Consider the following 144,179-nt stretch of genomic DNA (forward strand, 5'->3'; position numbering starts at 1 on the left):
ACTTTAATAATACCTATCATATTATCTTTATGATATTAAATGAACCCTATAAATTTTATTACTTAAATATATATAAAAGTATATTTTATTATATAAATTTAATATAAAATTTTATTTATTAATAAATAATTTATATTATTTACTCTAATAAATCTTTAAAAAATATTTAAAAATATAAAACGACGATATTTAAACTATATATTAATCATGTATAGATTTTTGGAAATTATTTTGAGTCAAATTTACTTTTGTTGACTTTTGCATATTAGTCTCGAGCATTAGGATTGTGGTACACTATGACTTGACCTAATTTGTTAGACAAATATTGACCAACACATAAATATATATAATTAATTTAGGTTCGTGAATCCGAGGCCAACCTTGCACTTGTTCAATGACGTTATATGTATTTTTACTACGAAATACAGTATGGTGAGTTTCATTTGCCTTTTTACCCTTTATATTTTTGGGACTGAGAATACATGCGCTTTTATAAATGTTTGACGAAATAGACACAAGTAATTGAAACTACATTCTATGGTTGAATTATCGAAATCGAATATGCCCCTTTTTATTAAAGTCTGGTAATCTAAGAATTAGGGAACAGACACCCTAATTGACGCGAATCCTAAAGATAGATCTATTGGGCCTAACAAACCCCATCCAAAGTACCGGATGCTTTAGTACTTTGAAATTTATATCATGTCCGAAGGAGGATCCCGGAATGATAGGGGATATTCTTATATGTATCTAGTTAATGTCGGTTACCAGGTGTTCACCATATGAATGATTATTTTTGTCTCTATGCATGAGACGTATATTTATGAGAACTGGAAATGCAATTCTTGTGGTCTATTAAAATGATGGAAATAAATGATTATGATAAACTAATGAACTCACCAACCTTTTGGTTGACACTTTAAAGCATGTTTATTCTCAGGTGTTAAAGAAATCTTCCGTTGTGCATTTGCTCATTTTAAAGATATTACTTGGAGTCTTTCATAGCATATTTCGAAGAACGTTGCATTCGAGTCATTGAGTTCATCAAAGATTATTATTAAATCAATTTATAGTTGGATAGTGGATATTATGAAATGGTATGCATGCCTGTCAATTTTCGATGTAAAGAAAGATTGTCTTTTAAAAACGAATGCAATGTTTGTAAAATGTATCATATAGAGGTCAAATACCTCGCAATGTAATCAACTATTGTGAATCGTTTATAATGTATATGAACGGGTCCTTTCAGTTGGTATCAGAGCGGTGGTCTTAGCGAACCAGGTCTGCATTAGTGTGTCTAACTGATAAGTCGATAGGATGCATTAGTGAGTCTGGACTTCGACCGTGTCTGCATGTCAAATGTTTTGCTTATCATTTTGTGTCGAAAATTAACTACTTATCATCCTCAGGAAATTACCTGCTTATCATTTTTAGTCTAAGACACGTCTTGCTGCATTGATTGCATGAATAGTGTATAGACAAAAATTCATATCTTAGCATATCTGCTAAATCATATCTTATCGTATCTGTTACTTTAAACTTTGCCTGACATATCCCGCAAAGTCCTCCGTAATCTACGAAATCTTTTGATCTATATATATATATATATATTCTATGTAATTAGAATACCATTCGATAGCCAGAAAATCATTTCATATCGAAAAACCTTTATTCAATCGTACGAAATGGAATTCGTCATTAGTTCAAGTTCCTCAGATTATGAAATGGAATCCCACTCAAGCTCCGAAAGTAGTGTGACCGGAATGGATCAACCAATCAGTCATCACCTATTCTGGATGAATTGGAGATGGGTTCGTAGCCTCCTCAATCATTGGAGACAAGAAGAAGGTGATCCCTTCCATCCACCACATTGTCCTCTTGACGAAGAACCTGAAGCACTTACCGGCGAACCTGTCCGAAACACTATTTTCTCTCTCATTTCCAGAGTATCTCGTCACGATTATATACTACATCAAATTCTAGATTTTATTTATCCGCTTGTCTGAACCGACAATCATCCCGGTGTAATAGAAGAAGTCAACGAGCTTCGCGCTCGGGTAGTGGCTTTGGAGAATATGGTGCAAAGGTTACAAACACCAGCAGCAGCACCAGCAGCATAATCAGTACCACCAACATCAACGTCAACAGTACCATTACCACCCCCAACCACAACCGCGTCGTAAACGTCAACTCCACAATCTGTCCCACGAGTATCAAGGTCATACGTCCTATAAATAACATGGAAGACCAACAACAACAAACGATGAAGTATTAATTCATGACTTCATCGGAGAAATATTTTACGGTGATTATGTAATCTCTAAAATTTTAGAGATTACTTATTCTAGATCTAACCATAAATCAGATGAGTGGACCGAAATGATAAAAGAAATCCTGACCAGAATGGTGCACGATTTACAAACTAGACTTGTTTTACCAACAGCATCAACAGTAACGCCAGCATCACCAGCATCGTCAGTGTTGTCAGCATCAGCATTAGCAGCACCTATAACCTAACAAGCTCCGTCAGTTCAAGAATCACCGCGGACATCATTATGAATCAACAACGAGTATATTGTATCAACGAGTTATGAAGAATTAACTCATTTCCACTGAAGGATTTATATGTATATCTTATATATAAATCTTTAAACCATAATAAATCTTTCCGTACTAAGCTATTATGTGTGAATCTTAACTACTCGGTTAATTCATATTACTAATATGCAATAATACACGTCCTTCGTCCGCAACTTAACTATCGTTAACTACAACCTCTGTCTCAATTCAATAAATTCCAATTCATAATAAATCAAGTGTATTATTCAAATATATGTTGATTTTACACTTTCGTCATCAATGTACTCGAAACTTTTCAGATAACATCATTCGTACTTTGCGAAGTTCACAAGAATTTAATGAAAACCAACATCATGCCCCAACAAATAACGAAGTATTGATTCATAATTTCAATATTATTGAAGTAATACTTATGTAATCTCTAAAGCCTTTAAGGGATTATTCAATTCTAGTTTCAACCGTAAATTAAATGAGTTTAATTTAATATTAACTCATTAAATCGATATTACATCTGAAGAAAATATACATATATATATATATATATATATATATATATATATACATATATATATATATATATGTATTTTCAAAAAGACTGTAATAAAAATTCTTTTGTACAAAATATTAATTGTGAAATATTTTTTTAACGGGTAGGTAATACCCGAGAGATATATAAATTCACAATTAATATGTTACATTCTTCGAATCTGATTCAGCAATCATCAACTATACTCACTATTTTCTCAAACAATATATATTATTTTATAGAAATCAAAACAACCATACTCATTCAAAATTTAATTGCATATTCTGATTTTGAAATCTCAGAATTCAACTCGAGATATGACCGAAATCATCACTCTTAGATCCTTACATCTTTCACAAGCTATACTTTGACTTCAAAACTGTGTTAGAACATCATATGTATATTAACGATTACAATCTGTGTTCAAAACCCTTCAAAATTCCTGAAGACACTTCAAATAATAAACAATCGAGATGATGATCCAACCACATATTAACCACAGTCTTGCATCTGAAAAGCTCTCGAAACCAGAGTCATAATTTAACACGTATCCGTGTCAGACCCTTTGGCATTTATTAGCAAAAATAACTTTGCGATTCCTTTATAAATTAGTCAGTTTTGTCACAGCTTTAGCAAGTCAACTTCGACTTTTTAGTTGAAACAGTCTTATTATAAACTTGATATAGACGTTGCCCTTTCGTCATCGTTACCGGAGAACCTTTTATGTCTCACCACATTAAAAATAAACTTACCAACAACTTCACTGATCTTTGACTTTCCGAAAAGTCATTATATTTATCGAAACCCCATCATTTACTCATCAGCATCTTGTAACAAGAATTGTCATGCCAATTACTGGGAATCAGCAATTAGTATTTTGAAATCTTGCAGCATGTCTCTGCCAACAGTTATAGGTGTATATATAACGTCTATCTCCTAGACTTATATACTTTGAATGTGAAGTTTCTGAAAAACACCCTAAACTGCGAACTAGTTCTCCGAAGGTTGGAAAATGCTGATGAAGCAGCAAAAACTGTAAACGACCTTAACAGTCAAAAGTTTGATAATAAAGGATAGTGTGTTGGAAAAGCTTAGAAAAAGAGAAGGTTTGGAACTGGAAAACGGATTAAGCAAACCATGAAGGAGGCTATGGACAAATCACAAAGACTAAACCTGCCTTCAAAGAATCCAAATGATTCAGTGTCTGCTGAAATTATTATCAAATACCTTACTCCTGACTCTAAACCCTTGTGAATAATATTCTTCATCATCCTCTGATCTTAGATATTCTAAAATATCATCATATCTTTCATTATAAATATCCTCCATATTTCTGAAGATATTTTCTTAATTTTTCTTATTTGAAATCATTTACCTCTTCGCGCTATCTGTATTACATCATAAAAGAAACTATTTTAGTTTCTAAATTCTGAAACATTCAAGTTTAAAATAGAAATATTTTGAAGTAGTGTTGGGAACTGAAGCATGAATTAGTATAATATAATGACACTTGATCAACGTGATTATATTACAGTAAGTCATGCTGAGTTTCTAAATGGAACGTGATGATTCACAGATCATAACATCATCATGTGCCATGTTATACGACTCTTGTATTCTATTTAACCTCTAAAATATCAAGAAAATATTTCTTGATGATTCGGCCTTTTCCAAGGTATTCTAGTAATTTGACAAGTCAAGATCGTGACATCACAATTTCCTTCCTAGAACATTAACAATGTTCATTTCGAAATTCATATCTGTGAATTCTGGACCATTACAATCGGTGCTTAATCGCAAGAAGAAGAAACGAAAGGACAAAACTCCGAAATAGAAATTGGGGTATAAATTGCAGCAAATAAAAGAGAACATTAATTGTGAATGATAATGATTATAGACGACAGAAGCAGAGACTTTGAAATATAAGGGAACATATAAAGCCCAACGATAAACCATAAATTATAAACCATATATATCGATGCATATAGCAATATAAAGACACGGGAGAACTAGAAACACTATAAACCCAAGAGTATAGTAGAAATAAATAGATTCTTCCGGCGGTAGATGAAAAAGAAGAATGACCGATATGAAAGTTAGAAGTATATCGAGAATCAGAACTGGATGGAGCATATTGATGAATACTTTAAAATATGAGTTGAGGGGGAAAGAATAGAAGGTGATGAAACATGACTAGGAACTTAGAAATCAACAGATTTAACTCACACAATGGCGGAATAAGTGAATCAAATCCTCTAGTGAATAGGTTAAGTTTTTTTTTGATTAATTTAGTCAAATCACAGCTAAATCAAGTGTGATTAGATCAACACCTAGAGCTATTATTCACCACCTGGGTGATTTGGACTGAGAGAGAATCGGAGGAGCTCACTAGATCTGAGTGTGTGTAACAAATGAGAGGCTTAACCTAAAATGAAGAACATAAGACTTTATATACCCCTGCTGTTGACTCACCCATACAATTCATTCATCACACGTACGAGTTGGCTTCATCAGCCATACGGGTGATCACTCACTCGTGTCTTCTTATTTAGGTCGTAATTGTGACTTAGCTCAGCATCAACCATGTGTATGAGCCTGTCAGCTGTACTAGTGAGGCTTCACTCGTATGTCTGACTAAGTCTAACATAGTCAAACATCTAAATCTCGTTCCTGCAGTTCCTGTAACCACATACAAACACGGATAGTATAATAACGAACAATCTTGGTGGCCTGTAAACTGTTGTACCTGCAATGGACGTGGGTAGATGTCTAGGGACTTGCATAAAATGCATCAACAGAAGGTGTGAGTTGTAAGGAAATGAAGGAGGTGAATTTATAAGAAAATCTCCGACAGAACAATTAAAATGGACCATCGCATTTAAAGCGGATCCTAATTCCCTTGATTACCGGAGAGTCAAATCTTATTAAGAAGATTTTCTTCAAATCCCTTGAAATCTGGGAATCAATCATATCTATGTCAAATGATAAGATGAATCTACACTTACTCATTTCACTCTTCTATGTTAGCTTCATTCGTACTCTTCATATAAATGGATTGTTTATCCAAATTATTCACTGATAATAAAACCCTAATTTTCAGCCCGTATGCATCATGAAAACATACTTATTATCATTCACGACCTTTCCACTCAAATTTCGGGACGAAATTTCTTTAACGGGTAGGTACTGTGACAACCCGGAAATTTCCAACCAAATTTAAACTTTAATCTTTATATGTTTCCGACACGATAAACAATATTTGTTAAGTTAAATTTCAATAATTTTAAACTATGTTCATACATTCATTCAACCTCGACCAAGTTCCAACGATTCACGAACCATTAAACGAATATATGTATATGTGTATATATATTATAACTTGAAACGTAAACAAAATATTAGATTAAATACTTTATATGATTGTATCTGTTTCAAAATGTTTATCAATGGAATTAGAAGATAAGATCAAATGATTGAATTATCAGATATATTGAATTATGATTACAAGTCTCTGTTGAAAGGCCCACGTTGATTTGAGAAATCTTTCTATTTTAACAATATAAAGTGATTTATAAATAAGAACAAATTGTTAATCATTGAGAACTAGACAAAGGATAGTGGAAGATTGAATCTCATAAAGACTCGATTGATCTATTTAGTTTCAAACGTACAAAAACGTTTTCAATTTAAAAAGAACTTTATTATTAAAACGTATATAACTTTTATAAATATCTAGAACCACTTTTGACAACTCATTACTTAACTAGTATGATAAATATAACGATATTTATATTTTATTTTATTAAATATATATAATGATTTAAATTAATATTATATATATTTATACGCATATTATACGTATTATGTAGTTTTATACTTTTACTATACTTAAACTTTACCTTTACTTTATTTTTACTTTACTTTAACTTTAATAATTCACTTTAATAATTCATACTTTAATAATTCACTTTAATAATTCATACTTTAATAATTCACTTTAATAATTCATACTTTAATAATTCACTTTAATAATTCATACTTTAATAATTCACTTTAATAATTCAAAAATCTATTATAAATAGAATTCAATAGGTTTCATTATTTCATAGAAACTTGAAAATATTTTTCTCTAAACTCTCTCAATCGATTTACATATATATATATTTACTCCGTATTATTTCAAGATATTATTAGTATACATAAAATATTACGACGGAGTGCTGTCCGAGTGATTTCGAAATTGTTTTTCGAGTGGGATAAGATTAAGGAAATTATGGGTTATAGCTATGGAGGTGATTGAGTATGGTTCATGGGTATGCTCGTGAGGTCAATATAGTGTTTATCATTTCCGTTGCGTCTACGTACCTTTCCTGCAATATTGAATCTCAATATTGATACGTGAGTACTCATAATTTAACTTTTACATACTAATAGTGTATCCCTGACTAGTGCTCGAGTATTTAGGATTATGAATGCTTGTACTTTTGATATTGCCCTTAGACAGGTTAGGTTGAATCTTGAATTAGTTACACTTGCGGTTGAGATAAGGTATAAGATATGCATGTCCTTAGAAAGCTAGCGAAAAATTAAGAACTTTTCCTTTAGATATCGAATGGTTTCGATGAACGGATTAGAAGTTATAATCAATTGAATTTTCGATATTTTTATTAAAAATGATTATTATTATCGTCGTTTTTATCGTCGTTCTAGTTTTATCTTATTATTATCATTATTATTATCTTTATCAATAAAAGGGATTTATCATTAAAAATTGTTATTTTTTTTATTACTATCGTTATTATCGTTAAAGTTATAATTAGTATTTTTATTATTATCCAATTATTATTATTATTATTATTGGTATTATTATTATTATTATTATCATTATTAATATATATATCATTATTTAAAAATAGTTATTGTTATTGTTATTGTTATTATTATTATTACTATATTATCATTAAGATAATTATAATTATTAGTATTATCGTTAATAATGTTATAGTAACTATCATTATTAATATTAGTGTAATTAAAACAAATATTTGTAACACCTAATTATTTTAATTACTATTATTATCATTATTATGAACACGATATAAAAGACGATTAAAAGCTATTAAACGAAACGATTAGGAAATAATGGGTAAGAGTTTCATGATGAAATTAAAATATTATAAGATATTGATTTAGATAAAATTATCGTTCTTATTATTTTTATCATTACTATTATTATTAAAAGTATCGTTAGTATTAAAACTATCATTTTAACAAAAATTATCATTTTAATAGAAATGTCATTGTTACTATAAAATATCATTATTATTATTATTTTAAATAGAATTATTATTTTAAAGATAATATTAAAAATTTGAAGGTATTTCGTATGCCCGAGAGACATACTAAATTAATGTGGCTGACGTGTTATGATCCAAGTCGGGTCATACCCAATAACAAACTTACCGACACCTTATTTGTATTTGATTTTAACGATTGGTTCATTGATCAAATACGCGACACTTGAACTTTAAGAAAAATGGTTTTCTTAAATATTACTTGATGTGTATTATATAAATTATGGAATAATTTATATATTTTGGATTTAATTATTTATAGGTTAAATAATTAATTTATTTATGTTACATTTTATATATAAATTGGTTTTATATAATAAAATGTGTATATAAATTAAAATGGAAGTTTTATAGAATAGTTTTATAAAATTTATATTTTATAAAACTTATTTTAAAAACAACTAGTTAGTTGCCTTGGAGTCTTGAATAACACATGCTAAAGATGGTTAAGCTTTTCCTTTAATCAAGATACTTGTTCATTGACTCCTTGGGAGACTACTAGAAAAAGATACACATGCAAATACACTTTCAAGTAATCAAAAAAACTGCATTATTTCTCTCCTTGCTGCTGCTGAAAACCGTAGGTATTGGGGGGCAAGAAGGGATCATAATTTGGTTTTTGGCAAGCTAAATTCAAGTGCAATAAAATCCTAACCAAAGCTAGGTGTTGGTGCACAAGTTTGGGGTATTTCTCCTTGAGGTTTCATCCATTTGAAGCTCCATTCAACATCATCATCTTCATCTCTTTCAACTAGCTTGGAATAGGTATAATATCTTATTCTTGCTTGTAGTTTGTAAGTATATATCACAACTTGATCCTAATTGGGATTTAACTTTAATTGGCTTAAAGTTTAACAAGTCTAAAATTGGTAATTAACATGCTTCCGCTTTCTTAATTCTTAAAATGGTTTAAGTATATTATGAACTTGTTAAATCCCAACAATGGTATCTAGAGCCGAAGTTGTTGAAATATGCTTCGAGATGGTTATTAAACCCACTATAATTTTGCATTCTATGAACATGCATGAAGTAGAATGTAAAATTTTCGGTTTTGGGTGGTTTGTCTTTTTGGCCAAAATCACTTGTGATTCTGCATTCTGTACTGCCAATCACTTGTGATTCTGTACTGCAAATCACTTGTGATTCTGTACTGCCAATCACTTGTGATTCTGTGTTGCCGATCACTTGTGATTCTGTATTGCCAATCACTTGTGATTCTGTGTTGCAGATCACTTGTGATTCTGTGTTTCCAATCACTTGTGATTCTGTATTGCCAATCACTTGTGATTCTGTGTTGCAGATCACTTGTGATTCTGTGTTTCCAATCACTTGTGATTCTGTATTGCCTATCACTTGTGTAGTTAATGTTCACAATCTAAGCCTTGACCTTGTGTTTGGTTGCATGCATGGTTGATTGATATTTATTCAATTGGTTTGTAATAATATTTATTCATTTGGCTTGTAATAATTCATTTGGTTATGTAATTTATTTTATATTTGGTATGTAAAATAGATTAGGTTGTAATTTCATTTTTTAGACAAAATGTATTAGGATATATTTTGTAAAATGATGAAGAATGATGAAGACTTGAAGAACCATGAAGAAGCATTTGGATGCAAGGTTAAGTGGGAGATTTGAAATCTCCTACTTTGTGTAATTACCCCTTATCCGGTGGCATTTGTTTTCGGCTAAACAAATGTCTACCAATATGGCTTGATTGTGAACATATGATTTTGCATGCGTGGTTGTTTTGTATGATTATGTGGATTGTATGTTTGTATGCTACAAGTTAATCACACAAATTAACAACATGCAAAACGACAATTTAATTGGTTAAATTAAAAATGGCTAAAAGGACATTAATAAACGGTTATTAAGATCATGATTAGGATCATATATATAAAATGGTTTATAGACATGAAAATGGATTTTCATAAGAACCATACACTAAATGCATGTTAGTGTATGGCATAAAAGTTTTCTCAAACTAGAATTTATGAAAACTTAAAATCCCTTAACTAAAACAAGGTAAACAAGTTAAACGCCATCCTTTTGTGGAAACACTTAGACATATTAGGAATCTCTTGATGGGATAAAGGTCACCTAACCGTCATGAGTGAACTAATATGAATAAGGTACACTTCGCATACATGTGGGATAAAGGTCACCTAACCACTTGTATATTAAGTCTACATGTTTACACAAGTAGGACGACTTGATTTAGGAATCATGAACTTAGGGTCACCGAAGCATGAGGAACAAATAGGCGTTGATGGGATAAATATGCCATGCAAAAGGATTGCATGATCCCATAACTTAGAAGTTGCAAAAGGATTGCAATTGTCACATAAATGACCACCTAGCTAAATCAAATGACGGGATAAAGGTCACCTAACCGAAATTTGATTTACCGTTGGATTCTAAGATTTAATAAAACAATTAAAAATAAAAGGGTATTGTTTATTAAATTTAAAATCGATACTTAAAAGGACTTTGTTAAATTTTGTAGATGGCCGCAAATAACAACAACATGCAAAATGCACCACTTAAGCTAAACAACCTATCATTAAGGTCTCTCCTCGAGAAAGACAAACTCAACCATACGAACTTTATGGATTGGTTCCGTAATCTTAGGATTGTCCTCAAACTTGAGGACAAAGCGTATGTGTTGGAGGACCCTATTCCCGACCAACCGGATGAGGAAGATATAGAGGGCATGGCTTATTATGACAAGTATTACGCCGATTCGGTGCAAGTCGCTTGTCTAATGCTTGGGACTATGATACCCGAACTCCAAAAGGATTTCGAACATCATAGTGCATATGACATGATTACGCAATTGAAGGAGATGTTCCTTCAACAAGTACGTGTCGAGCGCTTAGAAACGGTTCGAGCGCTACATGCATGTCGTATGGATGACACCCAATCCGTCTCCTCTTATGTCCTCAAAATGAAGAGCCTTATTGATCGTGCTAACCGTCTTAACCTAAACATATCAAATGAGTTAGCCACCGATCTTATCCTTAATTCCCTATCAAAAAGGTTTGATCAATTTGTAATTAATTACAATATGAATGGGATGGATAAGAGCATAGGTGAGCTTCACGGTATGCTTAGAACGGCGGAAACTAGCATGGGTAAAAGGGCTTTACCCGTGTTAGCAATCGATCAAGGTGGGTCCAAAGGTAACACCTCTAAGCCAAAGGTGGCTAAGAGAAAAGGACCCGCCTATCAAGGCAAAGGGAAGGGGAAGATGGTTACCCCAACCATCAACAAGGCCAAGAAGCAAAAGGTCACCGAGAAGGCAAACCCCAAGGAAGACCCATGTTTCGGTTGCGGTGAGATGGGTCATTGGAAGCGAAACTGTCCGGTCTACCTTAAGGAGTTGAAGGACAAGAGGGATGCAGGGCAAACCTCAGGTAATATATATATGGTATATATAGAGCTAAGTATTACTTCTTCTAATACATGGGTATTAGACACTGGATGTGGAACTCATATTTGCAATTCTTTGCAGGGGTTCAAAAGAAGTGATCATAAGGCGGGAACATCAAGTCTCTATATGGGCAATGGTGCAAAGGTGCATGTTAAAGCTCAAGGAGATTTTATTTTGAAGCTTCCAAGTGGATTGGAACTTATTTTAGAAAATGTTTTGTATGCTCCGGATTTGTGTAGAAACATTATTTCTATTTCTCGCTTAAAACAATGTGGTTACGTTGTTAATTTTATTGATGATGATATTCATGTTTCTAAAGATAATGTATTCTATTTCAAGGCTTCGCCTTCAAATGGAATTTATGAATTGGTTCATGATGACACATCTTCTAGTAGCTCAATGTACCATACAAGCACCAAGAAACTCAAAAGGGATTTGAGTGATTCCTACTTATGGCATTGTCGCCTTGGTCACATAAACAACAAGAACCGAATACATACACTTCAAAAGAATGGACTTTTGAAATCAAATGAAATGGATTCGTTTGAAGTATGTGAATCTTGTTTACAAGGCAAGATGACTAAAGCACCTTTCAAAGGGACCTATGAAAGGGCTAAAGATTTATTGGGATTAATACATTCGGATGTATGTGGACCCTTTAAACCCATGACTAGGAAAGGTGAAAGATACTTTGTTACTTTCATTGATGACTTTAGTCGTTTCGGATATGTCTACTTATTAAGACACAAGGACGAAACGTTTGAAGCATTCAAAGAATATCAAAACGAAGTACAAAATCAACTCAATAAGACAATTAAGGTACTACGTACCGATAGAGGAGGTGAATACCTAAGCGATGCCTTCCAAGATCATCTTAGGAGTTGTGGGATTATCTCACAACTTACTCCACCCGGAACACCCCAACTTAATGGAGTTTCCGAAAGGAGGAACCGAACCCTAATGGATATGGTTCGATCTATGATGGCAAGAAGCTCGTTGCCTCTATCATTTTGGGGTTATTGTCTAAGCTCCGCGGCTCGTATTTTAAATATGGCCCCAACCAAGAAGGTGGAACGAACTCCTCATGAGATGTGGTTTGGAAAACCTCCTTCTCTTTCATACTTGAAAGTATGGGGATGTGAAGCTTATCCTAAGCGTTATGTAGCAAATAAGCTACATGCTCGATCCACAAAGTGTATCTTCATAGGATATCCCAAAGATGACATGGGATATTACTTCTATGATCCATCCGAGCAAACCGTATTTGTTGCTCGGAAAGCGGAATTCCTTGAAACCAAGTTCCTTATGGAAGGTGATGGTGAAAGGAAGATAGATCTTGTAGAGGTACAAGATTAAGCCGATGATACACAATTGGTTAACACTAGTACTCAACATGAGGATGTTGAAAATGATCAAGTGGATGATCAAGGTACACAAGACGTTCGAAGATCTAGTAGGATTAGTAATCCTCCCGAGAAATATGGGTTTCTCGTGGAAGGTTGCTATACGATTGATTTGGATGAACCGACAAACTACGAAGATGCTTTATCAAGGATCGATAAAGATAAATGGCAGGAAGCCATGAACGCTGAGATGCAATCCATGTATGAAAACCAAGTTTGGGAACTTGTTGTGCAACCTCCTAGCTCCAAGCTAGTTGATTGCAAATGGCTTTTCAAGAAGAAAACCGACATACATGGAAACTTGGATACATATAAAGCTAGACTTGTTGCAAAAGGTTTCACTCAAACTCAAGGGGTTGATTATGATGAAACTTTCTCGCCTGTGGCAATGCTAAAGTCTATTAGGATATTATTTGCCATTGCTGCTCACTACGACTATGAAATATGGAAAATGGATGTCAAAACCGCCTTCCTAAATGGATATCTTATGGAAGATGTCTATATGGTCCAGCCTGAAGGTTTTGTTGATCCAAAATATCCTAAAAGTGTATGCAAGTTAATGAAGTCAATCTACGGATTGAAACAAGCATCTAGAATGTGGAATCATCATTTTAATGAGGAAGCCGAGAAATTTGGCTTCATTAAAAATGGTGATGAAGCTTGTGTATATAAGAAAGCTAGTGGGAGCTCTACAATGTTCCTTGTGCTATATGTGGATGATATATTATTATTTGGGAATGATATTACCACAATGCAAGGAGTCAAAACTTGGCTAAAGAGTTGCTTCTCCATTAAGGATCTTGGAGACGCACAATACATATTGGGGATAGGGATCTATAGGAATAGATCCAAGAGATTGATAGGTTTAAGTCAAAGTACATACATTGATAAAATCTTGAAAAGGTTCAAGATGGAAAACTCTAAGAAAGGTTTGGTACCTATTCAAAAAGGAACCGTTCTCAATTCATCTCAGTGTCCTACCACGAAAGATGAACAAGAGAGAATGAAGAAAGTCCCATACGCATCTGCTATTGGGTCTATCATGTATGCGATGATATGTACTAGACCGGATGTGTCATGCGCTCTAAGCTTGACAAGTAGATACCAGAATAACCCAGGAAACAGTCATTGGATTGCTGTTAAAAGTATATTGAAATACCTTAGGAGAACTAAGGATATGTTTCTAATATATGGGTCTGGTGAGGAGGAACTCGCCGTAAAAGGTTACGTGGACGCGAGTTTCCAAACTGATCGAGATGACTCTCGATCACAATCCGGTTATGTCTTCATGTTAAATGGTGGTGCGGTCTCTTGGAAGAGTTCGAAACAGGAGGTTGTTGCGTTATCCACTACAGAGTCGGAGTACATTGCCGCCTCACTGGCAGCTCAGGAAGCTGCATGGATGAAGAAATTCATCGACGACTTAGGAGTGGTCCCTTCCATTCAGGACCCTCTTGAGATCTTTTGTGACAACGAGGGTGCGATTGCTCAAATCAAGGAACCTCGTGCTCATCAAAAGACTCGTCACATTGAGCGGAGATTCAACTACATCAGGGATGAGGTTGAAAAGGGAAAGATATGTATTCACAAAGTTCACACAGATCATAATGTTGCGGATCCACTCACGAAGCTTTTACATGGGCCAAAACATGAGGGACATGTTTGTGCGTTAGGGCTTCGATATTCTAGTGATTGGAATTGATCTACTTTATGTATTGTAACGGAACGAATTAGTTCAAACTCATTAATATAATTATGGTATTAATTTAATTATGAGTCATGTTCCTATTTTGCATATTTCATCCATGAATAAGCAACTATTCTAAATTTCCGTAGTCGATCACATTTGTGGGAACAAGTGTGAGGTTTAGACTATTATGAACTTGGATTGGTATACATTCATAGGTTGAATGTGGGGCAAGGTTGCAACCAAGGTTCATAGATATTTGTGGGAAACAAATATTGGAAGACCCGCTCTCAAGAATTACTGTATAGAGCCTTTGTGGTTGATCACATGTAATCTTGAGTAAAGGCGAATATCATTGTATCCTCTGACCTGAGATACATATTGGGTTCGGATATTCACCAAGTACTGTGCCTTGATTCTTTCCTTCGCTATTCTGAAACATGGTAGTACATAAGGAAGAACTCAGGTATATTACAAAGTGTATATCTAGGACGTATGTAGTCAAGATGGAATTTGTCCCTCTTATTCGTTGAGAGTCAGATGTCTAAGGCCTGAAAAGTTAAATCTATAAGAGAGTGATCACTCTGTATCTCTTGGATTTAACATGACATCTAGGACGAAAGGAAATAATGAAAGATTCACCTAATCATATTCGAGATGGGAACTCGAAAGGGATGATGTTATTGAATGGCACAAAGTCATAACATATTAGGGGTGATGGACGGTGTGTTAGGCTGTATCCATCACTTGCATTAATTTCTTATGTTTCTCGTGCAAGTGGGAGATTGAAGGTATTTCGTATGCCCGAGAGACATACTAAATTAATGTGGCTGACGTGTTATGATCCAAGTCGGGTCATACCCAATAACAAACTTACCGACACCTTATTTGTATTTGATTTTAACGATTGGTTCATTGATCAAATACGCGACACTTGAACTTTAAGAAAAATGGTTTTCTTAAATATTACTTGATGTGTATTATATAAATTATGGAATAATTTATATATTTTGGATTTAATTATTTATAGGTTAAATAATTAATTTATTTATGTTACATTTTATATATAAATTGGTTTTATATAATAAAATGTGTATATAAATTAAAATGGAAGTTTTATAGAATAGTTTTATAAAATTTATATTTTATAAAACTTATTTTAAAAACAACTAGTTAGTTGCCTTGGAGTCTTGAATAACACATGCTAAAGATGGTTAAGCTTTTCCTTTAATCAAGATACTTGTTCATTGACTCCTTGGGAGACTACTAGAAAAAGATACACATGCAAATACACTTTCAAGTAATCAAAAAAACTGCATTATTTCTCTCCTTGCTGCTGCTGAAAACCGTAGGTATTGGGGGGCAAGAAGGGATCATAATTTGGTTTTTGGCAAGCTAAATTCAAGTGCAATAAAATCCTAACCAAAGATAGGTGTTGGTGCACAAGTTTGGGGTATTTCTCCTTGAGGTTTCATCCATTTGAAGCTCCATTCAACATCATCATCTTCATCTCTTTCAACTAGCTTGGAATAGGTATAATATCTTATTCTTGCTTGTAGTTTGTAAGTATATATCACAACTTGATCCTAATTGGGATTTAACTTTAATTGGCTTAAAGTTTAACAAGTCTAAAATTGGTAATTAACATGCTTTCGCTTTCTTAATTCTTAAAATGGTTTAAGTATATTATGAACTTGTTAAATCCCAACAAAATTATCGTAAATATTAAAGTTATCATAATTAGAATTATCGTTTTATCATAATATCATCTTAGTAATTATAAATATTGATATTTTTATAATAATAATTATTATTAGAAAATAATACAACTTTTACTTACTATCATTATAGATATTATTTTATCAAATAAATATGTGATACAAACATATTTTACTACGTGTAATAACTTACTTTAATAATACCTATCATATTATCTTTATGATATTAAATGAACCCTATAAATTTTATTACTTATATATATATAAAAGTATATTTTATTATATAAATTTAATATAAAATTTTATTTATTAATAAATAATTTATATTATTTACTCTCATAAATCTTTAAAAAATATTTAAAAATATAAAACGACGATATTTAAACTATATATTAATCATGTATAGATTTTTGGAAATTATTTTGAGTCAAATTTACTTTTGTTGACTTTTGCATATTAGTCTCAAGCATTAGGATTGTGGTACACTATGACTTGACCTAATTTGTTAGACAAATATTGACCAACACATAAATATATATAATTAATTTAGGTTCGTGAATCCGAGGCCAACCTTGCACTTGTTCAATGACGTTATATGTATTTTTACTACGAAATACAGTATGGTGAGTTTCATTTGCCTTTTTACCCTTTATATTTTTGGGACTGAGAATACATGCGCTTTTATAAATGTTTGACGAAATAGACACAAGTAATTGAAACTACATTCTATGGTTGAATTATCGAAATCGAATATGCCCCTTTTTATTAAAGTCTGGTAATCTAAGAATTAGGGAACAGACACCCTAATTGACGCGAATCCTAAAGATAGATCTATTGGGCCTAACAAACCCCATCCAAAGTACCGGATGCTTTAGTACTTCGAAATTTATATCATGTCCGAAGGAGGATCCCGGAATGATAGGGGATATTCTTATATGTATCTAGTTAATGTCGGTTACCAGGTGTTCACCATATGAATGATTATTTTTGTCTCTATGCATGAGACGTATATTTATGAGAACTGGAAATGCAATTCTTGTGGTCTATTAAAATGATGGAAATAAATGATTATGATAAACTAATGAACTCACCAACCTTTTGGTTGACACTTTAAAGCATGTTTATTCTCAGGTGTTAAAGAAATCTTCCGCTGTGCATTTGCTCATTTTAAAGATATTACTTGGAGTCTTTCATAGCATATTTCGAAGAACGCTGCATTCGAGTCATTGAGTTCATCAAAGATTATTATTAAATCAATTTATAGTTGGATAGTGGATATTATGAAATGGTATGCATGCCTGTCAATTTTCGATGTAAAGAAAGATTGTCTTTTAAAAACGAATGCAATGTTTGTAAAATGTATCATATAGAGGTCAAATACCTCGCAATGTAATCAACTATTGTGAATAGTTTATAATTTATATGAACGGGTCCTTTCACCGTTAGCCAAAATCATTTCATATCGAAAAAAAAAATCCTTTATCCAATCGTACGAAATGGAATTCGTCATCAGTTCAAGTCACTCAGATTCCGAAAAGGAATCCCATTCAAGCTCTGAAAGCAGTGTGACCCGAATAGATCAACCAATAAGTCATCACCTATTCTGGATGAATTGGGGATGAGTTCGTAGCCTCCTCAATCATTGGAGACAAGAAGAAGGCGATCCCTTCCATCCACCACATTGCCCTCTTGACAAAGAACCTGAAGCACTTACCGGTGAACCTGTCCGAAACACCATTTTCTCGCTCATTTTCAAAGTATCTCATCACGATTATATATTACATCAAATTTTAGATTTTATTTATCCGCTCATCCGAACCGACAATCACCCCGGTGTAATAGAAGAAGTCAACGAGCTTCGCGCTCGGGTAGTGGCTGTGGAGAATATGGTGCAGAGATTACAAACACCAGCAGCAGCATCAGCAGCATAACCAGTACCACCATCATCAACGCCAACATTACCATTACCACCTCCAACCAAAACCGCGTCGTAAACCTCAACTTCACAATCTGTCCCACGAGCATCAACGTCATATGCACCATAGATATCAAGGAGTACCAACAACAATAACTGACGAAGTATTAATTTAAAACTTCATTGGAGAAACATTCCGCGGCGATTATGTAATCTTTAAAGTCTTAGAGATTATCTAATCTAGCCCTAACCATAAATTAGTTAAGCGAACCAAAATAATAGATGGAAGAGTAGAAACCCTGACAAAAATGGTGTGTGATTAACAAGCTAAACTTGCTTTACCAACAACATCAAAAGTACCGTCAGCATTACCAGCATCGTCAGTACAGTCAACATCCGAATCAACAACACTGATAACATCACAAACTCTGTCAGTTCAAGAATCACTGTGGACATCATTACGAATCAATAACGTGTATATTGTATCAACGAGTTATGAAGAATTAACTCATTCCCTCTGAAGAAATTATATGTGTATTATATATATATATATATATATATATATATATATATATATATATATATATATATTGAAATAAATCTTTCCGTGCTAAGCTATTGTGTATGAATCTTAACTACTCGGTTAATTCATATTACAAATATGCAATAATGTACGTCCTTCTGCTGCAACTTAACCAGTGTTAACTACAATCTCTGTCGCAATTCAACAAATTCCAATTCATAATAAATCAAGTATATATTTGATTTTACACTTTCATCATCGATGTACCTAAAAATTTTCAGATAACATCATTCGTACTTTGCGAAATTCACAAGAATTCCACGAACCGAACATCATACATCAACAAATAACGAAGTATTGATTCATAATTTCAATGTCATTAAAGAAATACTGCGTAAAACTTATGTACTTTTTAAAGCCTTTAGGGATTATTCAATTCTAGTTTCAACCTTAAATCAAATGAGTTTAATTTAACATTAACTCAGTAAATCTATGTTACATCTAAAGAAAATATACATATATATATTTTCATAAAGACTGTAATAAAATTCTTTTGTACAAAATATTAATTGTGAATTTTTTTTTTAACGGGTAGGTAATACCCGAGAGATATATAAATTCACAATTAATATGTTACATTCTTCGAATCTGATTCACCAAATCATCCATTATACTCCCTAATTTCACAAAAATATACATTCTTTTATAGAAATCAAAACAACCATACTCATTCAAAATTTAATTACATATTCTGATTTTGAAATCTCAAAATTCAACTTGAGATATGACCAATATTGTGATGACCCGGGAATTTCCGACCAAATTTAAACTTAATCTTTATATGATTTCGACACGATAAGCAAAGCCTCTAATGCTGAATCTCAAAAACTTTAAACTGTGTTCATGTATACATTTGACCTTTGACTAATACCGACGATTCATGAACAGCAGTTTACGATTAAGGTAAGCATATATATACATATGACAATATACAAAACAATTTCAAAGTATTAATTGATATACTATGAGAATAATTAAAACTATAATTTACATTTAAAATAAATTATCTACCATAGTAAGACTTATCATATTTTTTATTAGAAAATAATATATTTTATTATTTTTATCATTAATAATATTATTATTATCAAATTCACCAAAATTATTATTATTGTAACTTGTTAACAGTATTACTATTATTATTAATAATTATTATTAATATTATTATTATTATTATTTGAATTTAAAATATAATCATAATCATAATTAGTAATTATTAATAAAAATTGGCATAAAGTCTTATGCTTGAATCCAAATCAGTGCAAGATATTCATCAAACTGCATCATGCTTTGTTTCTATCCACAATTTGTTACGTATCATTTTCAATTGTACAAATCTAATCACCTTTACAGCTTAATAATTTTTTTTTTTGTTATTTAGTCCTTGATTGAATTGATCCTGTCTCTAATTTGTTAAACGTCCTAATCAATTCAGAATACAAACAAAAGGAATTACTGCATCTAATATTCGATTATTATTTGAACATAACTCAACCTTCACAATTCCATTTAAAACACCACCACTACCTCATGTACAATCACCACCTCAAAAACTTGAACAACCATTATCACCAACGATTTGCTATACCTTTTCTGTTTTGGAACACAAACCCCGCCATCATTCCCGGCTCATCTTCAAACCGAACATCACCATTTCACTTCCATTAAATCACTAGCATCCCCATTCATCTATCATCCTCTTCGGTTCCTAACCAACTCTTGTTCATTAAATCTCTATAACCCGCCACCTTCTCTCTTTCTTTCTTATTCTTTTTTTCTTCTTCCTTTCGTCAACATAAAACCCTCATAACTATCACAATATTCGATTTATTAAAAGAACGGAATCCACCACTTCACCATCACAACAAACCATCGGTCTCCACCCTACAACCAACATTGCACCACCATGATCACCATCTCCTCATTCTCTCTCTCACACTCAATCTCCCTCTCTCTCTTCTTTTTCTTCTTTGCAAATCGCGACTGACATCACTTGTATTACCACTGAAAATCACCACAAACAAACCCCATCCCCCTCCTTCCATCGACTTCTTTGACACCACCAAAACTCGCGAATAAATACTTGTGTTACTAATTTTATGTCAAGCATTATAATGACTTGAGAATGAGTGATGAACTGCTATACTACTGCTGCAACTTCTACTCACGAGTTTATGGTGAAACGATATTGATAAAGATGAAGATGATGGTCACAAGGTATTTATGTTATTGAAGATGTAAGGGTGCGTGTGATTATCAAACAATAATGATGTACTTTGAAAGAGAGATGATGATACATGTGATTATGATATTAATAAAGCAGATAGGATAATAATATTAGGCGTGATAGTTGTTTTAGAGTAGGGCCGACACCCACTACCTCCTGTCCAATTCACAAGTTGGATATTTTAATACGTTAAGAACTTGAATGCAAGTAGGGACTGCAAACTTGAATATCTTTTCTTAAACTTAATCGGGTCAGAGGCTAGTTGATGCTTCGGTTGGGCTGTTACAAAAGAATTGGGCCTTGGGCTTTCATGAGTTCTCAAGTGAGTACATATATGCAGCGTATAGTTTTCTGTTTTTCCTGCTGCAACTTCGCAAACCATCACTTAATTACTATATTTTTCTTGTTGTTGTTTGTTTCTCATCGCTGCTGATACACTACAGCTTTATACATCTGTTTCTAAGGGGTTCTAACAATGAAGCTTAAATAATAATGATATACGATAAATGTTAATCAAGATGATTATGAGTATAACGGGTTATTGGTGACGAAATGATGTTAATATGTGAAGATGATGATGTTCTAGTAAGATGATGATGCTCATGGTACATAAAATGATAATAAGCAACGATTAGGATAGTCGAGATGGAACACAATTATGAGATAATAAACTCGTGATGATGATGGGTTAAATAAATTAAAGAGGGAATGTAAAATCAGAAACTGAAGAGTGGCGTAGATGGTTAGGGCATCGGTTGTTTTCCAGGAGGTCCCGGGTTCGATCCCCGCTTGTGACAACTATTTTTGTTTGGGCGATTTTAATTTGGGAAATATGGAGAACATAGGAAAACAGAAGGATACTTGATATATTGATTTAATATGAGTGTAATTCAGAAAACAGAAATAGAGTGAATGGTTAAGGGGTGTTGCAATGTTCGAGAGGTATTGGGTTCGAGTCCTGTTTCGGGCAGTTTATTTCTTTTAATGCTTCTAAGGTATTATTTGTTATTATTATTATTATTATTATTATTATTATTATTATAATTATTTTTATTATTATTATTATTATTATTATTATTATTATTATTATTATTATTATTATTATTATTATTAGTAGTAGTAGTAACATATTGTACATATATTTTATTATCATTATATATATTAACATTATTATTACAATTATTATTATCAATATTATTGTTATTAGTATTATTATTATAATTATCATTCTTTTTAACATTAATATGATTATTATCATTATTATTGATTTAACTAAAGTTACCAAAAGTATTATTATTTTCATTACAACGAATATTATTTATAATTATTACATATAGCATAAGTATAATAATATTACGAGTTACCATGTTTTTATATCTTAACTAACCTATTATTATAACATTAAATTATATACTTTATATATAACATAACCTATTATAGGAACTAACATAAGTATACATAAAAATATTAATATTAATACATTATAAAATATATATAAACTTTATTTGATTACAAGTATATGTGTTAATATATATATGAATGATATAGGTTCGTGAATACGAGGTCAACCCTGCATTTGTTCAATATCGTTATATGTATTTTTACTACAAAATACAATATGGTGAGTTTCATTTGCCTTTTTACCCTTTATATTTTTGGGCTGAGAATACATGCGCAACTTTTTATAACTGTTTTACGAAATAGACACAAGTAATCGAAACTACATTATATGGTTGAATGATCGAAATCGAATATGCCCCTTTATAGTCTGGTAATCTAAGAATTGGGGAACAGACACCCTAATTGACGCGAATCCTAAAGATAGATCTATTGGGCCTAACAAACTCCATCCAAATTACAGGATGCTTTAGTACTTTGAAATTTATATCATGTCCGAAGGAGGATCCCAGAATGATAGGGGATATTCTTATATGCATCTTGTTAATGTCGGTTACCAGGTGTTCAATCCATATGAATGATATTTTTGTCTCTATGCATGGGACGTATGTTTATGAGAAATGGAAATATGAAATCTTGTGGTCTATTAAAATTATGAAATGATTATTTATACTAAACTAATGAACTCACCAACCTTTTGGTTGACACTTGAAAGCATGTTTATTCTCAGGTACGAAAGAAATCTTCCGTTGTGCATTTGATCATTTTAAAGATATTACTCGGAGTCATTCATGACATATTTCAAAAGACGTTGCATTCGAGTCGTTGAGTTTATTAAGAACATTATAAAGTCAATTATAGGATATATTATGAAATGGTATGCATGTCTGTCAACTTTAGATGTAATGAAAGATTGTCTTTTCAAAACGAATGCAATGTTTGTAAAATGTATCATATAGAGGTCAAGTACCTCGCGATGTAATCAACTGTTGTGAATCGTTTATAATCGATATGGACTTCATCCAGATGGATTAGGACGGGTCCTTTCAGTTGGTATCAGAGCGGTGGTCTTAGCGAACCAGGTCTTGTATTAGTGTGTCTAACTGATAATCGTTAGGATGCATTAGTAAGTCTGGACTTCGACCGTGTCTGCATGTCAAAAGTTTTGCTTATCATTTTTGTCGGAAATCATCTGTTTATCATCCTTAGGAAATTACCTGCTTATCATTCTTAGTCTAGACACATTTTACTGCAATGATTGCATAAATAGTGTATAGACAAAACTCATATCTTAGCATATCCGCTAGTTTATTTCTTAGCATCTCTATTACTGTAAACTCTGCCTGACATACTCCGTAGATTCCTCCGTAACTTATGGGATTTTAGTAATTATATATGCATATGTAAATTATGTATTGGAGGGTACTAATCTACATCCTATAATCTATTTCTTATCGAAAATCCTTCATCTAATCGTACGAGATGAATCCTGTAACCAGTTCGAGTCCCTCAGACTCTGATAGCTATTCCGATAGTTATTCCGACAGCTATTCCGACATAGATGTCCACATAAGCTCTGAAAGCACCTTCACCGGCATGAATCAACCAATCAGCCATTATCAATTCATCTGATGGGTTTGTAGTCGACTTAATTGATGGAGACGCGCAGAAGGCAATCACTTCCACCAATCGAATTCAACTCTTGACAATGAACCTGAAGCGTTTACCGGCGAACCTGTTCGAGACACCATTTTCAATCTCATTTCCAGGATAACTCGGCAAGATTATATTATATCCACAATTCTGAACCTTATTCATCCGCTTGTTTCGAACGACAATCATCCTGGAGTAATAAGTCAACGAACTTCGCGCTTGGGTAATCAATCTAGAAAATATGGTGCAAAACGTACCAGCTTCAGCAACATCACCGGCACCAACAGTACCACCAACATCAATACCAGTACTATCAACAATCCTTGCCTCAAAAATCTCATTCTGTACCTCGAGTATAATCATCATTCTACGTATCGTTCTACATCAATTATCTTCGTTTTTCGTGGTGATTAAGTAATCTCTAAATGTTTTAGAGATTATGTGTTCTAGTTCTAACGGTAAACCAAATGAGTTTAATATCATATTAACTCAATGAATCCATGATTACATCTGAAGAAAATATATATGTATATATGTTGTCATAAAGATTGTAATTAAAAATTCTTTCGTAAAAAGTGTTAATTGTGAAAATATTTTAACGGGTAGGTAATACCCGAAGAATATTCAGATTTCACATTAATAAGTTACACTGTACATTCTTTGAAGCTGATTCAACAGTCATTTACGACCCTACTTACATCCATCGATATATGTATCCGTTCACCGCAGAATAATCATTTTCATTCAATTTCATATTTGGATTTTGACCTATCAGAATCCGACAAGTGGCATAATGAAGGAAACATTTGACAAAATAAAATTTGTTAGAAACAAACAAATTAACTATGGAAAATTTTGTTAAGAATCCACGCTAACTGTTCCTAGCTAATTGTTCCTAGCTAACTGATTACATTTTATTTATCGCAATTTACATTCTCGCCATTTTTATTTATCGTCATTTAATTTCTGTTATTTACTTTACGCATTTTATTTATCGTTATTTAATTTTTGTTATTTATTTTACGCACTTTAAATATCGGAACACGTATACAAGGTTTTGACATATCATATCGACGCATCTATGTATATTATTTGGAATAACCATAGACACTCTATATGCAGTAATGATCGAGTTCTCTATACAGGGTTGAGGTTTATTCTATAATAATATATATACTTTGAGTTGTGATCGAGTCTGAGACGTATACGGGTCACGACACGTATTAATTAATTCGAATATCATATATTAAATTATATATAAATTATTGGACTGTTAACTGTGAATTATCGACTGAGGTCTACCAACATTGGACAATTAAAATGAATTAAAATATTGATTATAACATATGAAACTAAACATTTCTTCAAGTTGTCACTTGATTTCATCTTAAACCTCATTTGTATCTTGACGATTCTAATCTGTGTTCAAACCTTTCATGATTCTTAAAAACATTCAGTAGAGAGGATGAACCAACCGCACTACATCTACCGAAGAAAAGATTGATGCATATAGTTATGCACCTGAAAACACTGGGAACCTGTGTAAACGTTTAACACGTGTCCGTTCTAGCTCCTTTGGCATTGTTATTATCAAAAATAACATTTCAACTCTTTTTCCAATTAACCAATTTTGTCATAGCTTCAACAAGTCAACTTCGACTTTTCATTCGAAGTAACCTTACTATAATCCTGATATATACAATTACCTTTTTGATACCGGAGAATTCTTTTATATTCCACCATATTACCAGCAGACGTACCAGTGACCTCATTGCTTTTTGGCTTAAATCTCTCTGATAAATCATTATATTTATTCATTGAAACCCTATCATATACTCATCCGCATCTTATAACGAGAACTGTCATAACAATTACCGGAAATCAGCAATCAGTACTTTGAAAACTCACAGCATATCTACATTAACAGTTATATATATGACATTTATCTCTTAGAATTATGATCTCTCATTCTGAAATTTTGAAAAGCACTCAGTCACAAATCAATACTCTGAATGTTGAAAAAGCTGAATGAAGCAGCAGAAACTGTAGATAACTGTAAATGACCATAATCATCGAAAGTTTTATGATAAAGATTAGTATGTTGGAAAAGCTCAGAAAAGTTGGAACTGGAAAGCGGATTGAGCTAACCATAAAGGAAACCAAGGAGAAATACAAGTAACATACCCTAAATTCATAGCACCCGGATAAATCTAGATCCGTTGAAATCTTTAGTGAATATCTTGATCCGAAGTCATGTTCAAATCTTGCGGAAAATCTTTCTCCATCAACCATCGAACTTAGAAATTCTAAAATATCATCATCAATATCTTCGATATTTCTGAGTATATTTTCATAAATATTCTCGTCCAAAATTATATACCTTTTCGTGCTTCCTGTGTATCATTATATTGGAAACATTCAATAGAAAATTTAGTACCGAAAAGTAGATATGCGAAACTATGAAGGAAGCCGTGGATAAATCACAAAGAATAAGTTTGACTTAAAAGAATCCAAATGATTCTGCTTTTGATGAAATCTTTAGTGAATACCTTGCTTCCGAATCTAAACCCTTACGGATAAATCTTCTTCATCACCCATCGATATTAGAAATTCCAAGATATCATCGTATCTTTCATTATAAATATCCTCCATATTTCCGAAGATATTTTCATAACTATTCTTATCTGAAATCATTTATCTCTTCATGATATCAGTGTTACATCATATAGAAACTGTTAGTTTCTATATTCTGTAAACTTTCGAGCTTAAAATATGAATCTTATTGAAGTAATGTTGGGAATTGATGCATAAGTTAGTATAATATAATGACACTTGATCAACGTGATTATATTATAGTAAGTCATGCTGAGTTTCTAAATGGAACATGATGATTCACAGATTATACCATCATCATGTGTCATGTTACATAACTCTTTCATTCTACATAATCTCCGAACATATCAAGAAGAATATATTCTTGATGGTTCCATCGTCTGTATTTTTGATAAATTTGAAAATCAAATCGTGCTATCACGTTCTACCCTGTTTAGAACATTATAATCATTCAGAACTCTATATCTACAAATTCTGTACCATTATTCGCTTGACTTGAAGTCAGGAAGAGAAAACAAGAGCATGGAGCTCAGAAAAATAAAGGAAAAATATAAAGCCGATCGCAAACATAGGAATTACAAACCGTGTATATCAATGTTTATCGCCGCATAAAGACACGGGAGAATCAAAAACACTATAACCCCAAGGGCGAAGTAGAAGAAAACAGATTCCTCCGGTGAAAGTTGGAAAAGGAGAATGATTGTGGAGATAGTCATGATAAGGACAAGGATCAGAACTGGATTAAACATTTTCAGAATCTTTTGGATGTATGAAACAAGAAGGAAAGTATAGGAATGGTGAGAATAATGGAACGGAAGAGTTTAATTTATAATGGAAATGTCGACAGAGTAATCGAAGCAGATCACCGTATTTAATTAGAGAGATCTTAATTTCCTTATTCGCCGAAGAATCAGATCTTATAGATTTTCAAGATTTTCTTTTAAATCTCTTGAATTCCGGAATTGAACCAAGGCAACGTCAAAAGTTAAAACAAAACTTCATTTATTCATTTCTCTCTTTTGTGATAGCTTCATTCGTGCTCTTCGAATAATCGGATTATTTTATCTATATTATTCAATAATGATAAGACTCTATTTATCAGCTCATATTCATCAGGAAAACATATTTATTGTTAGCCATGATGACCTCACTTAAATTTCGAGACGAAATTTCTTTAACGGGTAGGTACTGTGATGACCCGGGAATTTTCGACCAAATTTAAACTTAATCTTTATATGATTTCGACACGATAAGCAAAATCTGTAATGCTGAATCTCAAAAACTTTGAACTGTGTTCATGTATACATTTGACCTTTGACTAATACCGACGATTCATGAACAGCAGTTTACGATTAAGGTAAGCATATATATACATATGACAATATACAAAACAATTTCAAAGTATTAATTGATATACTATGAGAATAATTAAAACTATAATTTACATTTAAAATAAATTATCTACCATAGTAAGACTTATCATATTTTTTATTAGAAAATAATATATTTTATTATTTTTATCATTAATAATATTATTATTATCAAATTCACCAAAATTATTATTATTGTAACTTGTTAACAGTATTACTATTATTATTAATAATTATTATTAATATTATTATTATTATTATTTGAATTTAAAATATAATCATAATCATAATTAGTAATTATTAATAAAAATTGGCATAAAGTCTTATGCTTGAATCCAAATCAGTGCAAGATATTCATCAAACTTCATCATGCTTTGTTTCTATCCACAATTTGTTACGTATCATTTTCAATTGTACAAATCTAATCACCTTTACAGCTTAATAATTTTTTTTTTTGTTATTTAGTCCTTGATTGAATTGATCCTGTCTCTAATTTGTTAAACGTCCTAATCAATTCAGAATACAAACAAAAGGAATTACTGCATCTAATATTCGATTATTATTTGAACATAACTCAACCTTCACAATTCCATTTAAAACACCACCACTACCTCATGTACAATCACCACCTCAAAAACTTGAACAACCATTATCACCAACGATTTGCTATACCTTTTCTGTTTTGGAACACAAACCCCGCCATCATTCCCGGCTCATCTTCAAACCGAACATCACCATTTCACTTCCATTAAATCACTCGCATCACCATTCATCTATCATCCTCTTCGGTTCCTAACCAACTCTTGTTCATTAAATCTCTATAACCCGCCACCTTCTCTCTTTCTTTCTTATTCTTTTTTTCTTCTTCCTTTCGTCAACATAAAACCCTCACAACTATCACTATATTCGATTTATTAAAAGAACGGAATCCACCACTTCACCATCACAACAAACCATCGGTCTCCACCCTACACCCAACATTGCACCACCATGATCACCATCTCCTCATTCTCTCTCTCACACTCAATCTCCCTCTCTCTCTCTCTCTTCTTTTTCTTCTTTGCAAATCGCGACTGACATCACTTGTATTACCACTAAAAATCACCACAAACAAACCCCATCCCCCTCCTTCCATCGACTTCTTTGACACCACCAAAACTCGCGAATAAATACTTGTGTTACTAATCTTTTGTCGAGCATTATAATGACTTGAGAATGAGTGATGAACTGCTATACTACTGCTGCAACTTCTGCTCACGAGTTTATGGTGAAACGATATTGATAAAGATGAAGATGATGGTCACAAGGTATTTATGTTATTGAAGATGTAAGGGTGCGTGTGATTATAAAACAATAATGATGTACTTTGAAAGAGAGATGATGATACATGTGATTATGATATTAATAAAGCAGATAGGATAATAATATTAGGCGTGATAGTTGTTTTAGAGTAGGGCCGACACCCACTACCTCCTGTCCAATTCACAAGTTGGATATTTTAATACGTTAAGAACTTGAATGCAAGTAGGGACTGCAAACTGGAATATCTTTTCTTAAACTTAATCGGGTCAGAGGCTAGTTGATGCTTTGGTTGGGCTGTTACAAAAGAATTGGGCCTTGGGCTTTCATGAGTTTTCAAGTGATTACATATATGCAGCGTATAGTTTTCTATTTTTCCTGCTGCAACTTCGCAAACCATTACTCAATCAATATATTTTTCTTGTTGTTGTTTGTTTCTCATCGCTGCTGCTACACTGCAGCTTTATACGTCTGTTTCTAAGGGGTTCTAACAATGAAGCTTAAATAATAACGATATACGATAAATGTTAATCAAGATGATTATGAGTATAACGGGTTATTGGTGACGAAATGATGTTAATATATGAAGATGATGATGTTCTAGTAAGATGATGATGCTCATGGTACATAAAATGATAATAACCAACGATTAGGATAGTCGAGATGGAACACAATTATGAGATAATAAACTCGTGATGATGATGGGTTAAATAAATTAAATAGGGAATGTAAAATCAGAAACTGAAGAGTGGCGTAGATGGTTACGGCATGGGTTGTTTTCCAGGAGGTCCCGGGTTCGATCCCCGCTTGTGACAACTATTTTTGTTTGGGCGATTTTAATTTGGGAAATATGGAGAACATAGGAAAACAGAAGGATACTGGATATATTGATTTAATACGAGTGTAATTCAGAAAACAGAAATAGAGTGAATGGTTAAGGGGTGTTGCGATGTTCGAGAGGTCTTGGGTTCGAGTCCTGTTTCGGGCAGTTTATTTCTTTTAATGCTTCTAAGGTATTATTATTATTATTATTATTATTATTATTATTATTATTATTATTATTATTATTATTATTATTATAATTATTATTATTATTATTATTATTATTATTATTATTATTATTAGTAGTAGTAGTAACATATTGTACATATATTTTATTATCATTATATATATTAACATTATTATTACAATTATTATTATCAATATTATTATTATTAGTATTATTATTATAATTATCATTCTTTTTAACATTAATATGATTATTATCATTATTATTGATTTAACTAAAGTTACCAAAAGTATTATTATTTTCATTACAACGAATATTATTTATAATTATTACATATAGCATAAGTATAATAATATTACGAGTTACCATGTTTTTATATCTTAACTAACCTATTATTATAACATTAAATTATATACTTTATATATAACATAACCTATTATAGGAACTAACATAAGTATACATAAAAATATTAATATTAATACATTATAAAATATATATAAACTTTATTCGATTACAAGTATATGTGTTAATATATATATATATGAATGATATAGGTTCGTGAATACGAGGTCAACCTTGCATTTGTTCAATATCGTTATATGTATTTTTACTACAAAATACAATATGGTGAGTTTCATTTGCCTTTTTACCCTTTATATTTTTGGGCTGAGAATACATGCGCAACTTTTTATAACTGTTTTACGAAATAGACACAAGTAATCGAAACTACATTATCTGGTTGAATGATCGAAATCGAATATGCCCCTTTATAGTCTGGTAATCTAAGAATTGGGGAACAGACACCCTAATTGACGCGAATCCTAAAGATAGATCTATTGGGCCTAACAAACCCCATCCAAATTACAGGATGCTTTAGTACTTCGAAATTTATATCATGTCCGAAGGAGGATCCCGGAATGATAGGGGATATTCTTATATGCATCTTGTTAATGTCGGTTACCAGGTGTTCAATCCATATGAATGATATTTTTGTCTCTATGCATGGGACGTATGTTTATGAGAAATGGAAATATGAAATCTTGTGGTCTATTAAAATTATGAAATGATTATTTATGCTAAACTAATGAACTCGCCAACCTTTTGGTTGACACTTGAAAGCATGTTTATTCTCAGGTACGAAAGAAATCTTCCGCTGTGCATTTGATCATTTTAAAGATATTACTCGGAGTCATTCATGACATATTTCAAAAGACATTGCATTCGAGTCGTTGAGTTTATTAAGAACATTATAAAGTCAATTATAGGATATATTATGAAATGGTATGCATGTCTGTCAACTTTAGATGTAATGAAAGATTGTCTTTTCAAAATGAATGCAATGTTTGTAAAATGTATCATATAGAGGTCAAGTACCTCGCGATGTAATCAACTATTGTGAATCATTTATAATCGATATGGACTTCGTCCGGATGGATTAGGACGGGTCCTTTCAAATATCATCACTCTTAGATCCTTACATCTTTCACAAGCTATATTTTGACTTCAAAACTGTGTTAGAATATCAAATGTATGTTAACGATTACAATCTGTGGTCAAACCCTTCGAAAATTTCTGAAGACACTTCGAATGATGTGCAATCAAGATGATGATCCAACCACATGTTACCCACAGTTATGTACCCGAAAAACTCTTGAAACCAAAGTATAAGTTTAAACAACGTATCCGCGTCAGATTCTTTGGCATTTATTAGCAAAAATAACTTTGCGACTCCTATTCAAAGTAGCCAGTTTTGTCACAGCTCCAGCAAGTCAACTTCGAATTTTCAGTCAGACTAACCTTATTATAACCTTGTGATATACACCATCGTTACCAGTGAACCTTTTACATTCTACCACATTATTAGCAGATGTACCAACAACTTCATTACCCTTTGACTTTAGCCTCTCCAAAAAGTCATTATAATTATTCATTGAAACCCCATCATTTACTCATTCGCATCTTGTAATGAGAATTGCCATATGAATCATTGAGAATTAGCAATCAGTATTTTGAAATCTCGTAGCATGTCTACGCCAACAGTTATATGTGTATATATAACGTCTATCTTCTGGACTTAATTTGAATGTGAAGTTTCTGAAAAACACTTCGAACTACGAATTGGTTCTCCGAAAATGGAAAAAATGCTGATGAAGCAGCAAAAACTATAAATGACTTTAAACGGTAAAAGATGGATGATAATGATGAAGTGTGCTGGCAAAGCGCAGAAAAAGAGAAGTTTTGAAACTGGAAAACGGATTGAGCAAAGTAGGAAGGAGGCTGTGGACAAATTACAAAGACTGAACCTGACTTCAAAGGATCCAAATGATTCAGTACCTGCTGAAGTCATTAACGAATACCTTGCTCCTGACTCTAAACCCCTGTGGACAATATTCTTCATCATCCTCTGATATTAGAAATTCTAAAATATCATCATATCTTTCATTATAAATATCCTCCATATTTCTGAAGATATTTTCTTAATTTTTCTTATTTGAAATCGTTTACCTCTTCGCGCTATCTGTATTACATCATAAAAGAAACTATTTTAGTTACTAAATTCTGAAACATTCAAGTTTAAAATAGGAATATTTTGAAGTAGTGTTGGGAACTGAAGCATGAATTAGTATAATATAATGACACTTGATCAATGTGATTATATTACAATAAGTCATGCTGAGTTTCTAAATGGAACGTGATGATTCACAGATCATAACATCATCATGTGCCATGTTATACGACTCTTGTATTCTATTTAACCTCTAAAATATCAAGAAAATATTTCTTGATGATTCGGCCTTTTCCAAGGTATTCTATTAATTTGACAAGTCAATATCGTGCCATCACAATTTCCTTCCTAAAACATTAACAATGTTCATTCCGAAATTCATATCTGTGAATTCTGGACCATTACAAGCGGTGCTTAATTGTAAGAAGAAGAAACGAAAGGATAAAACTCCAAAATAGAAATTGGGGTATACATTGCAGCAAATAAAAGAGAGCATTAACTGTGAATGATAATGATTATAGAAGACAGAAGCAGAGACTTTGAAATATAAGGGAACATATAAAGCCCAACGACAAACCAGAAAATATAAACCATATATATCGATGCATATAGCAATATAAATACACGGGAGAACTAGAAACACTATAAACCCAAGAGTATAGTAGAAGTAAATAGATTCTTCCGGCGGTAGATGAAAAAGAAGAATGACCGATATGAAAGTTAGAAGTATATCGAGAATCAGAACTGGATGGAGCATATTGATGAATACTTTAAAATATGAGTTGAGGGGGAAAGAATAGAAGGTGGTGAAACATGACTAGGAACTTAGAAATAAATAGATTTAACTCACACAATGGCGGAATAAGTGAATCAAACCCTCTAGTGAATAGGTTAAGTTTTTTTTGATTAATTTAGTCAAACCACAACTAAATCAAGTGTGATTAGATCAACACCTAGAGCTATTATTCACCACCTGGGTGATTTGGACTGAGAGAGAATAGGAGGAGCTCACTAGATCTGAGTGTGTGTAACAAATGAGAGGCGTAACCTAAAATGAAGAACATAAGACTTTATATACCCCTGCTGTTGACTCACCAATATGATTCATTCATCACACGTACGAGTTGGCTTCATCAGCCGTACGGGTGATCACTCACTCGTGTATTCTCATTTAGGTTGTAATTGTGACTTAGCTCAGCATCAACCGTGCGTATGAGCCTGTCAGCCGTACTAATGAGGCTTCACTCGTACGTCTAACTAAGTCTAACATAGTCAAACATCTAAATCTCGTTCCTGCAGTTCCTGTAACCACATACAAACACGGATAGGATAATAACGAGCAATCATGGTGGCCTGTAAACTGTTGTACCTGCAATGGACGTGGGTAGATTCTAGGGACTTGCATAAAATGCATCAACAGAAGGTGTGTGTTGTAAGGAAACGAAGGAGGTGAATTTATAAGAAAATCTCTGACAGAACAATTAAAATGGACGATCGCATTTAAAGCGGATCCTAATTCCCTTGATTACCGGAGAGTCAAATCTTATTAAGAAGATTTTCTTCAAATCCCTTGAAATCTGGGAATCAATCATATCTACGTCAAATGATAAGATGAATCTACACTTACTCATTTCACTCTTCTATGTTAGCTTCATTCGTACTCTTCATATAAATGGATTGTTTATCCAAATTATTCGCTGATGATAAAAGTCTAATTTTCAGCCCGTATGCATCATGAAAACATACTTATTGTCATTCATGACCTTTCCACTCAAATTTCAGGACGAAATTTCTTTAACGGGTAGGTACAGTGACAACCCGGAAATTTTCAACCAAATTTAAACTTTAATCTTTATATGTTTCTGACACCGGAAATTTCCAACCAAATTTAAACTTTAATCTTTATATGTTTCCGACACGATAAGCAATATTTGTTAAGTTAAATTTCAAGAATTTATACTATGTTCATACATTCATTCAACCTTGACCAAGTTCCAATGATTCACGAACCATTAAACGAATATGATTACATATGTATATGTGTATATATATTATAACTTGAAACGTAAACAAAATATTAGATTAAATACTTTATATGATTGTATCTGTTTCAAAATGTTTATCAATGGAATTAGAAGATAAGATCAAATGATTGAATTATCAGATATATTGAATTATGATTACAAGTCTCTGTTGAAAGGCCCACATTGATTTGAGAAATCTTTCCATTTTAACAATATTCGGAAAATGGTAAAGTGATTTATAAATAAGAACAAATTGTCAATCATTGAGAACTAGACAAAAGATAGTGGAAGATTGAATCTCATAAAGACTCGATTGATCTATTTAGTTTCAAACGTACAAAAACTTTTTCAGTTTAAAAAGAACTTTATTATTAAAACGTATATAACTTTTATAAATATCTAGAACCACTTTTGACAACTCATTACTTAACTAGTATGATAAAGATAACGATATTTATATTTTATTTTATTAAATATATATAACGATTTAAATTAATATTATATATATTTATACGCGTATTATACGTACATAGTTTTATACTTTTACTATACTTAAACTTTACCTTTACTTTATTTTTACTTTACTTTAACTTTAATAATTCATACTTTAATAATTCACTTTAATAATTCATACTTTAATAATTCACTTTAATAATTCATACTTTAATAATTCACTTTAATAATTCATACTTTAATAATTCACTTTAATAATTCATACTTTAATAATTCACTTTAATAATTCAAAAATCTATTATAAATAGAATTCAATAGGTTTCATTATTTCATAGAAACTTGAAAATATTTTTCTCTAAACTCTCTCAATCGATTTACATATATATATTTACTCCGTATTATTTCAAGATATTATTAGTATACATAAAATATTACGACGGAGTGCTGTCCGAGTGATTTCGAAATTGTTTTTAGAGTAGGATAGGATTAAGGAAATTATGGGTTATAGCTATGGAGGTGATTGAGTATGGTTCATGGGTATGCTCATGAGGTTAATATAGTGTTTATCATTTTTGTTGCGTCTACGTACCTTTCCTGCAATATTGAATGTCAATATTGATACGTGAGTACTCATAATTTAACTTTTACATACTAATAGTGTATCCCTGACTAGTGCTCGAGTATTTAGGATTATGCATGCTTGTACTTTTGATATTGCCCTTAGACAGGTTAGGTTGAATCTTAAATTAGTTACACTTACGATTGAGATAAGGTATAAGATATGCATGTCCTTGGAAAGCTAGCGAAAAATTAAGAACTTTTCCTTTAGATATCGAATGGTTTCGATGAACGGATTAGAAGTTATAATCAATTGAATTTTCGATATTTTTATTAAAAATGATTATTATCATCGTCGTTTTTAACGTTTCTAGTTTTATCTTATTATTATCATTATTATTATCTTTATCAATAAAAGAGATTTATCATTAAAAATTGTTATTTTTTTTATTTATTATTACTATCGTTATTATCGTTAATGTTATAATTAGTATTATTATTATTATCCAATTATTATTATTATTATTATTAGTATTATTATTATTATTATTATTATCATTATTAATATGTATATCATTATTTAAAAATGGTTATTGTTATTGTTATTATTATTATTACTATATTATCATTAAGATAATTATTAGTATTATCGTTAATAATGTTATAGTAACTATCATTATTAATATTAGTGTAATTAAAATAAATATTTGTAACACCTAATTATTTTGATTACTATTATTATCATTATTATGAATACAATATAAAAGACGATTAAAAGCTATTAAACGAAACGATTAGGAAATAATGAGTAAGAGTATCATGATGAAATTAAAATATTATAAGATATTGATTTAGATAAAATTATCGTTCTTATTATTTTTATCATTACTATTATTATTAAAAGTATCGTTAGTATTAAAACTATCATTTTAACAAAAATTATCATTTTAATAGAAATGTCATTGTTACTATAAAATATCATGATTATTATTATTTTAAATAGAATTATTATTTTAAAGATAATATTAAAAATTATCGTAGATATTAAAGTTATCATAATTAGAATTATCGTTTTATCATAATGTCATCTTAGTAATTATAAATATTGATATTTTTATAATAATATTAATTATTACAAAAAAATACAACTTTTACTTACTATCATTATAGATATTATTTTATCAAATAAATATGTGATACAAACATATTTTACTATGTGTAATAACTTACTTTAATAATACCTATTATATTATCTTTATGATATTAAATGAACCCTATAAATTTTATTACTTAATATATATAAAAGTATATTTTATTATATAAATTTAATATAAAATTTTATTTATTAATAAGTAAATTATATTATTTACTCTAATAAATCTTTTAAAAATATTTAAAAATATAAAACGACGATATTTAAACTATATATTAATCATGTATAGATTTTTGGAAATTATTTTGAGTCAAATTTACTTTTGTTGACTTTTGCATATTAGTCTCGAGCATTAGGATTGTGGTACACTATGACTTGACCTAATTTGTTAGATAAATATTGACCAACACATAAATATATATAATTAATTTAGGTTCGTGAATCCGAGGCCAACCTTGCACTTGTTCAATGATGTTATATGTATTTTTACTACGAAATACAGCATGGTGAGTTTCATTTGCCTTTTTACCCTTTATATTTTTGGGACTGAGAATACATGCGCTTTTATAAATGTTTGACGAAATAGACACAAGTAATTGAAACTACATTCTATGGTTGAATTATCGAAATCGAATATGCCCCTTTTTATTAAAGTCTGGTAATCTAAGAATTAGAGAACAGACACCCTAATTGATGGGAATCCTAAAGATAGATCTATTGGGCCTAACAAACCCCATCCAAAGTACTGGATGCTTTAGTACTTCGAAATTTATATCATGTTTGAAGGAGGATCCCGGAATGATAGGGGATATTCTTATATGTATCTAGTTAATGTCGGTTACCAGGTGTTCACCATATGAATGATTATTTTTGTCTCTATGCATGGGACGCATATTTATGAGAACTAGAAATGAAATTCTTGTGGTCTATTAAAATGATGGAAATAAATGTGACGACCCGGAAATTTCCGACTAAATTTAAACTTTATCTTTATATTATTCTGACACGATAAGCAATGTTTGTTAAGTTAAATCTCAAGGATTTTAAACTATGTTTATACATTCATTTAAACCTCGACCAAATTCCAATGATTCACGAACCATTAAATGAACATATATGAATATATGTATATGTTATAAATTGAAAATGTCAACAAAGTATTTAAACGTATAATGCTTTATATGAACGTATTTGTTTCAATATGATTATCGACGAAAAAAAAAAAATATTAAATGATTGAATTATCAGAAACATTGAATTATGATTACAAGTCTCTGTTGAGAGGTCCACTATGATTTGAGAAAATCTATTCCTCTTAACGATATTCGAAATAATTTGTAAAGCTATTTATAAATAAAAATAAAAAGTGTCATTTACGAAAGTTAGACAAAAGCTAGTGGAGAATTGGTTTCTATAATATTCTATTAATCTATTTTCAAACGTACAAAAACGTTTTCAGTTTAAAAAGAACTTTATTATTAAAACGTATATAACTTTTATAAATATCTAGAATCACTTTTGACAACTCATTACTTAACCAGTATAATAAATATAACGATATTTATATTTTATTTCATTAAATATATATAACGATTTAAATTAATATTATATATATTTATACGCGTATTATACATACATAGTTTTTATACTTTTACTATACTTTAACTTTACCTTTACTTTACTTTTACTTTACTTTAACTTTAATAATTCATACTTTAATAATTCACTTTAATAATTCATACTTTAATAATTCACTTTAATAATTCATACTTTAATTATTCACTTTAATAATTCATACTTTAATAATTCACTTTAATAATTCATACTTTAATAATTCACTTTAATAATTCAAAAATCTATTATAAATAGAATTCAATAGGTTTCATTATTTCATAGAAACTTGAAAATATATTTCTCTAAACTCTCTCAATCGATTTATATATATATTTGCTCTGTATTATTTTAAGATATTATTAGTATACTTAAAATATTACGACGGAGTGATGTCCGAGTGATTTCAAAATAGTTTTTTGAATGAGTCGAAGCTAAGGAAAATATGGTTTATAGCTATGGAGGTGATGGGTATGGTTCATGGGTATGCTCGTGAGGTCAATCTAGTGTTTATCATCTCCGTTGCGTCTACGTACTTTCCTGCAATATTGAATCTCAATATTGATACGTGAGCACTCATAACTTAACTTTTATATATATCAATAGTGTATCCCTGACTAGTGCTCGAGTATATAGGATTATGCATGCTTGTACATTTGATATTGTCCTTAGATAGGTTTGTTGAATCCTGAATTAGATACATATGCTACTGAGATAGGGTATATGATATGCATGTCATTGGAAAGCTAGCGAAAAATTAAGAACTTTTCATTTAGATATCGAATGGTTTCGATGAACGGATTAGAAGTTATAGTCAACTGAATTTTAGTATTATTGTTAAAATGATTATTATTACTATCGTCGTTATTATTTTAATAGAAATATTATTGTTATTATAAAATATCATTATTACTATTGTGTTAGTATTATCATTTTATCATAATACCATTTTTAGTAAATATAAATATTGTTATTTTTTTTATAGAATAATAATAATTATTATTATAAAATAATACAACTTTTACTTATTATTATTATGATCAATATTATTTTATCAAATAAATAGGGGATACAAAGATATTTTTCACCACGCGTAATATAATTACATTAATAATACTTACCACTATAGTTTTACGATATTAAGTGAACTTTATAAATTTTACTACTTAAGATATATAAAAGTATATTTTATCATATATAAACGTTAATATAAATTTTTATTAATAAATGACTTTTATTATTATAAAATCTAATAAATATATTTAAATATATAAAACGACTATAGTTAAGTTATATAATAAACACGTATAAATTTTAGAAGTCATTTTGGGTCAAGTTGACTTTTGTTGACTTTTGCATATTAGTCTCGAGCATTAGGATTGTGGTACACTATGACTTGACCAAAAATTGTTAGACAAATATTGACCAACATATAAATATATATAATTAATATAGGTTCATGAATCCGAGGCCAACCTTGCACTTGTTAAATGACGTTATATGTATTTTTACTATGAAATACAGTATGGTGAGTTTCATTTGCTCCCTTTTTAATTGCTTTTGCAATATATATTTTTGGGCTGAGAATACATGCGCTGTTTTATAAATGTTTTACGAAATAGACACAAGTACTAAAACTAATTCTACGTGGGTTTAAACCAGAAATATACCCTTAGCTTGGTAACATTAAACTACTTGTCTATGTACGGTAGACGCGAATCCTAAAGATAGATCTATTGGGCCTGACAAACCCCATCCTGACTATGGGATGCTTTAGTACTTCGAGGTTATATTAAATATACCTGATCTGGTGTACTTCAGAGGGTAAAACATGAACGTTAAGGCTTGTTACCGGGTGCCTACAACTTATAGAATACTTTTATACACTTGCGAGTGTACATATATTTATAAACAGAAATCTTGTGGTCTATTAATATATTGAAATGATTGTTATGATAAACCTATGAACTCACCAACCTTCTAGTTGACACTTTAAAGCATGTTTATTCTCAGGTATTAAAGAAATCTTCCGCTGTGCATTAGCTCATTTTAAGGATATTACTTGGAGTCATTCATGGCATATTTTGAAAGACGTTGCATTCGAGTCATTGAGTTCATCAAGATTATAATTAAGCCAATTATAGTTGGATGTATTATGAAATGGTGTGCATGCCGTCAACTCTCGTTGTAAAGAAAGTTTGTCTTTTAAAAATGAATGCAATGTTTGTAAAATGTATCATATAGAGGTCATATACCTCGCGATGTAATCAACTATTGTGAATCGTTTATAATGTATATGAACGGGTCCTTTCGGTTTGTATCAGAGCGGTGGTCTTAGCGAACCAGGTCTGCATTAGTGTGTCTAACTGATAGTCGTTAGGATGCATTAGTGAGTCTGGACTTCGACCGTGTCTGCATGTCAAAAGTTTTGCTCATCATTTTGTCGGAAATTACCTGCTTATCATTCTTAGTCTAGACACATCTTATTGCATTGATTGCATGAATAGTGTATAGACAAAATTCATATCTTAGCGTATCTGCTAATTCATATCTTAGCGTATCTGTTACTGTAAACTTTGCCTGGCATATTCCGTAAATTCCTCCGTAATCTACGAAACCTTTTGCTCTATATAATTAGAATACCACCCGATAGCCGAAAAATCATTTCATATCGAAAAATCCTTTATTCAATCGAACGAAATGGAATTTGTCATTAGTTCAAGTCCCTCGAATTCCGATATGGAATCCCACTCAAGCTCCGAAAGCAGTGTGACCGGAATGGATCAACCAATTAGTCATCATCTATTCTGGATGAATTGGGGATGGGTTCGTAGCCTCCTTAATCATTGGAGACAAGAAGAAGGTGATCCGTTCCATCCACCACATTGCCCTCTTGGCGAAGAACCTGAAGAACTTACCGGCGAACCTATCCGAAACACCATTTTCTCTCTTATTTCTAGAGTATCTCGTCACGATTACATACTATACCAAATTCTATATTTTATTTATCCGCTCGTCCGAACCAACAATCACCCCGGTGTAATAGAAGAAGTCAACGAGCTTCGCGCTCGGGTAGTGGCTTTGGAGAATATGGTGTAAAGGTTACAAACACCAGCAGCAGCACCAGCAGCATAAACAGTACCACCATCAGCAACACCAACAGTACCATCACCACCACCAACAACAACATCCACATCCCACACCGCAACATCACAATCTGTATCTCAAACATCAACGTCATACGCCCTGTAAATATCCAGGAATATCATTAACAACAAACGATGAAGTATTAATTCATAAACTTCGTTGAAGAGATATCTCTGCGGCAGTTATGTAATCTCCAAAATCTTAGAGATTATTTAATTCTGACCGTAAATCAGATGAGTGAACGGAGATGGTAGAGTAGAAACTTTGATAAAAAAATGGTGTACAATTTATAAGCTAGAATTGTTTTACCAACAGCATCAACAGGACCGTAGCATCATCAACACAGTCAGTGCCGTCAGTATCGTCAGAATCAACAGCACCTGTAACATCACAAACTCTGTCAGTTCAAGAATCATTGTGGACATCATTACGAATCAACAACAAATATATTGTATCAACGAGTTATGAAGTATTAACTCATTTCCAATAGAAAGATTTATATGTATATTTTATATGTATAAATTTTTAAACCATAATAAATCTTCCCGTACTAAGCTATTATGTGTGAATCTTAACTACTCAGTTAATTCATTTTACAAATATGCAATGATGTACGTCCTTCGTCCGCAACTTAACCATCGTTACTTACAATCTCTGTCTCAATTCAATAAAAATCCAATTCATAATAAATCAAGTGTATTATTCGAATATATGTTTGATTTTACACTTTTATCATCGATGTACCCGAAACTTTTCAGATAACATCATTCGTACTTTGCGAAGTTTACAAGAATTTAACAAAAACTAATCAACAAATAACGAAGTATTGATTCATAATTTCAATATTATTGAAGAAATACTTATGTAATCTCTAAAGCCTTTAAGGGATTATTCAATTCTAGTTCCAACCGTATATCGAATGAGTTTAATTTAGTATTAACTCATTAAAATCTATGTTACATCTGAAGAGAATATATACATATATATTTTCATAAAGACTGTAATAAAAATTCTTTTGTACAAAATATTAATTGTGAAATTTTTTTTAACGGGTAGGTAATACCCGAGAGATATATAAATTCACAATTAATATGTTACATTTTTCGAATCTGATTAAGCAAATCATCAACTATACTCCCAAAATCTCACAACAATATACATTCTTGTATAGTAATCAAAACAACCATTCTCACCCAAATTTGATTACGCATTCTGATTTTGACAAATCAAAATCCAAGTCATGATTTAATAGAAGACATCACTCTTAGATTCCTACATCTTTTAAAGCTATACTTTGACTTCAAAACTGTGTTAGAACATCATATGTATATTAACGATTACAACTGTGTTCAAACTCTCCGAAGTTTTCGAAGACACTTCAAACAATGAACAATCGAGATGATGATCCAACCACATATTACCCACATTTATGTACCTAAAAAGCTCTCGAAGCCAAAGTCATAGTTCGACGCGTATCCGTGTCAGACCCTTTGGCATTTATTAGCTAAAATGACTTTTCAATTCCTTTTCAAAGTAGACAGTTTTGTCACAGCTCCAGCAAGTCAACTTCAACTTTTCAGTCGGACTAGTCTTATTATAACCTCGATAGATACGTTGCCCTTTCGTCATCGTTACTGGGGACCTTTCATATCTCGCCACCTTAGCAATAAGCTTACCAACAACTTCAATTATCTTTGACTTTTCAAAAAATCATTATATTTATTGAAATCACATCATTTACTCATTCGCATCTTGTAACGAGAATTGTCATACGAATCATCGGAAAACAGTAACCAGTATTTTTGAAATCTCGTAGCATGTCTACGCCAACAGTTATATGTGTACGTAAAAGGTCTATCTCCTGGACTTACATACTTTGAATGTGAAGTTCTGAAAAATATTTTGAACTGCAAACTAGTTCTTGAAATGCTGACGAAGCATCAAAAACTGTAAACGATCTTAACAGTAAAAAGTTTGATGACAAAGAATAGTAAGGTGGTAAAGCTGAGAAAAAGAGAAGGTTTGGAACTAGAAAACGGATTGAACAGACTATGAAGGAGGCTGTGGACAAATCACAAAGACTAAATCTGCCTTCAAAGAATCTAAATGATTCAGTGCCTGCTAAAGTCATTAACGAATACCTTACTCTTTATTCTAAACCTTTACAGACAAATCTTCATCATCATCCATCAATATTAGAAATTCTAAGATATTATCATATATTTCATTATAAATATCCGCGATATTTCTGAAGATATTTTCACAACTAATCTTATCTGAAGTCATTTATCTCTTTGCGCTATCAGTGTTACATCATATAAGAAACTATTAGTTTCTATATTCTATAAACTTTCGAGTTTAAATTATGAATGTTTTGAAGTAGTGTTGGGAACTGAAGCATGAGTTAGTATAATATAATGACACTTGATCAACGTGATTATATTACAGTAAGTCATGCTAAGTTTCTAATGGGACATGACGATTCACAGACCATGCCGTCATCATGTTCCATGTTACACGACTCTTGTATTCTATTTAATCTCTAAAAATATCAAGAATATATTTTCTTGATGATTCGGTCTTTTTAGGGTATTCTGGTAAATTAACAAATCAAGATCGTGCCATTACCATTTTCTTCTTAGAACATTAACTATGTTCATTCTGAAATTCATATCTGCGAATACTGGACCATTACAAACGTTGCTTAATCGCAAGAAGAAGAAACGAAAGGACAAAACTCCAAAATAGAAATTGGAGTATAAATCGCAGCAAATAGAAGGGAGCATTAACTATGGATGTCAATGATTATAGTAGACAAAAGCAGGGGCTTTGAAATATAAGGGAAGATATAAAACCCAACAACCACCCAAAAATTATAAACCGTATATATCGATGCATATAGCAATATAAAGACACGGAAGAACTAAAAACACTATAAAACTGAGAGTATAGTAGAAGTAAATAGATTCTTCCTGAGGCAGATGAAAAAGAAGAATGACAGATATGAAAGTGAGGAGTATATCGAGAATCAGTACTGGATGAAGCATATTGACAAATACTTTAAAATATGAGTTGAGGGAGAAAGAATAGAAGGTGTGAGTTGTAAGGAAATGAAGGAGGTGGATTTATAGTGAATACCCGACAGAGAAATCAAGATGGATTATCGTATTAATTCGAAGAGAATCATAATCTCCTTAATCACCGAAGCATCAAATCCAACATAGATTACAAAGATTTTCTTTAAATTCAGAGATCAATTGTGATGACATCAAAAGGTATGACGAATCACTATAATCTTATTTCCTTCATTTACGATAACTTCCCTCATACGCCTCGAGTAATCAAATTATTTTATCCATACTTCTTAGACATGATAAAACTTCAAAATCGTTACATCATAATAACATTCTCATTGTTAGCCATAACGACCTCTATCAAATTTCGGGGACGAAATTTCTTTAACGGGTAGGTACTGTGACGACCCGGAAATTTCCGACTAAATTTAAACTTTATCTTTATATTATTCTGACACGATAAGCAATGTTTGTTAAGTTAAATCTCAAGGATTTTAAACTATGTTTATACATTCATTTAAACCTCGACCAAATTCCAATGATTCACGAACCATTAAATGAACATATATGAATATATGTATATGTTATAAATTGAAAATGTCAACAAAGTATTTAAACGTATAATGCTTTATATGAACGTATTTGTTTCAATATGATTATCGACGAAAAAAAAAATATATTAAATGATTGAATTATCAGAAACATTGAATTATGATTACAAGTCTCTGTTGAGAGGTCCACTATGATTTGAGAAAATCTATTCCTCTTAACGATATTCGAAATAATTTGTAAAGCTATTTATAAATAAAAATAAAAAGTGTCATTTACGAAAGTTAGACAAAAGCTAGTGGAGAATTGGTTTCTATAATATTCTATTAATCTATTTTCAAACGTACAAAAACGTTTTCAGTTTAAAAAGAACTTTATTATTAAAACGTATATAACTTTTATAAATATCTAGAATCACTTTTGACAACTCATTACTTAACCAGTATAATAAATATAACGATATTTATATTTTATTTCATTAAATATATATAACGATTTAAATTAATATTATATATATTTATACGCGTATTATACATACATAGTTTTTATACTTTTACTATACTTTAACTTTACCTTTACTTTACTTTTACTTTATTTTAACTTTAATAATTCATACTTTAATAATTCACTTTAATAATTCATACTTTAATAATTCACTTTAATAATTCATACTTTAATTATTCACTTTAATAATTCATACTTTAATAATTCACTTTAATAATTCATACTTTAATAATTCACTTTAATAATTCAAAAATCTATTATAAATAGAATTCAATAGGTTTCATTATTTCATAGAAACTTGAAAATATATTTCTCTAAACTCTCTCAATCGATTTATATATATATTTGCTCTGTATTATTTTAAGATATTATTAGTATACTTAAAATATTACGACGGAGTGATGTCCGAGTGATTTCAAAATAGTTTTTTGAATGAGTCGAAGCTAAGGAAAATATGGTTTATAGCTATGGAGGTGATGGGTATGGTTCATGGGTATGCTCGTGAGGTCAATCTAGTGTTTATCATCTCCGTTGCGTCTACGTACTTTCCTGCAATATTGAATCTCAATATTGATACGTGAGCACTCATAACTTAACTTTTATATATCAATAGTGTATCCCTGACTAGTGCTCGAGTATATAGGATTATGCATGCTTGTACATTTGATATTGTCCTTAGATAGGTTTGTTGAATCCTGAATTAGATACATATGCTACTGAGATAGGGTATATGATATGCATGTCATTGGAAAGCTAGCGAAAAATTAAGAACTTTTCATTTAGATATCGAATGGTTTCGATGAACGGATTAGAAGTTATAGTCAACTGAATTTTAGTATTATTGTTAAAATGATTATTATTACTATCGTCGTTATTATTTTAATAGAAATATTATTGTTATTATAAAATATCTTTATTACTATTATGTTAGTATTATCATTTTATCATAATACCATTTTTAGTAAATATAAATATTGTTATTTTTTTTATAGAATAATAATAATTATTATTATAAAATAATACAACTTTTACTTATTATTATTATGATCAATATTATTTTATCAAATAAATAGGGGATACAAAGATATTTTTCACCACGCGTAATATAATTACATTAATAATACTTACCACTATAGTTTTACGATATTAAGTGAACTTTATAAATTTTACTACTTAAGATATATAAAATATATTTTATCATATATAAACGTTAATATAAATTTTTATTAATAAATGACTTTTATTATTATAAAATCTAATAAATATATTTAAATATATAAAACGACTATAGTTAAGTTATATAATAAACACGTATAAATTTTAGAAGTCATTTTGGGTCAAGTTGACTTTTGTTGACTTTTGCATATTAGTCTCGAGCATTAGGATTGTGGTACACTATGACTTGACCAAAAATTGTTAGACAAATATTGACCAACATATAAATATATATAATTAATATAGGTTCATGAATCCGAGGCCAACCTTGCACTTGTTAAATGACGTTATATGTATTTTTACTACGAAATACAGTATGGTGAGTTTCATTTGCTCCCTTTTTAATTGCTTTTGCAATATATATATTTTGGGCTGAGAATACATGCGCTGTTTTATAAATGTTTTACGAAATAGACACAAGTACTAAAACTAATTCTACGTGGGTTTAAACCAGAAATATACCCTTAGCTTGGTAACATTAAACTACTTGTCTATGTACGGTAGGCGCGAATCCTAAAGATAGATCTATTGGGCCTGACAAACCCCATCCTAACTATGGGATGCTTTAGTACTTCGAGGTTATATTAAATACACCTGATCTGGTGTACTTCAGAGGGTAAAACATGAACGTTAAGGCTTGTTACCGGGTGCCTACAACTTATAGAATACTTTTATACACTTGCGAGTGTACATATATTTATAAACGGAAATCTTGTGGTCTATTAATATATTGAAATGATTGTTATGATAAACCTATGAACTCACCAACCTTCTGGTTGACACTTTAAAGCATGTTTATTCTCAGGTATTAAAGAAATCTTCCGCTGTGCATTAGCTCATTTTAAGGATATTACTTGGAGTCATTCATGGCATATTTTGAAAGACGTTGCATTCGAGTCATTGAGTTCATCAAGATTATTATTAAGCCAATTATAGTCGGATGTATTATGAAATGGTGTGCATGCCGTCAACTCTCGTTGTAAAGAAAGTTTATCTTTTAAAAATGAATGCAATGTTTGTAAAATGTATCATATAGAGGTCATATACCTCGCGATGTAATCAACTATTGTGAATCGTTTATAATGTATATGAACGGGTCCTTTCATAAATGATTATGATAAACTAATGAACTCACCAACCTTTTGGTTGACACTTTAAAGCATGTTTATTCTCAGGTGTTAAAGAAATCTTCCGCTGTGCATTTGCTCATTTTAAAGATATTACTTGGAGTCTTTCATAGCATATTTCGAAGAACATTGCATTCGAGTCATTGAGTTCATCAAAGATTATTATTAAATCAATTTATAGTTGGATAGTGGATATTATGAAATGGTATGCATGCCTGTCAATTTTCGATGTAAAGAAAGTTTGTCTTTTAAAAACAAATGCAATGTTTGTAAAATGTATCATATAGAGGTCAAATACCTCGCAATGTAATCAACTATTGTGAATCGTTTATAATGTATATGAACGGGTCCTTTCACCATACTAGCCGATTTTTATACATTACATATTTCTATCCCCTTTTTTTTACACGACACTTATATATTTATTATGTATTTTATATATATATATATATTTTCCCCTAAAAATGTTACTTTTATTTAATATAAGTTTTATTTATTTATTTAGATTATTTTCCCATATCTTTTATTAAGTTTTTATTTAGTTCTCATTAGGTTTAGGTGTATATAAATTGTCACAATTAATTTAGTACATCTAGGTAATATTATTATTTTAGTATTAGGGTTAGGGTTTAATATTAAATATTAATGGTTTTAGGGTTTAGTATTTAATAGGTAGGGTTAGGTTTAGGGTTTTAACAATACATACGATCATTTAATGAAAGCATAAATTTTTAGTTTGTTTGTCGAAATGGATAACAACCCTAATGATGATGCACAGAATATGACATTGAAACCCTAAGGGCAATTTGGTAAATTCAGAAGGGAAAAGTGAGGGTTGTTATAATACATCTTACTGGAACCGGGATGAATAGAATACCTTGTCTTATGTGCTTCATCCAATACTAGTTCACGGAGATTACCGAAGCGAGGATCCCAAATTCTGTTGCCAAAGTACCGTGTACCATTAGCTTTCACTTGAAGTTGGTTCTCAAAACCGATAGGTCCTTCACCTTCGATAAGTGTCGGTTTAATAGCTTCCGATTGAGCTTCACAGATTTGTGAGATAAGATTTGATTTGATTTTTATGTTTAAAGCACGAACACGTTTAACATCGTCTTTTCGACTAAGGGCATCGGCAACTATATATATATATATATATATATATATATATATATATATATATATATATATATATATATATATATATATTCGCCTTGCCGGGATGATATTTCAACTCACAATGATAATCGTTCCTTAACTTGAGCCATCAGCTTTGCCTCATGTTCAGCTATTTTTGATCAAAGATGTGTCGAAGACTTTTATGGTCAGTGTACACCGTAAAATGGGTACCATACAAATAATGTCTCCATATCTTTAATGCAAATACCACGACACCTAACTCAAGGTCATGTGTGGTATAATTCTCTTCGTGTTTCTTAAACTGTCTTGATGCGTAGGCAATAACCTTTTCTCGTTGCATTAAAACACAACCAAAGCCTTGCTTTGAGGCATTGCAGTAAACAACAAAGTTGTCAGTACCTTCAGGTAAAGATAGAATCGATGCTGTGGTCAATTTCTCCTTCAGAATCTTAAAAGCAGATTCCTGTTCTTCGGACCACTCAAACTTCTTTCCTTTTTGAGTTAGCTTCGTAAGAGGTTTAGCAAGTAGGGAAAAATCTTTTATAAACCTTCGATAGTAACCGGGAAGTCCCAAAAATTGATAAATATGCTTCGCAGTCTTTGGTATCTCCCAGTTCTGAATAGCAGTAATCTTAGCTGGATCGACATGTATTCCATCACTATCAACAACATGTCCGAGGAATTGTACGGTTTTGAGCCAAAACTCGCACTTAGAAAATTTAGCATAGAGTTGTTCCTTTCGTAAGAGTTCAAGAATCATGCGCAAATGTTGCTCATGTTCTTCCTCATTCTTTGAATAGATCAAGATGTCGTCAATGAAAACAATGACAAACTTGTCAAGATACGGCTTGCAGACACGATTCATAAGATCCACGAACATAGCAGGAGCGTTGGTCAAACCAAAAGGCATGACACAAAACTCATAGTGTCCATAGCGAGTGCGAAAAGCAATCTTAGGAATATCGGATTCCTTGACTTGGAGTTGGTGATAATCGGACCTCAAATAAATCTTTGAATAAACGCTTGACCCTTGGAGTTGGTCGAATAGATCATCAATTCGCGGCAATGGATAATGGTTCTTGATAGTAAGCTTGTTAAGTTCACGATAATCAATGCACATCCTTAACGTACCATCTTTCTTCTTAACAAACAGAATAGGAGCTCCCCATGGGGACGAGCTTGGACGAATGAAACCTTTATCCAATAGTTCTTGGAGTTGATTAGATAATTCCTTCATCTCGGAGGGTGCTAAACGGTATGGCGCTTTAGCAATAGGAGCAGCACCGGGAGTTAAATCAATTTGGAATTCAACTTGTAGAGGAGTTGGAAGACCAGGAAGATCTTCGGAAAACACATCGGGAAAATCTTTAACCACTGGTACATCTTCAATACGCTTCTCTTTCGATTCAATCATCTTAACGTGGGCTACAATAGCTGGATAACCTTTCATAAGGTATTTGCGGGTTTTAATACAGGAGATGATATTCAGATTGGAACCACTCTTTTCACCTTGGATGATGAGAGTATCTCCATTTCCCAATGGAACATGAACATTTTTATCGTAACACATGATGGCAGCATGTAATAGATGTAACCAATCCATTCCAACTACGACGTCAAAACTTCCGAGCTCGACCGGTAAAAGGCCTATTTTAAATTCTTTATTGGCGAAGATTAGGTTGCAATTTTTATAGATTTTATCGACTTGCATGATCTTTCCATTAGCTACTTCTACTAATCTTTTGGTTTCTAAGGGTTGAGGCTTTTCAATAAATAAGGTACAAACATCACTAGACACATAACTTCGTTCGGCACCAGTATCGAATAAAATAGTTGCATAATAATTATTGACAAGATACATACCCGTGATGACCTCATCCTCATCTTGGGCTTCAGCAGCAGTAATAATAAACACACGACCCTTCGCAGCAGTAGCATTAGCTCCAGTAGCAGGATTATCCTTCTTCTTAGGACAATTTGGACTAATGTGTCCCTTTTCTCCACAAGTATAGCAAGTTGGAGGAGCTTTAGTAGGAACAATCACCCTATCCTTTGGAGGAGTCTTACACGTCTTAGCTACGTGTCCCACTTTCTTACACAACACACATGTAGCAGTGCACCACCCCGGGTGATGTCTCTCACAACGAATACAAAAAGGATAGGTACCCTAATAATTCATCCTCGTACTATCCGCAAGCTTCTTACTGTCATTCTGAGTTGAACCTTGAGATGGCTCAAACTTCCTTTTTCCTTCATTACCCTTAGTGTCAACAGGCTTAATGGCCGACGCTCTTTTTCTCTTGGCCAACATTAGATTTTGTGCCATGAGAATCACATCATCCAGAGTAACCTTTTCGGAAACAATAACATTCCCCTGAACATCTTCGGGGAGACCTTCAATATATCGTTTGATCTTCCTTGCTTCGGTAGGAAACATCTCAGGACACAGAGTAGAGAGTTCAAGAAATCGGTTGGTATAGTTCTCAATATCAGTATCCTTTACCTTGAGTTTCTAGAACTCAGCTTCAAGTTTCTGAACTTTACTCCTTGGGCCGAATTTGTTGACCATCATGCTTTTGAGTTCATCCCATGGAATTACATTAGCATTATCAATTCCTACGGACTTGGAATGAGCAGACCACCAAGTTAAAGCATTACCACCTAATGAGCTAGTGGCATACTTTACTCGATCATTATCACCACAGTTGCAAATGCGGAAGATGGACTCCATCTTCTCGAACCAGCGAACTAGTTCAACTGCTTCTTCATTTCCCTTAAATGCAGGAGGATTACAGTTGGTGAAATCCTTGTATGAACAAGGTTTCGATTGAGGATTAACATTATTAGCTTGATTGTTGCCTTGTGCGACAGTGAGTAACTGTTGGAATTGCTCGGTAGTCAATACGATATTGTTAACAGTAGGTGCAGTTGGACGAACCATGATGTTGCTACATAGAAGTGAACATAAGTCGGATAAGTTAACAAGTTATAGGGTTGAGCAATTACAAGTATGAATAAGATAAATTATTGATATCACATGATATTAATGAAACACTTTATATTATTAAGTAATGAGGCGTTAAAATAAGCCTTTTAATACACGATTCGGGAATAGGAATAGTTTAAGGCATAGCCTTTACATCGATGGAAAATGGAAAAATAACTAATAAAAATTAAGATTGAAGTAGTCTTCATATTTCTTCTTCTCTTCCTCAAACTGCTTCATCACTTTTTCCATGTTATCCTTCACAAGTTTCTCTAACCTTTCGGTTTGAGAGTCGAGGGATTCTTTGATGATTTCCTTCAAGATTGTGTTTTCTTTTTCTAGGTTGTTTAGACGCACTTCTATCCGAGCAACGTGGTGTCTGCTAAACTCCCTATTCTTCTCACAACTACTTTGAAGGATGATGATATCACACTTCACCCTTACGTGCTCCATGTTATTACAAAATAATGGACCGGTAGCGGGTTCGGGTTGCTTTCTCTTTAGAGTTGAGTTTTCAGACGATTCTTTAATAGGCTCTTCTTCGGGCTCATAATTTGTGAAGTCACTGTCTTCGTTAGGGAGATTTTGAAGCGCATCCCATTCGGGAGTACTCATCGATTTATGTACCAATGGGTGAAAAGAGCCAGAGTCAGCAAAATTAGCAGAGCTTTCTCCTTCGCTTTCAGATCCTTGAGTCGGGTGAAAATCAGGAGAAGCAGGTAGAGTATCCGGGCTATAGTTTGGTGAATGAGGACCACCAAAGCCATAAGGTGGACTTTGGACTTTTCTTTTAGTGGAAGACCCTTTAGTATCTTCTTCGGTTGGCTTGGAGCGAGTTGGTTTATTAATGCTTGAGCTTGACATCCTAACATTAGGAATGAGACTTTGATTAGAATCTTTAAGTCAAGTGTAGTAAAGTATAAGTGTTAAGATTATATGGCAATCCTAAGTGCTTTAAAGTCTAAGGCAGGAAAGGTTATAGTTTCCTAGATTGCTAAGGCACCCTAGTTTACAAGTAAGGCACACATAAAGATGCAATCCTGGTTCTCTATAACAGCCTGGTTTGCTCTGATACCAATCTATCACACCCCCAGTTAGGGCCTAGGCGAAATGTGACTTAATACCAAACAAACCAACATTTTATAATAAACGAGAACAATACTAAATGGTAAATTATCTTTATTGAGAATACGCAGCGGAAAATGGAATGTCATTACAATGATGGAAGTAACAATAATGTAAATGTTCAAATGCAAAAGTAAATAATGCGATATCTCTTGATCCTATGTCCAAGTAGCATCACATAAGTAGTAAGGAAGAAAGCTTGAATCAAACAGCACCTGAGACAAAACATGCTAAAGTGTCAACCAAAAAGGGTGAGTGAAGTTCATAGGTTTAACAAATAAGTCTGACCGTTGTTTTAGACCACAAGATTTAGTTTGTAAAGTTGATCTCACAGATCAAAAAGTTATGCCAGTGCGTGATATTTAGACTAAACGTTCAAGTTTTCCCCAAAGACAAGTTGTAGTTTATACTTATCGGTTTAATTTCATTATTAAGTAATACAATGACTTAGTCAAATGTATCGGGGACGTTACTCCTTATAGGCCTACCCCCAATAATTAAGCATGCATTCAACGAGCAATTAAAAATATCACTGTAGGGACTTAGTCGGACATAGCCGGGTATAGCATAGTTTAGCAGTTGGTACTTGTGTCTAAATTGTAAATAGTAAAAGTAGCATGTGTCTCACCCCAATAAAAGTAAATAAGTTTGCTAGCAATAAAAAGTGGGGCTATGAATTCACCTTAGTAAGCGGAGATGGATGACGATTATTCCTCGGAATAGAAAGTTGGAACGAACAGAAAGTCAACCTATTGACATTTAAGAGTAGTAAGTGTTTTTGCGCAAGTTTAAGTAAGTGTTTAGGTATGCTAGTGTTTTAAGTATAGTTCATTTTACTAAGTTTCCTTTCCTAATAAGTTTCTATTTTTAGAAAGTTTCCACTTTTAGTAGGTTCCTTATTTTAGTAAGTTTCTATAACTAGAAAGTTTCTACTTTATGAGTGTTTTCCATTTTAGGATACTTGCCGTATTAGATAAGTTTCGTATCACCCCTTTCCCTTTGAATGGCCATTTCAGGTCTAGGGGCTTGAGTTATAGGATCCTTTAAATCGGAAAATCTAAACCCTTCCGCCTAGAGTTTCGTAGAAACCATTCGTCAAGAAAGTTCGAAGATCTATACATCTCTAATACATATGCCAAAATGTTTTTATAATATAAGTAGTTGGTTGTAGGTGTTAGTAATAGTAATAGTGTATACATGTTAATTAATAATATAAGTAGTATTAGGGTTTCATTAATTAGGGTTAGTTAATTAAAGTGGTATTTTAATGATTAGGGTTTGTAATAAATGACTAGAGTTTAATTAATCTCCCAGGGTTTAATAAATTAGGGTTTTAATAAACTAGGGTTTAGTAAATTAGGGTTTAAGTAATTAGGGTTAGGTTTAGGGTTTTAATTAATGTAGTATAGTTTAGGTGTAATTATGGTTTAGGGTTTTATTATGTATATGTATATATAACTCGTATATATATGTATATATATATATAAAAAAATTTACATGCATATATATATATATATATATATATATATATATATATATGTCGATATGTATATGTATATATATGTAGTTATTTTGCTTCGTTAATTAAACACAAACAAATCTTTATCTAATCTTCTAGGTTTTAAAGATCAAACTTTCCTTTTCCCTTTTTCTTTCTTTTGGTCGACATACATATACATATATATTGCATTCCCTTTTTTTGTATATTTAGATCTAGGTGTGTTTATGTATGTGTTTATGATTAAACAAGTTTATAACATGAATTAAAGATCAAGGTTTATGTAAATAGATTAGGGTTTATGTTATACCTTTGAAAATTTGAAGATGACTAACAAAGAAAAGATGAACACGATGAAGATTGAAGATCAAAGCCTTGAAAAACTTGAAGAACACCTTGAAGATTCTTGAAGAACAAGAAGAACGCAAAGAACACTTGAAGATCACTTGGAAAACCCTTGAAGATTGATGATGATTTTCGATGGGGTGGTGGTGATAATTTTCGGTTTTGGCCAAAAATTAGAGAGAGAGGGAGAGAGATTTGGGAGAGAATTGTTGTTGCGATTTGGTACATAGAATGGGTTAGCCTTGGTCTCTATTTATAGGGAGGATATGATTATTCTAGAGTTAGGGTTTAATAAGAAATTAATTAGAGAACAAGTTAAACAAATGAGGAGGTGATTAAGGGGTGTCAGGGCCGAAAATTTTAGGGGTAGAAGGGTAATTTTACCCTCCCTAAAATCGGCTAGGGTTTATTAGGGTTAGGGTTTAACTTTTTCACTTTAGACCTTGAACTTTAATTTAGCTTAAATGGTTCCTTAATTATCCAAGTTTAAATATTTTAAGTACACAAGTTTTAAAGTTATTTATTTGTTCACAAAAGTTAATTAACGTATTATTTTTATTAACTTGTCAATTAATGTACAAAGTTAATTAGTATATTTTATAATTCTTAACGCTTAATCATTATCGATTAAAGTTTGACTATTAAGTTTAATTATATTGTTGGGCATTTAATATGGGAAATATGGAATGGAAAAATGAAAAATATAGAATGGAAAAACGAGGTTCGTTATAGTACCTCCCCGTTATTTAAGATTTAAGTGCCTTTTTAAGTAATTGTCGTAGTTCCTTTAGAATTTTAAGACATTAGTTGCTACTTTTAAGTTTTTAGTTTTTAGACTTTTAAGTTTAGACCCTCTACTTTCTTATTATTATTTTTCGAATTTTATTTTTCGACGTTTGTTTTTCGACTTCTTATTTTTTGACGCGCTTTTTCTTTCTCATTTCTACGCTCTAGTTTTTAGGACACAGAATTTTCATAGTTTTCTTTAAATTTCTATGAAAAATTATTTTAAGCGGTTAAATTGATAGACATCTAAATTTTCTGGTTCGTAGTAATAGTTGGATTTATTAGTGGCTGAGCTGTGGATTTTCTGACTTAAAGGATCCTGGCTCCCTGCTGCATCTTGTTAGGACCCCGAAGTTGTATAGTGTTAATATGAATTAAGCTTAAATAAAGGTTCCTTAGAAGAGGCTATATAAGAAACCTAAGTAGTCCTAATTAGATAGCCATTGTATTGTAACCGAGTTCTAGAAGCTGTGGAATGTAAATTTACCGATTCTCTCTCATACCGAGTCTCCTTCCTACATACCGAATCTCATTCTATCTTATCATTTCTCTCAATCTGAACATGATCTGACCTATCATTTGGTATCAGAGCTTCCAGGAAGTTATTCTACATCACTATATCGATCCAGAGATTGTAGATTACAGAATCTGAATACTCTCGGTAAAATGAATCAGATTCGGTATTATCGAATTTGATAATCTGACGTTCAGATTCTTGTAATAAGTTCAGCGAAGGTGTATTAGGTCTATTAAAAAGAGTTTCGATCATCATTATAACTTTTTAACTTCAATTATGGAGAATCAAGTTGATTTTTAGAGTTTGTGGCTAAAACTCTCGGTATTGCTTAATTCAAGCTTGATTCTGGATTTTTGTGAAGATTTAAAGATTCAGTTGTGTTCATGAGGTGTTAAATCACGTTTCTGTCGGTTCAATTTCTTCAATTCTTCAAGTTTTGAAGATTTGATCAACACTCGGTATCGTAACCGTCATACCGACTCAGCTTCATTACTGAAAATTCATCTTAAGTATTGCAGATTGTGGTGTGTTTGTGATTCTATCACATTCGGTTTGATTATACGCAGCTAATTGGTGTGGTTTGAGAAAGGATTCTGTTATATTTCTAAGTTTTAGACTTAGACTCGGTATTGTCTACTGCTACAGTTGACATTCGGTATCCTGAATCTTCGGTATCATTGATATTCTGTTTGTTACTAACTTGTTTTCTTTTGCAGCAAGGTTACCGAATCTAATTCAAGGCAATTGGATTGTGTTTACACATAATATTTTACAGAATTTGACTACCAAGTCATTTACTGAATCAGAATCTCGGTTTCACTTAATTCTTTGGTTTTAGGTATTCTGAGGCTTCAAGTTGTGTGGTTACCGAATCCATACCGAATCTGGGTGTGTTACTTGTGATTCTTATCAGTTTCTGATACAGAATCTGGTTTACCGAATTGTTACTGAATCTGCTATAGTACCGAACCACTTACCGAGTCTGCTGCTGTACCGAATCTTTACCGAATCTGACATTCTTGTTAGATTTTATACTGAATCCTGATCATAGATTGTGTTTAATACCGAATCTATACCGATTCTACCTCAATTTAAGATGTCTACTCAAGATACTCGTATCATTGGATCAGATTCCCGACCTCCAGTGTTGTTTGATGGCAAGTACACTCAGTGGCTTCATCGTATCACTCAGTACATAGACTATAAGGGTGAGAAAGCTAAACATATATGGGCTTCTCTGAGAGATGGTCCAGTTGTTGATTTTCATCCGGATACTGGTATGCCAATTCCAGTCTATGAACTTTCTGGTGATAAACGTGAAAGAGCTCAGGGTGACATAGAGGCTAAGAATATTGTCATGCAAGCTATCCCATATGAGCTATTTGAAAATGTTGATAGCAACACTACTGTAAAAGATATATGGGATGAGATCAAATGACAACAAGAAGGTTATGACATGTCAGACGTTACTAAATTGAATAAGGCTCTGGGATTGTATGAAGATTTCAAGCAGGAACCAGAAGAACAACTCAAGGATACCTACCGTCATTTCAATGGTGTTCTCAATGAGTTGAAAAGGTGTAAGATTGTAAAAGTACATGCTAAAGTCAACATGAAATTCCTCAAAAAGCTCAATGCTGATTGGCTTCCTTATGGAACCATTGTTCGATCTACCAAAGAGATTGATAAGTTGACTATTCATGAGCTTGTTGGAGTTCTTATGCATTACCAACCTGAGGTATCTAAACTTCAAGAAGGAAGGAAAGAGTCTTCTCCGGGCGATCCTCTTGCCCTAATTGCCAAAAAGAAGAGCAAATCATTTTCCAAAAGCTTGTCCAAGAAAGTGCTTGTTGAAGAATCAACTGATTCTGAAGAGTTGAATCTTTCTGATGTTGATGATTCTCACCTTGAATTAGTCAATATGGCAGCCATGTTCACAAACGCCTTGAACAAACACAAGTTTAAAGGCAAATCAAGCAATCAACGCAAAAACTCATCATCTTTCTCGTACTACAAGAAAGCTGATCAATCCAAACAACAACGTGCTGATGATTCCTAGAAGGAAGATTCAATCTGTTTCAATTGTGGCAAAGCTGGTCATTACTCTCGTGAGTGCAAATGCCTAAGAAGAATGACGCAGCTTACTACAAGAAGAAAATGTTGATGGCTAAGATTGTGAAAAACTGGGGGAGAGCTGAAACCGGTTGATGATACTTGGTTTAACTGGACTCTCAGAGGTGGAACATGCAAATGTTTGTAAGGTGACTAAGCTCATCAAAGCTAAGGAAGCATTGGAGAATTCTGACTCAACATCTAATGATGATGAGGTACAATCAACTGAAATCTCACCTGATTTTATAAAAATTCAAAATGACTTGATGAAGAATCTGGTCTCAATGTCAAAAGAAGTCAAAGGCTTAAAATCTGAAAACAAGATTTTAAAAGATAAAATCAAACTAAATGAGACCAGACCTTCCTCATCCAAATTGTAAATGGATGTGCAACGATTGACTCTCCAACTCAGCTCTACGAAAACTGAGTTGGAAGATCTTAAGAAGACAATTCATCCGATTAAAGTCGAACGAACTGATTATCGTTTAAAATCTGAACGGCTTGCAAAAAAAGTTCAATTCTTAGAAAAAGATCTTTCTGATTTAAAAAACCAACATGAACCCACACTTTCAAAGCTAAACAAGAAAATTATTCATTTGGAAAACGCCATAATTGAAAAAGACAATGAAATTTCTTCGTTGTCAAAAGAGTCTGTTCTAATGAAAGCTCAACTTGCTCGATATGAGGAAAAACTCTATCGTACAGAGCAATCTAAAGCTATCATTGATTTAGAACTTTCAAAACAAAAAATTTTCATGAACAGACCAAAAACGATTCATGGTGAAAAGTGGGGGTTGGGTTATGAAGATCCTAAGATCTTAGATGGAGCTTCCAAAAAGATTCCAGGATTATATCATTCTGATTACTTTCAAGCTGGTTTACCACCGTATTTTGTGCATGCTTCTGATGCTGATTTTGATGATATTATTGTTAATGGCAAATCTAAAAAATACCATCAAATTAGCTTAATGTATGAGAAAATTAATGCAAAAATGGGTAAATCAAATCTTGATTTCTTGAAGGAACTTGTTGAAAATGAAAAGAATGTGCAATGTGCTAATTATGTGCCGACACGTAGATTGGTTTACATTCCTACACTCATGTTAGAGAAGTACATTTTAATGCTTGAGAATGAAGTGTTTATCAAACCTAGTTCTAGCATTGTTAACATAGATGAGGTGTTTGATGAATCAACTTATGATGTGAAACCAATTCTACCTGCTTTACCTGTATGTCCAGATGATGTTTTCCGTGAAGACCTAGCACATGAACTAACTGTTTTCTTTGAGACAGAATCTCAAGGTCAAAATTCTTTAGATGAAAAAGTAGAACCTCATAATGAACCAATCATTGAACCTTTGATAGATTTTGAAAGTCAACTTCATCCTTTGCATGATTATTATTTACATTTGCCTGCTGTACGTAATTTGAATCGTATAGTAGCTCAACTAGAACAGGAGAATATTGACTTGCAACTTAAGTGCCAATCATTAGAACAAATGCTTGCTTTGTGTGATAAATTGCCTTCACTGCCTAAGAAAGAATGTACCTATGCTTTTAAGGAGGGTGAAGTGATAGTTTCTGCTGAAGAATTATGTCTTGAGATTAAAAACTTAAAACAAAAGATAATTCAACTGAAATAGGATAACACACTTAAGCAATCGTCTAATGTTGAAACCAATGTGCTTAAATGTATTGGTGGGATTACTAAGAAGGGGAAGGGAACAACAACATCTAAGGATGTAAAACCCATTACTATTCTTAAAAATCCTCTACGTTCTCAATTTGGAAATCGTGGTTCAAAAGTTGTTTCTACAACTTAATTTGTTGTCAAAAAGGTTCATTCTCCGGATGGTTCTGTGTCAACTGAAAAGATTCCTATGATTCCATTGACAAAAACTTCAAAAGCGAGTCTTTTAACGACATCAGTTAAGTCCACACAACACACAAGTCCTAAACCTGATTTAAGTGAGTATGATTCAAAAGAACGTAAAATTAAATTGGAGATTTTGCAAAATCAATCATCTCATGTGTCAACTGAAAAGTTTGGACGTCTAACTAACAAAGGTGTTTTTCGTGTCACAGGTCATAATTCAAACTTGAATTACAAATCTGTATGGGTTCCTAAGTCCACGACTAAGAAAGTAGCAACCAAATCAACGCAATCTGCTAGTCGGCCTAGGAAATCATCTCATGTTTTTCAATTTTCGTCTTTGAACAAAACATCTACTTGGAATAAGTTGCGTGTTAAGACTTCTGATAACGATGTAAAACTTGATAATGCGTATGATGATTCATGTAATGTGGTTTTAAATTATGCTTTATTGTCTAAACTACATGATGCTATACGTGATTATTTCATCGTTGAACCAAAGTTTATTGCTGGTACTAACCGAAAAGGACCCAAGAATATTTGGGTACCTAAACTCTAGGAAATTCACATTTACAGGTTTTCGACGTCTGTGTTTGGTATATTGATTCCGGTTGTTCTCGACACATGACGGGCGAAAAATACTTGCTTGTCAACTTCATTGACAAATTCCTAGGAACGGTTACATTTGGAAATGATGAAATTGCAGCGATAAAGGGTTATGGAGATTATGTGCAAAATGGCATAACAATCAAACGGGTTTCATATGTTGAAGGTTTGGGGTGCGGTTTATTTAGTGTGAGTCAAAGCTGCGATGGAGATCTTAAAGTTCTGTTTGAACGTCGACAATGCTCGGTGCAATCCACCGAAGGAAATGATCTTCTTATTGGTAAACGTTGTGCTTCACTATATACTATTGACCTCAATGATGCACCTTCACATACAACCATGTGTTTGGCTACTCGTTCTACCAAAGAAAATTCATGGTTATGGCATCATCGGACGTCACACCTGAATTACAAGGGTATCAATCGACTAGTCTCTAAAGACGTAGTTGATGGTATTCCAACCTTTCAATATGATAAGCATCATGTGTGTCCATCATGTGCGATGGGTAGGCTGAAACGGACTAATCATCCGCTTAAGCAAAACCCCAGTACTTCATCGTCTTTGCAATTATTGCATATGGACTTATGTGGACCCATGCGTATTTCTAGCCTCGGTGGCAAGAAACATGTTCTTGTTATTGTCGATGACTATGCCCGGTTTACATAGATTTTTCTTTAGCAAACTAAGTCAGAAACCCCCGCCAACGCTCTTTTAACAAACATGATAAGAGCATTAGAACTGATAATGGGACGGAATTTAAGAATGACCCGCTTGATAGTTATTTGAAAGACCAAGGCATTGAACATCAGTTCTCTGCTGCTCGGACCCCCCAACAGAATGGAGTAGTCGAACGACGTAATCGTACGTTGTGCGAAGCAGCTCGAACGATGCTTGCTTACTCCAAACTACCTCCAAAAATGTGGGGGGAGGCCATTTCAACTGCATGCTATACCCAAAATTGTTGTATTGTTAATAAAAGTTTTGATAAAACTCCATACGAGTTATTATATGGTAGACGCCCGAATGTCAAATATTTCCGTGTCTTTGGTTGTATATGCTATGTGTTTAACGATTTTGACAGCCTCGGAAAGTTTGATCCAAATGGCGATCAAGCTATATTTCTCGATTATTCTTCGAACAAAGTTGCCTATCAGGTTTATCACAAATGGACAAAAAGGATTAAAGAGAGCATAAATGTCAAGTTCGATGAATTTTCGGGAATGGCTTTTGAACAACGCAGTTTAAAACCCGTGTAGTGACCCAAACTTTTCCATGTTTATATATATATTAAATGAAATTTTTATTTACATGATTAAGTGTTTCCAACATGTTAAGCAATCAAACTTGTTAAGACTTGATTAATTGAAATAGGTTTCATATAGACAATTGACCACCCAAGTTGACCGGTGAATCACGAACGTTAAAACTTGTAAAAACTATACGATGACATATATATGGTTATATATATAGTTAACATGATTTTATTATAAGTATGTATCTCATTAGGTATTTTAACAATGAGTTATATACATAAAAATGAGACTATTAATTTAAGAAACTCCAAAACGATATATATAACGATTATCGTTATAACAACGTCTTACTAGGTACATATGAATCATATTAAGATATTGATACACTTGGTTAATTATGTTAAATGATAAGTAAATATATTATTAAGTGTATTAACAATGAAATACATATGTAAAAATAAGACTACTAACTTAATGATTTCGAAATGAGACATATATGTAACGATTATCGTTGTAATGACATTTAACTGTATATATATCATACTAAGATATATTATATATCATAATATCATGATAATATAACAATTTAACATCTCATTTGTTATAATAACCAATGGGTTAACAACATTCAACAAGATCGTTAACCTAAAGGTTTCAAAACAACATTTACATGTAACGACTAACGATGACTTAACGACTCAGTTAAAATGTATACATGTAGTGTTTTAATATGTATTCATACACTTTTGAAAGACTTCAAGACACTTATCAAAATACTTCTACTTAAAAAAAATGCTTACAATTGCATCCTCGTTCAGTTTCATCAACAATTCTACTCGTATGCACCCGTATTCGTACTCGTACAATACACAGCTTTTAGATGTATGTACTATTGGTATATACACTCCAATTATCAGCTCTTAGTAGCCCATGTGAGTCACCTAACACATGTAGGAACCATCATTTGGCAACTAGCATGAAATATCTCATAAAATTACAAAAATATGAGTAATCATTCATGACTTATTTACATGTAAACAAAATTACACATCCTTTATATCTAATCCATATACCAATGACCAAAAACACCTACAAACACTTTCATTCTTCAATTTTATACATCTAATTAATCTCTCTCAAGTTCGATCTTCAAGTTCTAAGTGTTCTTAATAAATTTTACAAGTTCTAGTTTCATAAAATCAAGAATACTTCCAAGTTTGCTAGCTTACTTCCAATCTTGTAGAGTGATCATCCAACCTCAAGAAATCTTTATTATTTACAGTAAGATATCTTTCTAATACAAGGTAATACTCATATTCAAACTTTGATTCAATTTCTATAACTATAACAATCTTATTTCGAGTGGAAATCTTACTTGAACTTGTTTTCGTGTCATGATTCTGCTTCAAGAACTTTCAAGCCATCCAAGGATCCTTTGAAGCTAGATCCATTTTTCTCATTTCCAGTAGCTTTATCCAGAAAACTTTAGGTAGTAATGATGTTCATAACATCATTCGATTCATACATATAAAGCTATCTTATTCGAAGGTTTAAACTTGTAATCACTAGAACATAGTTTAGTTAATTCTAAACTTGTTCGCAAACAAAAGTTAATCCTTCTAACTTAACTTTTAAAATCAACTAAACAGATGTTCTATATCTATATGATATGCTAACTTAATGATTTAAAACCTGAAAACACGAAAAACACCGTAAAACCGAATTTACGCCGCCGTAGTAACACCGCGGGCTGTTTTGGGTTAGTTAATTAAAAACTATGATAAACTTTGATTTAAAAGTTGTTATTCTGGGAAAATGATTTTTATTATGAACATGAAACTATAACCAAAAATTATGGTTAAACTCAAAGTGGAAGTATGTTTTCTAAAATGGTCATCTAGACGTCGTTCTTTCGACTGAAATGACTACCTTTACAAAAATGACTTGTAACTTATTTTTCTGACTATAAACCTATACTTTTTCTGTTTAGATTCATAAAATAGTGTTCAATATGAAACCATAGAAATTTGATTCACTCAAAACGGATTTAAAATGAAGAAGTTATGGGTAAAACAAGATTGGATAATTTTTCTCATTTTAGCTACGTGAAAATTGATAACAAATCTATTCCAACCATAACTTAATCAACTTGTATTGTATATTATGTAATCTTGAGATACCATAGACACGTATACAATGTTTCGACCAATCATGTCGACACATCTATATATATTTCGGAACAACCATAGACACTCTATATGTGAATGTTGGAGTTAGCTATACAGGGTTGAGGTTGATTCCAAAATATATATAGTTTGAGTTGTGATCAATACTGAGATACGTATACACTGGGTCGTGGATTGATTGAAGATAATATTTATCGATTTATTTCTGTACATCTAACTGTGGACAACTAGTTGTAGGTTACTAACGAGGACAGCTGACTTAATAAACTTAAAACATCAAAATATATTAAAAGTGTTGTAAATATATTTTGAACATACTTTGATATATATGTATATATTGTTATAGGTTCGTGAATCAACCAGTGGCCAAGTCTTACTTCCCGACGAAGTAAAAATCTGTGATAGTGAGTTATAGTCCCACTTTTAAAATCTAATATTTTTGGGATGAGAATACATGCAGGTTTTATAAATGATTTACAAAATAGACACAAGTACATGAAACTACATTCTATGGTTGAATTATCGAAATCGAATATGCCCCTTTTTATTAAGTCTGGTAATCTAAGAATTAGGGAACAGACACCCTAATTGACGCGAATCCTAAAGATAGATCTATTGGGCCTAACAAACCCCATCCAAAGTACCGGATGCTTTAGTACTTCGAAATTTATATCATATCCGAAGGGTGTCCCGGAATGATGGGGATATTCTTATATATACATCTTGTTAATGTCTGTTACCAGGTGTTCACCATATGAATGATTTTTATCTCTATGTATGGGATGTATATTGAAATATGAAATCTTGTGGTCTATTGTTACGATTTGATATATATAGGTTAAACCTATAACTCACCAACATTTCTGTTGACGTTTAAAGCATGTTTATTCTCAGGTGAATATTAAGAGCTTCCACTGTTGCATACTAAAATAAGGACAAGATTTGGAGTCCATGTTTGTATAATATTATGTAAAAACTGCATTCAAGAAACATATGTCGATGTAATATATTTCTATTGTAAACCATTATGTAATGGTCGTGTGTAAACAGTATATTTTAGATTTTCATTATTTGATAATCTACGTAATGCTTTTGAAACCTTTATTGATAAAATAAATGTTATGGTTGTTTTAAAAATGAATGCAGTCTTTGAAAAACGTCTCATATAGAGGTCAAAACCTCGCAAAGAAATCAATTAATATGGAACGTTTTTAATCAATAAGAACGGGACATTTCAGTTGGTATCCGAGCGTTGGTCTTAGAGAACCAGAAAATTTGCATTAGTGTGTCTTATTGAGTTTGTTAGGATGCATTAGTGAGTCTGGACTTCGACCGTGTTTTCTTTAAAAATGATTGCTTAACATTTTTTTGGAAACTATATATTATTAACATGTATATATTATGTGATATATTAATCTCTTAACATGTTTGATATTGTGTGATAGATGTCTATCTCTAGCACAAATCCCATTGACTAACCTAATAATAACGAAGAGTCGAATATATATTGGACTGATTCACAAGTTTCCGAAGAAGAACCGGAAGAAGAATCAGAACCAGAAGAAGAATCAGAACCGGAAGAGGAGGAACCGGAGGAGGAAATAGAACCGGTGGGGGAAATAATAAAACGGTTAAGTAAAAGAAAATCCTCAACCAACCGACCAAGGTTAATTATGGTCAATGGTGTTTCCGCCAAGGAAGCAAAATATTGGGAGGATTACCAATTCTCCGATGAATCGGATTCCGACGAGAATTCCGATGATGTTATAGAAATTACCCCAACTGAATTTAAAAAGACTAAAGAAAATAATAAGGGAAAGGGCATAAAAATAGAGAAATCTAATTCCAACCCCGATGAACTTTATACGTATCGTCAACCCCCGAAGCCCTTAAGTTGTAACAATGACCCGGGAACCTCTAAACCACTAGGTTTTTCTAAACCGTTGTGGAAAACGATGGCTCGTATTAGGGGAACATCATATATCCCTAGAAACTTGGCAAAACCAACCAAAACCGAAGAAGAAGAAACGAGCGAGTCAGAATAAGATAGTTGTATTCGTGTGGTGTAATATATGTAATATAGTGTACTTATGCTTTATGATATATGTAAAAATTGCTTGTATTAATATGTATTTTTTATGAATCTAACTCTTGTCTATTTTACAGTATAAAAACACAAAATAGATAGACAACCCAATATTTTAAGAGACGTACCCAGAGACATGATTGATGAAATCTTGTCTAGAGTCGGTCAGAATTCCTCGGCACAACTATTTAAGGCGAGATCAGTTTGTAAGACATTCGAAGAACGTTCCAAGAATGCCTTGATTTATAAAAGGCTTTCGTTCGAAAGATGGGGGATATCACATTGGGAAATCCATAAGTTACGATGAGTTTACTTTGACGCATATATTGCGGGGAACCTAAATGCTATTTTACGCAACGGGTTAAGAAATTATTTTGACTCAATATATCCGAATATAGGACTTCGTGATTTAGAAAAAGCGTCTAACATGCAACATAAAGAAGCATGTTATGCTTACGGGTTAGTAAAGTTCGCTTCTCACCAAAGTGAGAACAAGAACATCGGGCTACAACTATTAAACAAAACGTTCCCACAAGTGACGGAGTCGGTAATTGGGGTAGGAAATGAGGTTTTTAGGTTATTACGAGACTGTTGGTCATTACGTAACCTTCATCCTTTTGACGACGTTACAACACATTGTCTTACTATCAGTCACAACGGTTATGTTCCACAAAACCAAGGATGGGAAGTGGTGTTAGTAAAACCAGAATGCATGACTTGCTTCTGGACGTATGAATTACGTGTCTTTATTGCCTTTGCTGAACGCCTTATTTATTAACTAGAATTATCTTCACAACTACTTTGTATCAAAGTTTTATGTGCTATATTTCATGCTATATGTAAAAAAAAAAGCGGTATTGTAAGTTTGCAAGTTATTGTATAAAGGTTTGAATATGATATTTTTTTTTTGTGATTAGTTTTTCATATAGAATTGTAGTAGTTGAAATGGTATGTTAGCTACTAAGTATGAACTTAACGGGTAGGTACTACCCGAATTAAAGAGTATAAAACGCTAATATGAAGAAAGAGCTTTTATAAATAAGTTCATATTACACTACGAAATACTATTGACTACTCTTGATATTCTATATGATTAACTCGTTTCATTTGACTATTTCGAAGGTATTTCATATGCCCGAGAGACATATTAAACTAATGTGGCTAACATGTTATGATCCAAGTCGGGTCATACCCAATAACAAGCCGTCAACACCTTTTGATATTTATTTTAACGATTGGATCTTTAAAATTCATACCCGACACTTGAACTTTAGAAATTGGTTTTCTAAAGATAAAATGCTTAAAATAATTATTTGGATAATTATAAATACAAGTTTAATTATTTATATGATTAAACTTATGTGTGTGTTATTATTTTATAAATGGTTTATAAAATACAATTTTATAAAAGGTTTATAAAATTAAAACGATGTGCAAGTATTAATCACAACTAGCAAGACTTTTATAAAAGTTTGAAAAAAAAAAAGGGGAAGGGGTGGGGTGGCAGTTTTGGGACTCCAAGAAAACCCACCCCATGCTCACTTGATTAAATGTATCTTGCACTCTTCCTTTGCATGCTTGCACATTAACACATACACACAATTATTACTTGCATTTCAAAATCAAACTCTCTCTTTTCTATCCTTTTTTTTTTTGCCGAAAAAATTGGGAGGAAGAAAGGCTTTTCTTCAATTGATTTTACTTTCATTTGGTGTCTAAATCCTAACCATATCAAAGGTGGTGTTGATTATTAGTTGCTTGTGGGTATTTTAAGGCTTGAGGCTTCAAGTTAGAAGCTTTCTTGTTCATTATCTTCTTCATCATCTTCATCCCTTTTACCTCCTAACTTGGAGTAGGTATAACCTTCTTACTAGCTCTTATACTTGTAAGCATATCTTCAAGACTTGATATATTTATGGAATTTGTCTTTTAAAATGGTTAAATATAACATGAACTTTGCATGCTTCCGCTTACTTTAATCTTCATAAAATGGGTTTTATGAACTTTGTTAATATGTAGAACATGTTTGTTTAAAAGATTGTCAAATACCATCAATGGTATCTAGAGCCAAGGTCTTTGAAATATGCTTCTAATTTATGACTTTTAAATCCACTAATCTTACAATCTAGTAACATGCATGAAACTAGAATGTAAAAATTTTTGGATTTTGGGTGGGTTCCTTATTTGGCCGAAAATTAGGAGGTTCCAAAATGGGTTAGGAACTTATTTTTTGGTCAAATTTTGTTGTTAGTTGTTGTTCACAATCAAGCCTTGGCCTTGTGGTTGCATGTGTGTATGATGTGGTTGTTTTATTCATTCTTATGGTTCGTAATATTAATTCATTCATTTGGTTTGTAATAATTTGTAATATTTATTCATTTGTAATTTATTTTATATTTGGTATGTAAAATAGATTAGGTTGTAATTTCATTTTCTCGAAAAAATGTATTAGGATATATTTTTGTAAAGAGAATGAAGAATGAAGATGATGAAGATGAACACAAGTTGGAAGCATTTGGATGCAAGATTAAGTGGGAGATTATAAATCTCCTATTTTGTCATAACCCTTAGAAGGTGACATTTGTTTTGGCTAAACAAATGTCTACCAAATTGGCTTGATTGTGAACTTGGTTGTTTTGCATGTTTATTGTGTTTGTATGTTTGGTTGCTACAATTTATCACATATTTACAACTTGCAAAATGACATTATAATTGGTTATAATTAAAACAACAAAGGACACTTATAAATGGTTATTAAGGACATGATGTTAATGTATATAAAATGGTTTGTATCATGTAATTGGCTTTACTAATATGACATGAAAATTGGTTTTTCATAATATACTATACACCAAATGCATGTTGGTGTATGGCAAATGTTTTCTTAAACTAGAATTTATGAAAACTTAAAATCCCTTAACTAAAACAAGGTAAACAAGTTAAACGCCATCCTTTTGTGGGAACACTTGAACATAGTAGGGAACTCATAATGGGATAAAGGTCACCTAACCATTATGAACTAACTAATATGGTTAAGGTAAAATTCGCATGCTTGTGGGATAAAGGTCACCTAACCACTTGTATGTTGATTTTACATGTTTACACAAGTAGGACGACTTGATTTGGAAATCATGAACTTAGGGTCACCGAAGCATGAGGAACAAATAGGCGTTGATGGGATAAATATGCCATGCAAAAGGATTGCATGATCCCATAATTTAGAAGTTGCAAAAGGATTGCAATTGTCATATAAGCAAAAGGATTGCAATTGTCATATAAATGACTACCTAGCTAAATCAAATAACGGGATAAAGCTCACCTAACCAAAATTTGATTTACCGTTGGATTCTAATATTTAATAAATCAATTAATTATAAAAGTGTATTGTTTATCAAATTTAAAATCAATACTTAAATGAACTTTGTTAATTTTGTAGATGGCCGCCAATAACAACAACATGCAAAATGCACCACTTAACCTAAACAACCTATCGTTAAGGTCTCTCCTCGAGAAAGACAAACTTAACCATACGAACTTTATGGATTGGTTCCGTAATCTTAGGATTGTCCTCAAACTTGAGGATAAAGCGTATGTGTTGGAGGACCCTATTCCCGACCAACCGGATGAGGAAGATCTAGAGGGCATGGCTTATTATGACAAGTATTGTGCCGATTCAGTGCAAGTCGCTTGCCTAATGCTTGGGACTATGATACCCGAACTCCAAAAGGATTTCGAACATTATAGTGCATATGACATGATTACGCAATTGAAGGAGATGTTCCTTCAACAAGCACGTGTCGAGCGCTTCGAAACGGTTCGAGCGTTACATGCATGTCGTATGGATGACACCCAATCTGTATCTTCTTATGTCCTCAAAATGAAAAGCCTCATTGATCGCGCAAACTATCTTAACCTCAACATATCTAATGAGCTAGCCACCGATCTTATCCTAAACTCCTTGTTAAAGAGGTTTGACCAATTTGTAATTAATTACAATATGAATGGTATGGATAAGACCATTGGTGAACTTCATGGCATGTTAAGGACGGCCGAAACTAGCATGGGTAAAAGGGCTTCACCCGTGCTAATGATCAATGATGGTGGGTCTAAAGGTAACAACACCTCTAAGCCTAAGGCGGCTAAGAGGAAAGGACCCGCTCATCAAGGCAAGGGAAAGGGGAAGATCGTTACCCCAACCAAAAACAAGAACAAGAAGCAAAAGGTTGCCGGACAAGCAAACCCCAAGGAAGACCCATGTTTCAGTTGCGGTGAAATGGGTCACTGGAAACGAAACTGCCCGGTCTACCTTAAGGAGTTGAAGGAAAAGAGGGATGCGGGACAATCCTCAGGTAATATATATATGGTATATATAGAGCTTAGTATTACTTCTTCTAATACATGGGTATTAGACACTGGATGTGGAACTCACATTTGCAATTCATTGCAGGGGTTCAAAAAAAGTAGCAAGCAAGCGGGAACATCAAGTCTCTTTATGGGTAATGGAGCCAAAGTGCAAGTGAAGGCTCAAGGAGACTTTGTGTTGAAGCTTCCAAGTGGTTTGGAACTTATTTTGAAAGATGTTTTGTATGCACCCGATTTATGTCGAAACATTATTTCCGTTTCCCGTTGGAAACAATGTGGTTTTAATCTTAATTTTGTTAATGATGATATCCACGTTTATTTAGATAATGTATTCTATTTCAAGGCTTCGCCTTCAAATGGAATTTATGAATTGGTTCATGATGACACATCATCTAGTAGCTCAATATACCATACTAGCACCAAGAAACTCAAAAGGGATTTGAGTGATTCCTACTTATGGCATTGTCGCCTTGGTCACATAAACAAGAACCGAATGCATACACTTCAAAAGAATGGACTTTTGAAATCAAATGAAATGGATTCGTTTGATGTATGTGAATCTTGTTTACAAGGCAAGATGACTAAAGCACCTTTCAAAGGGACCTATGAAAGGGCTAAAGACTTATTGGGATTAATACATTCGGATGTGTGTGGACCCTTTAAGCCCATGACAAGGAATGGTGAAAGATACTTTGTTACTTTCATTGATGACTTTAGTCGTTTAGGATATGTCTACTTATTAAGACACAAGGATGAAACGTTTGAAGCATTCAAAGAATATCAAAACGAAGTACAAAATCAACTCAATAAGACAATTAAGGTACTTCGTACCGATAGAGGAGGTGAATACCTAAGCGATGCTTTCCAAGATCATCTTAGGAGTTGTGGGATCATCTCACAACTTACTCCACCCAGAACACCCCAACTTAATGGAGTTTCCGAAAGGAGGAACCGAACCCTAATGGATATGGTTCGATCTATGATGGCAAGAAGCTCGTTACCTCTATCATTTTGGGGTTATTGCCTAAGCTCCGTGGCCCGTATTTTAAATATGGCCCCAACCAAGAAAGTGGAACGAACTCCTCATGAGATGTGGTTTGGAAAACCTCCTTCTCTATCGTACTTGAAAGTATGGGGATGTGAAGCTTATCCTAAGCGCCATGTTGCTAATAAGTTGCATGCTCGATCCACAAAGTGTATCTTCATAGGATATCCCAAGGATGATATGGGTTACTATTTCTATGATCCGTCCGAGCAAAATGTATTTGTTGCTCGAAAGGCGGAATTCCTTGAAACCAAAATCCTTATGGAAGGTGATGGTGAAAGGAAAATAGATCTTGTAGAGGTTCAAGATCAAGTCAATGATACACAAATAGTTGACACTAGCACTCAACATGAGGATGTTGAAAATGATCATGTGGATGATCAAAGTATACAGAGCGTTCGTAGATCTAGTAGGATTAGTAATCCTCCTGAGAGATATGGTTTTCTCGTGGATGGTTGCTATACGGTTGATTTGGATGAACCGACAAACTACGAAGATGCTTTATCAAGGATTGATAAAGACAAATGGCAGGAAGCCATGAACGCCGAGATGCAATCCATGTATGAAAACCAAGTTTGGGAACTTGTTGTGCAACCTCCTAGCTCCAAGCTAGTTGATTGCAAATGGCTTTTCAAGAAGAAAACTGACATACATGGAAACTTGGATACATACAAAGCTAGACTTGTAGCAAAAGGTTTCACTCAAACTCAAGGGGTTGACTATGATGAAACATTCTCGCCTGTGGCAATGCTAAAGTCTATTAGGATATTATTTGCCATTGTTGCTCATTATGATTATGAAATATGGCAAATGGATGTCAATACCGCTTTCCTAAATGGATATCTTGAGGAAGATGTCTATATGGTACAGCCCAAAGGTTTTGTTGATCCGAAAAATCCTAAAAAGGTATGCAAGTTAAAGAAATCAATCTACGGATTGAAACAAGCATCTAGAATGTGGAATCATCGTTTTAATGAAGAGGCAAAGAAATTTGGCTTCATTAAAAATGGTGATGAAGCTTGAGTATACAATAAAGCTAGTGGGAGCTCTATAATGTTCCTTGTGCTATATGTGGATGATATATTATTATTTGGGAATGATATTACCACAATGCAAGAAGTCAAAACTTGGCTAAAGAGTTGCTTCTCCATTAAGGATCTTGGAGAAGCACAATACATATTGGGGATAGGGATCTATAGGAATAGATCCAAGAAATTGATAGGTTTAAGTCAAAGTACATACATTGATAAGGTCTTGAAAAGGTTCAAGATGGAAAACTCTAAGAAAGGTTTGGTACCTATTCAAAGAGGAACCGTTCTCAGTTCATCTCAGTGTCCCACCACAAAAGATGAACAAGAGAGGATGAAAAATGTCCCATACGCATCTGCTATTGGGTCTATCATGTATGCAATGATATGTACTAGACCGGATGTGTCATGCACTCTAAGCTTGAAAAGTAGATACCAGAATAACCCAGGAAACAGTCATTGGGTTGCTGTTAAAAGTATATTGAAATACCTTAGGAGAACTAAGGATATGTTTCTAATATATGGGTCTGGTGAGGAGGAACTCGCTGTAAAAGGTTACGTGGACGTGAGTTTCCAAACTGATAGAGATGACTCTCGATCACAATCCGGTTATGTCTTCATGTTAAATGGTGGTGCGGTCTCTTGGAAGAGTTCAAAACAGGATGTTGTTGCGTTATCCACTACAGAGTCGGAGTACATTGCCGCCTCACTGGCAGCTCAGGAAGCTGCATGGATGAAGAAATTCATCGACGACTTAGGAGTGGTCCCTTCCATTCAGGAGCCTCTTGAGATCTTTTGTGACAAAGAGGGTGCAATTGCTCAAATCAAGGAACCTCGTGCTCATCAAAAGACTCGTCACATTGAGCGGAGATTCAACTACATCAGGGATGAAGTTGAAAAGGGAAAGATATGTATTCACAAAGTTCACACAGATCATAATGTTGCGGATACACTCACGAAGCTTTACATGGTCCAAAACATGAGGGACATGTTTGTGCATTAGGGCTTCGATATTCTAGTGATTGGAAATGATCTATTTTATGTATTGTAACGGAACGAATTAGTCCAAACTCATTAATATAATTATGGTATTAATTTAATTATGAGTCATGTTCAAATTTTGCATATTTTATCCATGAATAAATAATTATTCTAAATTCCGTAGTTGATCACATTTGTGGGAACAAGTGTGAGGTCTAGACTATTATGAACTTGGATTGGCTAACATTCAAATGGTGAATGTGGGGCAAGGTTGCAACCAAGGTTCATAGATATTTGTGGGACACAAATATTGGAAGACCCGCTCTCAAGATTTACTGTATGGAGCCTTTATGGTTGATCACATGTAGTCTTGAGTAAAGGAGAATATCATTGTATCCTCTGACCTGAGATACATATTGGGTTCAGATATTCACCGAATATCGTGCCTTGATTCTTTCCTTCGCTATTCTGAAAAGGTAGCTCATAAGGGAGGCTTCAGGTATGGTACGAAGTGTAGTGTCCAGGAAGTATGTAGCCAAGATGGAATTTGTCCCTCTTATTCGTTGAGAGTCAGATGTCTAAGGCCTGATAAAGTTAAATGTATAAGAGAGTGATCATTCTATGTCTCTTGGATTTAACATGACATCTAGGACAAAAGGATATATTGAAAGATTCACCTAATCATATTCAAGATGGGAACTCGAAAGGGATGATGTTATTGATTGGCACTAAGTCATAACATATTAGGGGTGATGGACGGTCGTTAGGTGGTATCCATCACTTGCATTAATTTTTTATGTTTCTCGTGCAAATGGGAGATTGAACGTATTTCATATGCCCGAGAGACATATTAAACTAATGTGGCTAACATGTTATGATCCAAGTTGGGTCATACCCAATAACAAGCCGTCAACACCTTTTGGTATTTATTTTAACGATTGGATCTTTAAAATTCATACCCGACACTTGAACTTTAGAAATTGGTTTTCTAAAGATAAAATGCTTAAAATAATTATTTGGATAATTATAAATACAAGTTTAATTATTTAAATGATTAAAATTATGTGTGTGTTATTATTTTATAAATGGTTTATAAAATACAATTTTATAAAAGGTTTATAAAATTAAAAGGATGTGTAAGTATTAATCACAACTAGCAAGACTTTTATAAAAGTTTGAAAAAAAAGGGGGAAGGGGTGGGGTGGCGGTTTTGGGACTCCAAGAAAACCCACCCCATGCTCACTTGATTAAATGTATCTTGCACTCTTCCTTTGCATGCTTGCACATTAACACATACACACAATTTTTACTTGCATTTCAAAATCAAACTCTCTCTTTTCTATCCTTTTTTTTTGCCGAAAAAATTGGGAGGAAGAAAGGGTTTTCTTCAATTGATTTTACTTTCATTTGGTGTCTAAATCCTAACCATATCAAAGGTGGTGTTGATTATTAGTTGCTTGTGGGTATTTCAAGGCTTGAGGCTTCAAGTTAGAAGCTTTCTTGTTTATCATCTTCATCCCTTTTACCTCCTAACTTGGAGTAGGTATAACCTTCTTACTAGCTCTTATACTTGTAAGCATATCTTCAAGACTTGATATATTTATGGAATTTGTCTTTTAAAATGGTTATATATAACATGAACTTTGCATGCTTCCGCTTACTTTAATCTTCATAAAATGGGTTTTATGAACTTTGTTAATATGTAGAACATGTTTGTTTAAAAGATTGTCAAATTCCATCATTTCGAGCCTTTCTTGCTTCAAACATAGCCGCAGTACAGGCTGCGCTACATACCAACAATAACTCCGAATCTAGCAATGCAGCTAACGGCGCAAGAAATTGTGTAGGATGCACCTACAAAGAATTCACTGCCTGCAAACCTTTGGAATTTTATGGAACCGAATGACCGATCGGATTGAAACGGTAGACCGAGAAGGTCGAATCGGTGTTTGCCATAAGTAAGTGTACTGAAGAGGACAAAGTGAAGTACGCTACGAATACCTTCATAGGTACTGCGTTAACATGGTGGAATACCTATCTAGAGCAAGTGGGACAAGATGATGCTTACGCACTACCGTGGTCAGCATTCAAGCACTTGATGAACGAGAAGTACCATCCCAGAACCGAGGTCAATAAGCTCAAGACAGAACTTAGAGGGTTACGAACCCAAGGATTTGATATTACCACGTACGAAAGACGATTCACAGAATTGTACCTATTGTGTCCGAGAGCGTTCGAAGATGAGGAAGAGAAGATCGACGCGTTTGTGAAGGGATTACCGGAAAGAATCCAAGAAGATATAAGTTCACACGAGCCCGCCTCCATACAACGGGCATGTAGAATGGCTCACAAACTAGTGAACCAGATTAAGGAAAGAATTAAAGAACAGGAGGCTGAAGAGGCTAATGTGAAGCAAGTCAAAAGAAAGTGGGAGGAAAACGGTGATAAGAATCACCAATACAACAACAACAGCAATTACAACAATAATCGCAACAACTATCCCAACAATCGCAACATCAATCGCAACTACAACAAAGGGCCCAACAATAACAACAACAACAACAACAACAACAGCAACTACAATAATCATCTCAACAATAATAACAACCGCAACAACAACAACAATCAGAAGCAGCTATGCCAAAGGTGTGAAAAGTATTACTCGGGGTTCTGCACCAAATTTTGCAACAAGTGTAAAAGAAATGGTCATAGTGCAGTGAAGTGTGAGGTCTACGGACCAGGGGTTACCAGAACGAAAGGAACAAATGGTGTCGGAACGAGTAATGGCGGAGCAAGTAGTGTCGGAGTAAGTTATGCCAATGTAGTTTGTTATAAATGTGGAAAACCGGGCCACATTATTAGAAATTGCCCGAACCAGGAGAAAACGAATGGACAAGGCCGTGGAAGAGTTTTCAATATTAATGCGGTAGAGGCACAGGAAGACCCGGAGCTTGTTACGGGTACGTTTCTTATTGACAATAAATCTGCTTACGTTTTATTTGATTCGGGTGCGGATTGAAGCTATATGAGTAGAGATTTTTGTGCTAAATTAAGTTTTCCATTGACACCGTTGGATAGTAAATTTTTACTTGAATTAGCAAATGGTAAATTAATTTCAGCAGATTATATATGCCGGAATCGAGAAATTAAACTGGGTAGCGAAATATTTAAGATTGATTTGATACCCGTAGAGTTAGGGAGTTTTGATGTAATAGTTGGCATGGACTGGCTGAAGAAGGTGAAAGCAGAGATCGTATGTTATAAAAATGCAATTCGCATTGTACGAGAAGAAGGAGAACCCTTAATGGTGTACGGAGAAAAGGGCAACATGAAGCTACATCTTATTAGTAATTTGAAGGCACAAAAACTAATAAGAAAAGGTTGCTATGCTATTCTAGCACACGTCGAGAAAGTACAAACTGAAGAAAAGAGCATCAATGATGTTCCCGTCGCAAAAGAATTTCCTGATGTATTTCCGAAATAATTACCGGGACTACCTCCACATCGATCCGTTGAATTTCAAATAGATCTTGTACCAGGAGCTGCACCAATAGCTCGTGCTCCTTATAGACTCGCACCCAGCGAGATGAAAGAACTGCAAAGCCAACTGCAAGAACTATTAGAACGTGGTTTCATTCGACCAATCACATCACCATGGGGAGCTCCTGTTTTGTTTGTCAAGAAGAAGGATGGTACATATAGGTTGTGTATTGACTACAGAGAGTTGAACAAACTTACCATCAAAAATCGTTATCCACTGCCGAGAATTGACGACTTATTTGATCAACTACAAGGCTCGTCGGTTTATTCGAAGATCGATTTACGTTCTGGATATCATCAAATGCAAGTAAAGGAGGATGATATTCTAAAAAGTGCTTTTAGGACGCGTTATGGTCATTACGAGTTTATGGTTATGCCATTCGGATTGACTAACGCACCAGCTGTGTTCATGGACCTTATGAACCGAGTGTGTGGGCCATATCTTGACAAGTTTGTCATTATTTTCATCGATGACATACTTATTTACTCAAAGAATGATCAAGAGCACGAAGAACATTTGAGAAAAGTGCTAGAAGTATTGAGGAAAGAAAAACTGTACGCTAAGTTTTCAAAGTGTGCATTTTGGTTGGAAGAAGTTCAATTCCTCGGTCACATAGTGAACAAAGAAGGTATCCAGGTGGACCCGGCAAAGATCGAAACCGTTGAAAAGTGGGAAACCCCAAAAACTCCAAAGCATATATGTCAATTTTTAGGATTGTCTGGTTACTACAGAAGATTCATCCAAGATTTCTCCAAAATAGCAAAACCCTTAACTGCATTAACGCATAAAGGGAAGAAATTTGAATGGAAGGATGAACAAGAGAAGGCGTTTCAATTATTGAAGAAAAAGCTAACTACGGCACCTATATTGTCATTGCCTGAAGGGAATAATGATTTTGTGATTTATTGTGACGTATCAAAGCAAGGTCTCGGTTGTGTATTAATGCAACGGACGAAGGTGATTGCTTATGCGTCTAGATAATTGAAGATTCACGAGCAAAATTATACGACGCATGATTTGGAATTAGGCGCGGTTGTTTTTGTATCAAAGACTTGGAGGCACTACTTATATGGGGTCAAAAGTATTATATTTACCGACCATAAAAGTATTCAACACATATTTAATCAGAAACAACTGAATATGAGGCAGCGTAGGTGGATTGAATTGTTGAATGATTACGACTTTGAGATTCGTTACCACCAGGGGAAGGCAAATATGGTAGCCGACGCCTTGAGCAGAAAGGACAGAGAACTCATTCGAGTAAAATCTATGAATATAATGATTCACACTAACCTTACTACTCAAATAAAGGAGGCGCAACAAGGAGTTTTAAAAGAGGGAAATTTAAAGGATGAAATACCCAAATGATTGAAGAAGTATCTTAATATTCGGGAAGACGGAACCCGGTATAGGGCTGAAAGAATTTGGGTACCAAAATTTGGAGATATGAGAGAAATGGTACTTAGAGAAGCTCATAAAACCAGATACTCAATACATCCTGGAACGGGGAAGATGTACAAGGATCTTAAGAAACATTTTTGGTGGCCATGTATGAAAGCCGATATTACTAAATATGTAGGAGAATGTTTGACGTGTTCTAAGGTCAAAGCTAAGCATCAGAAACCATCAGGTCTACTACAACAACTTGAAATCCCGGAATGGAAATGGGAAAACATTACCATGGATTTCATTACTAAATTGCCAAGGACTGCAAGTGGTTATGATACTATTTGGGCAATAGTTGATCGTCTCACCAAGTCAGCACACTTCCTGCCAATAAGAGAAGATGAAAAGATGGAGAAGTTAGCACGACTGTATTTGAAGGAAGTCGTCTCCATACATGGAATACCAATCTCTATTATCTCTGATAGGGATGGCAGATTTATTTCAAGATTCTGGCAGACATTACAGCAAGCATTGGGAACTCGTCTAGACATGAGTACTGCCTATCATCCACAAACTGATCGGCAGAGTGAAAGGACGATACAAATGCTTGAAGACATGCTACCAGCTTGTGTTATTGATTTCGAAAATAGTTGGGATCCACATCTACCGTTAGCAGAATTTTCCTACAACAACAGCTACCATTCAAGCATTGAGATGGCGCCGTTTGAAGCACTTTATGGTAGAAAGTGTAGGTCTCTGATTTGTTGGAGTGAAGTGGGGGATAGACAGATTACGGGTCCGGAGATAATACAAGAAACTACCGAGAAAATCATCCAAATTCAACAAAGATTGAAAACCGCCCAGAGTCGACAAAAGAGCTACACGGACAGTAAAAGAAAAGATATAGAGTTTGAAATTGGAGAAATGGTCATGCTTAAGGTTTCACCTTGGAAAGGCGTTGTTCGATTTGGTAAACGGGGGAAACTAAATCCAAGGTACATTGGACCATTCAAGATTATAGATCGTGTCGGACCAGTAGCTTACCAACTGGAGCTACCTCAACAACTCACGGCTGTACATAACACTTTCCACGTCTCAAATTTGAAGAAATGTTTTGCTAAAGAAGATCTCACTATTCCGTTGGACGAAATCCAAATCAATGAAAAACTTCAATTCATTGAAGAACCCGTCGAAATAATGGATCGTGAGGTTAAGAGACTTAAACAAAACAATATACCGATTGTTAAGGTTCGATGGTATGCTCGTAGAGGACCCAAGTTCACCTGGGAGCATGAAGATCATATGAAGAAGAAATACCCGCATTTATTTCCATAAGATACGTCAACACCTCCAACTGCTTAAAATTTCGGTACGAAATTTATTTAACAGGTAGGTACTGTAGTGACCCGAACTTTTCCATGTTTATATATATATTAAATGAAATTCTTATTTACATGATTAAGTGTTTCCAACATGTTAAGCAATCAAACTTGTTAATACTTGATTAATTGAAATAGGTTTCATATAGACAATTGACCACCCAAGTTGACCGGTGATTCACGAACGTTAAAACTTGTAAAAACTATACGATGACATATATATGGTTATATATATAGTTAAAATGATTTTATTATAAGTATGTATCTCATTAGGTATTTTAACAATGAGTTATATACATAAAAATGAGACTATTAATTTAAGAAACTCGAAAACGATATATATAACGATTATCGTTATAACAATGTCTTACTAGGTACATATGAATCATATTAAGATATTGATACACTTGGTTAATTATGTTAAATGATAAGTAAATATATTATTAAGTGTATTAACAATGAAATACATATGTAAAAATAAGACTACTAACTTAATGATTTCGAAATGAGACATATATGTAACGATTATCGTTGTAACGACATTTAATTGTATATATATCATACTAAGATATATTATATATCATAATATCATGATAATATAACAATTTAACATCTCATTTGTTATAATAAACAATGGGTTAACAACATTCAACAAGATCGTTAACCTAAAGGTTTCAAAACAACATTTACATGTAACGACTAACGATGACTTAACGACTCAGTTAAAATGTATATACATGTAGTGTTTTAATATGTATTCATACACTTTTGAAAGACTTCAAGACACTTATCAAAATACTTCTACTTAACAAAAATGCTTACAATTGCATCCTCGTTCAGTTTCATCAACAATTCTACTCGTATGCACCCGTATTCGTACTCGTACAATACACAGCTTTTAGATGTATGTACTATTGGTATATAAACTCCAATGATCAGCTCTTAGCAGCCCATGTGAGTCACCTAACACACGTAGGAACCATCATTTGGCAACTAGCATGAAATATCTCATAAAATTACAAAAATATGAGTAATCATTCATGACTTATTTACATGTAAACAAAATTACACATCCTTTATATCTAATCCATATACCAATGACCAAAAAAACCTAAAAATACTTTCATTCTTCAATTTTCTTCATCTAATTAATCTCTCTCAAGTTCTATCTTCAAGTTCTAAGTGTTCTTCATAAATTCTACAAGTTCTAGTTTCATAAAATCAAGAATACTTCCAAGTTTGCTAGCGTACTTCCAATCTTGTAGAGTGATCATCCAACCTCAAGAAATCTTTATTATTTATAGTAAGATATCTTTCTAATACAAGGTAATACTCATATTCAAACTTTGATTCAATTTCTATAACTATAACAATCTTATTTCGAGTGGAAATCTTACTTGAACTTGTTTTCGTGTCATGATTCTGCTTCAAGAACTTTCATGTGATGACCCGGGAATTTCCGACCAAATTTAAACTTAATCTTAATATGATTTCAATACGATAAGCAAAGTCTGTAAAGTTGAGTCTCAAAATTTTGGAACAATTTGCATGAATGCATTTAACCTTTGACTATTCCCGATGATTCACGAACAATTGGTTATAAATAAATGTGCATATATAAATATATAATGATATATATAAATATAAATATAAGTGTATATATAATAAAGAGGTATAATAAAATGCCAATTAATCAGTAGAATTGAATATGTAAAATAATATGTAATAAGGTCGTTAATAAAGTAAATGTATAGCTATGATTATTATACATAAATATTATTATATGTATATTATAAAATATAAAATTTCTAAATAATAAATATTCAACAAAGGTTATTATATATGTAATTTCAAGATAAAGAATAAATGTTATAGTAATAATAAATGTTATATTAATAATATTATTACCATAATATTTAAACTAATTAAAAGTGTCATATATATTATTATTGATATCATGTTTATTATTATTATTATTATTATTTTAAATTTATCATATTTTTTATCTTATCAATAATGTTATGGTTATTATTAATATAAATTATTCTTAATTAATATTATTACTAATATACTTATTAGTTATTAATTATCAACATTATTATATAATTTATAAAAGTAGGAAATAGAATCAAATTATGTTCCCTTTCACAATCTTACTGTGATTCCATTTGTCTTACTACTCCTAATCTTGTACGAATCAGATTCCAAACACTAAGAACAATCCAAAATCTGTTAGCCATATCTATCAATCAATATCTATCCATATTTCTGCATATGAGACATATACATGATACATGAATATTATTTCTAATCTTCTATCATCCTCCATTATTCTTTCTTCATATTCTCTCTGTGAACCCAAACACAAAACACACACACAATTACTTTGCTTCTCTTCTTTAATGGATATTAACACAGAATACAACATACACATATGTGCTAATAAAATCCATAACCAACCATCTCTATTGTTGTTACCTGTTTCAATTTCTAGTGAACCAAGATCAAAGACAATTACCATCATCACCTTCACCAATGACCACCACAATGCCACCTCAAACCATCATTCATTTACAGCTCCTGCTGTACGAATTTCTGTTCCTTTTCGTGAAAACAACAACACCAACACCTCATTTTTTTTTCTTTCTGCTACAGCGACTACACATGTTCTTCGTATGTCGAGTTTCTTAACAAAAGGAAAGGTCACAATTTATTATCTTGCCAACTTGTTTATATAATTATCACTACATGCTCTTTATTAAATAATTGTGGGACAAGTAGAACATCATGGCCGACCAGTGGTGATTGTTGATATCATTTGTTTATTATTTTTTTTAAACCACGATCCACACCAACAAAAACATCCAGCTGTATTCTTTCTTTAAACTCATGAAATATGCCACTTGATGGTTAAATATTATTGTGGAGCCACACATGAAGGGCACAACCACATCCTTTGAAAAAGAAACCCGAGTTACAAACTATTGCTGGCCACCTGTTTCTTTGTTCCTTTTCCTGGTGGGCCGTTTATATGTTTAAGAATTGGGCCAAAACTGTTTTAGTGATTGGGCCGTAGCCAAAACCTTTGGCTTTCTATTTTTTTTTTATTTTCTGCAATTGATTCTGTTATATTGCTATACGACTTATTTCTTGCACACAATATAAATGATGGTGATATCACGATGAGTATGATGATGTGTTCATGATGATAGAATTGAAGTGAGATGACGATAATGAACATGAAGATAACGATAATCATAAGGATGAATGATGATGATGTAAATGGAAAAGATGATGAATACGTACGATGGTGATGGGGTGAGTTTTATGATAAGGGACGTGAGATTCACAATAGTGATACTCGATGAAAATTATGTTGTTGGTTATGGGATGATGAGGATCACGATTAGGGTTGTGACTATGGAAGAATGATGATGAAATACGTATATATATATGATGATGATGTCGAATTACATTGATGATAATATTATGATGATGGTTAATGTTAGATGATATAATGATATTGATAATGATTATAATAATAATTAGATTAGGATTATGATAAAAGTAGATGTTAATTGATGATGATGAGAAAGATAAGTGTGTTTTGTGAAATTTAAGGTTAGGAGTGCTGTTGGTTTAGTTGGAGGTCGCGGGTTCAATCCTCGGCCATGACAATTTTTTTTTAGAAGAAAAAGATAGAGGGGAAACAGAAGGGATAGAATAAAAGAAAATTCGTGGGAATATATTCAGGATAACAGAAATTAGACAAGTGGTTAGGAAGTTACAAGGCGAGCGAGAGGTCTTGGGTTCGAGCTCGGACTCTGCCATTTTTTTAGGAAAGCTTATAAGGTAGTTCTATCTATCTATTATTATTATTATTATTATTATTATTATTATTATTATTATTATTATTATTATTATTATTATTATTATTATTATATCATTATAACAAATAAATATTTTGTATATAAAAATATACTTATACTAAAATTATAATAAGATTACCTATAATTTTATATTAAAAATATTAACAATTCTATTATGTATATACAAAATATATATATATATATATATATATATATATATATATATATATATATATATATATATATATATATATATATATATAAATATATATATATATATATATATATATATATATATATATATATATATATATATAACATGCAACTTAAGATATGAATATATTAGAGTTTAATAAAAAGTATATATAAACTACAACAATAAATATACGAATATCATATAACTAATAGATGGGATTATATGATTTTCATTATATATTTTAATATATATATATATATATATATATATATATATATATATATATATATATATATATATATATATATATATATATATATATATAGGTTCATGAATCCGAGGCCAACCCTACATTTGTTCAATATCGTTATACGTATTTTACTACAAAATACAATAGGTGAGTTTCATTATTCCCTTTTTATATATATTTTTGGGCTGAGAATACATGCAATGTTTTAATAACTATTTTACAATATTTATAAGTGTGAGTTTCATTTGTTCCCTTTTTACTCATTACATATTTGGGCTAAGAATACATGCAAATGCTTTATTAACTGTTTTACAATATTTATATGCGTGAGTTTCATTTACCTTTTTACCCTTTATATTTTTGGGCTGAGAATACATGCGCAACTTTTTATAACTGTTTTACGAAATAGACACGAGTAAATCAAAACTACATTATATGCTCGAATTATCGAAATCGAATATGCCCCTTTTTATTAAGTCTGGTAATCTAAGAATTAGGGAACAGACACCCTAATTGACACGAACTCTAAAGATAGATCTATCGGGACCAACAAGCCCCATCCAAAGTACCGGATGCTTTAGTACTTCGAAATTTATATCATGTCCGAAGGAGGATCCCGGAATGATGGGGATATTCTTATATGCATATTATGAATGTCGGTTACCAGGTGTTCAATCCATATGAATGATATTTTTGTCTTTATGCATGGGACGTATGTTTATGAGAAATGGAAATATGAAATCTTGTGGTCTATTAAAAATATGAAATGATTATTTATGATAAACTAATGAACTCACCAACCTTTTGGTTGACACTTGAAAGAATGTTTATTCTCAGGTATGAAAGAAATCTTTCGCTGTGCATTTGCTCATTTTAGAGACATTACTTGGAGTCATTCATGACATATTTCAAAAAGACGTTGCATTCGAGTCGTTGAGTTCATCAAGATTATTATTAAGTCATTTATAGTTTAGATATATTATGAAATGGTATGCATGTCGTCAACTTTCAATGTAAATGAAAGTTTGTTTTTTTTAAAACGAATGCAATGTTTGTAAAATGTATCATATAGAGGTCAAGAACCTCGCGATGTAATCAACTGTTGTGAATCGTTTATAATCGATGTGGACTTCGTCCGGATGGATTAGGACGGGTCGTCTCAGTTGGTATCAGAGCGGTGGTCGTAGCGAACTAGGTCTTGCATGAGTGTGTCTAACTAGGAGTTGTTAGGATGCATTAGTGAGTCTGGACTTCGACTTAGTAGTTGTTAGGTTATATTAATAAGTCTGGACTTGAACCTGGTCTGCATGTCAAAAGTTTTGCTTATCTATTCGTGTCAAAAATTACCTGCTTATCAATCTTAGGGAATCACTTGCTTATCATTCTTAGTCTAGACACATCATACTACAATGATTGCATGAATAGTGTATAGACAAAATTCATATCTTAGCGTATCTGCTAATTCATATTTTAGCGTATCTGTTATTGTTACCTTTGCCTGACAGTTTCCGTAGATTCCTCCGTAACTTATGGGATTTTAGTATTATATATGCATATGTAAATTATGTATTGCAGAGTACTAATCTACATCCTATAATCTATTTCTTATCGAATATACTTCATCTAACTATACGAGATGAATCCCTCAACCAGTTCGAGTAACTCAGATTTCGATAGCTATTCCGATAGCTATTCCGACAGCTATTCCGATATGGAGTTTCACCTAAGCTCCGAAAGCGATGACACCAGAATGAATAAATCAATCAGCCATCCCCAATTCATCTGATGGATTCGTAATTAACTTAATCAATAGAGACGAGAAGAGGGCGATCCTTTCCATCAACTAAAATCACCTCTTGGTGAAGAACCTGAAGCACTTACCGGCGAACTTATCCGCAACACCATATTTACCCTCATTTCTAGGATACCACGCAATGATTATATGATATCAAAAATTCTAAACCTTATTCATCCACTCGTTCCGACTGACAATCATCCTGGAGTAATGGAAAAAGTTAATGAGATTCGCGCTCGAGTAATTAAATTTAGAGAATATGGTGCAAAATTTACCAGCTTCAGCAACATCATCGGCACCAACAGTACCATCAGTAACAGCACCAGTACCAGTACCATCAACAATCCATACCTTAACATCTCATTATGTACCTCGAGCATAATCATCCATCTGCGAATCGTACTACGTCATTTATCTTCGTTCGACATGGCGATTATGTAATCTCTAATGTTTTAGAGATTATATATTCTTGTTTTAAACGGTAAATCAAATGAGTTTAATATCATATTGACTCATTAAATCCATAATTACGTCTGAAGAAAATATATATGTATATATGTTTTCATAAAGATTGTAATTAAAATTTTTATTATACAAACTGTTAATGGTGAAAATATTTTAACGGGTAGGTAATACCCGAGGAATATTTAGATTTCGCATTAATAAGTTACACTGTACATTCTTCGAATCTGATTCAACAGTCATTTACTATCCTACTTGCAAACACAGCTATACGAATCCGTTCATCACAGAATAACCATTTTCATTCAATTTCATATTTGGATTTTGACCTATCAGAATCCGACAAGTGGCATAATGAAGAAAACAATGGACAAAATAAAATTTGTTAGAAACAAACAAATTAACTATGAGAAATTTTATTAAGAATCCACGCTAACAAAATTCTAGCTAACTGTTCCTAGCTAACTGATTACATTTTATTTATCGCAATATATTATATCACACTTTACATTCTCGCAATTTTATTTATCGTCATTAAATTTCTGTTATTTACTTTACGCACTTTATTTATCGTTATTTAATTTTCTGTTATTTATTTTACGCACTTTAAATATCGGGACACGTATACAAGGTTTTGACATATCATATCGACGCATCTATATATATTATTTGGAATCACCACAGACACTCTATATGCAGTAATGATCGAGTTCTCTATACAATTTTGAGGTTGATTCTACAATAATATATATAGTTTGAGTTGTGATCGAGTCTGAGACGTATACGGGTCACGACACGTATTAATTAATTCGAATTTTATATATTAAAAAAAAACTATATATGAATTATTAGACTGTCAATTGTGGACTATCGACTGTGGACTAATAACATTGGACAATTAAAATGAATTAAAATATTGATTATAACATATGAAACTAAACAATTCTTCAAGTTTGCCACTTGATTTCATCTTAAACCTCATTTGTATCTTCACGATTACATTCTGCGTTCAAACCTTTCATGATTCTTGAAAACACCTCAATCGATAGGATGAATCAACCGCACTTCTGAAAGTATTTCGTGTGCCCGAGAGACATATTAAATTAATGTGGCTAACATGTTATGATCCAAGTCGGGCCATACCCAATAACAAGCTTACCGACACCTTATTCGTATTTAATCCTAGTGAATGGATCGTTGATTAAATAAGCGACACTTGAATTTTAAGGAAAAAGTTTCTTAAATGATATTACTTGATATGTGTAATATAAGTTATGGAATAATTTATATAACAAAGATTTAATTATTTATAGGTTAAATAATTGATTAAGTTATGTTACATTTTGTAAAATTGGTTTTATAAAATATACATAACTAATAATATACAAGTTTATAAAATGTGTTTTATAAAATCAAGTTTTATAAAAATTGATTTTATAAAATCAGTTTTTCTTTTTATAAACTATATTATAACATTGCTAATGGCCTTGGAAGTGGGTGTAAGCATGCTCTTTGATGGTCAAAAGCATGGTTAGTTCCCATGTACATAGATATATACATCTAGTGCTCTTTCAAGACAAGGCATGCACATACATTTCAAGATATACAAAAAATAAAAACTGCATAAACTCTATTCTGCTGCTGCTGTATGCCGTGACCATAGAGGGAGCAAAATAGGTTCTTCACTTGGTTTTGCAAGTTTATATTAAGTGTCTATTAAATCCTAACAAAAGGGCAAGGTGTTGGTGCACAAGTTTGGGGTATTACACACTTGAGGATTCAAGTTAGAAGCTACATTCTCCATCATCTTCTTCATCTTCTAGCTGTCCAAATTCAGCCCTCTACTATCTTAGAGGAGGTATAAACACTCTTCTAATCTTGTTATATTTGTAAGCATATGATTCATGACTTGATATTAATGTGGAATTTAACAAAATGGCTTTACAAATACACTTGTTCTATTAATGCTTCCACTTGTATTAACTGTCTTAAAATTGGTTTTATGATTGTGTAAACTAAATGAACATGTTGTTTTGAACCTCATTAAATTCCAACAATGGTATCAGAGCCGAAGTCTATGGATTATGCTTCTTTTTTGGTCTTTAAACCCACTTGATTTGCATTCCATGCACATGCATGAATATGGAATGTAAAAATGTTCGGGTTTGGGTGGGTTTGTAAGGTTGGCCGAATTCTTAAGAGGTTCCAAGTGGGTTTGGAACTTGCAAATTGGTCATATTTGTTGTATGTTGTAGTTCACAATCAATGCCTTGACCTTGTGGTTGAATGAATGTTTGTTTGGTTGATTTGTTAATTTCAATATGGTTGTAATTATTCATTCAATTGGTTTGTAATAATATTCATTTGGTTATGTAATTTATTTTATATTTGGCATGTAAAATAGATTAGGTTGTATTTTTATTTTCTAGACAAAATGTATTAGGATATATTTTGTAACAAGATGAAGATACATGAAGATCACAAACACAAGAAGCATGTGGATGCAAGGTTAAGTGGGAGGTTAAAACCTCTTACTTTGTGTTTTACCCATTGACCGGTGGCATTTTGTTTTCGGCTAAACAAAATGTCCACCAAAAGGCTTGATTGTGAACATTTGTTTTGCATGCGTGGTTGTTTTAATTTCTTGTATGATTATGGATTGTGTATGTTACCACAACAAGTTATCACACAAGTTAACAACAAGCAAAACTACAATTTAATTGGTTAAATTATTAACTATATGCAATGAACAAAACTACAATTTAATTGGTTAAATTGAAATGGCAAAAGACGTTAATAAATGGTTATTAAGAACTAGAAACGGATTGCACATATAAAATGGTTTATATCAAAGTAATAAAATTGGCATTATTACATGACATGAAAATGGATTTTCATAAGTACCATACACTAAATGCATGTTGGTGTATGGCATAAAAGTTTTCTCAAACTAGAAATAATGAAAACTTAAAATCCCTTAAAAACAAGGTAAACAAGTTAAACGCCATCCTTTTATGTGATACTTAGACATATTACGGAACTCATGATGGGATAAAGGTCACCTAACCGTCATGAACAAACTAATATGATTAAGGTGAATTTCGCATGCTTGTGGGATAAAGGTCACCTAACCACTTGTATGTTAAGTTTACACGTTTACACAAGTAAGACGACTTGATTTGGAAATCATGAACTTAGGGTCACCGAAGTATGATGAACAAATAGGCGTTGATGGGAGAATATGCCATGCAAAAGGATTGCATGATCTCATAACTTAGAAGTTGTAAAAGGATTGCAATTTTCATATAATGACTACCTAGCTAAATCAAATGACGGGATAAAGGTCACCTAACCGAAATTTGGTTTACCGTTGGATTCTAAAATTTAATAAATATCAATTGGATTTAAAGGGTATTGATTGTTAAATTAAAATTGATACTTAAACAACTTTGTTAAATTTTGTAGATGGCCGCCAATAACAACAACATTCCAAACGCACTAATAAACTTTAACAACCTATCGTTGAGGTCAATCCTCGAAAAGGAAAAACTCAACCATATGAACTTCATGGATTGGTTCCGCAATCTAAGAATTGTCCTCAAATTAGAGGATAGGGCGTATGTGTTGGAAGACCCCATTCCCGATCAACCGGACGAGGATGATACGGAAGGCATGGCTTATTGGGAGAAATATTGCACCGATTCGGTGCAAGTTTCTTGCCTCATGCTTGGGACTATGATACCCGAACTCCAAAAGGATTTTGAGCATCATAGTGCATATGACATGATCACACAGTTGAAGGAGATGTTCCTTCAACAAGCTCGTGTTGAGCGCTTCGAAACGGTTCGAGCGCTTCATGCATGTCGGATGGATGACTCCCAATCCGTTTCATCTTATGTCCTTAAGATGAAAAGCCTAATTGATCGAGCGAACCATCTAAACTGCAATGTGTCTAATGAATTAGCCACGGACCTTATCCTTAACTCCTTATCAAAGAGGTTTGACACATTTGTAATGAATTACAATATGAATGGATGGGATAAGAGCATTGGCGAATTACACACCATGCTTAAGACGGCCGAAGCGAGCATGGGTAAAAGGGCTTCACCCATGTTTATGATCAATGAAGGCGGGTCCAAAGGCAATAACCCTTCTAAGTCGAAGGCGGCTAAGAGGAAAGGACCCGCCTACCAAAGTAAGGGCAAGGAAAAGGGGAAGATGGTTACCCAACCAACAACAACAAGAAGCAAAAGGTTGCCGGAAAGGCTAACCCCAAGGAAGATCCGTGCTTTGGTTGCGGTGAAATGGGTCACTGGAAACGCAACTGCCCGGTCTACCTTAAGGAGTTGAAGGAAAAGAGGGATGCAGGGCAAACCTCAGGTAATGTATATATGGTATACATTGAGTTTAGTATTACTTCTTCTAATACATGGGTATTAGACACAGGACGTGGAACTCATATTTTCAATTCTTTGCAGGGGTTCAAAAGAAGTGATCAAGAAGCGGGAACAACAAGTCTCTTCATGGGAAATGGAGCAAGGGTGCAAGTGAAAGCTCAAGGAGACTTTGTTTTAAAGCTACCAAGTGGTTTGGAGCTTATTTTGAAAAATGTTTTGTATGCACCCGATTTGTCACGAAACATTATTTCCGTATCCCGTTTGAAACAATGTGGTTTTAATCTTAATTTCATTAATGATGATATCCATGTTTCTTTAAACAATGTGTTCTATTTTAAGGCTTCGCCTTCGAATGGTATTTATGAATTGGTTCATGATGACACAGCATACAATAGCTCAATATACCATGCAAACACCAAGAAACTCAAAAGGGATTTGAGTGATTCCTACTTATGGCATTGCTGCCTTGGTCACATAAATAAGAACCGAATGTATACACTTCAAAAGAATGGACTTTTGAAATCAAATGAACTAGACTCGTTTGATGTATGTGAGTCTTGTTTACAAGGCAAAATGACTAAAGCGCCTTTCAAAGGGACCTATGAAAGGGCTAAAGACTTATTAGGATTAATACATTCGGAGGTATGTGGACCCTTTAAGCCCATAACTAGGAATGGTGAAAGATACTTCATTACTTTCATTGATGACTTCAGTCGTTTCAGATATGTCTACTTGTTAAGACATAAGGACGAAACTTTTGAAGCATTCAAAGAGTATCAAAAAGAAGTACAAAATCAACTCAATAAGACAATCAAGGTACTTCGTACCGATAGAGGAGGTGAATACCTAAGCGATGCTTTCCAAGATCATCTTAGAAGTTGTGAGATTATCTTGCAACTCACTCCTCCTGGAACACCCCAACTGAATGGAGTTTCCGAAAGGAGGAACCGAACCCTAATGGATATGGTTCGATCTATGATGGCTAGAAGCTCGTTACCTCTATCATTTTGGGGTTATTGTCTATGCTCCGTGGCTCGTATTTTAAATATGCCCCCAACCAAAAAAGTGGAACGAACACCTCATGAGATGTGGTTTGGAAAACCTCCATCTCTATCATACTTAAAGGTATGGGGATGTGAAGCTTACCCTAAGCGTTACGTCCCTAATAAATTGAATGTTCGATCCACGAAGTGTATCTTCATAGGATATCCCAAGGATGATATGGGATATTATTTCTATGATCCTTCCGAACAGAATGTATTTGTTGCTCGGAAGGCTGAATTCCTTGAAACTAAGTTCCTAATGGAAGGTGATAGTGAAAGGAAGATAGATCTTGAGGAGGTTCGAGATCAAGTAGATGATACACAATTGGTTGATACTAGCACTCAACATGAAAATGTTGAAAGTGATCAAATGGATGATCAAAATACACAAGACGTTCGCAAATCTGGTAGGATTAGTAATCTTCCTGAGAGATATGGGTTTCTCATGGATGGTTGCTATGTGGTTGATTTGGATGAACCAACAAACTACCAAGATGCTTTATCAAGGATTGATAAGGATAAATGGTAGGAAGCCATGAATGCTGAGATGCAATCCATGTATGACAACCAAGTTTGGGAACTGGTTGTACAACCTACTGGCTCAAGGCTGGTTGATTGTAAATGGCTTTTCAAAATGAAAACCGACATACATGGAAACTTGGATACATATAAAGCTAGAGTTGTAGCAAAAGGTTTCACTCAAACTCAAGGGGTTGACTATGATGAAACTTTTTCGCCTGTGGCAATGCTAAAGTCTATTAGGATATTATTTGCCATTGCTGCTCATTATGATTATGAAATATGGCAAATGGATGTCAAGACCGCTTTCCTAAATGGATATCTTGTTGAAGATGTCTATATGGTTCAGCCTGAAGGTTTTGTTGATCCGAAATATCCTAAAAAGGTATGCAAGTTAAAGAAGTCAATCTACGGATTGACACAAGCATCTAGAATGTGGAATCATCGTTTTAATGAGGAAGCCGAGAAATTCGGCTTCATTAAAAATGGTGATGAAGCTTGTGTATATAAGAAAGCTAGTGGGAGCACTATCATGTTCCTTGTACTGTATGTGGATGATATATTGTTATTTGGAAATGATATTCCGGCAATGCAAGGAGTTAAAACTTGGCTAAGTAAATGCTTCTCCATTAAGGATCTTGGAGAAGCACAATACGTTTTGGGGATTGGGATCTACAGGAATAGATCTAAGAAACTGATAGGTTTGAATCAAAGTGCATACATTGAAAAGGTCTTGAAAAGGTTCAAGATGGAGAACTCTAAGAGTGGTTTGGTACCTATTCAAAGAGGAAAACCTCTCAGTTCATCTCAGTGCCCTACCACGAAAGATAAACAAGAGAGAATGAAGAGAGTCCCTTATGCATCTGCTATTGGGTCAATCATGTATGCAATGATATACACTAGACCGGATGTGTCATGCGCCCTAAGCTTGACAAGTAGATACCAGAATAACCCAGGAAACAGTCATTGGATTGCGGTTAAAAGTATATTGAAATACCTTAGGAGGACTAAGGATATGTTTCTAATATATGGATCTGGTGAGGAGGAACTTGTTGTAAAGGGTTACGTGGATGCGAGTTTCCAAACTGATCGAGATGATTCTCGATCACAGTCCGGTTATGTCTTCACGTTAAATGGAGGTGCGGTCTCTTGGAAGAGTTCAAAACAGGATGTTGTTGCATTATCCACTACAGAGTCGGAGTACATTGCCGCCTCATTGGCAGCTCAGGAAGCTGCATGGATGAAGAAATTCATCGACGACTTAGGAGTAGTCCCTTCCATTCAGGACCCTCTTGAGATCTTTTGTGATAACGAGGGTGCGATTGCTCAAATCAAAGAACCTCGTGCTCACGAAAAGACCCGTCACATTGAGCGGAGATTCAACTACATAAGGGATGAAGTTGAAAATGGAAAGATATGTATTCGCAAAGTTCACACAGATCTTAATATAGCAGATCCTCTCACGAAGCTCTTACATGGATCAAAACATACAGGACATGTTTGTGCATTAGGGCTTCGATATTCTAGTGATTGGTCATGATCTGTTTTAAGTATTGTAACGGAACGAAATTGTTCAAACTCATTAATATAATTATGGTATTAATTTATTTTGAGTCATGTTCCTATTTTGCATATTTTATCCATGAATAAGTAATTGTTCTAAAATTTCGTAGTCGATCACATTCGTGGGAACAAGTGTGAGGTTTAGACTATTATGAACTTGGATTGGTATACATTCACAGTATGAATGTGGGGGCAAGGTTTCAACCAAGGTTCATAGATATTTGTGGGACAAAAATATTGGAAGACCCGCTCTCAAGACTTACTAAATAGAGCCTTTGTGGTTGATCACATGTAATCTTGAGTAAAGGCGAATATCATTGTATCCTCCGACCTGAGATACATATTGGGTTCGAATATTTACCAAGTACTGTGCCTTGATTCTTTCCTTCGCTATTCTGAAATATGGTAGCTCATAAGGAAGAGCTCAGGTACAATGCAAGGTATATATTTAGGACGTATGTAGTCAAGATGGAATTTGTCCCTCTTATTCGTTGAGAGTCAGATGTCTAAGGCCTGATAAAGTTAAATCTAAAAGAGAGTGATCACTCTGTATCTCTTGGATTTAACATGACATCTAGGATAAAAGGATAAATGAAAGATTCACCTATTCATATTCGAGTTGGGACCTTGTAAGGGATGATGTTATTGAATGGCACAAAGTCATAACATATTGGGGGTGATGGACGTTCGTTAGGTGGTATCCATCACTTGCATTAATTTCTTATGTTTCTCGTGCAAGTGGGAGATTGAAAGTATTTCGTGTGCCCGAGAGACATATTAAATTAATGTGGCTAACATGTTATGATCCAAGTCGGGTCATACCCAATAACAAGCTTACCGACACCTTATTCGTATTTAATCCTAGCGAATGGATCGTTGATTAAATAAGCGACACTTGAATTTTAAGGAAAAAGTTTCTTAAATGATATTACTTGATATGTGTAATATAAGTTATGGAATAATTTATATAACAAAGATTTAATTATTTATAGGTTAAATAATTGATTAAGTTATGTTACATTTTATAAAATTGGTTTTATAAAATATACATAACTAATAATATACAAGTTTATAAAATGTGTTTTATAAAATCAAGTTTTATAAAAATTGATTTTATAAAATCAGTTTTTCTTTTTATAAACTATATTATAACATTGCTAATGGCCTTGGAAGTGGGTGTAAGCATGCTCTTTGATGGTCAAAAGCATGGTTAGTTCCCATGTACATAGATATATACATCTAGTGCTCTTTCAAGACAAGGCATGCACATACATTTCAAGATATACAAAAAATAAAAACTGCATAAACTCTATTCTACTGCTGCTATATGCTGTTACCATAGAGGGAGCAAAATAGGTTCTTCACTTGGTTTTGCAAGTTTATATTAAGTGTCTATTAAATCCTAACAAAAGGGCAAGGTGTTGGTGCACAAGTTTGGGGTATTACACACTTGAGGCTTCAAGTTAGAAGCTACATTCTCCATCATCTTCTTCATCTTCTAGCTGTCCAAATTCAGCCCTCTACTATCTTAGAGGAGGTATAAACACTCTTCTAATCTTGTTATATTTGTAAGCATATGATTCATGACTTGATATTAATGTGGAATTTAACAAAATGGCTTTACAAATACACATGTTCTATTAATGCTTCCGCTTGTATTAACTGTCTTAAAATTGGTTTTATGATTGTGTAAACTAAATGAACATGTTGTTTTGAACCTCATTAAATTCCAACAACTTCATCTACGGAAGGAAGGATTTATGCATATAGTTATGCACCTGAGAAACTCTCAGCAACTGAGTAAAAGTTTAACACGTAGCCGCGTCAGATCCTTTGGCAATTATTAGCAAAAATACTTTACGATCCCTTTTCAAGGTAGCCAATTTTGTCACAGCTCCAGCAAGTCAACTTTGACTTTTCATTTGAAGTAGCCTTACTATAATCCTGATATATACGATTACCCTTTTGATACCAGAGAATTCTTTTATATTCCACCATATTACCAGCAGACATACCAGCAACCTCGTTACTTCTTGGCTTAAATCCCTCTAACAAATCATTATATTTATTCATTGAAACCCTATCATATACTCATCTGCATCTTGTAACGAGAACTGCCATACTAATTACCGGGAATTAGCAATCAGTACTTTGAAAACTCACAGCATATCTACATCAATAGTTATATGTATGACATTTATCTCTTAGAATTATGATCTCTCCTTCTGGAATTCTGAAAAGCACTCAGTCACAAATCAATACTCTGAATGTTGAAAAACCTGAATGAAGCAGCAGAAACCATAGACAACCGTAAACGACCATAATCATCAAAAGTTTTATGATAAAGAATAGTATGTTGGAAAAGCTCAGAAAAGTTGGAACTGGAAAACGGATTGAGCTAACCACGAAGGAGAACGAGGACAAATACAAGGACCATACCATATATTCTAAGAATCCAGATAATTCTGGATCCGTTGAAATCTTTAGAGATTATCTTGCTCCGAAGTCATGTTAAATCTTGCAGAAAATCTTTCTCCATCAACCATCGAACTTAGAAATTCCAAAATATCATTATCAATATCTTCGATATTTCTGAGGATATTTTCATAAATATTCTCGTCCGAAATTATATACCCCCTCGTGCTTCCTGTGTATCATTATATTGGAAACATTCAATAGAAAATTTAGTATCGAAAAGCATATTATGCGAAACTATGAAGAAAGCCGTAGACAAATCATAAAGAATAAGTTTGACTTCAAAGAATCCAAATGATTCAATGTCTGCTAAAGTCTTTAGTGAATATCTTGCTCCTTACTCTAAACCCTTGCAGACAATAGTTTCTATCATCCTCTGATCTTAGATATTCCGAGATATTATCGTATCTTTCATTATAAATATCCTTCATATTTCTGGAGATATTTTTATAACTATTCTTATCTGAAATCATTAATCTCTTCGTGCTATCAGTATTACATCATATAGAAACTGTTAGTTTCTATATTCTGTAAACTTTCGAGCTTAAAATATGAATGTTATTGAAGTATTGTTGGGAACTGATGCATGAGTTAGTATAATATAATGACACTTGATCAACATGATTATATTATAGTAAGTCATGCCGAGTTTCTAAATGGAACATGATGATTCACAGATTATAACTTCATCATGTGTCATGTTACATAACTCTTTCATTTTAACATATCAAGAAAATATATTCTTGATAGTTCTAATCTCAGTGATTCTGGTAATTTGACAAATCAAATCGTGCTATAACGTTCTTTCTTGTTTAGAACATTAAATTCATTCGAAACTCCATATCTACGAATTCTGGACCATTATTCGCTTGGTTTAAAGTCGGGAAAAGAAAAACAAATGAATGAATCTCTGAAATAGAAATGAGGGGTATAAATCGTAGCAAATAGGAGAGAGTATTAACTGTGGATAACAATGATTATTGAAGACAGAAGCAGAGACTTTGAAATATAAGGGAGAATATAAAGCCCAACAACAACACCGAAATTACAAACCGTGGATATTAATACGGATAGAAATATAAAGACACGGGAGAATTAAGAATAGCATCACCTCAAGGTAATAGTAAGAGTAAACAGATTTTTCGGGTGAAAAAAAAATAAATTTTTGAAAAGAAGGATGACAGAAATGATAATTAGGAAAATATCAAGGATTAGAACTGGATTAAGCATTTCCACAATTTTTGGATGTATTAACTAAGAAGGAAAGTATAGGAATGGTGAGAATAATGGAATGGAAGAGTTTAATTTATAATGGAAATATCAGATAGAGTAATCGAGGCAGATTACCGTATTTAATTATAGAGATCTTAATTTCCTTACTCGCCGAAGAATCAAATTTTTTAGATTTCGAAGGTTTTCTTTAAACCCATTGAATTCTGGAATTCAACCCTATACGTCAAAAGTTAAGGCGCACCTTACTTTCTAAATTCAATCGCGACTACGTCAAAAGTTATGAATAATCTCCATTTCTTCATCTCGATCTTTTGTGATAGCTTCATTCATACGCTTCGATTAATCGAATCATTTTATCCATATTACTCAATGATGATGAAACTCAATTTTTCAACTCATATTCGTCATGAAAACATGTTTATTGTTAGCCATGACCACCTCACTCAAATTTCGGGACGAAATTTCTTTAACGGTTAGGTACTGTGATGACCTGGGAATTTCCGACCAAATTTAAACTTAATCTTAATATGATTTCAATACGATAAGCAAAGTCTGTAAAGTTGAGTCTCAAAATTTTGGAACAATTTGCATGAATGCATTTAACCTTTGACTATTCTCGACGATTCACGAACAATTGGTTATAAATAAATGTGTATATATAAATATATAATGATATACTACCTCCGTCCCTAAATTATTGTCCAGTATTCCATTTTGGGATGTCCCAAATTAATTGTCTACTTCCATAAATAGAAAGGAAAGGAGATATTTCATTGGTGGATCTGGAGAGAGAAGATATTTCATTGGTGGAGAAATAAAGTTAGTGGGATTTTCTAAAACTGTGTGTTTTTTGTCTGGGGACAATTAATCTGGGACGGAGGGAGTATATAAATATAAATATAAGTGTATATATAATAATGAGGTATAATAAAATGCCAATTAATCAGTAGAATTGAATATGTAAAATAATATGTAATAAGGTTGTTAATAAAGTAAATGTATAGGTATGATTATTATACATAAATATTATTATATGTATATTATAAAATATAAAATTTCTAAATAATAAATATTCAACAAAGGTTATTATATATGTAATTTCAAGATAAAGAATGAATGTTATAGTAATAATAAATGTTATATTAATAATATTATTACCATAATATTTAAACTAATTAAAAGTGTCATATATATTATTATTGATATCATGTTTATTATTATTATTATTTTAAATTTATCATATTTTTTATCTTATCAATAATGTTATGGTTATTATTAATATAAATTATTCTTAATTAATATTATTACTAATATACTTATTAGTTATTAATTATCAACATTATTATATAATTTATAAAAGTAGGAAATAGAATCAAATTCTGTTCCCTTTCACAATCTTACTGTGATTCCATTTGTCATACTACTCCTAATCTTGTACGAATCAGATTCCAAACACTAAGAACAATCCAAAATCTGTTAGCCATATCTATCAATCAATATCTATCCATATTTCTGCATATGAGACATATACATGATACATGAATATTATTTCTAATCTTCTATCATCCTCCATTATTCTTTCTTCATATTCTCTCTGTGAACCCAAACACAAAACACACACACAATTACTTTGCTTCTCTTCTTCAATGGATATTAACACAGAATACAACATACACATACGTGCTAATAAAATCCATAACCAACCATCTCTATTGTTGTTACCCGTTTCAATTTCTAGTGAACCAAGATCAAAGACAATTACCATCATCACCTTCACCAATGACCACCACAATACCACCTCAAACCATCATTCATTTACAGCTCCTGCTGTACGGATTTCTGTTCCTTTTCGCGAAATCAACAACACCAACACCTCGTTTTTTTTTCTTTCTGCTACAGCGACTACACATGTTCTTCGTATGTCGAGTTTCTTAACAGAAGGAAAGGTCACAATTTATTATCTTGCTAACTTGTTTATATAATTATCACTACATGCTCTTTATTAAATAATTGTGGGACAAGTAGAACATCATGGCCGACCAGTGGAGATTGTTGATATCATTTGTTTATTATTTTTTTTAAACCACGATCCACACCAACAAAAACATCCAGCTGTATTCTTTCTTTAAACTCATGAAATATGCCACTTGATGGTTAAATATTATTGTGGAGCCAGACATGAAGGGCACAACCACATCCTTTGAAAAAGAAACCCGAGTTACAAACTATTGTTGGCCACCTGTTTCTTTGTTCCTTTTCCTGGTGGGCCGTTTATATGTTTAAGAATTGGGCCAAAACTGTTTTAGTGATTGGGCCGTAGCCAAAACCTTTGGCTTTCTATTTTTTTTTATTTTCTGCAATTGATTCTGTCATATTGCTATACGACTTATTTCTTGCACACAATATAAATGATGGTGATATCACGATGAGTATGATGATGTGTTCATGATGATAGAATTGAAGTGAGATGACGATAATGAACATGAAGATAATGATAATCATAAGGATGAATGATGATGATGTAAATGGAAAAGATGATGAATACGTACGATGGTGATGGGGTGAGTTTTATGATAAGGGACGTGAGATACACAATAGTGATGCTCGATGAAAATTATGTTGTTGGTTAAAAGATATAGACTGTGTAGAACAACAGAAATGAAACATACAGAGGAATGGTTAGGAGTGCTGTTGGTTTAGTTGGAGGTCGCGGGTTCAATCCTCGGCCATGACATTTTTTTTTAGAAGAAGAAGATAGAGGGGAAACAGAAGGGATAGAATAAAATAAAATTCGTGGGAATATATTCAGGAAAACAGAAATTAGACAAGTGGTTAGGAAGTTACAAGGCGAGCGAGAGGTCTTGGGTTCGAGCTCGGACTCTGCCATTTTTTTAGGAAAGCTTATAAGGTAGTTCTATCTATTATTATTATTATTATTATTATTATTATTATTATTATTATTATTATTATTATTATTATTATTATTATTATTATTATTATTATTATTATTATTATTATTATTATTATTATTATTATTTTTATTATTATTATTATTTCATTATAACAAATAAATATTTTGTATATAAAAATATACTTATGCTAAAATTATAATAACATTACCTATAATTTTATATTAAAAATATTAACAATTCTATTATGTATATACAAAATAAATATATATATATATATATATATATATATATATATATATATATATATATATATATATATATATATATATATATATATATATATATAACATGCAACTTAAGATATGAATATATTAGAGTTTAATAAAAAGTGTATATAAACTACAACAATAAATATACGAATATCATATAACTAATAGATGGGATTATATGATTTTCATTATATATTTTAATATATATATATATATATATATATATATATATATATATATATATATATATATATATATATATATATGATATAGGTTCATGAATCCGAGGTCAACCCTGCATTTGTTCAATATCGTTATACGTATTTTACTACAAAATACAATAGGTGAGTTTCATTATTTCCTTTTTATATATATTTTTGGGCTGAGAATACATGCAATGTTTTAATAACTATTTTACAATATTTATAAGTGTGAGTTTCATTTGCTCCCTTTTTACTCATTACATTTTTGGGCTGAGAATACATGCAAATGCTTTATTAACTGTTTTACAATATTTATATGCGTGAGTTTCATTTGCCTTTTTACCCTTTATATTTTTGGGCTGAGAATACATGCGCAACTTTTTATAACTGTTTTACGAAATAGACACGAGTAAATCAAAACTACATTATACGGTTGAATTATCGAAATCGAATATGCCCCTTTTTATTAAGTCTGGTAATCTAAGAATTAGGGAACAGACACCCTAATTGACATGAACTCTAAAGATAGATCTATCGGGCCCGACAAGCCCCATCCAAAGTACCGGATGCTTTAGTACTTCGAAATTTATATCATGTCCGAAGGAGGATCCCGGAATGATGGGGATATTCTTATATACATATTGTGAATGTCGTGTACCAGTTGTTCAATCCATATGAATGATATTTTTGTCTCTATGCATGGGACGTATGTTTATGAGAAATGGAAATATGAAATCTTGTGGTCTATTAAAAATATGAAATGATTATTTATGATAAACTAATGAACTCACCAACCTTTTGGTTGACACTTGAAAGCATGTTTATTCTCAGGTATGAAAGAAATCTTCCGCTGTGCATTTGCTCATTTTAGAGACATTACTTGGAGTCATTCATGACATATTTCAAAAAGACGTTGCATTCGAGTCGTTGAGTTCATCAAGATTATTATTAAGTCATTTATAGTTTAGATATATTATGAAATGGTATGCATGTCATCAACTTTCAATGTAAATGAAAGTTTGTTTTTTTTAAAAACGAATGCAATGTTTGTAAAATGTATCATATAGAGGTCAAGAACCTCGCGATGTAATCAACTGTTGTGAATCGTTTATAATCGATGTGGACTTCGTCCGGATGGATTAGGACGGGTCGTCTCATTTCAAGCCATCTAAGGATCCTTTGAAGCTAGATCCATTTTTCTCATTTCCAGTAGCTTTATCCAAAAAACTTGAGGTAGTAATGATGTTCATAACATCATTCGATTCATACATATAAAGCTATCTTATTCGAAGGTTTAAACTTGTAATCACTAGAACATAGTTTAGTTAATTCTAAACTTGTTCGCAAACAAAAGTTAATCCTTCTAACTTGACTTTTAAAATCAACTAAACACATGTTCTATATTTATATGATATGCTAACTTAATGATTTAAAACCTGGAAACACGAAAAACACCGTAAAACCGGATTTACGCCGCCGTAGTAACACCGCGGGCTGTTTTGGGTTAGTTAATTAAAAACTATGATAAACTTTGATTTAACAGTTGTTATTCTGGGAAAATGATTTTTATTATGAACATGAAACTATATCCAAAAATTATGGTTAAACTCAAAGTGGATGTATGTTTTCTAAAATGGTCATCTAGACGTCGTTCTTTCGACTGAAATGACTACCTTTACAAAAATGACTTGTAACTTATTTTTCCGACAATAAACCTATACTTTTTATATTTAGATTCATAAAATAGAGTTCAATTTGAAACCATAGCAATTTGATTCACTCAAAACGGATTTAAAATGAAGAAGTTATGGGTAAAACAAGATTGGATAATTTTTCTCATTTTAGCTATGTGAAAATTGGTAACAAATCTATTCCAACCATAACTTAATCAACTTGTATTGTATATTATGTAATCTTGAGATACCATAGACACGTATACAATGTTTCGACCTATCATGTCGACACATCTATATATATATTTCGGAACAACCATAGACACTTTATATGTGAATGTTGGAGTTAGCTATACAGGGTTGAGGTTGATTCGAAAATATATATAGTTTGAGTTGTGATCAATACTGAGATACGTATACACTGGCTCGTGGATTGATTCAAGATAATATTTATCAATTTATTTCTGTACATCTAACTGTGGACAACTAGTTGTAGATTACTAACGAGGACAGCTGACTTAATAAACTTAAAACATCAAAATATATTAAAAGTGTTGTAAATATATTTTGAACATACTTTGATATATATGTATATATTGTTATAGGTTCGTGAATCAACCAGTGGCCAAGTCTTACTTCTCGATGAAGTAAAAATCTGTGAAAGTGAGTTATAGTCCCACTTTTAAAATCTAATATTTTTGGGATGAGAATACATGCAGGTTTTATAAATGATTTACAAAATAGACACAAGTACATGAAACTACATTCTATGGTTCAATTATCGAAATCGAATATGCCCCTTTTTATTAAGTCTGGTAATCTAAGAATTAGGAAACAGACACCCTAATTGACGCGAATCCTAAAGATAGATCTATTGGGCCTAACAAACCCCATCCAAAGTACCGGATGCTTTAGTACTTCGAAATTTATATCATATCCGAAGGGTGTCCCGGAATGATGGGGATATTCTTATATATACATCTTGTTAATGTCGGTTACCAGGTGTTCACCATATGAATGATTTTTATCTCTATGTATGGGATGTATATTGAAATATGAAATCTTGTGGTCTATTGTTATGATTTGATATATATAGGTTAAACCTATAACTCACCAACATTTTTGTTGACGTTTAAAGCATGTTTATTCTCAGGTGAATATTAAGAGCTTCCACTATTGCATACTAAAATAAGGACAAGATTTAGAGTCCATGTTTGTATAATATTATGTAAAAACTGCATTCAAGAAACATATGTCGATGTAATATATTTCTATTGTAAACCATTATGTAATGGTCGTGTGTAAACAGTATATTTTAGATTATCATTATTTGATAATCTACGTAATGCTTTTGAAACCTTTATTGATAAAATAAAGGTTATGGTTGTTTTAAAAATGAATGCAGTCTTTGAAAAACGTCTCATATAGAGGTCAAAACCTCGCAATGAAATCAATTAATATGGAACATTTTTAATCAATAAGAACGGGACATTTCAACCCGATCCTATCCTGGATACTACTTCTTCCACGCAAAACTCAATTTTCTCGATGAAGGGTGTTCTTACGGTTACATCAGAGGAATTGGATATCTTGTTTGATAGTCTTTATGTTCCTCAACGGAATTCAAATGTTCAAGCCGTACTGGTTACACCATCACAGTCAACTACTGTGGAGACTCAACAAAGTCTTTTTGATGAAGATACAACACCAACTGATTCACCTGTTGCTTTTTCATCCTCCCTACCACCTCCTGTTACTGATAATCTTGAACCAATTCAAGATTCATCAGTTGATACAACTCCAGCTGTTTCTCCAGATATTCAATTGAATCCATTAGATAATGTTACATCAGATCAAGCGGATCAAGGCTCAACGTCAACAACAATTGTTGATGTTTTAATGGATACCACTGATGTACAACCTCTTCCACACAACCGATGGACTAAAAGTCATCCAATAGATCTTATTATTGGTGATGCATCTACTCCAGTCTCAACTCGAAGGGCTACTCGAAATATGTGTCTATACACTGCCTTTCTTAGTAAGATTGAACCAACAACGGTTTCTCAAGCTTTACTAGATCCGAACTGGGCGGTTGTAATGCAAGAAGAGATCAATCAATTTGAAAGGTTGAAAGTATGGCGATTAGTTCCAAGACCAATGGGTCAACGACCAATATTGGTTAAGTGGATTTTTAAGAACAAGAAGAATTCTGATGGAATTGTGGTTCGGAATAAGGCACATCTTGTGGCCAAGGTATATCGACAACAAGATGGTATTGATTATGACGAGATGTTTTCTCCGGTTGCTAGGATTGAGGCTATTCGTCTTTTCCTTGCCTTTGCTTCTTTTATAAAGTTTACGGTGTTTCAAATGGATTTCAAAACTGCGTCTCTGAACGGTCATCTTCAAGAGGAAGTCTATGTCGATCAAAAAGAAGGCTTTGTCGATCCCATTCATCCAAATCACGTATACTACTTGGAAAAGGCTTTGTATGGTCTGAAGCAAGCACCGCGTGCATGGTACGAGACCTTAACAAAGTATTTGCTGGACAATGGCTTTTCTCGTGGAATGATTGATACAACGCTATTCATCCGTAAAAATCACGGTCACATTATCTTGGTTCAAATTTACGTTGATGACATTATTTTTGGTTCCACGTCCCCGGCCTTATGCAAAGAATTTGGTGACCTTATGGCCAACAAATTCGAAATGAGCATGCTTGACCAGTTAAATTTCTTTTTGGGGTTACAAGTAAAACAATTACCAAACGGGATTTTTCTCATTCAAACAAAGTATATCAATGATATGCTAAAACGTTTTAAAATGACTGCTTTAAAACCAATGACAACCCCAATGAGGACTTTACTGGATGCTGATACTAATGGGGAACCCTTTGATATTACGCTTTATCGAAGCATGGTTGGTTCTTTAATGTATCTGACTGCAAGTCGACCTGACATTACACTTGCTGTAACTGTCTGTGCCCGCTTTCAGTCAAACCCTAAGAAATCTCATTCCAAAGCAGTTGTTAGGATTTTTCAGTACCTTAAAGGTACACCTAACCTTGGGATCTAGTATCCTCATGGATCCGATTTCTATCTCACTGCTTACACTGATGCGGATCATGGCGGTTGCCATGTTGATAGAACAAGCACATCTGGATCAATTCAGATGTTGGGGAATAGGCTAGTTGGTTGGTCATCCAAAAAGCAGAACTGTGTGTCTTTATCAACAGCTGAGTCTGAGTACATTATTGCAGCTCATTGTTGTTCACAAGTTTTGTGGATGCAAATTCAACTTTCAGACTATGGCTTTAAGTTTTCTAAGACCCTGATTTATTGTGATTCACAAAGTGCTATTGCAATTACAAGCAACCCGGTCCAACATTCTAAGACCAAACACATAGATATTCGCTGTCATTTCATTAAGGACCATGTAGAGAAAAGGGATGTAGAGTTATACTTTGTGCCTACCAAAGTGCAATTAGCTGACATGTTCACTAAGCCCTTAGATGAACTTAGGCTAAAGTTCTTGATCAAAGAGATTGGCATGGTAGAGTATAGTGCTTGATATTCCTTAGATCTGTTGGGACTTATTCTTAGGATCTTGTGTTTAGGGGGAGTAGATACTTTCTAGGGGGAGCAACTACTTTCATATGCTTTGGATATCATCTTTTAAGGGGGAGCCTTTAGACTTATGATAACTTCCTAGATATAATTGTTCAATGGTTACGTAAGGGGGAGGTAACTCATTGATATCATATTTCAAGAGGGAGTTAATTCATTTTCTTGGGAATTTTATCAAAATGCTGATTTACTTTCTTGTATATCAAATTTTGAGGGGGAGAAAAAGGGAGAAAATGAGAAAATTACTCAAAAATATTGTTTTTCAAAAGTGAATTCATAAATTCTTTGTTTTATATATGAAATAATTCACTAAGGCTTGTATACATCTCAGTATGCAACCCGTTTTAACAATTGGTATCACTGAAGATTTGTACTTTGTTCACAAATTCAAAGTTCTTTTAAGTACAAATCTTATTTTGAAAAATTCATAAAAATTGGAAAAGATAAAATCCAAAAATAATTGATTTTTACTGAATAAATGTTATTTTTAGCATTATACCGAATCTGACATCCAACAGTACCGATTCGGTAAGTTCAATGTTTTCAAAAAATTGTCTCAGAATTGTTTTCCCTGAAAAGATTGAAATGAATTTTAAGAGGAAAAGTCAATTTGTCAAGATTTTGAAGTTAAATTGATAAAGTTTTGAATAGTGGACTATATTCGGTAAAATAGGCCCATTCGGTAAAGCCCATTCGGTATTTTATCTTCGGTATCTATAAAAAGAGGGTCAAAGTCAAACTAACTCTCTACTGTGCTTAATTACCTACCGAGTTTTACTGAACATACCGAATCTGCCTAATCTACCGAGTCCGTTCCTCTGTTTCTTCAAATCTTTGGTATAATTTCATTTAATCATTGCTTTAGATACATACGTGTAGATATGAGATAATTAAATGTTTTTCAACCAGAAAAGATCAAAATAACTGGATTATGACTCTCAATTTTGAAATTTTGTTGATTATACCGAGTCTGAGTCGTATTCTACTAATCTTTGATTAAACTCAATTGATTTGGTTAATTCACAAGAATTCTTGTCTAGTCAGAGTTATATTAATTGATCTATCATTTGACCAAGTTTGATTACATGTTTAATTGATTGTTTGATGGATTCTGTATCTACCGAATATGTTCTATCTACAGTACCGAGTCTGTTCATAAGATTAACATGTTGTTCTGCTTCTAATTGAGTGGTTAATTGATTATGGATGTGATTTTACATGATAGAATATACATGTTTGAGTGACTTTATGTTAATTTTGGAGATACCGAATCTGTTCTTCTCTTGATACCGAGTCTGACTTTTGGTACCTTGAAACTTTCTGATTTTTATCTTCAAACACTTGACATGTTTATTCTATATCTTTCTGATCTGAAAACTCAAGCTTATTTGGTTACAGAATCTCAAGTTTTCATGACTACCGAATCTGCTTGAATTGTGTTTAAAAAAATTGACTAAGTATTGTTCTGATTCTTTGTGTTATATAATTGACTTTGCATGATGAATTTGTATTGTGATGAATATCATATGAATGTCATGATTGTCAATTACTTGTTCATATTTGAGAACAAAGGATTTTTATATCTTTGAAAAACCATAAAAACATAAAATATAAAAGATAAAACATATACAAAGGATTTCCAAGGCAAATAAGAATAGAGATATATGCTTTATGTTAAATATCTTGTGGTCTTCTATTTCTTATTTATACAGCTAAATGACGAACAATCACTTCATCAACTCTGAAACCAACATTCCCTGCAACTACTGGACTGCAATTCTAGAGAGGCACACTCTGTGGCCTGCTCTAAACTCTACAGTCAGTGTACCTGTAACAGATCTGGAGCTACTTAACAGAACAATTAGGTTTGTGGAAGCTACACAACCTACTGCTGAAAATCCAGAGGGAACACAAGCTCGTTTTGAATTTCAACTGAGAGGAGTTCAAGGGAGGAGGAGTATCACTAAGGCTGATTTCAGGAGGATATTCAGACTTCCTGTTGTGCAGAATGCTCCTGCTTTTCCTGCTACTCAGCAGATGATGTCATCTGTCTTTGATCTTGGTTATGTTGGAGCCCGCAATGTTCCTCCGGCTAAGTTTCAGAAGAAATATCTGCACTCAAGGTGGTATGTGATTTTCTCAATCATCAACAGATGCTTCCTGATGACAAGGAGTGGATCTGACAACCTGACTGTGCCAATGCTGAAGTTGTTCTACTCTTTCATAAGAGTAGAAGCTCCTGACTATGCAGAACTAATATGGGATTTGGTTCAAGCTCAAGTTGATAAGCCAAGGGGTTCATACATCCCTTGCAAAAGGTTTTTCTGTATCTTTATCCATGATGCTATAAATGCTTGCAGAAATGCAAATATATTTGTACCAGGTACACATGGATTACAGATGAAACGATTTCAGGAGCTGAAGATGAATACCCCGATGGTATCTGATAATCAATTCACTGTGCTGATTCCAAATTGGCTAGTGAGGCTAGCTGATCCCCAAGACGCTCGTATGCATTCTTATTTTGAGGCTGTAGGAATACCTCTTCCGAACCCGGTACAACAAGAACAAGTTGAACCCGCTGCGGTTCTAGCCCCAGAGGTTGTAGAGGAACCTGTAGTTCAACCAACCGGACCAGCTAATCCTCCACTTAGGGTGAACCTCAAACGATCTAGGTCAGCACACCAAGCTTAACCCATGAGGATCAGGGAACCTAGTTCAACTAGGATTGAACCAACCCTTTCCACAACACTCGAAGTGAGCAGTGACACCGACACTTCAGCAACAACATCTGAATCGTCTCCCGAACATTCTCCTAAGAGAACTCGATATGTGCCTGATGAGATGATTCAGACTCCGCCAACCCAACGAGTAACTAGATCTAGGACTTCAACACCTATCGTTATCCAGACAGTTACTACAACCGTTGGTGATACGGACCAAGACCTAGAGCCAATTAGATCACCCTCACCCATCTTCGTATCACATCCAATAATAACAGTAAGCCCTACGTTAAATGAAGGGCAAGCTTCGGTAGGAAAGAGATCTAAATGCACGGATGGTAAAAAGACCACTAAGCTCATCCAATCTAAACAGGACTTAAGAATAAATCCTACAAAGCAAGATGCTTCGGTATCTAAGGAAGTAAAGTCTTCCACTGCAGTAAAGTCTGCGTTGACTCAATCAATTGAGGAAACTCAATAAATTGGGGAAACTCAATAAGTGAAGTCCAGAACGGCCGAAGGGGAGTCGAAAAATCTTGAAAAGGCACCCTGCGTATCAGCTGGAAATCCTCTTGTGCCTCAACGTACAACAAGGTCTGGAGGTCCGGCTTATCTTGATGAGGGAGATCTGCCGCGTCCCATGGAAACGAGTCAACATGACAATCCTTCAGGATATTTATCAGACTTCCAGCAGACTGATCCCTTGTTTCATGAAAGTGATCCATTGGATCAAACCACTTCTCTTTCAGATTTTGAAACTCAGAGTTTGGAGGAAGAGTCTTTAACTGAAAGAGATATGCCACCTCATGGTATATTAATGATTTCGGGATTCAGAGATAGCAATATCTCTACGAGAGCTAAACCGATGGGTAGTTATGCTACTCTGTCAGAGTCCCATGAGACTAAAGTCATGGAGGCAGATGTTTCGAAAGAAACTTCACCGGTGACAACTCCGGTTGTTACCCAACCTCCATCAGAAGGGGATATCACGAATCTGACTAGTAGTATGTACATCCCTACATATAAGAATAATACCGCACAATCATCCTTACCTGCCCTCACGGCAACTCAAACACTTCCATCGACATCGCCTCTAACCGATGTTGCTGCTGCTGTTCCCATTGTTACTTTTCCACCATCACCCTCTCGTTTACCACATTTCTATGATGCTTTGGAGCAAGAATATTTCAGTCGTATGTTTTCTAGAGTCAATCTTGATGTTCTTCGACGTACTTTGCTTCAAGCATTGTTTCGTACTCGTGTTCGATATCCACTTACTTCCTGCTCTTCTCCTTTGAGTCCTCACCGTGATGATGAACATGACGATTCTGATCCTCAGAATAGCCATGAGGGGGAGATAGGAGTAGATGGAGAATATCTATTGGTGAACATTTCAACCAAGGGTGGTGGTGTGAGGTCTTCATCAGCTTCACAAGCTCAACAAGTTCAGACGGAATCAGAAATGGTTTCTACACATGATGAAATTGATAATAAGGAGCCTGAGCAAGTTATAATTCCAGTTGTTCATAATGAGGCTGATAGTGGACCAGTAGATGAGGATTTGAACTTAAGTGATTTTTATCTTGAAGAGACGGATGATGATGGGTTTGTCATCTTAAGCAAGTTATCTTCAGTATCTTCAATTCCGAAAGATGTAGAGATTGTAGATGAAGGGAATCCTGATCCAGTAATAGAAATTGATGATGAAATGGATTCTTCTGATGACGATGAAGACAATCTTTATGTTAATCAAAATGATGATGATATCTTTGATCATATTGAAGATAATGATGTTCCAAATGTTGATGCAACAAATCCTACTTTTCATTCATCGAATTCTACACCCTCATCGAGTTCACATCCAACAAATGCTAATGAAAGCTCAACTTCTGGTACATCTACATCAAGTGAAACAGTAAATTCCAGATTCAAATACAACTATGGAATATTCTTTAAGAATCAGGAACAAAGATTGTTATTGGGAGTTGAACATGATTTTATAACGTTACGAAACACATTCATCGAAGAAAATGCTTACAAGATCTTCCGCATCAATGATACAACAAGGAGTAAAAGGTTTACTTATATAGGTTCATGATTGCTTCCAGCAAGTGAAAGGAACTGGTATGAGTTTATGTGGAGGAAACATATCAACAAAGATGAAGATGATTTGTGGCTTCAAAGAAAATATCGTATTTCAGAAGTGTTGAATATTGCTCGAGTTGGAGTAGAGATAAGTGAAAAGAAAGACGTCATCAGTCAGTTCCACGTTATTAGAGAAAATGAGAAAGAGTACAAGTTCACAGAAGCAGATTTTCATAATCTTGATATGCTTGACATCATTCACATCTACAACTACCTCAGTATCATCACCATTCGACCTTTTGCTAAAGCTCAAGCTTTGGAAGCAGTGAAAAGATACATGATGGAGACAATTGAACTGATGAGACGTGAAGATTTTCAAATAGGTCTCGAAGCAAATAGGAAAAAGATTCGAATAATGTGTCCGAATCAATTTACGGAGGGACTGAAGGATATGAGGATGTTTCAAATGCAATTCAAACCCGAAGGGTTTGTATTTGTAAATTCTCAAAAATAAAAGGTGTTCATTCGTACTGAAGAGCTGAACAAATATTCAGATGGAACACTTAAGGCTGCACTGAAGTATCTTAAAATTCATCAAAGCAAGGTTGATGATTTTGATACAAAAATGGGTCTTGGAGAGTTTATAAAGCATATCAGAGATCGTTTAAAGCTCCAAATCCGTACAAGACAATTTGAGATTCTTCGTGACCAGAGAAAGAGAAGGTATTTCAAGGAAATGGATGAATATCCATTACATGAGGGAGATTCAAGGAAAGCGTGGGGAGTGTGGAAAACTTCTAAGCAAATTTCAGAAAATCAAGTAGAAGTTTCAAAACCAGATGGCTCACGATGGAAACTAACGTTTGGACCTCTCAAGATTTCACGATAGGATTATATTGTAAAGTTCACATTTAACACTAAGGGGGAGATTGTTAGGACCCCGAAGTTGTATAGTGTTAATGTGAATTAAGCTTAAATGAAGGTTCCTTAGAAGAGGGCTATATAAGAAACCTAAGTAGTCCTAATTAGATAGTCATTGTATTGTAACCGAGTTCTAGAAGCTGTGGAATGTAAATTTACCGATTCTCTCTCATACCGAGTTTCCTTCCTACATATCGAATCTCATTCTATCTTATCATTTCTCTCAATATCAACATGATCTGACCTATCACATCTTTTGGCTATTCGAAACGTGGTCAGAAGCAGAAAAGCCTATTAATTTGATAACTTATATAATTTCTAATAGGATATTCAGTGAATGCACCGAGCAAAACGTTCACCACCTTTCATACGTTTACCACCTGTAACTCGATCAAGACATCTAGCCAATATTGTCGCCGTTGATTTTTCTTTAGAATCATTATCTAGTCGAACGAGTACTCCAATTCAAATTTTCGATAATCTATTTTTTGAACCTGACCTCACAATTGAGAACCCGGAGGATATTAAAGGACAATTCAGAGATCCTGAATCAATGATCATTCCTCCTGAACAACAAATCATTCAACCAAAGATTATCGAGGAAGAAACCACTAAATCAGAATCCTCTAGTGATTCAGATTCAACAAATTCAATCATGGAAATCAGGAACTTCTAAGTATGGAAGATCGAATGAGAGCTACATGCACTGGCCAAGGTCATACCATTACTCAACCAGACATTAATGCACCAGATTATGAAATCAAAGGACAAATCCTACACATGGTAACTAATCAGTGCCAATTTAGTGGTACGCCAAAAGAAGATCCAAACGAACATCTTCGAACCTTTAATAGGATCTGTACTCTATTTAAAATCAGAGAAGTTGAGGATGAATAGATCTATCTCATGTTATTTCCCTGGACTTTAAAGGGAGAAGCCAAAGATTGGTTAGAATCGTTACCTGAAGGAGAAATTGATACATGGGATGTTTTAGTTGAGAAATTTCTTAAAAGATTCTTTCCGGCATCTAAAGCCGTGAGACTTTAAGGAGAAATTGTTATGTTCGCGCAAAAGCCAAATGAAACTTTATATGAGGCGTGGACAAGATTCGGAAAATTGTTGAGAGGATGTCCTCAACACGGCTTAGACACTTATCAAATAGTGCAAATATTCTACCAAGGATGCAACGTTGCTACACAAAAAGACATCGACACAGCAGCTGGTGGTTCCATTATGAAGAAAACAGCAACTGAAGCTTACAAAATTATTGATAACACAGCCTCCCACTCACATGAGTGGCATCAAGAAAAAGATATCTTTCGTTCATCTAAAGAGGCTAGAGCCGATTCTATCCATGACTTTGATTCCATTTCCGCAAAGTTAGATGCTTTCGAGAGACGAATGGAAAAGATGACTAAAGATATTCACATAATACGAATTAGTTGTGAGCAGTGTGGAGGACCATATTTGACAAAAGATTGTCTCAGTGTTGAACAAACAATGGAACAAAGAGAGAATGTTTCATACATGAACCAAAGGCCGGGAAATAATTATCAAAATAATTATCAACCGCCGAGGCCAAACTACAATCGAAATCAAAACATTCCGTACTATCCAAATGCTCAGCACAACAACCAACAAGGTCCTACCAATCAACAAGTATCTAACAATACTTACAATCAGCAAAGACCTGGTTATTTTAATAAATCACCACAAACCGATGATAAAAAGCCAAATTTAGAAGATATGATGTCGAAGCTAGTTGAATCTCAAACTCAGTTTTTCACATCTCAGAAACAAACTAATGAACAAAATGCTCAAGCATTTAGAAATCAACAAGCTTCTATCCAAAATCTGGAACAAGAAGTGAGTAGCCTAGCAAGGTTGATAGATGAAAGAAAATCGAGGAGTCTACCTAGCGATATAAATGCTAACCCCCGAAATGAAACAGCTAAAACCATTACCACAAGAAGTGGTATTACACTTAAACCACCTGAAATACCTGTAATTTCTGATGACCCTATTCCTACTACACAGGGACCACAGCCTGAGCAAGAGAAGGAAACAGAACCAGTAGTTGAAAAGGTTAATGAAGATAACACAGTTAAGGCCAAACCTTATGTTAAACTATACCAACCACCGCTTCCTTACCCGAGTAAAATGAGAAAAGAAAGACTTGAAGCCGAGCAATCCAAATTCTTGGATATGTTTAAACCAATAAATGTCAATCTTTCTTTTCATTGATGTGATTTCAGGAATGCCAAGATATGCTAAATTTGAAGGTTTTTCGTATGCCCGAGAGACATATTAAATTAATGTGGCTAATATGTTATGATCCAAGTCGGGTCATAACCAGTAACAAGCTTACCGACACCTTAAACGTATTTAATCTTGGCGATTGGTTCGTTAAATAAATACGCGACACTTGAACTTTAGAAAATCGGTTTTCTAAAATATCATCACTTGAAATAAATTATTTGGATAATTTATATTTAATTATTTATAAGTTTAAATAATTATATTGTGTTATATTTTATAACTTGGTTTATAAAATATGTAAGTAACAAATGCAAGGAATTAGATATAACAAAGTTTAAATTCTACAAGTTTTATAAAACAATGGTCTTTTTATAAAAATAATTCCCACCCATGAGCTGAATTTTTGAAGCCCTATGTGGACACCCATGCTAGCATCTTTGTGGATTTTAAGGTGACTCCATTCCTTAGGTGCATGGGTGATTAAAAGACCAAGATATTCCTTGACTTCTACTTAGTAAATATACAACATTTCAAGTGCCAAAAAAATAGCTGACTATTCTGTCCAAATTTACTGCTGCTGTTCGAAATTTTGGGCAGAAAGAAAGGGGTCTTCAAGCTTGGTTTTTGGTCATTCAAATGTCTCTAAATCCTAACTACATTAATGGTGGTGTTGGTGCACTAAAACTTGTGGGTATTACAACTTGAGGCTTCAAGTTAGAAGCTGATATTCATCTTCATCATCATCTTGCAACTTTGAAAACAACCCTCAACTTGCTTGAGGAGGTATAATCTCTAAACCCACTCTTAGTTTGTAAGTATGTTTCACAACTTGATCCTATTTGGGATTTAACTTTAAATGGTTAAAGATTTACAAGTTTTAAAATGCTAATTTATACGCTTCCGCAAATCTTATTTCTTGAATGATCATAAGTATTATGAAACTTGTTAAATCCCAACAATGGTATCTAGAGCCGAAGTTGTTGAAATATTCTTCCAGATGGTTATTAAACCCACTATAATTTTGCATTCTATGAACATGCATGAAGTAGAATGTAAAATTTTCGGTTTTGGGTGGTTTGTCATTTTGGCCAAAATCACTTGTGATTCTGCATTCTGTACTGCCAATCACTTGTGATTCTGTACTGCCAATCACTTGTGATTCTGTACTGCCAATCACTTGTGATTCTATGTTGCCGATCACTTGTGATTCTGTATTGCCAATCACTTGTGATTCTGTGTTGCAGATCACTTGTGATTCTGTGTTTCCAATCACTTGTGATTCTGTATTGCCTATCACTTATGTTGATGATGTTCACAATCTAAGCCTTGACCTTGTGTTTGGTTGCAAGTTTAGTTGATTTAATATTTATTCATTTGGTATGTAATAATATTATTTTGATTATGTAATTTATTTTATATTTGGTATGTAAAATAGATTAGGTTGTAATTTCACTTTTTTAGACAAAATGTATTAGGATATATTTTGTAAAAAGATGAAGATGATGAAGACTTGAAGAACATAAGAAGAAGCATTTGGATGCAAGATTAAGTGGGAGATTTAAAATCTCCTACTTTGTGTTATAACCCCTTATCCGGTGGCATTTGTTTTCGGCTAAACAAATGTCTACCAAAATGGCTTGATTGTGAACATATTTGTTTTGCATGCATGGTTGTTTATTGTATGATTGTGGATTGTATGTTTGTATGCTACAAGTTAATCACACAAGTTAACAACAAGCAAAATGGCAATTTAATTGGTTAAATTATACATTAATTAACGACATGCAAAACGACAATTTAATTGGTTAAATTAAAAATGGCTAAAAGGACATTAATAAACGGTTATTAAGAACATGATTAGGATCATATATATAAAATGGTTTATAGACATGAAAATGGATTTCAAATGAACCATACACTAAATGCATGTTGGTGTATGGCATAAAAGTTTTCTCAAACTAGAATTAATGAAAACTTAAAATCCCTTATTAACAAGGCAAACAAGTTAAACGCCATCCTTTTGTGCAACACTTAAAAATATTAGGGAACTCACAATGGGATAAAGGTCACCTAACCGTTATGATCAAACTAATATGATTAAGATGAATTTCGCATGCTTGTGGGATAAAGGTCACCTAACCACTTGTATGTTAAGTTTACACGTTTACATAAGTAGGACGACTTGATTTGAAAATCATGAACTTAGGGTCACCGAAGCATGATGAACAAATAGGCGTTGTTGGGATAATATGTCATGCAAAAGGATTGCATGATCCCATAACTTAGAAGTTTCAAAAGGATTGCAATTGTCATATAATGACTACCTAGCTAAATCAAATGACGGGATAAAGGTCACCTAACCGAAATTTGGTTTACCGTTGGATTCTAAAATTTAATATATATCAATTGGATTTAAAGGGTATTGATTGTTAAATTTAAAATCGATACTTAAATGAACTTTGTTAAATTTTGTAGATGGCCGCCAATAACAACAACATGCAAAACGCACCTATTAACTTGAACAACCTATCGTTAAGGTCTCTCCTCGAGAAAGACAAACTCAACCATACGAACTTTATGGATTTGTTCCGCAATCTTAGGATTGTCCTCAAACTTGAGGATACGGCGTATGTGTTGGAAGACCCCATTCCCGATCAACCCGACGAGGATGATACGGAAGGCATGGCTTATTGGGATAAGTATTGTGCCGATTCGGTGCACGTCGCTTGCCTAATGCTTGGGACTATGATACCCGAACTCCAAAAGGATTTCGAGCATCATACTGCATACGACATGATCACGCAATTGAAGGAGATGTTCCTTCAACAAGCTCGTGTCGAGCGCTTTGAAACGGTCCAAGCGCTTCATGAATGTCGTATGGATGACTCCCAATCCGTTTCATCTTATGTCCTTAAGATGAAAAGCCTCATTGATCGCGCAAACCGTCTTAATGTCAACATATCTAATGAGCTAGCCACGGATCTTATCCTAAACTCCTTGTCAAAGAGGTTTGACCAATTTGTAATTAATTACAATATGAATGGGATGGATAAGACCATTGGTGAACTTCATGGCATGCTTAGGACGGCAGAAACTAGCATGGGTAAGAGGGCTTCACCCGTGCTAATGATCAATGATGGTGGGTCCAAAGGTAATAACACCTCTAAGCCAAAGGCGGCTAAGAGGAAAGGACCCGCCCATCAAGGCAAGGGAAAGGGGAGGATGGTTACCCCAACTAAAAACAAGAACAAGAAGCAAAAGGTTGCCGGACAAGCAAACCCCAAGGAAGACCCGTGCTTCGGTTGCGGCGAAATGGGTCACTGGAAACGAAACTGCCCGGTCTACCTTAAGGAGTTGAAGGAAAAGAGGGATGCGGGGAAAACCTCAGGTAATATATATATGGTATATATAGAGCTTAGTATTACTTCTTCTAATACATGGGTATTAGACACTGGATGTGGAACTCACATTTGCAATTCTTTGCAGGGGTTCAAAAGAAGTAGCAAGCAAACGGGAACATCAAGTCTCTTTATGGGTAATGGAGCCAAAGTGCAAGTGAAGGCTCAAGGAGACTTTGTATTAAAGCTTCCAAGTGGTTTGGAACTTATTTTGAACAATGTTTTGTATGCACCGGATTTATGTCAAAACATTATTTCAGTTTCCCGTTTAAAACAATGTGGATTTTATCTTAATTTTATTAATGATGTTATCCACGTTTATTTAGATAATGTATTCTATTTTAAGGCTTCGCCTTCAAATGGAATTTATGAATTGGTTCATGATGACACATCATCTAGTAGCTCAATATACCATACTATCACCAAGAAACTCAAAAGGGATTTGAGTGATTCCTACTTATGGCATTGTCGCCTTGGTCACATAAACAAGAATCGAATGCATACACTTCAAAAGAATGGCCTTTTGAAATCAAATGAACTAGACTCGTTTGATGTATGTGAATCTTGTTTACAAGGCAAAATGACTAAAGCACCTTTCAAAGGGACCTATGAAAGGGCTAAGGACTTATTGGGATTAATACATTCAGATGTATGTGGACCCTTTAAGCCCATAACTAGGAATGGTGAAAGATACTTCGTTACTTTCATTGATGACTTCAGTCGTTTCGGATATGTCTACTTGTTAAGACATAAGGACGAAACTTTTGAAGCATTCAAAGAGTATCAAAGCGAAGTACAAAATCAACTCAATAAGACAATCAAGGTACTTCGTACCGATAGAGGAGGTGAATACCTAAGTGATGCTTTCCAAGATCACCTTAGAAGTTGTGGGATTATCTCGCAACTCACTCCTCCTGGAACACCCCAACTGAATGGAGTTTCCGAAAGGAGGAACCGAACCCTAATGGATATGGTTTGATCTATGATGGCTTGAAGCTCGTTACCTCTATCATTTTGGGGTTATTGTCTATGCTCCGCGGCTCGTATTTTAAATATGGCCCCAACCAAGAGAGTGGAACGAACACCTCATGAGATGTGGTTTGGAAAACCTCCATCTCTATCATACTTAAAGGTATGGGGATGTGAAGCTTATCCTAAGCATTACGTCCCTAATAAGTTGAATACTCGATCCTCGAAGTGTATCTTCATAGGATATCCCAAGGATAATATTTGATATTATTTCTATGATCCATCCGAGCAGAATGTATTTGTTGCTCGGAAGGCGGAATTCCTTGAAACTAAGTTCCTAATGGAAGGAAGTAGTGAAAGGAAGATAGATCTTGAAGAGGTTCAAGATCAAGTAGATGATACACAATTGGTTGACACTAGCACTCAACATGAAAATGTTGAGAGTGATCAAATGGATGATCAAAATACACAAGACGTTCGCAGATCTGGTAGGATTAGTAATCCTCCTGAGAGATATGGGTTTCTCATGGATGGTTGCTATGTGGTTGATTTGGATGAACCAATAAACTACCAAGATGCATTATCAAGGATTGATAAAGATAAATGGCAGGAAGCCATGAACGCTGAAATGCAATCCATGTATGACAACCAAGTTTGGGAACTTGTTACACAACCTGCTGGCTCAAGGCTAGTTGATTGTAAATGGCTTTTCAAAATGAAAACCGACATACATGGAAACTTGGATACATATAAAGCTAGACTTGTAGCAAAAGGTTTCACTCAAACTCAAGGGGTTGACTATGATGAAACTTTTTCGCCTGTGGCAATGCTAAAGTCTATTAGGATATTACTTGCCATTGCTGCTCATTATGATTATGAAATATGGCAAATGGATGTCAAGACCGCTTTCCTAAATGGATATCTTGTGGAAGATGTCTATATGGTTCAGCCTAAAGGTTTTGTTGAACCGAAATATCCTAAAAAGGTATGCAAGTTAAAGAAGTCAATCTACGGATTGAAACAAGCATCTAGAATGTGGAATCATCGTTTTAATGAGGAAGCCGAGAAATTTGGCTTCATTAAAAATAGTGATGAAGCTTGTGTATATAAGAAATCTAGTGGGAGCACTATCATGTTCCTTGTACTATATGTGGATGATATATTGTTATTTGGAAATGATATTCCGGCAATGCAAAGAGTTAAAACTTGGCTAAGTAAATGCTTCTCCATTAAGGATCTTGGAGAAGCACAATACGTTTTGGGGATTGGGATCTACAGGGATAGATCCAAGAAAATGATAGGTTTGAATCAAAGTGCATACATTGAAAGGATCTTGAAAAGGTTCAAGATGGAGAACTCTAAGAAAGGTTTGGTACCTATTCAAAGAGGAACACTCCTTAGTTCATCTCAGTGCCCCATCACGAAAGATGAACAAGAGAGAATGAAGAAAGTCCCATATGCGTCTGCCATTGGGTCAATCATGTATGCAATGATATGCACTAGACCGGATGTGTCATGCGCTCTTAGCCTGACAAGCAAATACCAGAATAACCCAGGAAACAGTCATTGGATTGCTGTTAAAAGTATATTGAAATACCTTAGGAGGACTAAGGATATGTTTCTAATATATGGGTCTGGTGAGGAGGAACTCGCTGTAAAAGGTTACGTGGACGCGAGTTTCCAAACTGATCGAGATGATTCTCGATCATAATCCGGTTATGTCTTCACGTTAAATGGAGGTGCGGTCTCTTGGAAGAGTTCAAAACAGGATGTTGTTGCATTATCCACTACAGAGTCGGAGTACATTGCCGCCTCATTGGCAGCGCAGGAAGCTGCATGGATGAAGAAATTCATCGACGACTTAGGAGTAGTCCCTTCCATTCAGGACCCTCTTGAGATCTTTTGTGACAACGAGGGTGCGATTGCTCAAATCAAAGAACCTCGTGCTCACCAAAAGACCCGTCACATTGAGCGGAGATTCAACTACATAAGGGATGAAGTTGAAAAGGGAAAGATATGTATTCGCAAAGTTCACACAGATCTTAATATAGCGGATCCTCTCACGAAGCTCTTACATGGAGCAAAACATATTGGACATGTTTTTGCATTAGGGCTTAGATATTCTAGTGATTGGTCATGATCTGTTTTAAGTATTGTAACGGAACGAAATTGTTCAAACTCATTAATATAATTATGGTATTAATTTATTTTGAGTTATGTTCCTATTTTGCATATTTTATCCATGAATAAGTAATTATTCTAAATTCCGTAGTCGATCACAGTTGTGGGAACAAGTGTGAGGTTTAGACTATTATGAACTTGGATTGGTATACATTCACGGGATGAATGTGGGGCAAGGTTGCAACCAAGGTTCATAGATATTTGTGGGATACAAATATTGGAAGACCCGCTCTCAAGATTTACTAAATGGAGCCTTTGTGGTTGATCACACGTAATCTTGAGTATAGGCGAATATCATTGTATCCTCTGACCTGAGATACATATTCGGTTCGAATATTTACCAAGTATTGTACCTTAATTCTTTCCTTCGCTATTCTGAAATATGGTAGTTCATAAGGAAGAGCTCAGGTATAATGCAAGGTATATATTTAGGACGTATGTTGTCAAGATGGAATTTGCCCTCTTATTCGTTGAGAGTCAGATGTCTAAGGCCTGATAAAGTTAAATCTAGAAGAGAGTGATCACTCTATATCTCTTGGATATAACATGACATCTAGGACAAAAGGAAATAGTGAAAGATTCACCTATTCATATTCGAGATGAGAACTCAAAAGGGATGATGTTATTGAATGGCACAAAGTCATAACATATTGGGGGTGATGGACGGTCGTTAGGTGGTATCCCTCACTTGCATTAATTTCTTATGTTTCTCGTGCAAGTGGGAGATTGAAGGTTTTTCGTATGCCCGAGAGACAAATTAAATTAATGTGGCTAATATGTTACGATCCAAGTCGGGTCATACCCAGTAACAAGCTTACCGACACCTTAAACGTATTTAATCTTGGCGATTGGTTCGTTAAATAAATACGCGACACTTGAACTTTAGAAAATCGGTTTTCTAAAATATTATCACTTGAAATAAATTATTTGGATAATTTATATTTAATTATTTATAAGTTTAAATAATTATGTTGTGGTATATTTTATAACTTGGTTTATAAAATATGTAAGTAACAAATGCAAGGAATTAGATATAACAAAGTTTATATTCTATAAGTTTTATAAAAAATGGTCTTTTTATAAAAATAATTCCCACTCATGAGCTGAATTTTTGAAGCCCCATGTGGACACCCATGCTAGCATCTTTGTGGCTTTTAAGGTGACTCCATTCCTTAGGTGCATGGGTGATTAAAAGACCAAGATATTCCTTGACTTCTACTTAGTAAATATACAACATTTCAAGTGCCAAAAAAACAGCTGACTATTCTGTCCAAATTTGCTGCTGCTGTCTGAAATTTTGGGCAGAAAGAAAGGGGTCTTCATGCTTGGTTTTTGGTCATTCAAGTGTCTCTAAATCCTAACTACATTAAGGGTGGTGTTAGTGCACTAAAACTTGTGGGTATTACAACTTGAGGCTTCAAGTTAGAAGCTAATATTCATCTTCATCATCATCTTGCAACTTTGAAAACAACCCTCAACTAGCTTGAGGAGGTATAATCTCTAAACCCACTGTTAGTTTGTAAGTATGTTTCACAACTTGATCCTATTTGGGATTTAACTTTAAATGGTTAAAGATTTACAAGTTTTAAAATGGTAATTTATACGCTTCCGCAAATCTTATTTCTTGAATGATTATAAGTATTATGAAGCTTGTTAAATCCCAACAAAATTTCTGAAAGATCTAATCACAAATAGAAAGAAAATGGAAGAACTCTCGGCTGTTACTATGAATGCTAATTATTCTGCAGTGCTGTGGAGTAAACTACCAGAAAAATTATCAGATCCAGGAAGTTTCACAATTTCATGTTTTCTGGGTAGTCTTAGTTTAATAGAAGCATTGGCAGACTTAGGTGCTAGTATAAATTTAATCTCGTATTCACTATACACTAAACTAGACCTCGGAGAATTGAAACCAACACGAATAAGCATACAACTAGCCGATTGAACAGTAAAATATCCTAGAGGGATAATGGAGAACATGCTAGTTAAAGTTGGTACTTTAGTATTTCCAGTAGATTTTGTTATTCTGGACATGGAAGAAGATTCTTGAGTTCCTCTTATATTAGGAAGACCATTCTTAAACACGGCTAAAGCAATAATAGACGTGTTTGGTAAGAAACTAACCCTAAGTATAGAGGATGAGAGTGTTACCTTTTCTGTTGATAGAACCATGTAACAACCGCAATCTGCAGTTGATACATGTTATTATGTTCAAACCATAGATTCACAAGAAGAATTGTTACAAGAATTTCCAGAATTACAAGAAACAGGAGAATGTTCTTTAGGATAAGGAACTGAACCAATTGATGAAGCTGAAATGTTAGCCACACTCATGGCTAATGAATATGAACCAACAACAGAAGAACTTCAAATGCTGAAAGAGGAAGACAGATATCGATACAAATCATCAATAGAAGAACCACCGATATTAGAGTTAAATCCACTTCCAAACAATTTGAAATACGCTTATTTACCTGATGAATCTGAATTACGTGTAATAATCTCGTCTTCTCATACGAAAAATGAAAAATCTCAGCTAGTTTCTGTGCTAAAAGCTCATAAACCAGCTATTGCATGGAAGATTCATGACATTAAAGGTATAAGTCCTTAGTATTGCACACATAAAATCCTTATGGAAGAAAATCATAAAACCTATGTGCAACGCCAATGAAGACTAAATCCAAATATGCAAGATGTTATTAATAAAGAAATTATTAAACTGCTCGATGCAGGTTTAATTTATCCAATCTCTGATAGTCCATGGGTAAGACCAGTTCAATGCGTACCTAAGAAGGGTGGCATCACTGTCATCACAAATGAAAAAGATGAGATTATTCCTACTAGGAATGTAACATGATGGCGTGTTTGTATTTATTATAGAAAATTAAATGACGCCACCAGAAAATATCACTTTCCCTTACCTTTCATTGATCAAATGTTGGAAAGGTTAGCTGGGAACAGTTACTATTGTTTTCTTGACAATTTCTCCGGATACTTTCAAATTCCAATCGCACCCGAGGACCAAGAGAAAATCACCTTCACATGCCCTTATGGTACTTTTGCTTACAAACGCATGCCATTTGGACTTTGCAACGCCCCTACAACCTTTCAAAGGTGCATGATGGCGATTTTCCACGACATGATAGAAGAATGCATGGAAGTTTTAATGGATGACTTTTCAGTCTTCGGTGATACTTTTGAATCATGTTTAGTTAATCTTGAACGAATGATTATTAGATGCAAGTAATCAAATCTAGTACTTAATTGGGAGAAATGCCATTTCATGGTTAGAAAATGCATCGTTCTTGGTCATAAAATTTCAAGTGAAGGAATTGAAGTGGATAGAGCTAAAGTAGATGTAATTGCTAAACTTCCACATCCCACCAATGTTAGAGGAGTTAGGAGTTTTCTAGGGCATGCCGGTTTTTACCGACGTTTCATAAAAGATTTTTCTAAAATTGCCCCTCCTATGAATAAACTCCTTGAAAACGATGCTCCATTCATCTTTTCAGATGGATGCATCAAATCTTTTAATATTCTTAAAGAACAACTCACTAATGCGCCGATCATGATAACTTCAAATTTAAATCTACCATTTGAACTCATGTGCGATCCAAGTGATTTTGCAATGGGAGACGTTTTATGTCAAAGGATATAAAAATGATTTCAACCTATTTATTACGCTAGTAAGATGTTACAAGGAGCACAAACAAATTATACAACTACTGAAAAAGAACTCCTTGCTATTGTCTTTGCTTTTGACAAATTTCGTTCATATCTCGTTCTAGCTAAAACGGTGGTCTATACCGACCATTCTGCTCTTAGATACCTATTTTCGAAACAAGATGCCAAACCACAATTAATTCATTGATCTTACTCTTACAAAAATTCAATATTGAAATCCGAGATAAAAAGGGAGCAGAAAATCTCGCCGCTGATCATCTTTCTCGCCATGAAAATCCTGAATTAGAAGTTCTGAATGAATCGGCCATATAAGACAACTTTCCTGATGAATATTTATTGAAAATAAATTATAGTGAAATTCCATGGTTTGCAGACTATGCAAACTACTTAGTATGTGGATTCCTTGAAAAAGGATTGTCGTATTAAAAATGAAAGAAATTATTTAGTGATATAAAACAATATTTCTGGGAAGATCCAAATTTGTTTAAAAGTTGTCTCGATGGAATAATACATCGATGTGTATTCGGGGATGAAGCCAGTCAAATCTTAAACCATTGTCACACAGGACCAACAGGAGGGCATTATGGGCCTCAGCTTACAGCAAGGAAAGTCTACGATGCTGGATTCTATTGGCCTACAATTTTCAAGGATGCACACCTTCTTTGTAAATCCTGTGATGCATGTCAAAGGACCAGAAAAATAAGTCAACGTGATGAAATGCCATAAAATGCTATTCAAGTATGTGTAGTATTCGACGTTTGGGGTATTGACTTTATGGTTCCATTTCCAAAATCTCATAATAATCTTTACATTCTCGTTGACATTGATTATGTATCTAAATGGGCGGAAGCACAAGCTCTCCCAACTAATGATGCACGAGTTGTAGTCAACTTCTTAAAACGTCTTTTTGCTAGGTTCGGAACACCGAAAGCTTTAATAAGTGATCGGGGTACTCATTTCTGTAATAATCAACTTGAGAAAGTTCTCAAAAGATATGGAGTAACTCATAAAATCTCAATCTCTTATCATCCACAAAAAAGTGGACAAATTAAAAATACCAACCGAGCTTTAAAAAGTATTCTAGAGAAAACTGTAGGATCAAATCCGAAGGATTGGTCCATGAAATTAGAGGATGCACTCTGGACTTTTAGAACATCCTACAAAACTCCAATTGGCACCACACCTTTTAAACTCGTTTACAGAAAAGCATGTCACCTTCCAGTAGAAATTGAGCACAAATATTTTGGGCTTTGAAGACATGTAATCTTGATTTACATGAAGCCAGAAGTCTACGATTAAGTCAACTAAATGAATTAGAAGAATTAAGACATGATGCATATGAAAATTCATTAATCTATAAGGAAAGAACAAAGAAATGGCATGATAAAAGAATCAGAAGTTCAAAAGAATTTAAGGAAGGAGACAGAGTTCTTCTTTTCAATTCATGATTCAAGCTATTTCCTGGAAAATTGAAATCAAGATGGTCTAGACCATTCATAGTCAAAAGAGTTTTCCCATATAGAACAATAGAGTTAATAAATTTAAATGGGATTGAATTTAAAGTTAATGGTCACAGAGTTAAACATTACATATGGTCCGATGGAAGTTGACAATGAAGTTAATCATAATTTCACCACCAAAGAAAACCCTCGGAATGAAAACATAAATATGTTTTCAACGACATATGAAAAGCTAATATTGGATGTTGGGGAGGTTTTAAATTGGAGTGATGAAGAAGAATTTCTATATAAACCTCCCATTCCAAGAAACGAAGAAAAATATGAACAAGAAGTTCAAGTAGAAGTGAAAAAACCAAGAAAAGAGCATCTAAAAAAGATTAACAAACCAACTCCACTTACTAAAGTGGGAGACCCAGGTGAATTTATCATTTCTTGCTTCCTTAATGATGGTGCTATGTATAATGGCCTCGTAGATTTAGGGGTAAGTGCGAATATTATGCCTATTTCCTTATACAAAAGACTAGGTGTGGGTAAATTAAGACCAACCAGCATAGGTGTTCAATCATTTGACCTAACCATTAAACACCCTGTTGGAATAGCCAACAATTTACTTGTTAAAGTGGGAAGTTTGACCTTTGTTGCAGATTTCATAGTTATTAATATGGAGGAAAACCTTGATACTCCTCTAATTTTAGGTCGCCCATTTTTATCAACCACCGAAGTTTTCTTTAATGTAAGAGAAGGTAGAATGACACTTAGGGATGGTAACAAATCGGTCACCTTTGTGAACCAAAAGTTTAAATCTCCACCAACCAAAACTGTTAAACCAATAAAAATGCCTAAGTGTGGGGAAGATGAAGAAACACCTAATGATGACCCGATAACAAAGAACCCCGTTGTTGATACGAAATTAGATGAACCCGTTTTTAACAGTTCAACGAAAAAACTTTATAAATGGGTTCAAGATGCTAGGATTAAGGGGAACTTTAAGTTATGTAACCGATTAGTATCCAATTTGTCACCTAAATAAAAGGTGATGTTAGTTAAATTTGTGAATGTTACAGAGGAAATCAACAAATGGCTTGAAGCAAAAGTGAGAGATATGCTTGTTGCTGCTGTTCTAATTGAAATTAACAATGAAGTTAATCACAAGTTCGACACCACTGCTAACTAAGTGTGGGGAGAATCAAATCTTTTAAGGTTAATATAATGCTGTCTAAAGTAGGATTTTCTGTTTTCGTGTAGTTCTCGAAAATGGAATCCGAATGGTCTTTCCCTAGCAGACCCTAAAGAACTAGTCTTCTCCCTCCATTCTGAATTTTTGTGTTTTTAGGTTTTACAAGATGAAGAATTCCTTTGATTTGAACCATGGTCTACTACTACACACTATGATTACTAAACGTAATAATAACACCTTCCTGAGTGAACTGGTATCATTCATAAGAGGCAAAATGGAGGAAGTAAGAAAAGAACTCATGAAAGATCATAATAAGACACATTTTGGTAAAGGAAAATCAAAATCCGCAACAAAAAGAAGAGTACGACACCTTAAAAGATTTCATAAATGCGAAAAATGGTCACACGAAGGGAAATGTTCGAACAATCAAACACATTCCAATTCTGAATTCGTTACTCTATGCAGAGAAGGACCGTTCATATGTTTAGAAGAAAAGTTATTGAAAACTCGTGGTTACGCCTATGTAACTATGGAAAACTAAATCGAACGACTCTCCTATGAGTCGACTAAAGCAGGTCTCTGAGAATTCCATCTAATAGTAAGTATGTACAGTTTTTATTTTATTTATATTTATTGCTTTTAACCTTTTGTTAATAAACGCTGAATCGTTCGCTATAAAGTATTAAATTGATATTCAATAAAATTAGGTATAATAAACCGAAATTATTGATATCAGACAAAAAATTAATTCATCACTGCAAAATTTACCGTTTATACATAAGGTATAAATATCTTTAATCAATCAATCCAAAATATTTCAGAAATTCGTCAGGAGTAATACTAGGTAATATAGCCAAAATTACTGTACCCAAAAGAGGGACGTATATTTTTGTTAATATTTGATTGATTAAAGTGGGATAAAAGACCAAAAAGATTTTTATTTTTATTTGATATTTTTTACCTTGTTTTTAAAATTAATATATAACTATATTATTTTAAATGTAAGTTTGAAAAATTAATGTATATAAATATTAATAATATTTATATGAAATTTTATTAATATGCACTTTTAAAATTTAAGTTTGGTGTGAATTTAAAAAAAAAATTTACTTTATTTCATTAAGTTAAAAAATGATTTTTAAAATTCATCGTGAGTTGAAGACTAGGTCGTTGAACCGAAATTGCTTTACCCGAGGGCGGGACGAGAAATTTTGTTATCCTAATTTTTAATCTTATTGATTTAAAGTATGCCAAAAACATTAAAAACCCCAAAAATCTTTGCGTTTAAAACAATCACTCTAAAATGACAAATTTTAAAATTTTGTCGCGGGACGAACTAGGTAAACGTACCGAAACAACCTCAACCCAAAGAAAGGAACAAAATTTTAAAAATTACTCCATTAATTGTTTTATTACTAAAGGTTTTATATAAAAAAAAGCACCGCAGTCGCGAAGCTTAGAGGGGTAAACAGTACCGCAGTCGCGGAGCTCCCAAATTCCAGACCAATTTAACTGGTCGACAGACCAGTTTAACTGGTCCACAGACCAATCCCCAAACACACCACACATATTTTTTCTGCGAAAAACACCCACAAAAAGACTCTAAAAACGCGATTTTACACCGTTAATCATCAAATTTGTTGCTAAAATCATGATGAGAAGAATCCTACCAAGAAGTTTTTCAAGGAGATCGGTAATTTCTACATCCAAACACTCTTTAATTCGGATTTAAAGTGTTCTTGAGCATATTTTAACCTAATTTGATTTTGATGAATTCTAGCCTAATTGTGCTTAAATTGTTTCTGTATTATGCTTGTATAACCTAGATTGATGCTACTTAACATGATTAGAAGCCTTAAACTTCAAATTTTTAACAATCTAGGGTTTGTGTTCTTGACAAAAATTGGGGCTTTTTGATATAAACGGGTTATGGCCAAATTTTGTTGTTAGTTCATGCTTAATTAAGTAGTGTAACATGTTTAGGTTGCTAATTGATCCAAACTTTGATCCTAAACATGATTTTTGAGCATCAAAGTAGACTTTTTAAGTCTAAAATACATGAACTTGATTAATTTGATATGAATGCCATTTGAAACTTGTTTAATTGCTAGTAATGGTTATTTTGACATGTTATTTGAGTAGAATGCTTATGAACATTGTATACATTTTCATACATGCTTATTTGTAAAAGTGTAGAATTGTTAATTTTATGAAATTGTGTATAAGTTTAATATTGTTTAAACATGTCATTATGATTGTTTTGATTTATGATTTGCTAACACTAATGCATATTTGGATGCACAAAAATTGTGTTTAATGTGTTTTGCAGACTGAAAGGGGTGAATCTTCATCCGCGTTCCAGGCTCACAATGCTCCTCCTGAGAATGCAGACGAACAGGAGATTAATGACCAATACAGACAAAATCTACCGCATCAATTCATTTCATATTCAAATATACAAGAGGCAGATTTACACCCTAATTTAAGATTTGACAGACGTTGGATAGATTATCCAAAATATCAGAGGAACTTACACTTTCTTCAGTCAAAGGATGTTGAAGTACCCAGGGTGATAGATTGGGAACCGTTAGAAACAGTGGGATTAGCTGAACCAATTAGGGAATTACTTTACCAAATGTATGGTAATTCTACTTTTAATGATTGGGAACGTTTATTCACTATACGTAGGCCTGTATATATGGAATGGTGTGTGGAATTATTAAGTACTGTTGAAATAAATGATCGGGTAGCTAGCTTAACCGATCAAAGTTTGATTAGATTTTTGTTAGGAGGTGTGATGCGCCATATGTCTCTATTAGATATGGCTCGGGCCTTGTGTATATATACGCCTGAGGAACAAGTATCTAATGATTGTCAAAGGTTGATAATTAATGGTAGAAGGGTTGATGAAAATTTTGATATGAATGGAATATGGAGTAGAATGACTAGCCATAACCGATTTCGTGGGGGATCTTACTCTTATACTGATATTAATAGAGCTGAGCTAAGAGTGATCCATAGGTTTTTAGCAAACTTGATTACACAACGAGGTAGGAATAAAGAAAAGGAAAATGAAAATGATCTATTTTACCTCATGTGTATTCGAGACCCACAGAGCGTTGTGAACATACCTTATTGTGTGGGTTATTACTTATTGGTAATGGTAAGGGGTATGCAAAATAATAGTATAATAGGAGGTGGAATTTTCATTACTTTAATTGTTGAGTATCTCAATGTGGATAGAAGTCAGGGGGGATTATTAGTTGCAGTACCAGAACCCCGTGATAGAATTGACTTACGCGTGTATCATGGTGCAAAGGTTTTAAAGAAATGACATAACGCTGCAGTACCATATGATGGCATGCATCCACAGGTAGAACGAGATCAGATGCAAGGTAATGCGGGTGGAGGAAACTAGATGACTTATATACAAAGAATAATGGCCCAAAGTGCATACAATCAGGCTATGCAACGTGAGTTTCAGGCTTGGCAATATCATCAATAATATATTAAAGCCTATTTAGCATCTCAAGGTAGGAACTACATTCCTACTGAACCAGCCTATTTTCCTCCATGGACCGACGATACACAACTACCTTTTCCTACATATGACCCATTCCAAGCGTATCAAAACATATACCACGAAGCTTGGAACCCCTTCTGGTACAATCAGGAGCAAGCCTAATTTCCTTAGTCTTATTTATTTTATTTTTTGTAATGTTACTACTTTTAATATTTATTTTGGTATTGTAATAGTTTTTATAGTTTTCTAACGTTTTAAATATTAGATTTTATAAATTTTTGAACGTGGGGTGATATACCCAACTTCAAAAATATATATATATATATATATATGTTTGTAGTTTATCTTATGTACAAAACAGGGTAAAACTGCGCACTTTCAAATACTGGCATTAAGTTCAGCAAAAGCTATTAATTTTGACGACAAGACGAAAAACAAATGTGATATAACAACTGCACGATTGAACAAATGATGTGCACCATTTATCATTCAAACAAAGAACAATATATTTGGAAACTTTGGTAAATCTTAATCATCTTTTTAAGCTAATCACCCTCATAAATTTAAATTTTTACTGATTTCTTGCAAATGAGGGCATTGCAAGATCTTAACTGTGGGAAGGGATTAAATTCTTTCGGGTTTTAAACATTTGACTTATACACTTGGTTTAATAGCCACCGTTAAATTTTACTAGTAACGTAGTAGTTGTATTAGAATCTAGTGCTCTCTGATAATAAAGAACAGCCTAGTCTTATATACTGACTACCCACTTATAGTAAAATTTTTAAAAATTTTCAACTAAATTAACTCAAAATCATGTTTATACATATTTATGAACGATAAAACTAGGTATTAACACCGAAATTATTATTACCTCGAAAATGACATAAATTGAGAAACAACCCAAAACGCTTGAATTCATTTAAAATGGAATAGAAGAGAATAAAAAGGCAAAGAAAGAAATATAAAAGCCAAGTGTGGGAAAAATTTACCAAGTTATTCAAATTACATATTACATATTTTTGTACTAATAATTGAAGGTACTTTTGTTTTGGACGATTTTATCAGTTTTACCCGATTTCTTATAATATATTTGAAAGAAATGTGCCACTTGATTTAAAAGGAAGTAAATTCTTCCGAGAAAAAGACGCGCGCTTCTTGATACCAGACCAGTTGTAGAGTCTACGAAAAACCTTGAAAAGTTTTCTCGAAAATCAGCTTGAAATCCACGGACCTCAGCATCAAACAGGGTCGCCATGTGGTCAGACTTATCCTAACCATGAGAGGATCTGTCTCGTATAATGGGGGACACTGTGCAAATTAGCTTATAAGACTAATGAATCAGATCCCCAGAAATGATAATCTCCTTAAAGATTAAAAATCAGCATTTAAGTCTGATATTACTCAATCCTTGAGATTGACTTTAAAGGTGGAGAATTACAAACTCATGGAATTCAATGATATCTAAACTCGAGCTTGAACGAGAAAATATTTTGATCAAAATTAAAACCGATTTGTTTTCTGAAAACCTATTTTCAATGCGTTCATTACCATTGAACGTAAAATCTTAAGAATTCACCGGAATTCATTAGGTCACCTGAACTAAATCGGGTGTCAACCGTAAGAACGGTGGTTGCATAGCATGGTCAAAGACAGGACCTTGTGCCAGATCGAAAAACTATAGGGTGATCTTTACTATTTTTCCTACAAGGGATAGTAATTGCATCCGACACGTTTTAGACCATAATCAAATGCATGTCATTAGACATTGCCTTAATAGTTACTTGTTTAACGCTTTCCTTTGCAACCGGATAGTAGTTTACCGAAAGGTAATATACGGAGCAAGTATACTGGACGTGTTGCTTTCCTAATACAAGGTTAGTAAGTGTGTGACACAAAATCGCAAGTTTTGAGCTAAAATTTTAAAATCTGAAACCCACAAAACCCACAAAAAATATTTTGCAAACACCGGTGAAGGGTTATTCCGAAAAAATTATCTAGGGTAAAAGCTAGAATGAATTTTCAAAAGATCAAATGTTTTTATAAAGATTCAATTTCCTAAAGAATCTAAATTTTTGTAGTCATGTGGGACTGTAAATCACATCGTTACTATCATTGTTTATACCGCCGTATTGAAATCACTGATGTACAAAGTGTGAAAAATAAAGAAGTGATTCGTGTGATTTTATTTCAAGTTATATATTGCTTGAGGACAAGCAACGCTCAAGTGTGGGAATATTTGATAATGCTAAAAACGAACATATATTTCATAGCATTATCCTTCCAGAAAGACAATCTTTTAGTTGCAATTGTTCTATTTACAAGTAATATTCGTTTAAATATTAAAAGGTGAAGACAAAAGACAGATTCGACGATTTGAAGACATAAATGACCAAAACGCTAAAAAGTACAAAGTACAATCAAAGTGGTTCAAATTATTGATGAGGAACGTCTAAAAATTACAAGAGTACAAGCCGCAAAACACAAAGTACAAGATATCTAAGCGTACGAAAGGACGTTCGAAAATCCAGAATCGAGACATGAACCAACTATCAACGTGCGACTCAACGGAGCTAAAATTACAAGTCAACTATGCACACGAATATAATATATAAATAATTCTATAAATTATATATATTATATTTATATATTAAATAAATAACGTTGGCAAGCTAGTATCCAAACTTTGTGTGAGCTGGAAATGAAAGCTCCGCAGTCTCGGAACCCTTCAGGCAGAAACCAGCGCAGTCGCGGAGCACACCAAAATAGAATTCCGCCTATAAAAGTCCATGCAATTCTACGATCATATGAGACCTTCATCAATCATCAATCTCACTCTCTGTCTATATATATTTATATTTTATAATTATAATTTTAATATTAAGTTAATAATAATAAGGTTATTATAGCGAATGTTTTAAGTTTGTAAGTCGAAACTCTGTCCGTGTAACACTACGCGATAAATACTCATTGTAAGTTATGTTCAAATTCTTTCGCGTGTCATATTTTTAAAAAGATCAAATTCTTTCAAATTTTCAAAATGTATTAAAACAGTTTTGTTAGGATTATTTTACTTAACCTTGCTGCAAAATATCATATCCTATTTCTTGCTATCGATTTCTAATTCTTGAGTCAAAGTTTTAGTTTCAAAATGTCAACAAATGTTCTTGAGCCAAATTTGAATACGTTTTGAAGTCTTTGGATCGATTGATGGTTTGAAAAGTTTCTTAGGAGGATTTAGAATCTATTTCATATAGGACTCGAAGTCTAAAACGAGCTAGAACTCATAATCAAAGTTTGAGTTTATCACATTTATATTTTTTTTTAAACCAGTAGCTGTTCTAAATATTTTTTTTTTCTTTCAATCTATCAATTAAAATGTTATGAGAAGTCGTTATGTTTTAATTTTTCATCCTAGTTTAAACCTATCTTTAGCTGTTATGATTTTGGTTAAGGTTTCATTCGAATGAAATTGGGGAAGAAGAGGCTGTAAACAGAAAACATAATAAATAAAATAAAAACGTAAATTGAATCAGATGTGAATGGGTAGAGGAGTGGTTTAAGTGGGTGTCGGGTTAGAGTGTGGTCACGGGTTCGAGTCCAAGGGCTGTCAAATTTTTGGAACCCATTTCAATTAAGGTAGTTTTTCTAATTTTATTATTATTATTATTATTATTATTATTATTATTATTATTATTATTATTATTATTATTATTATTATTATTATTATTATTATTATTATTATTATTATTATTATTATTATGTGGGAACCATCATTTGGCAACTAGCATGAAATATCTCATAAAATTACAAAAATATGAGTAATCATTCATGACTTATTTACATGAAAACAAAATTACATATCATTTATATCTAATCCATACACCAACGACCAAAAACACCTATAAACACTTTCATTCTTCAATTTTCTTCATCTAATTGATCTCTCTCAAGTTTTATCTTCAAGTTCTAAGTGTTCTTCATAAATTCCAAAATTACTAGTTTCATAAAATCAAGAATACTTCCAAGATTGCAAGTAAGTTTTCTAAATCCATTCCAAGTAATCATCCAAGATCAAGAAACCTTTGTTACTTACAGTAGTTTATCTTTCTAATACAAGGTAATAATCATATTCAAACTTTAATTCAATTTCTATAACTATAACAATCTTATTTCGAGTGGAAATCTTACTTGAAATTGTTTTCGTGTCATGATTCTGTTTCAAGAACTTTCAAGCCATCCAAGGATCCTTTGAAGCTAGATCTATTTTTCTCATTTCCAGTAGGTTTATCCAAGGAACTTGAGATAGTAATGTTGTTCATAACATCATTCGATTCATACATATAAAGCTATCTTATTCGAAAGTTTAAACTTGTAATCACTAGAATATAGTTTAGTTAATTCTAAACTTGTTCGCAAATAAAAGTTAATCCTTCTAAATTAACTTTTAAAATCAACTAAAAACATTTTCTATATCTATATGATATGCTAACTTAATGATTTAAAACCTGGAAACACGAAAAACACCGTAAAACTGGATTTACGCCATCGTAGTAACACCGCGGGCTGTTTTGGGTTAGTTAATTAAAAACTATGATAAACTTTGATTTAAAAGTTGTTATTCTGGGAAAATGATTTTATTATGAACATGAAACTATATCCAAAAATTATGGTTAAACTCAAAGTGGAAGTATGTTTTCTAAAATGGTCATCTAGACGTCGTTCTTTCGACTGAAATGACTACCTTTACAAAAACGACTTGTAACTTATTTTTCTGACTATAAATCTATACTTTTTCTGTTTAGATTCATAAAATAGAGTTCAATATGAAACCATAGCAATTTGATTCAATCAAAACGGATTTAAAATGAAGAAGTTATGGGTAAAACAAGATTGGATAATTTTTCTCATTTTAGCTACGTGAAAATTGGTAACAAATCTATTCCAACCATAACTTAATCAACTTGTATTGTATATTATGTAATCTTGAGATACCATAGACACGTATACAATGTTTTGACCTATCATGTCGACACATCTATATATATTTCGGAACAACCATAGACACTCTATATGTGAATGTTGGAGTTAGCTATACAGGGTTGAGGTTGATTCCAAAATATATATAGTTTGAGTTGTGATCAATACTGAGATACGTATACACTGGGTCGTGGATTGATTCAAGATAATATTTATCGATTTATTTCTGTACATCTAACTGTGGACAACTAGTTGTAGGTTACTAACGAGGACAGCTGACTTAATAAACTTAAAACATCAAAATATATTAAAAGTGTTGTAAATATATTTTGAACATACTTTGATATATATGTATATATTGTTATAGGTTCGTGAATCAACCAGTGGCCAAGTCTTACTTCCCGACGAAGTAAAAATCTGTAAAAGTGAGTAATAGTCCCACTTTTAAAATCTAATATTTTTGGGATGAGAATACATGCATGTTTTATAAATGATTTACAAAATAGACACAAGTACGTGAAACTACATTCTATGGTTGAATTATCGAAATCGAATATGCCCCTTTTTATTAAGTCTGGTAATCTAAGAATTAGGGAACAGACACCCTAATTGACGCGAATCCTAAAGATAGATCTATTGGGCCTAACAAACCCCATCCAAAGTACCGGATGCTTTAGTAATTCGAAATTTATATCATATCCGAAGGGTGTCCCGAAATGATGGGGATATGCTTATATATATGCATCTTGTTTATGTCGGTTACCAGGTGTTCACCATATAAATGATTTTTATCTCTATGTATGGGATGTGTATTGAAATATGAAATCTTGTGGTCTATTGTTACGATTTGATATATATAGGTTAAACCTATAACTCACCAACATTTTTTATTGACGTTTAAAGCATGTTTATTCTCCGGTGAATACTAACAGCTTCCGCTGTTGCATACTAAAATAAGGACAAGATTTGGAGTCCATGTTTGTATGATATTGTGTAAAACCTGCATTCAAGAAACTGATTTCGATGTAACATATTTGTATTGTAAACCATTATGTAATGGTCGTGTGTAAACATGATATTTTAGATTATCATTATTTGATAATCTACGTAAAGCTTTTTAAACCTTTATTTATGAAATAAAGGTTATGGTTTGTTTTAAAAATGAATGCAGCCTTTGAAAAACGTCTCATATAGAGGTCAAAACCTCGCAACGAAATCAATTAATATGGAACGTTTTTAATCAATAAGAATGGGACATTTTATTTTGCTTGGTAACATAAGAATTAGTAAACCGATCTACTAATTGACGCGAATCCTAAAGATAGATCTATTGGGCTTAACAAACCCCATCCAAAGTAGCGGATGCTTTAGTACTTCGATGTTGTTTTATCATGTCCGATGGATGTCCCGGAATGATAGGGGATATTCTTATATGCATCTTGTTAATGTCGGTTACCAGATGTTCAATCCATATGAATGATTTTTATCTCTATGCATGAGACGTATATTTATGAGAAATGGAAATAAAAATCTTGTGGTCTATTAAAATTATGAAATGATTATTTATGATAAACTAATGAACTCACCAACCTTTTGGTTGACACTTGAAAGCATGTTTATTCTCAGGTATGAAAAAAATCTTCCGCTGTGCATTTGCTCATCTTAGAGATATTACCTGGAGTCATTCATGACATATTTCAAAAGACGATGCATTCGAGTCAATGAGTTCATCAAGAATATTATCAAGTCATTTATAGTTTAGATATATTATGAAATGGTATGTATGCCTGTCAACTTTCGATGAAATGAAAGTTTGTCTTTTAAAAACGAATGCAATGTTTGTAAAATATATATCATATAGAGGTCAAGTACCTCACGATGTATCCAAATGTAATGTATTCGTCCAGATGGATTAGGACGAGTTTCTACAGGTGGTATCAGAGCGGTGGTCTTAGCGAACCAGGTCTTGCATTAGTGTGTCTAACTGATAGTTGTTAAGATGCATTAGTGAGTCTGGACTTCGACCGTGTCTGCATGTCAAAAGTTTTGCTTATCATTCTTGTCAAAAGTTATCTTCTTACCATCCTTAGTCTAGACACATCTTACTGCATTGATTGCATGAATAGTGTATAGACAAAAATTCATATCTTAGCGTATCTACTAATTCATATCTTAGCGTATCGGTTACTGTAAACTTTGCCTGACATATTCCGTAGATTCCTCCGTAACTTATGGGATTTTGGTATTATATATGCATATGTAAATTATGTATTGCAGGGTACTAATCTACATTCTATAATCTATTTCTTATCGAAAATCCTTCAACTAATCCCTCAACCAGTTTGAGTCCCTCAGATTCCGATAGCTATTCCGATAGTTATTCCGACAACTATTCTGACATGGATGTTCACCTAAGCTCTAGAAGCAGCGTCACCAGAATGAATCAGCCAATCAGCCATCCCCAATTCATCTGATGGGTTCGTAGTCTACTTAATCATTGGAGACAAGAAGAAGGTGATCCTTTCCGTCAATCGAATTCACCTCTTGACAATGAACCTAAAGCACTTACCGGCGAACCTGTCCGAAACACCATTTTTTCTCTCATTTCCAGAGTATCTCATCACGACTATATACTATACTAAATTCTAGATCATATTTATCTGCTCGTCCGAACCGACAATCATCCCGGAGTAATAGAAGAAGTTAACGAAATTCGTGCCCGAGTTGTAGCCTTGGAAAACTTGGAGCAAAACGTACCAGTTTCAGTAATATCACTGGCATCAACAGTACCACCAACAACACAAGTTTCAACATCACATGCCCAAATATCTCATTCTGTACCTCGAGCATAATCATCATTCTACAAATCATTCTACATTATTAATCTTCGTTCGACATGGCAATTATATAATCTTTAATTTTTTGGAGATTATATACTCTTGTTCTAACGGTAAATCAAATGAGATTAATATCATATTGACTCATTAAATCCATGATTACATCTGAAGAAAACGTATATGTATATATATTTTCATAAAGATTGTAATTGAAAATTCTTTTGTACAAACTGTTAATGATGAAAATATTTTAACGGGTAGGTAATACCCAAGAAATATTTAGATTTCACATTAATAAGTTACACAGTACATTCTTCGAACCTGAATCAACAGTCATTTACTATCTTACTTACATCTACAGAGATACGAATCCGTTCACTGCAGAATAACTATTTTCATTCAATTTCATATTTGGATTTTGACCTATCAGAATCCAACAAGTGGCATAATGAAGAAAATATTGGACAAAAATAAAATTTGTTAGAAACAAACAAATTAACTATGAGGAATTTTGTTAAGAATCCACGCTAACTGTTCCTAGCTAACTGTTCCTAGCTAACTGATTACATTTTATTTATCGCAATTTAATTATCGCAATTTATATTCTAACAATTTTATTTATCGTCATTTAATTTCTGTTATTTATTTTACGCACTTTAAATATCGGGACACGTATACAAGGTTTTAACATATCATATCGATGCATCTATATATATTATTTGGAATAACCATAGACACTCTATATGCAGTAATGATCGAGTTAGCTATACATGGTTGAGGTTGATTCTATAATAATATATATAATTTGAGTTGTGATCGAGTCTGAGACATGTACATGGGTCACGATACGTATTAATTAAATCGAATATTATATATTAAACTATATATAAATTATTGAATTGCTAACTGTGGACTATCAACTGTGGACTACCAACATTGGACAATTAAAATGAATTAAAATATTAATTATAACATATGAAACTAAATATTTCTCCAAGTTTGCCACTTGATTTCAACTTAAACCTCATTTGTATCTTGACAATTCCAATCTGCATTCAAACCTTTTATGATTTTTGAAAATACCTCAATCGAGAGGATGAACCAACCGCACTTCATCTACGGAAGAAAAGATTTATTCATATAGTTATACACCTGAAAAACTCTCAAAAACTGAGTAAATGTTTAACACATAGTCGTGCTAAGTCCTTTAGCGTTACTATTACTGAAAATAACTTTGCAACTCCTGTTCAGATAGCCAGTTTTGTCACAGCTCCAGCAAGTCAATTTCAATTTTTTGTTCGAATCAACCTTATTATAACTTTCATATATACATTTGCCATTGTTATTGTTACCGGGAAACCTTGTATATTCTTCAATATTACCAACAGACGTATCAGCAACCTCTTTGCTCCTTGACTTAAGTCTCTTCGAAAAACCATTATATTTGTTCATAAAAACCCTATCATATACTCATCCACATCTTATAAAGAGAATTTCCATACCAATTACCGGAATCAGCAATCAGTACTTTGAAAACTCGCAGCATGCCTACATCAACTGTTATATATATATATATATATATATATATATATATATATATATATATATATATATATATATATATATATATATATATATATATATATATATATATATATATATATATATATATATATATATATATATATATATAACATGTATCTCTTAAAATCATGATCTTCAAATCTGAAATTTTGAATAGCACCCAGATTACAAATCAGTTCTCTGAATGTTAGGAGGTGCTGATGAAACAACAAAAAATGTAAACGACTTTAACAATCGAAAGTTTGATGATGAAGGATGGAATGTTGGAAACACTCAATGGAAAATATGTAATGAAAAATAGATTGAGCAAACCATGAAGGAGACTGTGGACAAATCACATAGAATAAAACCCGCCTTCAAAGAATCCTGATGATTCTATTTCTGATGAAATCTTTAGCTAATACCTTACTCCTTAATCGCTCTAAATCATCGTGAATGAATTTCTTCATCACAAATTGGTTCTGAAATTCTAAGATACCATCGTATCTTTCTTTATTAATATCCTCAATATTTCTTAAGATATCTTCATAAATATTCTTGTCCGATATTAATTATCTCTCCGCTCTATCTGTGTTATATCATAAAAGAAACTGTTTTAGTTTCTAAAATTCTGAAAAATTCGAATTTGAATTATGAATGATTTTGAAGTAGTGTTCTAAACTGAAGCATGAGTTGGTATAATATAATGACACTTGATCAACGTGATTATATTACAGTAAGTTATGCTGAGTTTCTATTGGAACGTGATGATTCACAGATCATAACGTCATCATGTGCCATGTTAAACGACTCCTACATTCTATCTAACTTATAAATATATCAAGAACATATTTCTTGATAGTTCTATCTTTTCTCTTGAATTCTGGTAATTTAACCAATCAAGATCGTGCTATTACAATTTCTCTCTTAGAACATTAGTCATGTTCATTCGAAACTTCATACTTACAAATTCTGGACCATTATTCACTTTACTTCAAGTCGGGAAGAGAAAATAAAAGGATGGAACACCAAAATATGAAGGAAATGGAGGGAGTGAATTTATAGTAAAATATCCGACAGAGCAATCAAAACAGATTACCGCATTTAATTAAAGAAATCATAATTTATTTAATCATCGAAGAATCAAATCTTAATTAGATCACAAAGATTTTCTGTAAATCCCTTGAATTCCGGAATTCAACCATGACTAGTGGAAAGTTATGATGAAACTTGCTTATCTCATTTCACTATTTAGTGATAGCTTCACTCGTACGCTTCATGTAATCAAATCGTTTTATCTATATTACACAATGATGACAAAACTCTATTTATCAACTCATATTCATCATGAAAACATTTTTATTGTTAGCCATGACCACCTCATTCAAATTTTGGGACGAAATTTCTTTAACGGGTAGGTACTGTGACGACCCGAAAATTTACGATCAAATTTAAACTTAATTTTTATATGATTCCGACACGATAAGCAAAGTCTGTAATGTTGAGTCTCGAAAACTTTGAAACTATGTTCATATATTCAATTGACCTTTTGACTATTCCCGACGATTCACGAACAATTGTGTGTAATTAAATATGTAATTATATATAGAAATAAATTTAAGAGTATATATAGTATTTGGAATTAATATAATACATTTTAATCAATTGGAATTAAAAATGTAAAATAATGTACATAATAATTAAGTTACCATTAAAATGAATATATATATATATATATATATATATATATATATATATATATATATATATATATATATATATATATATATATATATATGATTGCCATATATAATTATTATATGGCATATATATATATGATTGCCATATATATATATATATATATATATATATATATATATATATAATTACCATATATAATTACCATATATAATTATTATATATAATTATTATTATATTACAAAATATATAAAATGTATAAATATTCAACATATGTTATTATATATAAATTATATAACTATTAAATATTACATAACTAATAATATGTAATATTAATTACAAGTTAAAATATAGCTAATATAGTACTCCCTCCGTCCCTATATTATTGTCCACTATTCCATTTTGGGATGTCCCAGATTAATTGTCCACTTCCATAAATGGAAAGGAAAGAAGATATTTCATTGGTGGATCTGGAGAGAGAAGATATTTCATTGGTGGAGAAATGAAGTTAGTGGGATTTTCTTAAACTGTATGTTTTTTGTCTGGTGACAATAAATATGGGACGGAGGAAGTAATATTATTACTACTTTCATCATTACTATTAAATATCAATATTATTAATTTTATCAGATTATTAATAATATAAGTATTACTATTATTATTATAATTAAGATTACGAATTGATGTTATAGAAAGCTTTAGTCGTTAGTTTAGAAATTAAAGACGAAGATTTACGATGACTATGACTACGAAGATAAATGTTTTAATTATATTTTTAAGATTATAAATATAGAGATCTTGGATATAAATATTATTAAAAGAATGATTAAGATTATGAATTTATTATAATGTAAATATTATTAGTTATTATTATTATTATTATTATCATTATTAATACAAATTAACATTTGAATTAAAAATATTATTATCATTATTCTTATTACTATTGGTATTATCTTGATATTAATATTATTACTATTATTAATAATTCTATTATTATTATTAGTATTTTTATTAATAATAATATATATTTATAATAATTAATAAATACGTAAAAATAAAAGCAGATGTAAAAAAAATAGAATATGTTTCATTCGCTATCCAATCTACAGTATGTTCTGTAGTGATTGAAGAATCTGTCGACTACACTATGAATTCGGTTAACAATTCCCTTTAACTTTATAATTTTCTGTCTTTATCTATTTGTAATCGGATCTTGACTCATATTCAACCGATACATAATAATCGACCAAATTCATTTTTGTAACTTAGTCATTCTCAATTCCTTTTCTCTATCATTATCAA

Source organism: Rutidosis leptorrhynchoides, chromosome 2 (assembly GCF_046630445.1).
Source record: "Rutidosis leptorrhynchoides isolate AG116_Rl617_1_P2 chromosome 2, CSIRO_AGI_Rlap_v1, whole genome shotgun sequence".
NCBI classification, from domain to species: Eukaryota; Viridiplantae; Streptophyta; class Magnoliopsida; order Asterales; family Asteraceae; genus Rutidosis; species Rutidosis leptorrhynchoides.